This window comes from Sceloporus occidentalis, unplaced genomic scaffold (genome assembly GCF_023333645.1).
Source record: "Sceloporus occidentalis isolate IW3139 unplaced genomic scaffold, rSceOcc1.0.p SCAF_111, whole genome shotgun sequence".
Taxonomy (NCBI): domain Eukaryota; kingdom Metazoa; phylum Chordata; class Lepidosauria; order Squamata; family Phrynosomatidae; genus Sceloporus; species Sceloporus occidentalis.
Window position 1 is genome coordinate 2,263,540 of NW_028317091.1, and position 121,466 is coordinate 2,385,005.

Sequence of the window (121,466 nt, forward strand, 5' to 3'; positions counted from 1 at the left end):
CCAGTTCATCCAGGAGAGCGTTTATGAGGTCAGGCACTGATGTTGGGTGAGACGCCCGGCTCGTAATCTCCGTTCCAGTTCATCCCAAAGGTGTTCGATGTGGTTGAGGTCAGGGCTCTGTGTGGCCGGTCAAGTTCTTTCACACCAAGGCCCATAAAAACATGGTTGGATGAGTTTGGTGTCTCTTGAATGGAAATTGCGAGGCTGGTCTTCTCGTCCAACATAAGTGTCTGACCTCACAAATGCTCTACTGGATGAACGGGCAAAAATCCCACAGAAGCTCCCCAAAATCTTGTGGAAAGCCTCCCCAGAAGAGCGGAAGCCGTTATAGCTGCAAAGGGGGGGACCAACTTCATATGAATGTCTATGTATTTAGAGTGTGATGTCATCAAAGTCCCTTTTTCTGTAATGGTCAGATGTTTTGCTTATCTGTAAACATGCATAGCTTTATTCTGTGTTTTGTTTAATGTTAAATTTGGGAACAATGACAGATCCACTTGAAATAAATTAGTAATAAAAAATTCCAGTAGTCATAACGTGGTAGAGATAGATGAATCTAAGAGGAGACCAAAGTTGGAGTCTTTATAGCAGAAATAAACAGTAGATTCTGTGTTTCTATGATTAATATTTTTTTTTTAACTCTCCTCCTGTCTGTGTTTTGTTGCTGTTCCCAAAATAGCCAGTAGGTGTCCCTAGACTGCCTGTGTTTTACATTAGGGATTACAAAGCGAATCTACAACGTATGTGAGAAAATACACATGTCAAACGAGAACGCTTTCAGATATTATATTATTTCTGATATATTCAATTACATTTTCATGCATTTTTGGACAAAGGACCCAATAATTTGATTACATCAAAAAGTATTATTTTACTGTTAGCCACCTAGACAAAATATTAATTGCACTCTATAGTATGTTAAGCAAATAAACGTCAGCAGATCTGTCGCTTTAGTCTTTCCTGAATGTTTTATCACTTAAAAAAAAAAAAAACACAGAGAACTAGAGAATTGAGAACTAGGTAAATTATTTCTGGGAAGGGTTTGGCCATTACAGCAGTAGTGGGAATTACCGTATTTGCTCAATTATAAAACGACCCTGATTATAAGACGACCCCCCAAAATCTGAATATTAATTTAGGAAAAAAAAGAAAAAGCCTGATTATAAGACGACCCTATAGGAAAAAAGTTTTACTAGTAAATATTAATTCATGTAAACTATTTTTTTTGTTTTTAATTACCTTTTATTTACCAACCTGCCCCCAATTATGCATATCTGCCCCCAGTTATGCACATCTGCCCCCAGGCATGCTTTTTACCCTCCTATATGCCACTCTGCCCCATGTTATGCCTTTTAACCCCCTATATGCCACTCTGCCTCCAGAAATGCCTTAAAGGCATATCATGGGACAGAGTGGCATATAGGGGGACACTTACATACCCAGACACTAATATACCCTCCCAGACACTTACCTACCCACCCAGACATTTACCTACCCACCCAGACACTTACCTACCCACCCAGACACTTACCTACCCACCCAGACATTTACCTACCCACCCAGACACTTACCTACCCACCCAGACATTTACCTACCCACCCAGACACTTACCTACCCACCCAGACACTTACCTACCCACTCTGACACTTAGATACCCAGACACTAATATACCCACTCAGGCCCTTCACTCAGCGGCGTCACCGCGATGCCTCAGCAGGCGCTTGCTGCAGCTCCCATGGGATTTCCGCATGACGCTGTGTGACCCCCGCTAGGCCCCACCTCCAGAAAATTGAAGAGGTCTACCGGATCCGCTTTGGGACTGCACGGTGCCGCCGGGGTCCCGGTCCTGCTTCTGGAACAATCTCCCCAACCGGCTCTGCTTCCCCGCAGTGGGTGGGCTATCCTGGGAGTAGGGAGGTACGCGCGTGTGCAACCTTGGCTCTGCCTCCAGACATTTCTGGAGGCAGAGTGGCACATAGGGGTTTAAAAGGCATATCATGGGCCACAGTGGCATTTAGAGTGTCAAATGGCATATCATGGGGCACAGTGGCATATAGAGAGTTAAAAGGCGTATCATGGGGCACAGTGACATATAGGGGGTATAAGGCATTTCTGGGGCAGAGTGTCAAGCCTGGGGGCAGATGTGCATAACTGGGGGGCAGGTTGGAAAATAAATTGGTTTAAATATTTTTGACTTTTTGAGATGCGCTTATACTAAATCATAGTGATGGTGACTGACTGAGACACTACTCAGAATTAAAGGGCTGCGTCTCTCAAACAGAAAGCAGATAATCTCAGGCGCATGGTTTATTTAATAATTCCCCGTCCTTTTTTTTTTTTTTTTAAACCATGGATTTAAATTCACAATTCAGACTCCTCCAGAAAGATCAGATGTCAGGGTTAACCCTATGTTAGAAATGATTGCTGTTATAATATTGTCATTATATTCTTTTATAATTATCTAATATATATTATCTATATTCTAAATCCTCGCTAGCACGGGTGGACTCGGTCAGCTGTTTTCCAGATACAAGTTAAAGCACTAGGGCATTTGGGGTAACTGAGGACTGTGAAAGTTGCTTTATAGGTTAATTTTAAAGCCCGGAGAGCCTCAGAATTTGATTAGCTTCCCAAGTCTATGGGCCAATGATATCTGGAAGTTTTTTGTTGATATTTTTGTTGGGCCAGCCTAGAAAAAGATGTAAAGATACACAAGCGCCCGGTACCTCACTCTCGTGTTTTAGAGGAAAGAAAAAGGTGAACCGCGTGAAAAGATCAAATTAATATTAAGGGTGTTCCTGTTTCTCCGTCTCGTCTGAGCCCCAGACTTCACTTTATCTGTAACGCCGAGGGGCGATGGCAGGAATCGTGACACCTTGCAAGCTATAAAAATTCTTCAGCTGCAGGATAGAGAGAAAGTGATAAAACACCTGCAAAAACGAAACAAGTCTGGCATATGGTTTAACCCTTTCTGGGGCTGGAGCACAATGTTCTCCGATGGAGGCTAGGCCGTAGTTTGGAAATAAGAAGCTTAACCTAGTGAAACATTATATATAATGTATAATTATATATAATAGTATATATATATATTTTAAATATATGTAAAAAATAAAATTATACTTAGTATAATTGTATATGTTCTATGCATTTATTTTTGGTGGGAGGGGGAAGCTTACTGTCGGGGGCACATGCGCTGTCATAATTACTGATCCGTGCATGTTAGCAAGGATCAGAATTTCATTATGTGGCTGACTGCAGACGATAGGTTGTCCGACACCATGCTGTCCCTCCGTTTTTCACGCACAGGTCCCCATGGTAAAATTTAAGGTAGGATTCAGACGTCAACAACGGCCGTTAGTCTGGCAATGGACCGGTATAAAGAACATGAATGTTCATATGATGGTTTGCTCTTCCTATGACGGATATACACTATTTGATAAAGAAAGTAGAGGTGGATGTAACTACCTATGACAGGAAGTATCAGCTTTCCCCCTCAAATGTATTTGTCACCATCGAAAAATGAAATAAAGAAGACTTGGTCTCATTATCGGTCTTGGGGCAGATAAGGAAACTAAGAAAATTGTGAAAAGAAATGGCCTTACTGGGAGAAATCTCTCCCTTCTCTCCTTTGCGCTATATATCCTTTATTCCATCACCAACGGATGTTGAGAAGAAACGTGTGAAAGGAAGAGACAAACCCTTCTAATACAGCAGACAGAGGAGCAGCGTTACAAGACACAGATGTATAGAAAGTCATGTCACTTGTACCCAATGGTGATACCCAGCAAATGGGGTCAATAGGAGCAGCTGCCCTAAACCAAATGGTGTACAAAACTGGATTAAACAATTAAACTGGGAAACCGGATCTGTAGGGCCAGGGAGGAAGGAGGGTTTGCAGGGGTCAAGCAGGGGGTACCGCTCTCCATCTAGCTCGTGGTATCATGGACTATGTGACGTCTCCTAACTTTTCAACTCCTATGAAAAGGGAACAAATACACCAATATGGACTCCACCGTGCACGGAGGGTGGAGTGTTCCATTAAACGGTCATGGTCATCATACCCACATTCTCCTGCTATAATTAGAATATGGAATTCTACCATTTTTCACTTGTTTTTTGTTTTTTATGGTGGGCGAAAACTTGTCACTATGTAAATAGTAAGAATATAGAGACGCGGCCGCAAAGAATTGCTAAATTTTCCCTATTTTTAATCATAAACAGAACATTACAGCGCTGTGTAAGAAACGTCCAAGTCATTAAAAACAAATCAGCCAAAACAGCTTTTGACAACATAATATTCCACTCCACGTACGTTCCAAATGTTATTCTTGGATTAAAGGAAAGGTAATCCCAGTTCTTGCGATGATTTCCTTTCTTGACAATTGCATCAGTGCTTGGGCAGTCACGAGTCTGCGCCCTCCTTACACGCTCTTCACTCGACGTTAACATCAGAAAGAAAACATGAAACCCGAGGAAATTAACTATCTGGAGTAATTAAGATGCAATGATTATGGCATAATCACAGAGAAACGTCCGTCCAAATCTGTATATTTTTATTATAGCCCCATCCTGTACGACATTAAACTTCTGACAAACACCCCTTGGAGCTCTTCTAGAGTCACGGAACATTGTGTTACAGTACATTATATTTATAGAGCATTACCCCCAGAGCTGTATACAGTAATATAACCCCCCAGCGCTGTATACAGTAATATAACCTCCCAGTGCTGTATACAGTAATATAACCCCCAGAGCTGTATACAGTAATATAACCCCCAGCGCTGTATACAGTAATATAACCCCCAGCGCTGTATACAGTAATATAACCCCCCAGCGCTGTATACAGTAATATAACCCCCCAGCGCTGTATACAGTAATATAACCCCCCAGCGCTGTATACAGTAAAATAACCCCCAGCGCTGTATACAGTAATATAACCCCCCAGCGCTGTATACAGTAATATAACCCCCCAGCGCTGTATACAGTAATATAACCCCCCAGTGCTGTATACAGTAATATAACCCCCCAGCGCTGTATACAGTAATATACTCCCCAGCGCTGTATACAGTAATATAACCCCCCAGCGCTGTATACAGTAATATAACCCCCCCAGTGCTGTATACAGTAATATAACCCCCGGCGCTGTATACAGTAATATAACCCCCCCCAGTGCTGTATACAGTAATATAACCCCCAGCACTGTATACAGTAATATAACACCCCCAGCGCTGTATACAGTAATATAACCCCCAGCCCTGTATACAGTAATAATCCCCAGTGCTGTATACAGTAATATAACCCCCCAGCGCTGTATACAGTAATATAACCCCCAGCCCTGTATACAGTAATATAACCCCCAGCGCTGTATACAGTAATATAACCCCCCAGCACTGTATACAGTAATAATCCTCAGCACTGTATACAGTAATATAACCCACCAGCACTGTATACAGTAATATAACCCCTCCAGCGCTGTATACAGTAATATAACCCCCAGCGCTGTATACAGTAATATAACCCCCAGCGCTGTATACAGTAATATAACCCCCCAGCTCTGTATACAGTAATATAACCTCCCAGTGCTGTATACAGTAATATAACCCCCAGAGCTGTATACAGTAATATAACCCCCAGCGCTGTATACAGTAATATAACCCCCCAGCGCTGTATACAGTAATATAACCCCCCAGCGCTGTATACAGTAATATAACCCCCCAGCGCTGTATACAGTAATATAACCCCCAGCGCTGTATACAGTAATATAACCCCCCAGTGCTGTATACAGTAATATAACCCCCCAGTGCTGTATACAGTAATATAACCCCCCAGCACTGTATACAGTAATATACTCCCCAGCGCTGTATACAGTAATATAACCCCCCAGCGCTGTATACAGTAATATAACCCCCCCAGTGCTGTATACAGTAATATAACCCCCGGCGCTGTATACATTAATATAACCCCCCCAGTGCTGTATACAGTAATATAACCCCCAGCGCTGTATACAGTAATATAACCCCCCCAGCACTGTATATAGTAATATACCCCCCAGCGCTGTATACAGTAATATAACCCCCGGCACTGTATACAGTAATATAACCCCCCCAGTGCTGTATACAGTAATATAACCCCCGGCGCTGTATACAGTAATATAACCCCCCCCCAGTGCTGTATACAGTAATATAACCCCCAGCGCTGTATACAGTAATATAACCCCCAGCCCTGTATACAGTAATAATCCCCAGTGCTGTATACAGTAATATAACCCCCCAGCGCTGTATACAGTAATATAACCCCCAGCCCTGTATACAGTAATAATCCTCAGCACTGTGTACTGTAATATAACCCACCAGCACTGTATACAGTAATATAACCCCTCCAGCGCTGTATACAGTAATATAACCCCCAGCGCTGTATACAGTAATATAACCCCCAGCGCTGTATATAGTAATGTCGGTCGGTGACAAAAACCTAGTTTTATATAATTTTGCTCCAATAAACCCCCTCTATCTGCAGACCTGGAGTCTCAGTTGCTGTCAGTCATGTGATATTTTGGTTGACTTTTCCGGCTCAAACACCACACTGAGCTGATGCTTCATGGCGATGCTAATGAAGTCCGTTCCTCCATAGAGTTTCATTAGTCAGAGTGTCATGTGGGTGATTGAGACTGAACCATTCTATGATCTCCTGGATGGAAGCCAAATTTGGACTATACGTCCTACGCGGGTATCATCTGCAGACTGTGGGCATCCGTGAGGGAATTGAGCAGAAATGTAGCTGTTTCCTTCCACTTCTAACAGGATTTTTAGAAAAACTGGTTTATTAAAAACAAAAATGTGAAAACATGTTCCTGAACGAGCTGGGATGGCCGGGGCGTAGGTCCCTATGCAGCAAAGACCCTTTGGTTGACCCTGAATTTCCTGTGATATTTTAAGCTAACAGGTTTTGGTGTAAAACATCTACTTCTCTTGACTTAATGTTTATTTTAGCTTTCATTTTTTTGTTTCTTCTGATTTTCTTTGCAGGATGTTTTAAATATATAAAAAAAAATTAAAAATCACTCCGCAAATACACAAATATCTTTTACAAAGTAAAACTGAAAAGTCTGTAATCTGCTGCACGGTTGGGTTATTTTGGGATTAGAGAAACACTAATAGTTAAAAACATGGAAAAAAATCAAGGTGGCACATTCTAATCAGGGGGCCACAGGGGCCCCAATACATAAGCAGTATGTTACACAGCGTATAAAAGAAGAGAAAAATACTCCAAAAAAAACAATACGTGTGCAAACGGTGTAATTTCTGTGTGAAAGAAATCGTATGAATTCATTTTATGAAGTTTGTTACCGGAAGAAATTCAATTATTTGTCCAGTTTTCAAATTTGTTTAGAAACTTTTTTCTTTTTGATTTCATTCTTTCATCCCTTTATATATCGCCGGCAGGTTCCGTAGCGCTGTTACAATCAGTGGAATCTTTTATAATCACACACAATAATAAACTGGTACAAAAGGAGCAGAGGGCCCGGGTCACGGGAGCTTACAATCTAGTTGGTGGTTGAGGGGGAGGGGAGACAGTAGGAGAGGACGGCTTGGATGGGGGTCGAGTCCGGATGATCTGTAGAGGTTGTTGGTCGTTCAGGTGGATTGATTAGGATGATGGCTGAGAGTGCTGGGAGGAAAGGTTTAGGCTTCTTGTGGGTTTTCAGAGACTTTATGAAAGTCGCGTATGAGGGAGAAAGTCTGACTGGCGGGGAACAGAATCCTAGAGAAGGTGGTACAGTACGGGGCAAAACCTGAATATGGGAGTGAGAAGAGGTAATGAGGGTAGAAGAGAGAGGGGGGTCGTTAGAGGAATAACGAGGGCAGTTAAGGGGGTATTTGGATAGGAGGATGGAGATATAGGGGGTGCGGGATTATTGAGGGCTCTGTAGGTCGGGGTCAGGAGTTTGGATTTGATCCTGGAGGGGACAGGGAGTGAATTGAGTGAATGGCACAGAGGAGCGGCAGCAGAGAAAGTTTAATCCAGCTGCAGTGTGGAGGACGGATTGGAGCGATTAAACATAATTTAAATAATCTAAATGATTTTTTTGTCCATCCTTCTGTTTAATAACTCTAGATTTTGGGCCGTCCCTCATACATATTTGTCACGGACGTACTTTTATTGTATCACCCCTTTAAGGCTGAGGTAAGCGGCCATCTTGAATGTGGCGTCCACAGCTTGGTTTAATGTTTGGAAGCGTGTCTGTTTATGGCAGTCCTGCCCTCTAATTACTTAAACACGTGTAACGAACGCCGTCTGCTTTGACGTGTGCTTTATGGTTGAACGTTTAATGCAGATGATACACCAGAGGACCCGCTTCACATGTGTGTCTCGTTAAACATGAAAGGAGCGAGCGCGTGATCGGTAAGTATGTGGACTTCATTATGGTGTCCGCTCACCCACAAATCCCAGACTCAAGCTGAACAGGAAGATGTTAAGGGAACAGATCTCATAAAATCACAAGAGAAGAACATTCTGATGGCCGCTTATTAACTCATTAAAGCTGCCTTACACTTAAAGGGACACGCTACCCATCAAATGCACTTTAATGCATATAATAGCGGGGAGGTCCCTTTACATTTACATGGTGTCCCCCCTTACAAATTCTTTAGGGGGATTCCCCATTTGTATTTGCCCCGGCGCCTGTTTTCTTCTAGTGCAGGAGATGTGGTTTGCCGAACCCGTCTCCCGGCACATGATTTATCTGTCGAGGGTCCGCCGTTGCTGACTCGGTGATCGCTATGGCCGCCGGTCGATTAAGACTCAATGGAGGTTCTTTCCTCCCATTGATTGGCTGCTTTTAATCTTCTTAAAATCCAGTTTCACATCCTCCTATTTTGAATTAATCATGGTTATTAAAGTAGATTAGGCCACCAGCCGAGACTTGATTAAAGTTTGGGTAAAATGGGTTTTGTTTAGATATTTAACAATCCCGTATTGTATATATTATATTATAAATGTAGTATTTATCAGTTCTATGTTATTGTTACTTCAATAGCGCTACGGAATCTGCTGGCACTCTATTAATAAAATATAATGTTATAATGGAAAGTGAATATAGGAAAAACATGGTCCAAAATTGCAAAATGTCCAATTTTAATGGATTCTTTTTTTTTTTTTTTACCTCTTGTTCTTGATTAACACCTGACTGCTTAATGGGCTCATGGAACATTTTTGGTTGTGTAATTTACACGGCCACCCCATGAATCCAAATTAAATGACTCGTTCTAGAACATTTTGCTATAATACTTCATAACTTATAAACAAAGAAATTGACCGTTTTTCTTTCAGAACGACCCACTTAAACCAGACAAAGGAATCTGACATGAAAATAGCTGGAAAGCATCACGGGCAGTTATTTTGGTTCGTACAATGAATGATGTCAGCGTTCGACAGAATTTAATTGTGGTCGTCATGGAACATTTAGATGAAATTTAAATAAATGACAGACATCCAACGAGCTGGCAAGGAGCGCGGCCTCTAGCTAACAGATTGCCACACAATCAGGACTTCAACGATTATCTTGTTTGCCACGGTTGCCACGACATGCAATCTGTGAAAGCACAAGTCTACACGTGACCACACGGTCTTTCCAAATTGGGCTAAAACATGGGGTTTTTAAGTTAAAATTTACTTTCTGTGCCTTTCATAGCCTTTAGGGTTCAATGTAACAATGTCTTCCAGACATCCACAGATCCAGAGAAGTGAGACACGCTGATTGGGTTTGCTGTTTTTGCATGCAAATCCTGACCTGCCAACTCTCCTGAATTGGCCGGGATAGTCCTTAACATTCTGAGCATACCTGGGTTTGACTTAGAGTCTCTAAGAGAAGTGCTGCTTCTCCGAGACGCTTTCTTCATTCTCTGGGGAGGGGCAGGGATGTTAACCACGCCCACTACCTGCCTTATTCCCTCCCACTCATGCCTGTGTGGGACTAGAGCCATCCCATGCAGTGCTAGCCCTGCCTACACAGCCAGCTAGCCCTGCCTCTTGTAAAGCCATTCCCCCCCAATGAGGTATGATTGCTACCTGAAGCCCTCCCTCTCCATGGGAGTGTCTTCGTGAGGGGTGGGAATAGCTGTCAATAAGGGCGAGCATACCCCAGATAGCTTAAAGAAAAGGGAAATAGGGTGGGGAGTGGCTGTGCCCTAAATGCCCCAACATGGAGCACAGTGACCCAGAGAAGAAGTGCTTCGTCCATTGTGTTCCCAGGTATTCATTTGACACACCATCACACATATACGCACACACAGATACACAGTCATACACTAACACAAACACACTAACACCTCTTGCCACAGTCTTCTTTTTGGGGCAAAGTAACTGAATATTTTCAAACAAATATCAATTAACATTTTTGCGTTTTTTTGAGGAGCAAAATGGAATAGATAAGCAAAGTGGTCATCAGGGTCTTAAGATAAAACTTATGAAAGCCATGTTTTGAGTCAATTGAACAAGGTATAATTATTGAATGTTACAGAATGTTTTAAAATATGTTTTATGTCAAATATCTAACTTTTTCTTTCAAGTGATACTTTTGGCCCCCACAATGCCCTTTGGCCTAATATACACATTCTGACAAAAAAAGGACAATTATACCAAATTATCTTGTTCTAGCGCAAACCTTATGTGGAAAAAAGTGTGGACGCCACAAGTAGAAGTTGAAATCTATTTGATATATTCATATAATTTTTAATTGTGATGGTTTTTCTTTTTATTGAGCTGTGAGGGCCAGCATAAATTTTCCTGGGGTGGAATAGTCACTTAAATCAGCTTATGATGGAAGTCAAAAGGCAAAGTAAGTTCTCAAAAAATCTAATTTGATATAAGAATACTTTACTAAACCTCCAAACTTTTTGGATCCAATAAACAAATTTCTTCAGAAAACAATTTATCATTTAAATATTTGGCCAGTGGAATAATGTATTATTTGGCAATGTTTTGATAAATGCAAATTACAGACTTTAACAGAGTCAGGATGTTTTATGTGCTATTTTTCTGATGCGTTTATTATGCCTCGCCCAAGAAACCGCTGTGACCTCCTCCGTTGTTTATGTCTTTTGCCTTTTTAGGGGCGAAAATTAGGAAAAAAGCCAACATTATTCATAGTTTGCTCATTGTGTACAGCAATGCTCATTGAAAACCAAAATATGTTCACATCTAGGTCGCTGTTCGGTAATCCACTGCCTAGCTTTAGAGGTAGCTAAATAGGAAGTCGAGGTGAAACAGGAAGTGACATCTCTTAGGTCTTCCTAGGTCCATTGTCCCCCTGCCCTGGTAAACATTTTGAGTACGGACGTATTTCCTTGTATTTTTTTGGATGATCGAAAAGCACGTTTACATTTTTTTTCTCTCTATCGTTTAAAGAAGCGGTAAAATAAACCAAAACAGAATAAATTTAAATCTTTTTAAAATACTGCCCGATTAAATGAATCACGCTTATGGAAAAAGATTGGAATAAAAAAGAAAAGGCAATTGACCGAGACTTGATTACATTTTGGATAAAAATGGTTTTGTTTAGATATTTAACAATCCCACAAAGTCTCATACTTTTTACTGCTATTCAGCCATTATTTACCCTTTTTTGTTACCATTTAAAATCGAGTATTTTAAGCAATAGAGTGGCTTCGTGGGAGGTTAATGCCTCTAACTGGGGTACAATCACTAGCGATAGTGGCTTTAAGTGGCCGATTTAGGGATAAAATGGCCCTGGCACCTCCAAATGACATACGTGTGGTAACCGCTTGGATACATGCGGCCCCATGTTACTTTTTCGTACAGAATCTAGATGCTCTTTTCTAATGGGGTCAATATGGCCAGTGGCCCACCAGGCTTTGGCTTGAGTGCCCCTTGGCCAGTCCAGGCCTGGGTTTTAGAAAGTCAAAAAATATCGATAATTAAAAAAAAAAAAAGCATTATTTCTTTGGAATCAACAATGAAATCATTAAAATGATTTAGCATAGGAAGGAATAATGTTACCAGACATAACGGGCCGGGCCGCTGCCAAGCGATGCCTTCATAACCTTTATAAGACGCTGAGCTAAATGTTCATGTTTCTGCCCAAATGCATCCCATGTGTTTGGTCCTTTTCCCGGAGTGCCCATGGCCGTTGAATAAGGGAGGTTTTTGTTTTTCTTGATCTCATTAAAATGTATATTTCAGGAAACAGCATGAAACGCTGCACCTGCTTCCTTGGCTCACAATGAAGAATATGAGCAAAGACGCGAGTCGTATAACAGATAAAGAACTATTGACCCTTTGTGAACATGCAGTCTTTCGTTAAAATTGACACCTTTCACTGGGGCAACAAGATGTAAAGTTACATAAGATTTCAGGACCTCGGATCTCTTCTTCAGCTTCGTTCTGCGCATGTTTCCACTTTATCCTAGATTCAGAATGTGTAAATTCCCTCACTGTATTAGCCTCTAGCCCTGCTGGGAGGCTCTTCCACTTATCTACCACCCTCTTAGTAGAGGGTAGATTCTGGTCGCTTGTAACTTTTCTCTTCCTTTGAAATAAACTCCCCTCCTGTACTTTGTTAAATCCCTTTAATATATTTAAATGCATCTCCCTCTCTCTCTTCTCTCCCCCAAGCCTGATCATTTTTATAATGCAAACCACTTACCATTTTAATTGTCCTCCTCTGAATAAGTCAATATCCTTCTGGAGATGGGGGTCTCCCTACCTGCACCCAAGACTCTAGTGAGGTCTGACCAGGGATCTGTAACATTGCAGAACCACTTTTCTCATTCTGCTTCTAATGCCTCTCGCTATACAACCCAACACCCTGCTTGCTTTGTTCAATTGTCTGCTTTCCCTTAAGTCCTCAACAATAAGTTCACCTAAATCTGTCTCCTATGTTATATCGGACAGAAAAGTGCCCCCAATGCTGTATTCTGCCACTGGATTTTTATTACCCAACTTCGTTATCTTACATTTATCCACGTTAAACTGTAGCTGCTACATTCTTGGCCATTCTTCAAGTTTACATTACTCACTTGTCATTTGGCTTGTTCCACCACAAATGCTCTCTACTCATCACAAAAAATGTGAGCTCTTGTGATGAGACCCTGTATTTACTGTGAGAGTAACGCAGATGGAACACTAAATATATTTTCGTTATTTGGTAATATCCAGACATAAGTTATCCTCCAGTATTTCATTGTGTTCCAACACGCGCCCAATATTTGATTTATTTATGCAGTACATAAACCTAACCATTACAACATAAAAATACTTAACGTTTATTACATCATTCAGTCATATTTGAAATGCTTTAATAACTATTTTGTTTTTTCTTGCAATCAGAATGTAGAAAGAGTATGTCAGATGCATTGTGAAAAATACCGGCAGGCTGTTTGCTTTAAAAAAAATGACCAATTAAAGCTTAATAAAGCTAAATTTAAAGCTAAATACGATTTATTGTCTTATTTTTAATGAGATTCTTCGAACCAACAAGCAATTGTAAAATTGAAAACAAAAATTAAAAGGATATTTTTGTAATCAACATAACAGAAATTCTTTGGGTTTGCTATAAAAGGCACGATGAAGATTTACAAAAGTTATAATATTTAGAATAAAAAAAACATTTTTTTATTTAAAGCAGATCTAACTATCCTACATTTTACAGTCCTATACAACATAAATGTATTAGTCCAGATTATGTGTATACCATGGGCATACTCTTGTCCTCTATTAATATTCCTCTGCATTAATATTTCACCCCCCCCCCACAAATTTTGTTTCTCCCTATTCAAAAAAGTGGAAAAAATGGTCTGATTTATATTAGCCTTTTGTATATTCTTCAGCTCTATTTGAGCAAGGCAAACACATACTGCCATTGACGAATAATAGAAATGCTCGGTCTTAATCATCCGACATTACTGTATACATTTCTAGGGGGTTATTACTGTATACATCGCTAGGGGGTTATTACTGTATACAGCACTGGGGGTTATATTACTGTATACAGCGCTGGGGTTATATTACTGTATACAGCACTGGGGGTTATTACTGTATACAGCACTGGGGGTTATTACTGTATACAGTGCTGGGGGTTATAATTGTATACAGCGCTGGGGTTATATTACTGTATACAGCGCTGGGGAGTTATTACCGTATACAGCGCTGGGGGTTATTATTGTATACAGCGCTTGGGTTAAATACTTTTTCATGGGTCTTGCCTTTCAAGGCCTCTTGAGATGCACCTCATCCCAAATTTAGGAAATGACCACAGAACAGATCCCACAAACCCCTGACATAACAAACTGTGCTTTATTTACTTATCACTCTGCTATCAACTATATCACGTATGACAACTTACGATACAGCTCTTGGATATTAAATGCATTTTTTGCGATATAAAAGCCATTTTTTTTTGTTAATTTTGGCCCCTGCAATAACTGAATGTATATTACTTAAAAACGGAAGTGCTTGTGGAAACATCCGCCGATATGCTCTATGAGAAAAGTCTCTCCGGTACTCATACGCAAAACCCGTTCACTCATGCTAACACCCATGAGCAGTTGGGAGATTCCACCATCTTTGATCTTGAAGTCGGCTCAGGAATGGATCATTTTAGTAGCTCCAAAAACCGCGTCCCCGTCTCCTTTTTTGTCCCCGGCTCATTCTTTTATACACGTCACCCCAGCGTCCTCAGCATGTCCACAGTTAGTCTTGCCAAAACCTCCAAAGTAACACTTCATGATGGAGTCCTCTGTCCCTTTGCAAGCAACATCATCCATCCAGATCCTCCCCACACCTGTGAAAAGAGAAGAGCGCCCGTTAGCGATCCTAACCCGAACAATGTATGTGCATACTTTCCAAGTGTCCCTGTTTTCTGTGGACAGTCTTAATTTTCCGGCACTGTCCTTGTGCCCCAGATTATCTAGTTGGGGAGATAATCTTATCGCACTTGAACAGCCCGGGAGCTGTAAAATCAATGAAGAATCCCTTAGAATATACAATGCAAGTGCTATTAACCCAATAAATACCACTGCATTTACTTAGCCCCCCCTGCCCCCCAGGATCTAGCTTTAGGGCAACTTCAGGTAACCTCGGAGCAGACTTTGCTTTTTTTTTTAAAAACCTCCAATGATCAAAAATGTTACATCGATAACAAGGTTTATTTAAAAAAAATGTGCTAAAAGATTTGGTTAAAAAAAAAAAAGAAAACTCTAAGCAATTAAGATGTAGAGTTACATAATCTTTGAAGACCTCAAATGTCTCTTGTTCAGATGAATTCTTGTGCTCTAAAAGGTATCACAAACTTATCTGGGACCAAGAAGGAAATATCTTTTTTTTTTTTTTTAATAAAACATTATTTATGGATTAGAGTGTTTACAGTCAGAGGTTGGGCAAATTCTGAAATATTCTCACGAGGTTTGAAATATGTGCAGAACGCAATAAATTTCATAAAAATGCAGATCTTCGCCTGAACATCGGTGTCCGCGCCTCACTTCCACGATTTATTCGCTTTCGGCATGTTCAGTGTACGTTGTGGGAGAGGAGGTCTGACGGCGATATAACAATTTATGCCAACATGACCCAGGATAATTCAATTTAACCCCATGAGTTATATGCAATATTTAACATACCAAACCAGGAAGGCAAAGAGTTAAATGGGTCAGTCACCTGCCAGACACACAGGTAACAGCCAGAAGATGGGGGGGGTTGCAATCAATTTTTAGAAATTCTGTTGGCAGTTGTGCGTCCCATTAGTCAAAAATACACAGAGTGATATGAGCTTTGGGGACCTCAGAGGTGTCTTCTTCAGATGCGAAAGGAAAAGACCTCTGAGCTCCTGACTAAATCTTTTTCTCGTTACTCGGGGACTCTCCACAGGGCAAGGCTATTAAACGATACGCCACGCTCAGATAGTCTACATTAATTTGTGTTTCTGAAGATTCTTAGAGGCTCACCTTCAAGAATTAAACACAATGTTGTATATGGTAACGTGGCGCAGCACTGAAGAGATATGGGGTTTTTTTTCACATTGTTCCAATAAACATTTTAGCCGTAGATCTGGTGGCCGCCATCGTGATATTTTGGCTACATTCCAAACTCAAGCACCACACTAAGGTGATTCTTTATGGCAATGCTAATGAAGTCCTCCTTTAAGAACGGTTTGCTCAGACATGACCCCCCTGGCTTCTAACTACCTTATCTTGGGGACAAGGTCCAGAGAAATACGGAATGTTTTTTTCCATTCTCTACTGAGCTGGTTCACGGACTTCTACAGGGCTATCCATCATGCCGTAGACACAGGACCCCAGAGCTCGAAGGCATTAACCATTTACGCACCAACCACGTATCTGATACATGTTGGCGAGGTAGAACCCAAGAGTTAAAACATTATCCTAGTTTACCTGCCTAAAGTCTCTGGTCTGTGGGGACTTGAATGACTAAAACACTGCCATAAAGCAGTCTCGTTGTGAAGTACTTAAGTGGCATGCTGATGTTGTGGTAACCCAAATGGCAATCTCCAGATCAGATCCTAAGGCAGCATGTATCAATAAGAAGTAAAAGGCACATTCTTCACCCACACAACACTACTTTGTATCGCTCTGTAGTCCAAATAATTGGAGAGCCCCAAATAATTCATGCACCAGGGCCTCCTACTAACCCCCTCCGCATCATATTTTTGGATATAATAGGTGTAATTTTGGATTGACGCACATATTTGATGTGTTTCTTTTCCGTTGTTTAAAACACATAATTGAATGTGTACCGATTGTGCTGTGATTACATGTGCTTTCCATTTTATGGGTTCTTCACGGCAAAATCATTTTAAAACAAAAAGAAACATAATAATAATAATAATAATAATAGGGCTTTTGTCGGCGGGAGGAATAGTCATAGTTTATCTTTGGTTAAAACTCACAATGGTATATTGCCAATGTTTCACTTTTTATCTGATGGGAATATGTGGACGTTCCCTTAGATGCCAGCCCTTTTCCAAGGACAGAAATGTTTTTTGTTTTGTTTAATGTAGTTAAATGTTCTGTTACGCATTTGGCATTAGTTCCACGCATCGGTCAGTCCTTGAAATACTGGATTCTACAGCTTGATTGATTGCTATATGGGTTCCTATGTAGCTGGTGATGGAGAATGTTTGGGCTTTAGATAAACTTTGGTGGGTACCCAAACTCACATGGTTTGTGCTGGCGCTGTCCCATTTCTATGCTGGCTCTGACTCGCTTTTCGCCACCTCTTTAGGGCCAAGAAAAGAAGTAAAGAAAATATAAACACAGATTTTAATGTTTATATGGGACGTTGTTACACTAAAGCAGTCTATCTAAGCACGAGTGCTCTAACACTTTCCTGAACTTGCATAGAAAAAAATACTTATTCGTAGGTTGGTTTAAGATTAGCAAAAGTAGAGACACGTAATAAATTCAATGTTTTTGCCAGCATTTTGTTAGCGAGTTCTAAATGGTTTCAGACTATGATGCATCCAGATGGTGACCCATTTATGAAAGGATCGAAAGAGGTAGTTTTTTTTTTAAGTTTGGCATCGGTTTAATTGATTCTCAAAAGTTTTGAGCCTGGAACCCAAGTGACAAAGGAATTGGTCAGAAAATGTCTTTGTCGGCGCCTAGCGGCCCATGGCATATATAATTGTTGAGATAAAACACAAAAATGGCCCGTGGTTCAGTGCTTCGGAAAAAAGTTGAATAAGCTGCCAAGAATGCGTCCAAACTAGGCCCATGATGGACACCAGATCCCCAAATGTTAATTCTTTGGGGGCTGCACTCCCTAAGGGAGATGTGACCCCTTCCTTCCCTGCCCTGCCAAAAAGCCTGCAGGAGGGTAAGATCTTTTGTCCTTCCCCATAAAAAGAAGGACCTCTGTAGGTCGTTAGAGGAAGGGGAGAGGAAGGGGCTACCCATAAGAGCTTACATGCCTCACCATAAAAAAATAATTTTTAGGTTTTCTTTTTATAAAAATAGGAATCTTTAGTAAAATCTATTTAAGAATGTAAAACATTTGGAACTATTATTATTATTATTATTTTTATAAAAAATTAAATATAATACATTCGAAAACTGATTTATAACTTGACAAACCTTTAGATATTTGTCTGGCCAATCATCTTTGGTAATCTTTGGTTCAGCTGCGGACCGGCAAATCGCAGACCTATGAAAATCTCCATATACTTTTTTTTTTTTATTTTATTTTTTTTTCTACGTGTTAGGTGAAAAAGTCTGGAAACTGCCTTTCCTCCTTGTTTTTGTTATTTTAAAATCTCGTTTCAAGAGTTTTATAAAACAAGTTATTTTTGGCCATAATGTGAATTGTAATGTCGACATCTGTTCTAGAAAATTAAAACGGAAATTGAGACCACACATTTTATATTGCATCTTAACAATAACACCATAAAAATGTCAAGCCTAACTATCGGTCAAAATAATATTTTGGAATAAAATGTAAAATATGTATTTTTATCCAAATATTTAATTTTTGGTTTTTAAATACGCACGCGCTGTGATCCGTCAGCATCTATCTACAAATCTGACAGATCAGTCAGGCCACGATGGGAGATCACGTTTCGTATCTGTAATTATCGGAAACGAGGAATTCCTTCACAGTAAACACTGCGTGTCGGACCGGCATCGCTTTCTCTACGTATATAAACATTCCCTGTGACTGAAATGTAAATTATTTCATAACATTTATTCACACCATAAAACTCAATTTTTATTATGTTTTCTTACCCAGAAGAGCCGTTTATTTTGGTGGTTGTAGGTTAACCCTTTAGTACAAGGGTAGCAAGCAGCTGTTATGGAACTACAGCGCTCGGTGACAACCAACAGTCTTAAAGGGACACTGCTGTTGTGATATGTAGTTTAATGCATATCAGCCGTCCCTTTAAATATTTGTAACCCATGCATGGACGGATTCTGTAGAAACCAGACGCTCAACATCTCCAAGACCGAGGTTCAGCATGTCAAGACATTTTGTACAATGTTCTGCTTCCAACTTTGTGGGAACAGTTTGGGGAAGCTCTTTTTTCTTCCGGCCTAAAGACATGCTTGGATGACTTTGTTGATGAAGAACTTGACCGGCCACACAGAGCCCTGACCTCAACCCCATCGAACACCTTTGGGATGAACTGGAACGGAGATTGTGAGCCGGGCGTCTCGTCCAACATCAGTGTCTGACCTCGCAAACGCTCTACTGGATGAACGGGCAAAAATTCCCACAGAAACTTCCCAGAAGGATGGAAGCCATTATATCATATTATTATATTAATGTCTATGTATTTAGAATGTGATGTCATCAATGTCCCTGTTGGTGTAATGGTCAGGCGTCCCAATACTTTTGTCTATGTAGTGTATCTCAATTTCACCAATCAAGCCATCCTCATCCAAGCAGCCCTTCTTCTTCCATCTCATTCTCCCTCAGCCTCTTAATAGAGTGTAAGCTTGCAATCTTATTGTTAATTTTCACCCTTCTCTATTATAATAGAGTTATGGAATCTGAATATAAAAAGTGATAATATTATGATGTGATGTCCTGATATAACCAGCAGTTTGACAGCAGACCAGGGATCCAAATTAATAAAATCTGATGGGTTTTAACGGCTAGAATTTTCTTCCCTCAACATATCTATATATGTATATATATATATATATATATATATATATATATATATATAAATTCAGAAAGGAGCAGATGAGCAAACAGCTGTCAAGAGTTTGGAATTTCTACAGAAGGAACATGTATTATTGGAATAAACTAAACTAATTCACTATTATGTTTTAGATGAGGATTCAGCCCATTCCTTCCGTTTCAGCCAAATGTTTTTTAAGTCAAAGCTACCGAGGGTTAAGGCTTAAGGTCCTACAAACCTTCAAAAAAAAAATCTTATTTATTTAAGAACATATATTTATTTAGAAGGTTAAAGAGGGTCTGCCCCTTCATTCAGCTGAAAGCTAATTCTGTTCCTTCGAAGATCAAAACGGAACGCGCTACGAAATAAACCAATTTAAAGCTCACGGGGTTTTTTTTAACACTGTAACCGAATTCCAACCCATCCAAAAGGAATTCAAGGGAATGAAATGAAAGTTTAACAAATCATGATGGATTCATTACATGAAAGGCATACGGATATTACTTCAACCACCCCCGTGCCTTGTAGGTCAAACAGTTTAGGGCTAAATGATTCCCATATGATCGAATAACGATAAAACCTAGCTTGGCCAAACTGGTTTGAACACCTTGGTAATCCTACAGACTTTAACCTAAACTGAACACAAGGATCAATTATGATGGTTTTAGAACCCTGTGACACCTAGCAAACATTCTGAGCTCCTAGGAAAGAGGGGTATCGGGCAGGGAGAGGAGGGCACAGGGATTTGGGGCCAAATGAAGGACTGGAGAAACCAAACAGCACCCATGGAGGGGGGGATGCCATTGGTGCTTGACCAGTTTAGCTTAAGGTTTCTGCTATTATGTAGCTCACATTATGAAGAAATGTCAATTAAATAAGAAATAATTGAAACAAAATATAAATATAATTATTAATAAGTAGGTGGTCATGTTAATAAATGACAGACATCACAGTCCCTTTAAGTCCCTTGAAAAACAATAGTTCTAACGTGTGAAGGATCATTCCTTCGGAACGTCATGTAATATTTCTAACGTGTGAAGGATCATTCATTCGGAACTTCATGTAACAGATAAAGGAAGTGTATGTCTCTTGAGTGATATTTCCCACAATGCTTTTCAAAAAACACGCTGGCCAACTAATAAATCCTGATGAAGACACCTCCGGGAATCATGATGTTCTCCTCTGCTCTTGTGACGTTACTCTCTTAAGGAAAAAGTTGTTCTTAATTATTGTCAATGAATTTCAAGCTGTTCTTTCCTTGGAAAAAAAGAAATGTTATGCGTTTTGGTTTTTGAGGTCTTGTTATTAAAAAATCTATTGCCAATCTCCGAAACCCCCTCTTTGTCCTGATGAAGAGGTTTATGCGATTCCTGCGTGACTGGATGCGGAATTCGCGGAGCCGACACCGCATGTGGTTTTGGTTATCGAGACAGGGTTATCACTGTGAGTGAATGGGCACAATTAATGGCCGGGTATGTCACAGTTTTTCCGTCTTCTGTGTCTGATCTTAATTAAAGGAACAGTCTCTCCATCATATATTTTTTAATATTTTTAATGCATGGAAAATTTACTGCATGTTCTTTAGTTAAGGGATTGGCATTTAAACAATGCTTGGCATTGCGCATGCGCTGGCCCGTGTGAGAGTTCCAGAGGGTCTAATGAGACCCCCCGTGTATACGCAGAAAATGCTCTTGCCAATGATGGTTGAGGTTGTCTTACAATGGAGACAGTAAAGGGCACAGAGAGTTACAGTTCTGTTGGTTCTTGCACCAGTTAAGGTTAGCAATGGAATGATACTGATATTGTGCGGTATGTACGGGAAGATAAATGGAAGTGACTCTTACTGCATACCACGTCTGGTCTGGCCATCTGCCACGCCAGGCAAATATCTGGTGGGCCACTTGCCAACAGCACCACACACTAACCCAATCTGCTGTTCCAGCCATTCGCAGCATTTACGTCATCAGGGGGCCGCTGGCCTTAAAGTACTTGTAGGACCTCCGTACCCCAGGTCTCTTAGGTGCGCCAACTGCAAATTATATTGCTCCATCATAAGGTAGGTGCAATAATATTCACGTTCTTACCTTGACCAAACCTGGCCGTCTTGTAAACCTCCTCAACTCCTTTGAAGCCCAGCATCCGGCAAACCACGTCACCATCTTTTTTGTCCCAGCCATCATCGCAAACCGTTCCCCAGCGGTTCTCGTGATAAACCTCCACGCGTCCTTCATGAGGCCCAGAGCCGTTCACAAGTCGAATCACCCGGTCTTCTACGGGCCCTAAAAAACACAACGCGTCACCTGACCTGTGAATAACTTCAGTTCTGTCTCCCTCATGATGACTAACAAAGAATTAACACGACGGAGCAGCATTCTGTCAGTTGCTATGGTATTAACACCACTTTCTAAACCAGAACCATGTTTTATACATAACCTCCAAACTAACGGTAATCATTTAATGGGAAACACACATTAATTGTGAATTTTTTGACAGCCAATTTTCTTTTTTTTCAGGATTTAAAACCTAAACAGGCATCTCGTAGCACACGAGATAATCTAGCACATGAGATAATCAGGAACATTCTCAGACAGACACATCTAATCAATAATGGAAAATCATCTCCGATTCATCATCTGATCGTTTACTCAGGAATGCCGACTGAATGCGTTACAAACACAGTGTATGATCGCTGCTTTGACAAATCGTCTACATGAGGAAGCAAGGATTATATTAATCTCATTAGAGATAACGATGAAAAATTATTAGGCAAAGACAACAAAAAGTATTTCGAAGAAGTGCCGCGGTTCTGTATTGTTACATGTTAGTCACGGCGACATATTCCTGTAACCAATGTAAAAACAAAATCTTAAGATTCCAAAGGAGGTTAGATGAAAAACAACATAGAAACATAGACTCTGACGGCCGATCGGCCCCATTCGGCCCCTGTCTCGTCTGCCCGTTTCTCCTGCTGTAAAGACTCAAACCTTAATCAGTTGTTGGTCTCGTCTTAGATTCAGGAGCTGTATGTCTATCCCATGCATGTTTAATACCCTGACTGTATTACACTCTACCACTTCTGCTGGGAGGCTGTTCCATTTATCTACCATCCTCTTGGACAAGTTCAAAACTAATTAATATACTATAGCACGAGCAGAAATAAGTAGAAAAATGTATAAAAGTATATATTGAGGCAGTGGCTGGCCACACACTGCAGCACCCGATCTGTTGCTGATCTGAGTGGCACATCGAGTGAGTGTGTGGCGCTTTTGGCCAGCAGCCATCCAGGTGTTTTCCCAATGTGCGATAGGGCCAGTCTGGGCCTGCATGTTATTATATAACTTTTGTTGTATATGTTCCGAGTGGGTATTTTGTTTCTTAAATTTAAGCTGTTGAGGGGGACGTTTATTAAAGCTCTCATTGTGTATTTGGTTTTTCAACACGGGCAATTATTTTGTAGATATTTGTTTAAAATTAGGGACTATGTGTTTGTGGCAGAATTAGCATCACATCATCAGGTGAGGGTGGGACCTTCTGGCCCTTTTCTCTCCAAGGTTGGCACCACCCCATTGGCCCCTGGCCCCCAACCGGAGAACTAACATACATAGTGGCACAGATATATGTGCATGTACATATGTATAATTACGCAAACTTACACACTCATGCTAACGCACACATACTTACACATACTCTCACACTAGTACACACACACTCATGCTAATACATACTTCTTCTAACACACACTTACACATACAAATTCTTACCCCGTCCAGTCTCACATTTACCGAGTGGCCCGTTTTGCTTCGGCCCTTTGGGGACAATTTGGGCATGCCAAGGAGTCGATTGGCCCACTGCCCCCTAGGCCAACCCACCCCTGTTAATGAATATCTGGTTGGATGATTTGAGCAGTGATTGGGAGCTGGGAAAAGTTCTGTCAAAGCTGCTGTAGAAAAAAATATTTTTCCAAACTGGTGATCCAAAACACTTAATGGTGCTGTTCCACTTAGACAATATTCCCAAGTTCCCTAAATACTTAAATGTACCATTTTTCGGTGATTTCATGTTGAAAAACGTTCATCGTAATCTCTCTGCACTGCTCTGTTCTGACATCACAGAAAGGGGTGTTTGCTTGAAGATCTATTAGTTTAAAGGCGACTGGGAGAGGCTGTAGTAGGTCAGACTACTGTGATGTAATACATAGAGGAGGCGCTTTGGAAGAAAGACAGAACTCTGTTGCTAAACAGCTGTAGTATCTCAATAAACCTTTTAATGCAGTTTTGAGTGACAGGAGGAAAAAAAAAGCCAGATAGGCTTCTTATTCGTCCCTCTCCATGACGCAGAACTTATCTGGTGATATTTTATGAGCCCCCCTAGATGGAACATCAAGTCAAAGAACATCTCAGATCCTATGGTGTGGGGATATAATCCATGTATCTTGCATCATCTTCTTGACTTCTTCAATATAACTGAAACTTTCCAGACTCTATCATTAATGTCTGTGCATGTCTTAGACGCCATGAAAAATCCTGATCATGAATCTTTTCAGCCCAAACTACCGCCGCGAAAGGGGTGCCTTCTATACCTTTAATGTCTGACCTGTTCTATGTAACTAGAACATAATGTAACCCCTTATATAAAGGCTAAATATAAGAATTATATAAAGGTTACATAAGAAAGGCACCTGAGATAAGGAAACCCAAATGGTTTTAAAAAGCTTTATAATAAAATTAATTTTTAAAACTCTATGTCGGCAGCATTGGCGGTGGCATTGTAATCACAAGATCTGGTAGTAATTATAGCTTGAGCTAAACAGATCTAATTAAATTAGACAATTTTGCTTTTCTTTTAATCTCCACTCTTGGCTAAATTAAATTTTTATTTAATCCTACAATAATAAGAATCATGAAAGCGTGTTTTGTTGTAGCCTTTGTATTGCAGTGACAGAAGAGATTAAAAAACTAAAAAACTTGCTAAATAATGCTAGCTATTTTTGGGCTTTTATTTAGTCTTTTTCTTTTGAGTCTTTCACGTTTCTCCATGATATCGATAATACCGATTAAATAATTTCAGTAATTTCACAACATTTTAATACTGTCTAACTCATAGGGACTTTGTTACAAAAGCGTTACACATACCCACCGAAAGTTGAAGGCATCATGCGTCAATATTGAATGGAGGGCTTAGCCTTTCCTGATGTGGGTGGTAGAGCATGTCCTGTGTGTGTGTGTGTGTTTGGGTGTCGGTATTGCAGAGCCTGTCCTGGTGTGTATGTGTTTCAGTATCGGTATGGCAGAGCCTGTCCTGGTGTGTGTGTTGGAGCGTTGGTGAGGCAGAGATTGTCCTGGTGTGTGTTTGTGTGTTGGTGTCTATTTGGTCATTTGTTTTCTGGCATTTTACTTACTATAGGAATAAATTGAACTATTTCATTTTTACTCCCTCCTGAATTTGTAGTCACTTTAGAGGAAAAAATATTCTAGGCCCAGTGAGAGGAAAAGTAAAGGTTTTGTGTTAACTCTATTTCCATCTGCATATCTTATTAAAAAGGATCCAGTAGCACTAAATTGTGGCTTCAGGCATCCCGTGTATGATGACTTTTTTTAGTGTACTGATTACTCCCAATCCTATCACATAATATGCTATCCTATATCATCTGCTGAGCACTGATGACATCTTTATCAGAATATGTGGCTCTTTGTCATCTGCTCTGTTTATGGGGCAAATATTTCCACCCCCCGCTAGAGCCGCAAACAGACCTTGTATGTTTAGATTGTATTTGGACCACCAAAATAAAGCTAGATGCTCCTTACAGCTTAAAATCTAATTCCATTTATTCATTTTGTAGCCCTTCATTGAACTCTTCCCAATTCAGTCACAAAAATGGAGCTACGTATTCTACATTCTTCTAGACATAGCTTATAGTTATGGAGTCAACTAGTACCTGCACATCATTTCTACTGATGATTTTCTCAGTCAGACCCTATTTAGCTTATAATTACCGTACATGTTTTTATTTCCCAAATGCGTTACTTTGCATTTATCAGTAGTGAACCTCTTCTGCCTTTTCTTTAGCCATTCTTCCAAATGTTTTATTTCTAATTAGATTTTTTAGAAAACATGGTGTATCTACTGGCGTACACCTTGTTATCTGAGTGACAGCTGATGGGGGAGGGCTCCCAGATTTAGTTGCTATTCGCTTCACCGATCTTGGTGTAAAATCGCGTTTTGCTCACTGCAGGAAGGGATTATGGTATTTAACAGACATCAAAGTAACTTCTTTAAAACAACATCACATTGAGTGCTGAATTTATAACCATAAAACAATAAAAAAATTAAAATTGGTATCAATGCGACATCAGAAGAAATACTACTTCAGGTATACTACTGCTCCTGCCCGTTTTTATACCCCTATCTCCATGGGAATTTTTCCAATGGCTACCCAGGACTGCCTGTAATGGGAGGGAACTGGGTGGGGATCAAAGGAAAGTGGGTCGAATATGGGCAGGGAATAGGCGTGGCCACACATCACCACCTGACCAGTAAAAGCAGAAACTGCACCGGAGACTCCAGGTCAAACTCCTTCAGCTCCCAGGTACCTCTGTGTAATAATATAATAATTTACAAAATTGCTGATCGAATATATGGCATAATAAGGTACATAAGCCATCACTCTGTATTATATTTTTTCCTGCAGAAAGAACATTAGCCAAAAAAACACAATTAATTGCAATCTGCAGACTTTAGTTAGCCAAGTCAATAATCATCTGTTCTATTATTTCCTAATGATTTCGGTCACTGCCAAGTCAGCGACGTGCACTTGGAATAATTAGTCTTGGCAAAAGTTCTAAACCAAATTCAATTTGTTTCTAAAATCTAAACCGACAGAACGAGTGAACTCACTTCTTTATGAAAATTATTCTTAATGACACATCTGCAGATTGTACGGGAGCCTGACTGTAGCGGGGCTGGGTAAAAAAAACCTAATTATTATTATTTTATTTTGTATAACATAAGCGTGACGGACGCTGCACCCCCAAGTTAGGGAGGTTATTGAGAGTGCAATTTTATATTGACTTGCAGGGGTTAAACTGTAATATTTCACCCTCTTGTTCCCATCCGTATGTGTATTAAAAATAACCCACCATCTAGTCTGCATGTTACTTCCGTGTATTCTCTTTGTGCCCCTCTTTCCTCCCCTTATACCCTCTTGGAGCTTGGAATTTTTGTTGGGTAGGAGTGTCTTAAAGGCCCTAACATAATATAATTTGTAGAAATAGATAAAAAGTAATTTTTATTAACTATCGGATACGTGGTTCCAACAGGAAAACCATGTACTATATACAGAGCTGTGGAATATGTTGGCGCTATACAAATCAGTAATAATAATGAATGCGGAGAATGCTGATGCAATGGTTGGTGGGGGTCTAAGGGGGTCCCAGGAGTGCGGACTGCTTCTTCCCTCTTGTGTGTGTGTGGTGATAGAAGGGTTAATAATATGGAGACATGCTAGATATATACTTGAATTTTGGGCACACTTTTAAGTAGACTGCTGTGTTTTATTATAAATTTTAAGGTTTTTTTGTGCTTTACTTGCGGTTCCGCTTGTAGCCACCAGGGTGTCCAACGTAAAAATAACTTTAGGGAGCATTTATATGATAACCTTTGATTCTTTCTGTGCTCCTTCTCTAGCGGCGGACAGGTACATTATGAGTGTTCTCTGCCATATGTCTTGGGCCTCTTTTTACAGGGCAACTCGGTTTAACTTGGCCCCTGGGCTGACCGTTTCCAGCCTTCAAAGGCTTATATAAAGGGAGACAAAACATCGAACAGCCCCGCACAAGTATGATTTTACTGGCCTCGCTTAAAGACGCCTTATAGCCTTAGCCTTGGAACCAATCAACAACAATCCCCAACTTAACAATAGGTAAGAGGAAGGAATGGGGAGGATTAATCATCCTAATTTGGCATTAGTGTATTTAACTTTTCTTTCATATCTTGCTATAGTAAGCTCGGGAAATCGCTAATAAAAACAAAATGTTTGACCAAGGAAGTGATCTGTGCAGATGGGCTCGCCTTTCACGTGTCAGGAGTCGTGTCAGTTGTAAATGGTGGCACGTGGCTGCCCCCAAAGATTAATGGCCTGTTTGATAAAACATAATGTAACACTTGCATGTGGAACTTTATATTAACGCCCTAATGGATTGGAATGGCCCGTCTTTTTAACACCGCCGCCTCGTTCCTTAAACATAATATCCTACAGGATCAACAAATTGTTCTGCCAATTTCTGGACTTCACTAACAGCTAATAAAGGGGACTTAGCTTTAAAATCTCCTTGGGACCCATAAACCTGTTGCAATGTTATAAAAGCCAGCTCCGAACACTGCCGATTTGGGGGAAGTCTCCCCATGGGTCGAGGGACGGGTAAGGGGTGGTAGGAGGATTCCTTTACTGTAGAGATTGCAAACGGCAACTTAAATCCGATGTTTATTAACCCTGATGCAGATACCAAGTATGCAAACCAAATTAATTACGTAATTGGTGAAAATACTACATTTAGCAGAACCTCAGAACTAGACATGGGAGATAACCATACCTGCTTACTCCCCAGGTCTCCGGGTGAAGTGCTGCTTCCTGGGGTCTCCGGGGGTCTCTGCTGGTTCTCCGGCATGCAGGAGCAGCGTTTAGCCGTGCCTACTGCCAATTCTCCTCCCATTCCCATACAATCTGTAGCTTATTGGTGGCTTTGTACATGGGAAGTTCACCAATCCACTCCCTACAAAGAGGGTAGGCTGACCTGGGAACTTCCCAGGTATGACGATAATAGATACATTTGTGATAAAATGGGAAAAATTTTCTCTTTAAAGTATATAAAAAAATGTATAGAAATGAAATTGAACTAAAAAAAAAAAAGATTAAATATGTAGCACTAATGCCTCAACAAGCCTACACCCTCGGCCTGTTACCAAAAAAGTGTATCTCGGATATTTTAGGAGCGGATATTAATTTATTGCTTGCACGCTCTCCCAATGGGTGGCCAAACTCCTCACCCGGGCTTCTCTAACCTACACATTAAAATAATCGTGCACCGTCACGTGGCCGAGGTTAACACAGCGAGAGGATTTAACCATGCATGGGATAGGCAAATGGCTCCTGAAGATAAGGATCATGCACAGGATCGGTGAACACTGACCTTTACCAGTGATGGTGTGACTCGTCACCTCTTTCCTGATATCATGGGAAATGTGGATGCTTTCGATCAAAAACAAGTTCCACGAAATCGGACATTTCCTAGAAAACCCCTTCTGACATCATCATCATCTCCTGTAATCCAGGACTCTTTGTCTAATAGATTCTGGAGATTCCAGGCATTCCGAAGGGTGATTTATAGAGTGTGCGGGTTTTTGAGATTAGGATATATAGGCTTTTATGTTAATGTATTTTGACAGAACACACAGGGCTCCTTGATAACCTAGTAGGTAATTAATCTTTATACGGATAGTAATAGTCTGTTAGGGACTCCCAGAAAGAGTTCAGCGCATTATCTATGGTATGATCTCATGATCCACAGATTTTGGCCATCAGGGGACTCAGAATGAAGAACGGGACTGATCCCATTTCTATGTGGATGAACATCTAATGAAGGTCCCTCAATAAATCACATGATAAACTCATTATAGAAAATTGTGTGACCCGGCGAGGGTTTTTCAGAATGTTTTAGTTCCCTAAATAGTCCCTATAAAAATTACAACCCTCTAGGGCAGAGCAAATATCCGTAACAATCCGTTGGCCCTAGGACCAATACCTAGGTGCTTGGCAGTCGGCCATTTTGCCTCGGAGAAAAGATGGTCGTTTATATATCCAAATGTCACAACACATAAAATGCATCAATACGCGTAAAATGCATTTCCAAAGTCTATCATCAATCAGATAAATGCTTATGATAATAAGCATGGTGATTATGTTATCCTAGCCGAGCACCAGATGAGCGAATGTTTAAACTCGACCTAATTTTATTATATACACAGGACTTTCCTTTATAGAAATGTATATAGATGATGCAACCATGACAAAGAACGGTACATTATGGTAGAAAAATTTAGCTTTTAATTGGTGTTGTGTATGTTAACGAGAACGTGTATTTCGTTTAGTTTGGTGATCGATGTGACGTGCCCGATTATCTCATTGTATAGGAGAGAGAGGTTAGGCCACCCATTAGGAAAGCGGGCAAGCCATCAATATCTGCCCCCAAATTATCCAGTTTCACTTTTTGACTTTAAGCGAAGGGTGTAGACCTACAGAGTACTTTCTAGGTGACTTATTGGGTTATTAGCGCTACATATTTGTTTAACTCCAAGAATGCCAGCTACGAAGGAGATACGTGGCTAGGAAAGTGGGCTGAAAAGAGAAGAGGAGAAGCATTTGGGTCCATGGAGCAGGCAGCCAATATGGCTGCTTGCTACCATGGTAAGAATGAGGCAAAGAATGAGGTAAGAATGTTGCCAGATGATGTTTTATGAGATCAGCTGGCTGGCATACTGGAAAAAAAACATCCGGGCATCAGTGATTGAGATGTCGCAATGTCCCTTAAATTATAGGGAACAATATTATGTTTTTGATGGTTTTTAAGTTATATGCGTTCCTAAACCTGGCACTCAAAGGGGTAATCAGTTCAGCTGTGGGGAAAGCCACGGTCGGGCAGGACCACCCACCTACTTTACCCTGAAGAGCTACTTTGTGGCGCTCAGCTGCAAAATGTTGCGAGGTGGCCATGTAGAAGCTACAATGGAGATCTCTGCTTCAATAACACAAGCATACATTGATTCTACAGCTCCCAGGGCCAGTGCAAGGAGATGAGAAGACCTCCCCAACCGGCCCGAGATCCAAAAGCAGTACAGTGGGGCAGCTACCCAGAACAGAGCCCGGAAATCAGGACTGTCCCAAGAAAACCAAGACAACTGGGAGGTATGCCTTGACATCTAATCACAGGACGTCACGTAACCGCTTTTGCCCACAGGGCAGGGAGCGGGACACTTACCCTCTACAAATGGATTTCAGGTCATTTTTAATCTAAGTATAATTATATAATCAGAGTACACAAGCAACTAAAACGAGGAGGAGGCTCCCGATCTAATCGCTTGCAGATCGTGTAACACGGACATGGTATTTACAGAATATTTATGTGAAGCATCTGGAACGCAAAATTACACCAAAACAACGTTAATAATGCCGGGGTGGGATCATCTGACAATAACAGCATGAATCATTTGTGAGATACATTTCCACATACTGAGCAGGTTCTCTGCATTCATTTATATTTTTGGTTGAAAAGAACCAGTTTTTTTTCACTTGGACAAAATATTATTTGCACTCTCTAGGATGTTCAGCAAATAAACCTTATCGGATCAGTCATTTTAATCTTTCCTTTAAAGGTTTAATCATATAAAAACAAATGTTTCTATGACAACGACTTAACAGTGACTACTTGTGTGTCACATGATAAGCATTCCCTGAAAAAATTATTAATAAGCCAAAATATTGCTAGTTAACAGTTTAGGAGGCGAGGCTAATTGTTGTAGTTTTGCTATACATTTTATGAAAAAGTCTGATTACTGCCTTAAGCAGGCTGCCTAATATGGGTGGGGAGGAATAGGTTAAAAAAGTAAAAGAGCATACTGACAGCTAATCTACTGTCAACTGACATGCTGGTAAAAAAAAGCCTGGTCCCTGCTACATATTATATATTATATATTCTCCGGCCGTATAACTAATCCCGTCCTTATAACCCGTTATATCCTCTATATTCCTCATATTATATATTATATACTCTCCGGCCGTATAACTAATCCCGTCCTTATAACTAGACTTGTGCATTCGTCTTCGGGCGAACATGAAAACGAGCACGAAGAGGCCGTTTTTTTGTTCGTTCCGAAGACACGCCGAAGAGAATACAGTGCCGGCAAAACGTAGGAGAAGACGAAGACTCACAACCACGAAGAATCGAAGATTCTTCGTGATCGTCTTCGTTTTTGCCGCGCAGCCGCCAAAATTTCAAACAGGAGTGAGCTGATCTCGTCTGTCCAATCAGCTCACTCTTGTGACGTCACGCTAAGGGTCTCGTCCAATGCCTGTGCTGCTGTTTTTTTAATTCTGAAGGCGCCTTTATAAGACCAGAGCTTGCCTGAGAGATCCATTCATTTTTCGCTGTGACTGCTTTGGCAACACTGCTGTGCTGCATCCGAGCGTTACAGAGAGAGATTGTTCTGTTCTGTGTGAGACTGGTAAGCCTTAGCCTGCCATTTCTCACAGTGTACTTCATCCTCACTTCAGTGCTACTTAATATAATTAATAATAATAATTTGATTAATTTAATTTTTTTTATTTAATTTGTCATCAACTGTAGTGTAAGTGCTGTTGAGTTGACAGTGCACCCAGTGCCTCAGTGGCACTGGGGTGCCCTTGCCCTGGGCTGGCACTAGTGCCTATTGCCTGTCCTGCTTAAATAAATTAAATAGAATTTATAAATAATAATTTAATAGAATCTATAATTTAATAGTTCATTATTATATATATATATATTTGTCAGTCATATATATATATATATATTCTATAGTATACTAGTGTAGAGTGTACTGTAGACATTCATCTACTAGTGTCTAATTTAAAATCAGTAATATTAATTAATATAATTAATAATTGAATTCATTATAAAATTATATATATATTTGTCAGTTATAGTTAGTAATAGTATACTAGTGTAGAGTGTACTGTAGACATTCAAGACATCTACTAGTGTCTAATCTAAAATCAGTAATATCAATAATTCTATAATTCTTTCTTGTCTTAATAGTTAATTAAATTAGCTATAAATAAAAGTAATAATATTAAATAATTACTACTAGCGTATAGTTCAGCTAATCTTATTAGTACTGGTGCTGCAGCTCTATAGTTTGTGCTTTGTTTTAGCAACAGCAAGAGACCAAGTCAATTTTTCTTAATTAATCTTTCATTTTATTTCATTTGTTTTGCTCACCTCAGTCCATCAGTGAAGTGAACTTGTTGGGCTAGTGAGTGCAGCCGCATAAGTGCTGTGTTTTTTTTTGATCAGCAAGCAGTGACGTTAACTGTTTTGCAAAGATTTTCTCATTTATTTTACATTTTATTTCAATTTTATTAAAAGTACCCTTAGTGTTTTGCTCACCTCAGTCCATCAGTGAAGTGAACTTGTTGGGCTAGTGAGTGCAGCCAGCAGTGAAGCTAACTGTTTTGCTGTGACATTTTATTTTATTTCTAATTCTTTTCAAGAAAAATTGACTGTGACGAGCTGTACTAAGCAAAGCTTCAAGCTACTAGCTGTAGTACTAAAATAATTCTAATCTTCTTTAATCTTAATCTATAATATATTATAAATAATATATAACAATATAAATTCTAATTCATAATCTATAATATAAGTAATTCTAATTCTAAATTCTAATTCATAATCTATATTCTTCTATCTATAATACATAATATATAAGTAAATTATTTCTAATCTATTAATATTATATAACTTAATATTAATTAATAAATCATATACTGAATCTGATTTAACCTCACTTTAGCTTAGTGGGTTTGAGAGCGTCTGCCTAGAGGTAGACTTATAGTAAGGAAATATAGCTTTAGGCTAGCATAGTAGTAGGCTAAGCTCTTAGGCCCATGTAAATTCAAATTAAAAATAAAATACTGCTAGTTATTAAATAGTTAATCTTGAGTTAATAATTTAAATAACTTTAGCACTTTATTTTTATTTTTTTTTATTTTTTTTATAGTTTTTTAAACACTACACTACACTACACACACAACACAAAATTTGAAATGGATCCTCCTTTTGGGACTAAGGAGGGACAAGCTCCATCTACCACCGCCACCACCAGCACCACCACCAGCACCACCACCAGCACCACCACCAGTTCTAAGATGCAGCCTTTGCGTCAGTCTAGTCGGCCAAGTAGGCCAAGCTCTCGCTTATCATTTGGGGAAGCATTGCTTGAAGGATCATCAAGTAAAGGAAAGGCACCAAAAGCAGGCAGTAGTAGTGCGGCTAGGCCCACAAGCTCTATGGTTTTTTACGGAAAGCCTAAAGCACCAGAAGCATGTTCAAAGTTAAAGAGTAGCACAAGTAGTACCAGCCCAGTGACTAAAAAGAAGTGCCTTTTGCCCCAAGCAGCATCTTCCCCATCCACCAGCAGCATGCAAGGTACCAAGCAGAGCCAAATTAGCAGCAAGACTCAGAGGGGTCCCAAACCAAAGCGATCTCATTCCTTTGTAGGGAAAACCACCACCACCACCACCCCCACCTCTACCGCCTCTACCACCACTAGTGCTGCGCCTACTGTTCCCACTGGTACCGCCACGCCATGTCCTCCTAGTACCTCTAGCAAGCCACCAAGTCCTTACAAAATTTTTGTAAAGACAGTTAGAGAGAGGGCTACACATAGTGGAACTCCACCTAGCGAGGTAGCAGAGGAGCCTGAGACTGAGAGGCCAAGTGCAGAGTCTATTCTTCCTGCTCGCACTACTACTAGTCACGAGTCTCACGACGATATCAGTCTTAGCTCCAGCCTAGCAGGAATTCCATTCGATCTGGCTAATGAAGAGCTAGACTATGAGCCAGAGGAAGTAGAGGAGATGAGTGGTCAGGAATCAGATTCCTCAGGGAGCAGTGTCCAAATGACTAGTGCACAATTTTCCCCTGAGCCTCCACCTTCTCCGCTACGATCATCACCATCACCACCACCACCAGCAGCAGCAGCAAAACCTAGCAAATCTAAAGCAATTAGCAGTCCCACTATGGCCAGTACTGTTACCACCAGTCCCACACCACTAGTTCTGCCTCTGTTCATCCACCCCGAGCAGTAGGAGCAGCACCCAAGGCACACTCCAGGGCTATGCGCGCCCCAATTTGGGAGCACTTTGAAAATGTTGAAGAAGGGCGCTATGGAAAATGCAAACATTGTGGGAAGCTAATAAGCAGAGGGAAAGTGTCTGGCCATTTTACCAGTGCTAGCATGAAGCATCACCTCAGCACTCAACACAACGCTGTGCTATTGGGGAAAGATGCAGAGGGAAAACTTAGTGCAGGCAGCATAGCTGGTGGCCGTGGAAAAACCCCAACAGCTTCTTCTTCTGAGCCAATAGCAGCAGCAGCAGCAGCAGCAGCAACTAGTGCTGGCAGCCAGAGACCAAGGCAGGTTGGAGCACTGCATGTCCAGCCCACCCTGGAACAATTTGTGGCATTCCAATCCAAAAGGTCAATGCCCAAACAGCAGGCCAATAAAGTAACGCGACTGATTGGTCAGTTCATTGCTGTTGGAGGGGCATCCTTCTCTATGATCGAAGGGGAGCCTTTCAAACAATTGATGGCGGCTGTGGCTCCACAATATACAGTTCCGTCACGTTCCACTTTCAGCAGGAACATTGTCCCCTCATTGTATCGGTCCTGTGTTGCAGCAGTGAAAGAGGAGCTTTCCAAGGCTGCTGGTCAGTCTGTTCATTTCACTACAGATTTGTGGAGTGCACCTAGCGGCCAGCATGCCTTTCTTTCTTTGACAGCACACTGGTGGCAGCCCGGTGTGTCTAAGGAAGCTGCTGCAGCAGGCTACCGATCTTTCCTTCTCCATGCAGAAGTGATGGATGAAAAGCACACTTCCCAAAACATTCTGCATGCGATGAGGAAAATGTTTAGCCTTTGGGTGGGAGCAGAGGCGGGCACCAATGTTGAAGTTGGTTTTGTGGTAACTGACGGAGGTGCCAATATGGTGAAAGCGCTGCGAGATGGTCATATTGTTGGTGTGCGCTGTGCAGCCCACATCATCCATCTTGTAGTGAAGGCAGCAATGTCAGAAGGAACTAATGTGGCAGCAGTAGTTCTGTCCCGCTGCAGAAAGATCGCTGGGCACTTTCACCATAGTGTTAAGGCTAGCCAACTTTTGAGGGAAGAGCAAGAGAGGTCAGGTCTTCCCGTACACTGCCTACGTCAGGATGTCAGTACACGGTGGAACTCCACGTTAGACATGCTCGAGAGGATTTTGGAGCAGCAGAGGGCAATCCATAATCTTGCCTCAGAGCACAATATTGGGATTACCTCTCCATTGAATAGGGAGGATTGGACAGTGATCGCCCAGCTAGTGGCAGTCCTTAAACCATTCAGGGATGCCACAGAAAATTTAAGCTCAAACACTGCCAGTCTGGCCCAGGTAATCCCAGTGTTCTCCCATCTAGGCAGCAAGATGGATGTGTTCCTTGGAAACCGTGAGGCTGTTCAAGGTGGCACTCTACATCCTGACATAGCAGCCATAGTCAGGAAGCTGAAGGATCTGCTAAAAGTACACCTTCGCAAACGAATGGAAGAGAGTCCCGAAATGATGCTAGCGTGCCTTTGCGATCCAAGAATTAAGGGAAAGCTATCTTTGAAATTTAATGTTCTCAGTAGCTACCGGGAGCAATTGGTCAACAAGGTGCGTGACTGGCAGCGTAAAATGGGAATGCTGTCCGAGGAGGGAGAGGTGCAGGAGGAGGAAGAGATGATGTGGTCTGCTACTCCTAGCAGCAGCATCAGCAGCAGTGCCACAAGCAGCACAACACAGCTGAGTGGAGCAGCTGCGTTTTGGGAAGAGGCACTTGGGAGTATAGTTGGACCATCTGACAGAGCTAGCAGCAGAAAGCAGAGTAGTGCTGCAGAAATGGTCAAACTTTACCTCTGTGAAGTTCCTTCTGCGCCTAATGTTGATCCTCTTAGCTACTGGGATGAAAAGAAGAGTGTGTGGCCTGCACTTTCATGGGTTGCGCAGCAGCTACTATCATGTCCGCCAACCACTGTTCAAAGTGAGCGCGTGTTTTCTATGACTGGAAACATACTGAGTCCACAGCGCTCACGCATGGCACCTCATCTGATGGAGCAGATTGCCTTCCTTAAATTCAATCTGCCCAAGTTGGGTTACCCAGCTCTTAGCTTGGAAAGTTAATTTTTTTTCTCTGTAATGTTTAAGGTAGTTTCTCCCCCTGGTTGCACGTGTTTGCGGTGTGGCAACGTCTGCTACCTCCGCCGGTGTAGCCAATTTACGCTAGGGCCTAGTGTCTGAGTTCTGGAAGTCCGCTCCCAAACGCCATGGACTGACAGACTTTCATGCTTTGCCCTGGGGTGAAACAGGTGAGCGGGTCGTCAATTGCCCACTCATTCACCTTTTTCCTTTTCCAACGGTGCTGCTGGTGGTGGTGCCAGCATCTTTTGCCAGTTCGCTTCCTGGCTGAAATCATGCCTCAAATGTCCCTAATGGAGAGGGTAGTTTCTCCCCCTGGTTGCACTTGCTGCGGTGTGGCAATGCCTGCTACCTCCGCCGGTGTAGCCAATTTACGCTAGGGCCTAGTGTCTGAGTTCTGGAAGTCCGCTCCCAAACGCCAAGGACTGACAGTCTTTGGATGCTTTGCCCTGGGGTGAAACAGGTGAGCGGGTCGTCAATTGCCCACTCATTCGCCTTTTCCAATGCTGCTGCTGCTGCTGCTGCTGGTGGTGCCAGCGTCTCTTCTCTGCCAGTTCGCTTTCTGGCTAGTGTCATGCCTTAAATGTCCCTAATGGAAAGGGTAGTTTCTCCCCCCCTGGTTGCACTTGCTGCGGTGTGGCAACGCCTGCTACCTCCGCCAATGTAGCCAGCTTACGCTAGGGCGTTGTGTCTGAGTTCTGGAAGTCCGCTCCCAAACGCCAAGGACTGACAGTTTTTGGATGCTTTGCCCTGGGGTGAAACAGGTGAGCGGGTCGTCAATTGCCCACTCATTCGCCTTTTCCAATGCTGCTGCTGGTGGTGCCAGCGTCTCTTCTCTGCCAGTTCGCTTCCTGGCTAGTGTCATGCCTTAAATGTCCCTAATGGAGAGGGTAGTTTCTCCCCCCCTGGTTGCACTTGCTGCGGTGTGGCAACGCCTGCTACCTCCGCCAATGTAGCCAGCTTACGCTAGGGCGTTGTGTCTGAGCTCTGGAAGTCTGCTGCCAAACGTCTAGGACTGACAGTGTTTGGATGCTTTGCTCTGGGGTGGAACAGGTGAGTGGGTCGCCAATTGCCCACTCATTCGCCTTACCCAATTCTGCTGCTGCTGCTGCTGCTGCTGGTGGTGGTGCCAGCGTCTCTTCTCTGCCAGTTCGCTTCCTGGCTAGTGTCATGCCTCAAATGTCCCTAATGGTAAGGGCAGTTTCTCCCCCCTGGCTGCCTCTGTCTGCGGTGTGGCAACGCCTGCTACCTCCGCCGGAGTGGCCAGCTTACGCTAGGGCCTTGTGTCTGAGCTCTGGAAGTCCGCTGCCAAACGTCTAGGACTGACAGTGTTTGGGTGCTTTGCCCTGGGGTGAAACAGGTGAGTGGGTCGCCAATTGCCCACTCATTCGCCTTTCCCATTTTTCAATGCTGCTGCTGGTGGTGGTGGTGCCAGCATCTCTTCTCTGCCAGTTCGCTTCCTGGCTAGAGTCATGCCCAAAATGTCCCTAGTGGTAAGGGCAGTTTCTCCCCTCTGGCTGCGTCTGTTTGCGGTGTGGCAACGCCTGCTACCTCCGCCGGAGTGGCCAGCTTACGCTAGGGCCTTGTGTCTGAGCTCTGGAAGTCCGCTGCCAAACGTCTAGGACTGACAGTGTTTGGATGCTTTGCTCTGGGGTGAAACAGGTGAGTGGGTCGCCAATTGCCCACTCATTCGCCTTTCCCATTTCCTTTTCCATTTCCATTTCATTATTTTCCTTCTGATACACAACCAACCAAACATAACACACACAATAACACAAATAACACAGTGACATAACACATAACACACATAACACATACACGTACAATGCAAAAATCACAAGGACCTTTCCTCTTGTTATTTGTCCTGGCCTTCACTTCTACACTCACTAGCATTAATGCTATAACTCACACTTCATACTATAACATTTTTCCATCCACATACCTGCCAACAGACCCAACTTTTTCAGGGACAGTCCTGCTTTTTTCCAGTCCTGTCCCATCTAATTTAGCTAAACTAGGTATGCAAATACACGTTGGTAGTTATAGCTCGGTAGGTAGCACTAGTATAAACATTAAATAAATATAATAAAGTACTAAATAATAAATCTAACTTTAAAATACATTTAAATAAACCCCTAATTTTTTTTTAAAACCCATTAAAATTAAATTATTATTTAGACATAATACATCTTTAACCAAAGCAGTGCACTGCTACTAATCTTAAACATAACCGTACATTAACCCTAAGCTATTTTTTAGTTCTTGTCCAACATTTTTCCATCCGCATACCTGCCAACACACCCAAGATTTTGGTGGACAGTCCTGCTTTTTTCCAGTCCTGTCCAGTAAAAGTTGGGTTGTTGCAAAGTATGCCATTGTAAATAGGTAGCAAATGTTAGGCATGTATTACAAGTGGTCCAAAATCAATTTAAAAATGTAAAATAATCCCTATTCTTTTATTAAACATCTATGGATGTGTGATTGTGTATGATAAACGGAGGCCAAGTTCCTTGGAGCATTTGTCTCTAGGTCATTTTGTGTACAGTACACCTCAGTACGTGTGTGCAACTCTATTGGTCGTTTCGGCAGGGGGCTGGCCTGCCATTAACGAATGAAGTGCGTTCTGCAATTCACTAGTTGATGCCAGACCAGCCCCCTGCCGAAACGACCAATAGAGTTGCACACACGTTCCTTCACGGCAGCTGCTGCTGCTCCGATGTGTTGTTAACCCCGTATTAACCCCTGCAAGGCAACCGGGAAGGAAACGAAGATTAAACGAGCACGAAGAATGTCCGCGAATATTCGCCCGAAGAGAAGACAGGAACGGGCGAATATTCGCGGAATACGAAGGTTTTTTCCCCCCCGAAGACGAGCACGAAGACGAACACGAAGAGCCCCCTGGTGCCCAAGTCTACTTATAACCCATTATATCCCTGTATATTCCTCATATTATATATTATATACTCTCCGGCCGTATAACTAATCCCGTCCTTATAACCCGTTATATCCCTGTATATTCCTCATATTATATATTATATACTCTCCCCCGTATAACTAATCCCGTCCTTATAACCCGTTATATCCCTGTATATTCCTCATATTATATATTATATACTCTCCGGCCGTATAACTAATCCCGTCCTTATAACCCATTATATCCCTGTATATTCCTCATATTATATATTATATACTCTCCACCCCGTATAAATAATCCCGTCCTTATAACCCGTTATATCCCTGTATATTGCTCATATTATATATTATATACTCTCCGGCGGTATAACTAATCCTGTCCTTATAACCCGTTATATCCTGTATATTCCTCATATTATATATTATATACTCTCCGGCCGTATAACTAATCCCGTCCTTATAACCCGTTATATCCCTGTATATTCCTCATATTATATATTATATACTCTCCGACCGTATAACTAATCCCGTCCTTATAACCCGTTATATCCTGTATATTCCTCATATTATATATTATACACTCTCCGGCCGGATAACTAATCCCGTCCTTATAACCCGTTATATCCTGTATATTCCTCATATTATATATTATATACTCTCCACCCGTATAACTGATCCCATCCTTAAAACACGTTCTATCCCTGTATATTCCTCACCCAGCCTATGAATTACGGCATCTAGTGAATATGATAACGCAGCCTTTGTACCTTTAGATTTTCACTTGACCACCAGTTAGTTTTGTCAAATTTCTTGGCTTGAGACTATTGAAGTGAAGCAACATTTTTAAGGGAAACAGTTGCAATACTGTAGACATAACGTATATAATCCACCCATTTTGGGCATAGTTTAAAGGTTCCACATCTAAGAATTAAAAATGTTGGAATTATGTTTTCTTGTTTTTTCATTTTTTTTTTTTTGGTTTCTCTTTTCCATCTATTAAATATGTGAGGTACTGAAACCTTAATGGTTTTAAGATTAATGTATCAAACTGGTTTTTTTTTAGAACCACTTATATCATAATAATGATTTTCCAGGTATACTTTATGTTGATAAATCAGGAAAAATTGTTTTAAGATGTGAATCAGGAAAGATGATCGATGGCTTCAAACACATACTAAAAATAAAGAAACATTACTAAGAAAGATAGTTAATAAAGATACTTAGGATACGGAGTTAAAGTATTTGCAACAAAGGACGAGACCAGACAACACTTAGTTTGCCCTATAGCGAGTACCGGCTCAGAGGAGTCCATATTTTCAGGGGAGCAGGGCCGGAGTGGGGGGTAACAAGGTGGCCCTTGTGCTTTACATCTGGTGGCTGCCATGGCTGGACATGTGCGGTCGCACATTAGGTTTTCTTGCCAAAGCAATGTGCAGCTGGACATATCCAGCTGGTGGTGCGGCAAATTGGGTGAGTATGGCTTCCTGTAGCCCCTTACTTCCGAGGAAATGCCCGCGAATATCTGGCAATTGCTAAGAAGAAAGAGGCTATAGGAAGAAAGGGTCAAGGGGTATAACCAAACGCCACCTGGGCATGGTCAAGGACAGGACCACAACCCACCATACTCAAAAAGTCACCATGTGGTGCTCATTTTGTTGTAATGAGGTTGATTTTACAGCCAGTCAGGGGGGATTAGAAGGTCTCCCCAACCAGCCATTGATCCTCGCTGCCCATAAAAACTAGGACACTTGGGTGGTATGACTTTTTGATACTTATAAGGGCTTATGGTTGAAGGTATATTTTTTTAAGAATGTTGGAGGATGCATTGGGAAGCCATTCTTTAGTGATCGTAAGGGAATATAGCATAGTAAACAGTTAAGGTTACATTACGCTCTTACAGATGATAACGCTTTACAAGATAGATTGTCCACCTCCCTGTGCCAAACGAGTTGGGCTCTGAGTCCATTTATTTCATCTGTAACTTTGTATCAAAGAGTTATTCAAATACACAATTCCTTGTCATTCCTGCAACGGCTGATGAAGAAGAGTCTTGTGAATTACTCTTGGAGATAGATTCTTAGTACATCCCTTAGCACACCTACTAGTAGTCTTCTTCTGGCGGAGTGGGACAGTCACGGCCGTGGTCAGCTATGCATGCAGCGGGGCTAGTCACATGTGGAGGCGGGGCTAACCCTGGATGGGGCGGGAATAGCCCTAGACAACCTCAAATAGCCAGGGAGCAGGAGAGGAAGTGGGTGGAGAGTGGGCGTGACCTAATGATGCTTCCCTCCCCGGAGAAAGAGGAAACTGACCCAGAGACAGTTCCCAACTATTCCCTTTGGCTCTCCTTTCTAGTTGTAAAAGAGGAGAATTTTATTTTTAACACCTTAAATGTAACACAAGAAAATACTAAATTTTATTTTGTGGCCACAGTTCAAAATCTGTATTTTATCAAATAATTTTAATTTAGAAAAAGAAAACCACATTTTCCATGCGGTACATGAGCCCATGTTGGCTTTTTTCATTTATTCGTTCTAGACACCGAAAAAATCTAATCCAGCACGTGAGAATAATTTAACGTGGCACCTCGCCTAAACTTGTTTTCTCATTTAAATGTATGCAGTTTTTTTTTTTGCAGCCTTGTGGATCGGCGCCCAAATAGATTTCAACCCTTGCTGGGGTTTTTTTTCTCAACATTAGCATGAAAGATGGGACGCACATGTTTCGTATGGAAAGGCTTCACAGGAGCTTCTAATTGGACAGAACTAGTTCTGATCCATGGGTTTCTTCACAGAACTTTTTTCATCTTCATCATATTTATTAATGGATTTCTTTTTGAGAATCAATAGGTTTTGTTTTTTTTATATAATAATAAAATTCATTATTTTTAATATTATTGCCAAAATAACAGCCAGAATAAAAATGGAAATAAATAAAAAAAAATGGAAACTAGAAAACCTTTCTCCCTTGGGAACTATATTTGATCTATACATATGCTTGAATATTAACGGGATTTTTAAAGAAAGACCTTGCCCTATAAATAGTTCCTCGATTTGTTGATGAAAAGTTTATTTTAAAGTATAGTTTTTGATATCATTCCACAATTAACAGAAGAAATTAATTTTGCCGTGTATGTTCGTTTTTGACATTTTAAGATGAGTGCATCTTAAAAGTGAAATTCTGCATTTTGGCTGCCATTTCTACTATAAAAAAAGGATGCCCATGAATAATTTTATCTTCTGTGCATTGAAAAAGGTCTTAGTCTTTCCCTTCAGAAAAACTTGATATCTATATATATTATATTTTTTCGCCATTTTCCAAATTAAAAAATAAAATAAAATATGAATTATTTTAACTGCCTCTGAATCCCTTCCAATCCAGTAATGTATTTTTTATGTGCTGTGGTCCATTTTTTTTATACTGTGTATTCAAGGTGAGATTTTAGTGGGTATTAGTAAAGGGCAAAAAAAAAAATCCGCATGTATCACCTCTTAACACACGCTTCAGTGGATTTAGCATAATCCCCCCACCACTAGCCTCCCCCCCCTGCTATTTGCCATGCCGGCAGCTAGAAAAGCTGCCGGCAGACAGAGCCCTATTCTCACCCGCTCTAGCGGCAGATCAGGTGCTGCAGTGTGCGCCCGCCAGCTGGATATGTACACATAGAAACATATTGTGTGGCTTGTCATGTCCAGCTGTCAGTAGCACTTACGTCATGGGGCGGCCACCGGCCTTAAAGTGCCAGGGCAGCCTCATTATCCCCAGTCTGGCCCTGATTGGCTGTGATGTGCGTTGACATCATCATCTTGCCGCTGCAGCTTATTGGCCATCAGGAACTCCTATCTAATGTGCAGAAAGTATTTAAAAAGTTTGCTTATTCTTTAAGAACACATTATATAGTTTTTTTTTTGTTTTTTTTATAGTTTCTATTTTTGTGTCTACCTTAAGAAAATGTACAAACATAGATACCACGAGAGTCCTTCCTATAGAAAAGCATCAGAATTGCATTCTCTTCAACATTCGTGTGGAACATTTCTGTTAATAATATGGACAGCCCATCACATTTGGTTTAACTTTAGCTATTAGATACCAAACCAAACAAACACGTTTGACCATTTCCTAGCCAAAAACAAGGGAAAAAAACCCAAAAGCAGTGTTTGTATATTTGAATAATACACATATATATACGATTGTTGACTAACAAAAGAAAAGAAATTCAATAAAGCCACTAGAGAAGATGGAAAACAGAACATTAAACAAAAGGAAATAATTCCAGCTCGGCTGCCTGGGGGTATTTGGTTGAGTTTAGTCCAAAACACAAAAAAGAACCGAGATTAGACATCAGGTCCTCATATAGACTGTGAAATGCAGAAAAGGGACCGTTTATGGTATTTAAAGGGATACTCCAGCCATCATATGCACTTTAATGCTTGGCCCCTTCACATTTTGGGGGTTCTGCAGATTCCCCTCCCCCACCTCCATCTTTTGCATTTTGTATGTGATATAGGCCAGGTGGAGGTCTCTTAAGACCCCCGTGACCATGTACAGAAAATGCTTTCACTGATGTCATCTGCTCAAGACCAGGCATTCATCCTAGGTCCTCCTAACCAAGAGGTCCACCATCAGTGGTTGTCCAAAGGCAGGAGCTCAGCATCAATGCCCCTTCTTGGGGCCTAAAATGTGACATGAAAGGAATTGCATTAGGGTAAAATGAAAGAGTTGGGGAAACAATTACTTAGTCTTTAGATCGAGCTTTGCGTCTCCTTATATCATATCAATATCATGAGGATGCTCATGTGCCGATCTGCATTAGTGCCGCTATCCTCTCACGTGGTGTGATCAGGAAAACCGGGCTGCTGAGACCTGCCTCCTGATCACTGTATGATGAGCAGGCCCCCTGGGGAGTGAGTAGAATAGGGGGAACTGTTTTCAGTTTTTTCAGAACTTTCCCAGGCGAAAAAAAAATAATATTCCTTTTTTTTTTTTAACCCTTTGTTATCTCATATCTCCCTTAACATATATCACCCATTTAAACCAAATAGTTGCGTTTCGTAGATGCCTCATGAAATACTGGACACTTGGGACGTATGATAATGTGTCTGTGTGCTGAAACCTCTGGGCAGAAACAGTATTGAAAAAGTGGCATTTTCTACAATTTTTAGAATGCCTCCAATGAAAAACCAACAATGTTTTACTGACGATGGCCACATGCTCAACTAATGCTGTAATGACGCGGCTCAAATTCCCTTGAAGGAGAACATCTTGTGTCCACGACTAACGATAACAGGACAGACAACACTGACCATGAAGGTCTGGCCCCCCCAGTTGGAGCCGCGGTTAGATATTACCGCAGACTGTCCTTTCCCATAGACCTTCTCTATCGTCTGTAGGCTAAACAAACAGGAATGAGTCTCCGAGAAGATACATAAGTCCAGGGCTTGGGTTTCTACCAAGTAATTTGGGCCGCCAGGGAACTGATATCCTGAATGAGAACGCAGAATTTATTTGGTAAAAGAAAACAGAATTACTGGAATCGCGTAGCTTTTATCTAACGGAAAAGCTTACCACGCACGCTCGTTCCTAACTTCCCACAAATAAAAGAAACATTTGCCTTTAAAATCTGATAATCTGGCGAAGAATAAAACATCCACTGTCTGCACCTTTTTTACTTTAAAAGTTTCTATAGGAATACTGCCGTTGACAAAGAACGCCAAAACTCTACCGGAAAAGCGAGACTGCCTGCACAAAGTGTGAGCAGCCAGAAAGAAAGCTGCAGGTCAGGTGAGGGGGTGAGAGAGAGAGGTTAAGGGAGGAAGGGAGGAAGTGTTTGTGTGTTAGCATGAATGTGTGTGTGTGAGTGTGTGAGAGGCACTATGTGTTAACATGAGTGTGTAAGTGTGTGTTGCACCCCTTGCCAAAACGTGCCACCTGTGCCCGAAGCCAGAAGGTGCCAGCCCCCCCTGGACCAGACCCAGAATGGCCATCTGGGAAATGCCTGGTGGGCTAGTGGCCAAAAGGGCCGCATATATACTGATACTGGCTACCTAGAAGCAGGTCAGCTCCTGGAGTATATGGCTGTGGGCTGGATACAGACAGTATCCACCATTATAAAAACGTAACGTGTGCCCGCACATATCCAGATGGCAGATGCACATATACGTCGGGGCCACGTAGGCATCTCCAGTCTCGGGCATAAATGGTCATATCCAATTGTGTTTGGGGAAAGCAACTATTTTTCCATACCTTTCCTATAAAGGTATGTCGAGGCAGCTGGCAGTCTAGGGATGAAAGATGCTGTTCTACCTACTCCGTTTAACAATTACCCAAAATGCAGCATTAGAAACATGACGGAGAAATAACACTTTGCTTGGGTAAGTGTATGTCTCATCAAGCTCTGGAGCTGCAGCTTCTCCTAAAGGTAAGTTATTTAGTCTTGCAGGTTTAATTTACAAAGTAAGTAAACAAAAGTACTTTACTCTGCATTTTTTTATGTTTAAAAGGCTGCCTGGGACACTGGAGTGTCTCTTTAAGCAAAGAAAGTGTAGCTTAAACAAATATCAACAAATCAAAATAATTTTCAGCCTATTTTTTTGTGTTTTATTTGTACACTTTGTATAATTCATAGAGCGCCGATCGGGTTCTCTTACCTGCATCCGCTCTATCTCCCTTTTCACCCTTTTCTCCTTTTTGGCCTCTTTCACCTGAAAAATAATAATAATAATAATAATAAATAACTTAATATAATAAAATAATAAAGAAAAGTCTAATAAGTGCAAACAAGTATAATATAAGCAAAATGTGTATTTTAATAAATCTGCATATTTATATTCACTGATAGCTGAGACCTTCCCCAAACATGTAATAATCCTGATAAAAAGTACACTTATCCAAGTCACCCCCATCCCGGATCAGATTGTTGGGGTTAACTTTAGTGGGGAGTTTATTTAAAATGTTGGGGTAACTTTGTGTAACTTACGTTAATACGTAACGTTGGTCCAATAAAAGCTATCAACGTCGGCTAAATACTCCATTCTCTTTCTCTAAGCAGCCTCTGAGTCCTTCTTATTGAGCCCCCTGGGGTATGTCCCATAAGGCATGGGTGGCAAACAATCTATCTACCCCTGAAAGATGGATAAAACTGGTAATTTAACCCATAAAGCACCTTTTTTATAGGAATTCACGATCAAAAGAGAGAAATAGCAATTCCTAAGACTCCAAACAAAATTATGTGTGTATTATGTCGTCCTAATTTTGTATTTTTGTATGGAATTTCTTAACAGTCGTGATGCATCCTGACTCTGTTAACATTCAACCATCAGTCCGTAAAGATGAGAGCGGGATAGACGCGTCGCTGAAACCTCTCCCCTGGAACCAATTTTAAAGGCTATTAAACGGTTACTGATCCCGCACATGTGCCATAAAGTGAGCTCATGGTGATACGCTGTCAGCTCCCTTCATACGGTATTATTACAATATGAAATGAGGATCTGCCTGGGAGCTGCAGAGCCGGTAAGATCATAGTCTGCCAGAAAACGTAATTTAAGGTGAATCCGCAGGTCGATACCTTCTTTCATCTTTTGTACAAATCACTCCATTAACTATATGGAAAGAAGAACGTGACCCGGAGACCCTGGGATACAGGGCTTCACCCGGAGGCTCCAGGTCAAACCCTGAGAGGGAGTCTGATGCTCTTGAAAAGTTGTCCAAAAAAACAAAATCTTAGCCCGATAAAGAAGTATTACCACAAACGACAATACTGTGATTTTTTGGCATTTATAATCACTGGACTAACACGGTTACCGTCAACAACGCGTGACCTGTTTAAGATGTATGTCCTGCACAACATATGGAACCAGATGATGGTCGAGATGTTGGGGGTTCTTCAACTCCCTGAATTAACTCCATTTTTATGAAACGCCAACCCCAGGGAGTTTCTCCTGCCGGAAAGCCTGAACCGGCTCTGTATAATGTATAGATCAATCTAACCATACGTTATTCAGGACTGGCTCAGCCGTTCCTACAGGAGAAGCTGGCCACATGAAGGCGATGGAATGTTCATCCAGTATTCTCAATTACCCATTCATCGTCTTGGTTGTTGAATATATAATAGCATATAATAGTATATTGTTTAGGCTTAAATAGAAAACTGTAATAATGAAAAGGAACACAGGAAATTCTTCCCATTGAACGCCTAAAACAAAATATTGTTCTCAAGGGGCATCTCAGCTGGTCAAACGCACAGAGAGCTTCGCGGGGCTGATGAGAAGCAGATGAGTGGCGTTTGCGTTATTGTTACAAATAGCAGTTATTTATTTAATGGTATTAAGTGCTTTCTGAAGAATGAAGTAATAATGCGGCTCGCGTTTGCGATAAATTGTTAAATGCAATGAGGTGAGATTTTCACTCAGTTCCTTTAAGTAACACAAACTACTGTCTTCGTAAAAAGCCCAGCATCTGGATTGTTTAACCATTGGAATTCCAGGAGGGTAGAGTTGGGGTATTTATATTTGTCGCTGCCCTAGATCTAAGGAAGGGCACCACCAGTTTTCCCCATCACATCATCGTCCTTACAACTGGGCGTCATGATATGATGTCATATCGCGGTGCTCTGCTTTTTAAGGAAGAAAAACGACTTGGCGCAGCCTTCCATGATGTTATTGGGCAGGTCGCTGATCTCCTTTTTAATTGACTCATTCAACAATGGCACTACAGGGTGTCTGATCGCCCAACAGGGCATTATTGGGGGGCTCCAGAACCCTCTCATGCTCTCATATGCAGCAAATATTCTGAGCTCGTAGAAAAGAGGGGCATCGGGGGGGGGGCAGGGGAAGATTGAGTGCATCAGGAGAGGAAAGAGGGGCACAGTGGAGAAGAGAGGGGCACAGAGGATGAAAGAGTGCATCAGGAGAGGAAAGAGGGGCACAGAGGATGAAAGAGTGCATCAGGAGAGGAAAGAGGGGCACAGAGGATGAAAGAGTGCATCAGGAGAGGAAAGAGGGGCACAGTGGTTTAGGGACCAATGAAGGACTAGACATACTAAACAGACACTTGGGAGGTATGGAAAATCACTGCTGCTTTCCAGATTGACTTAACCCTTCATTAATTCGAAAGGGTTCTGCAATCACTGCGTCAGATTTCCATGCAACATACATAATCAGGGCAAATTTGAAAATGAACACGACTAGTAAAAACGGGTAAAACGTTCATTAAAAGGATATCAGAAATCAGATGAAAAATCTTTAGATCTCATTCCCGGGGGCTGTCATGATAATAACTGGTCCCGGGGGATCTTTCACTAACGACTCTCGTTTTTGTCTGTATTTAGAGGGGAAACAAAATTCCTGTGCTGTTATTTTAAATCTAAAGGAGGTTTTAATCAGAGCTCAGACAGTGAGAGTGAAATGCCCCAGAGGGGGGCACTCCCTGTTTTTTTTTTTTCCCTTTTTGTCCCCGAAGCTGCGGTTCTGTGTATTGTTTCATTATTGAGGACCATGTGTTGAATACAATAGCTGTACTATATCAAGATAAGAAAATATACACTGCTTGACGTCTCCCTCCATCCGCCACGTGCTTCGCTCTTCATTTTCCTGACTATGACGAGAGAAAAAAAATACTTAAAAACTTTGCTCCAAACATCTGTGTATTTTCCATCTTTTATTCTTGGCAGCTGATTATACAGGGGAGAAATAAATCCGTGTTTAACTATCTCCGTCTAGTGTATGTATCCTCTGTGTTTTTTGAGAAAGTAGTGATATATAATATATTGTAGTTATTTTTAATATTTAATTAAAAATATATGTAATTAATTTTTATTATTTAAAATAAATATATATATATATATATATATATATATAATAAGGAGAAAAGTATACGAATTAAATTAATTTGAAGCAAAACTCCTTATTTTAGTTATATTTAAAATAATTATATATTTAACTATATATTATTTCATTATATTAAAAAATATATAAAAAAAAATTAAAACAAGGAGAAAAAGAGTATGCAGATTAAATTGCTTAATTTGAAACAAATTTGTTTTTATTCTTTTTTTTGTTCTTAGATATGCCTCCCCAATCACATTCATTATAATATTTTTTTACAAAGGAGCAACTAGAATATGGCTCCTGATGAGACAAAAGACTGACTAAGGTGTGACCCCCCCCCAAAAAAAAATAATTTTAACCCAAAAATATAAATGTCTTGTTCTTGCTTCTTTAGGCTGAGGCTATAGCTGGAGTTTATGAAGAAGGAGAACATTTGAGTTTGCAAAGAGTAATTTCATCAATTATTAATATTTATTTATATAGCCCCGTCATCTGATGAGATTGAAATGATTTCAACGAGTGCTTTCTGGGATTTTAGGCGATTGGATGATTTGATGGAATCTGTTAGGCTATTAAACCGAGGGTCTTCATTCAGACCATGCCCTTTGTTGGTGTCCCTCCATATGCTGATACAGTTTGTTCCTTGTATGATCCACAGTACCAGACCCAATGTGTTCCGGTGACTTTGATTCAGTCTTGTGATCAACTTTGTTCCTGATGAACCTTCTTCAAGTTATCAGACCCAACTTGTTCCTCTGACTCCTATTTGGCCATCACTGGCACTGCCATCATCCTATCTTCACATCTGGGATATGGTTTCTGAACTGAGCTTTACTCTTGGGAGCTGCAGCTTCTCCTAAAGTTAAGTAACTGTATTCCGCAGGTTTAGTGAATGCGTATTAAAGTACTTTGATATACATTCCTTGCTCAGGAGGCTTCCTGGGACTATTTAAGTAAAGAAACCGCCTTTGTGTCCTTCAGAAGAACTATGTTAATCATCAGGTTCTGGACAATGAAGACACATTTGTCTCATTCTCACTCACTGGTTTCTTTTGTTAAAGGGTAGTTGGCCAGCCGGGCCCTCTGTGGCTTTAGGATTATGGCAGAGCTTCATGACGCGGTATGGGAATACGCAGCGGTTCCAAAAAACACAGGGGATAACGAGAGAACGTTTGCGATGTGGAAAAATTAGAGCTGTAATGAGGCTCTTGTGGAGAAATTGTGTTTTCATAAGAAGCCACAAGAGCAGGAATTACTTTAAGTGAAAACGACTATATTTATGTCTTTTGGATAGATTTAAACCATAGGAAATTCTTGTGGACGGAGGGTAAGCAGGTATGATGCTACATATGGATATATATATATAGATATATATATATATATATATAGATATAGATATATATAGTCGCCGGTTTCTCCTGCTGTAAAGACTCAAACCTTAATCAGTCGTCGGTCTTGTCTTAGATTCAGGAGCCGTGTGTCTATCCCATGCATGTTTAATACCCTCACTGTATTACCCTCTACCACTTCTGCTGGGAGGCTGCTCCACGTTTCTACCACTCTCTCCTGTACCCGCAGGATGGCGGAACCCTGTCCCTTGTCTGTAGATCAGGAGTTTCAATTTAATTTTGGAAGGTACGGGCATCCAGTGGAGGGACTGGCACAGGGGGCAGGGGATGGAGAGCGACAGGGTAAGAAGACAATTCTCTCATGAGAGTGGGCGAGACAGTCGCCCGGCCAGAAACATCAGCAACCTGCGTTTCATGACAAAAAACATCCTTCTGACTTTTGCAAGGTGGGGGGGTTAGGGGCCGGACGGACGGGGGGCTCCTCCGGCTCCGGATCTCGTTTAGAACATTTTGCACATAAATTGTAAACTGAATGAAACGTCCAGAAGAATAAAAAAGGTCTGCTCGACACATTTTCCTGCAAATCACGCATTGGAGTGAAATCCATTTTTATGTCAAAGTAAACAGAAGGTGGCCCTGGAAAAACATTCCGTCATTTTATAGTTTGTGTATTTACTTCGCCAAATACGGGGACAACATAGAAAATTATTTTAACCCCTTTCAGACCCCTCGGGACGTACTATTATGTCCACAAAAAGCCAATTGTGCATGGGGGGCAGGGCTAGCAGAGCATAGGAGGGAAAGTGGGCCAAATGGAGGAAAACATGCAACCAGGGCATTCTTCCTAGACTGGATCTCTCTCTCTCTATATATATATATTATGTTCTAGTGAGACCTCATATACATGCAGCACTCAACACGCAACACGTGTCCATCTTTTAATGATGTTTATCTATTTAAAGCTTCTGTTCCACTGATTGCTGTTTTTTTTCTTTTAATTAGAAACATTGTTCTTAGTACTGCTGAATGTGAAGACCCTTCCCAGGAATCATTCTTTAATCATGTAAAAATATTTTTATACTTAATTTTTGTTTTTACACTTAATTGTCATGTGACACAAAAGCAGTCATCCATTGGTTGTTGCCATATAAGCATTTTTTTTTAAATATATATATATATATATATTTATTTATTTTAGCAATTTCTGCCTTTTTATGTGATTAAACCCTTACAGGAAAGAATAAAATGAAAATAAAACCGCTAAAATTGATTTGCTTGACATAAAAGACAGGGCGCAGTTTAAGTTTCATTTTAGTGGAACGGCATCTTTAGCGGAGTAGATTGAAAGCCCCGACCTAAAACATTATTCATTCTTGTTAAATATTTGGAATTCTAGCAAAAGGTTCTGACATTCTGTTTGTTTCCGAACTGTTTTTGTGGAGTCACTTTAACAAACCGTGACAAGTTGTATGTTAAACTTTGTTTCCTTTGTTTCACCGGGGGATAGGGGGAACATGTGTGTGTTACAATGTATTTCCTGATGTGGGATCAGAGTGTAATTATCCACATCAAGCTCCTTAACCCAGACTCCATCACAATCATGTCCAGGAACGCAGTGGGGTATTTCGGACTTACAACTTTATCCTAAAATCGCTATTTATATTGGTATCCTACAATTTGGTTGGACACATTGTATCGCCCCCAACCCCCCTATTTATTTTAAGCAGGAATAGCATTATTCTAACAGGTGCTGTATCCAAAAAATGTACAATTAACACTGTGAGCATATTAAGGCAGTATTTTGTACCTCCCAAGTGTCCCGATTTTCTTGAGACAGTCATGATTTTTGGGCGCTGTGCCCCATAGATACCACACAGTCCCACTTTTTTGATTGGGAAGATCCTCTGATCAGCCCAGGGATCTGTAAAACCGACGGAGGTCTCAGCCTCTGACCCTCTTGTTTTAGATTATGGTCTCTTGTCTCTCTTGTGATTCCACAATGCATACATTATATGCGTTAATGAAGGTAATTAGTAAAACTAATTGGCTGGCGGGGATCTTTTTTATTATAACTAATTTAGAAATAATAACTGAATCCTTCTAATTGCAGTCAATACAGAAGCAAGGATTTTTTCCAAAAATTATAGACGTTTAGGCTTAACAGGCTAGCGGTCCATGTTATGCAGGCAGAGTCCTGATGTCATACCTGGGGACTGTCTGGATTTCGCTTCTCCAGGTCACTACAGGGAATCTCTGGGTCGCGGGAGCGAAGTTGCGGCACGCCCCACTCCCGCCCACTGACATCAGCGGGACCTCCTACCCGCATTCCCGCAAGGGTTGGGCTCCGGGTAGCCGTAAAGGTTCCCAGGTATGGCCATAAGCTTGCGGTGGAATTTACCAGGACTGACCCCTCGGATCTCTCCTGTTCCTAAAAGTAGGGTAGCGAGATAGTGATAGGGACGGGGTGGAATCCGGGCAAAAAGTAAGAAGAACCACTTCCCCTCTGAAAATGGGCAGCTTGTAATGGGACCGCCCCCCTGACACCAGCGGACCGCCCCCCCCCCCCGACACCAGCGGACCGCCCCCCCTGACAACAGCGGACCGCCCACCGCCTACCCGCATTGTGAAAAGCGAGGGCTCCGGGTTGCCATAGCGTTCCCAGGTATGTGTATATAGTGCTCTGCCGTCTTCTGATTGGTGATATTATGGAGGCTCTGGAAGGGCTGAACGCGGCGGCCATGTTTCTATGTTGAAATCATATAACTTTGCGTATCCTGCTTATTCTGTTTCTCCAGTGATCGCTGTCAGATTAGGGCTTTTGGCGACTGGAAGCTCTCTCCTGCCACAGCCTCTCGCTTGGAGATGGTTTAAGGCCTGCCTCGTGCGCCTGTTTCTTTTAATGAGGTGTTTGATGGCCTCCAGTGAAAAATAAAGTTAAAAAAAATACATTTCTGATCAAAGTTCCTCTCTGTATTCCCACTAACAAGCAGTTATGTGACCCAGTTCTGTTTGCTATAAAAACCAGCAACCTTCAGTCATAGCTGATTTTTATTGTTTATAATTACAAGTACTTGTATTTAATTTACCGAGAGGGTGGTGGATAAGTGGAGCAGCCTCCCTGAAGAGGGAGTTTAAACACGCATGGGATATAGCTGCAATGAGGCTTTTTAATATTAAGCAAGAGTTTACATTCCTTTAGGATTTAACTAAACAATTTCATCTGTGCCAACAGACCTGAATTTGCCGGGATAGTCCTATTTTTTGGGGTCTGATACCCAGTGCATTGCGTTTACCCACACAGCCAGAAAAATTAGTAAATGAGCTCCGGACACCCAGTATATATATATATATATATATATATATATATATATATATATGAGGGGTGGGGCCTAAAGTAGGTGGAGCCACACAATACTGCATAACTCCGCCTACTCCCTTTTCTGTCCCCGGACACTAGGAGCAAAAGTTGGCAAGTATGCGATTTCATAAATATATACATTTTAAAATCTCCTGGGGCTTCTATTGTGTGAATCGAATGACGAAAAGGAAACGTTCACCCCGGGGGAATTCTGTTATATGCTTCCAGAGACGGGAATTGTAATTTTTGACTGATTTTTTTTTTTTTTTTTTTAGAACGTTGAGAACTCCTCTGGGTTCCTCCGATTTCCGAAACCTAATCATCTCTAAATCACGAGGCTTAAAGGGAGACGCGTCCATCTTTTACTTAAATGGTGACCTTCAAACCAATCGTCGAAGGTGTTTAGCTGAGAACAGATGTTTGGGGAACGCTGTGGCCTCCCCGGGAATTTTTTAAAGGAGCCGACCCGTATACTCTTGACATATTAACCCTGTAATAGATTTTATTAAGCGGCTCGCCAAATGTATTACCCAAACGGCTCTAATGCCTGTCACCATGTAAACCTTGACTTATTGTAATTTAAAGATACACTTAATTGAGTCACCTGTATTCAAGCAGAGAGATCAACCATAACATACTGGGAGCAAAAGCACCAATTTTGCATAATCCAGTTCTACCATAAAGTCATGGAAGCCGAGTTTCAGTACCGAAAACCGGGTTTGGCGCTGGGGTACGCAGGGGTTCATTATTATCTGGGTCTGGTCAGCTAGTCCCAGCACAAACTACTCCTCTGGGTCAGAAAATCTCCATCCTGATGTTTATTTAGATAATGCGGCCTTCAACCTGACACCGTACTCATACAGTCTTCCTGAAATGCCTCGGCTACCCCAGCCCGTGGTAAATGCGCGCACCATGTCCTCCATTTTTTATTTCACTTTTACCATTTCTTTAAGAAAAATAAGATAATCTTCGCTAATTTACCTTATATTGTAATCAAAATAATAATATGACCCCTGGGATGCCCAAAACCTACAACATTTGGGGTCATTGATGGCTGGTGGCAAACTCTGATACAGATGGAGTGCTTTAATCACATAGAATGAAGCCCTGAACCATGTATACGTTAATGTGCCCTCAGTATTATTTCTTTGGAAAGGTGGTGGAGGGAATTGCCTTCAGGCAGAGGTGGCAGAGGTTAATGACCTCCGTTGCTCCCTGGGCTGGTCAGAGGAGATCAGAGGATCTGGCCTATAAGCCCCACTGCCCACTATGCAGGACAGTGCCCTAAAAGTCAGGACTGTCGCTCTAAACACAGGACACTTAGCAGCTATGTGTCCAGTCAAAGATGAGAATTTCCCTTTAAAATAACCAAATTCTGTTCTGTTTTGTCAGGACAGACTCTCTATTATTAAACACGCCATGCCTACAATTAGTATATTCCTCCCCATCTGTTTTGGGAGGCCGGGGCAGGCTGCACTCCACCGCGGTATGACACGGCGCCCCGCGACGAAGAGATTTCATCGGATAAACATGATTCTGGCTGCAGAGAGGCAGGCGGGTTGTTTTCGTTCTCTGGTGTCGCCCCCCCCCCCCTTGGCACTGCCCGCTGCTCAGAATTCTGGCGGTGAGCTTGGCCGTTCCTCCATTAATGCAGAAAGCCGTGTTCTTGGAACTGCGTGAGCATCCCCTCCGCTTATGCAGATGAACGTTCTGAGCAACAGAGAGAGGAGAGATCGGGAAGGAAACATAAGATAAGAGCGGGACCCGCTGGCGAGTGCCGGCCTCGTGTTTCGGAGAACAACATTGAGACTTTTTATAAGGACCTCTTTGTTCCGTAAAAAAACGGGGGGGGGGGGTTGTCAGAACAAAAAGGGACAAACAACTAATAAAAATGTTGCTGCTGCTTTGCGCTCTTTCCATCTAAACAAGAGACCTCCGAGGTCTCGATAATTTATTCCACTTTACATATTTTTCTATGCTAGCCCAATAAAAGGTATCTTTCAACTGGAAACTCGTTTTTTTTTTCTTGGGCTATTGCTTTGATAACCATGTTTATTACATGTTGTAGCTAAATTATTCTCTATACATCATCCCTTATTCTGATAAGTTCCTCAAAGTCAGCAAAGGCGAACCTATGGGACACAACGGGCACACCAAGACCGTGGTCACCGACTTTTCTTTTATAAATCGGCCCAAAATAAATGTCTGTTCGTTCGGACCTCTGTTTCAGTGCTCCATCGCAAAGCAGCCAATCAGTAGAGTGAGACCTTTACAGCCGTAGAGTATTTATTTGACGTTTCCATATGATTTAGATTTTTCACTATGCAGGGGGCTCCCTTTGACACTGGAGTGGCTCTTTAACTGCTCATGGATAAAGGGCAATGAACGGAAGAGACCCAACCCGAAAACCTTTACGGAATCTAATCTGACATCACTGCTTTAATGACAGTTCTACCCATAGTGATGTCAACATTAACAAGTAGCAGATAATAATAATAATAATAATTATAATTATTATTATTGTTATTATGCCATTAAATCTAGCACTTTCTCAAATTCGGACGTAATGATACATTGCTTTTTGTTTTGTTCAATTAATCGTTAGGACACCTTCAAGACCTGCGGCAGAGGGGGCAAAAACAATCAAAAGGCCTAAGAATTTATTGTCCCAAGACATAGGGTTAATGAAGGATGGAGCAGCGGTCCTCAATACACACAAACCCCTCCTGTCGATTTGCTAAACTGGATAAACGGAACCAAAAAAGGATACAATCAAGGTGTATGCATCATAAAGCCCTCTGGTGGCTATGTGTGGAACTGCAACTAAAACACACAGCCAGTGTCCCAAAATGTTAAAATCTGGGCAGCTCAGGAGGCAAATGCCCCCCCACCCACTTGCCAGCTCACCTCCTAAGGCACTAATTGTATGCAGACTTGCCGGTTTCGAAAATTCTGGTGGCAAAGCCAGACTCGAAATTGTTTCTCTCTCATGCGAGGCCAGAGGGGGATCTGTTATTATCAGGAAGCTTATTATCTTATTATCCTAATAGAAAGGAATTCTGACTATTTGCAATTATTAACAACAATGTAGTAATTTCTTTCCATGTTAAAATGTAACAGATCCGACATTTCAGAGGCTTCGCTGGGAAAACCTTCCGAGAATACACAAGATTTATTTGTTCTGGTTACTATGTAATCCCAGACAATGATTTAATTAGGGGTTTGATTTCTTTAGCCACACATTAAAGATGCCGTTCCATCTAACGTTGAGTCAGAGTATCTCCAGATGAATGACGCCTCATGTCAAGGTGAGAATAGGCAACAGATCTGCCGTAATTATTCTGAAGAGAATAAATGTAGCATTAAAATCATCATTGCTTCTCCTGCTGAAAGCCCAGAGCCTTCCTAGAATTCATTAATTATGTAATATTTTGGTTAATCCAGAATTTTTGCTGGGATCACTTAATTGTCACGTGACACAAAATCCGGCACTGATAGGTTCTGTGTTTTATTTGTTTAAACCTTCAGAGGAAGGAATACAATGTCCTAGAAAGCTTGGTTAATGTTTTTGTCCCAGTGGAACAGTACCTTAAATAAGACACTGGTGCTGCTTAGCAATAGGGCCCTGTCATTATACCCTCTGTGTATCGCTGCAACCCTTCCCATCTGCCGACACGAGGCAATTACCTCACAGAGCCGCACAGATAATGCATCAATAATTAATGGCTTTAATTTGATCATATTATCTAATTTCCTATAAAAAAATAATGATACCTGGAAACTTTTGGCCTCCGGGTACCTGCAGCCTTCCCTTACCGGACGCCAACTGATGTCAGCGGGACTGCCCACCGATGTCAGTGGGACCTCCCGCTTACGTCAGGGGCGTTCTCGCTGACGTCTTCTGGAAACACCCCTAATTCAAGGGAAAATGGGCGGGGAGCGGGGCGTGGCCCAGAGGATTCGGGTCTTGACCTGGAGAAGCGGTGCTTCACCCGGCAATCTCCGGGTCAAACCCGGAAAGTTCCCAAGGATGAAAATAATAAAATATGTTGAAAAATAAAAAAAAACACCTTTTTCTCACTTTTATTTGAAAAATCTTTTACTCATCCAAAAGAGCTAATGAAAGAACCTGCTAAATAGATTCTACTATTTGTCCTGAGTTTAGAAATACCCAATGGTTTTTTTGTTTGCTTTTTTTCTGTAAGTTATTGGCCAATAAGTACCAGTAGTGGTTTGCTATTTCAAAACCATTTTTTTCCAAAGCTGGTCATTCTGCCCCCATGTGCTATTTTGGGTATCTTTGAAGACGGCCAATGCAATTTACCCCATCAAATCATATGTTTTTGAAAACTAGACAGGGTATTTCAAATGCTGGTATTTTAACCCCATTTTAACCCTTTCCATGCACCACTACCACCCTTTGTCAAACTTTGTGGTAGTAATTTATTTTGTGTTTTTTTTTATCACAAAAATTGCGCTTCAGGTATGGATGTACAGTTCCTACATCACTTTCAAACAAGACCCCAATATGTGTTCAGCAACATCTCCAGAGTACAGCTCTCACCTTATCCTCTTATTCAACTCCTATCACCTTCAGTGAACCTTTGACGTACCCAACGCTCCTGTTTCACATGTCAGACTAACATCATCAAGATGTAACCAGCCCTGAACCAGATCAAGTAAGCCATTTGTTAGCAGCTTATGAATATTAATTGTGTTCATTATCAAAAAAATGGGATTTCACATATATCCTTAAAAAAAAAAAAGTTTACCTTTTAACCCTCTAATTCCCATGATGCCAGGTGGTCCAATATCTCCTTGGTCTCCTTTGGGTCCGGTCATTCCAGGTAGGCCCCTTTCTCCAGGAAACCCTGTAAAAGGAATGATGTTAAACCAGGTAACTTAAAGAACATTCCAAGTGCAAGCAATCTACAATTATATTTAATTTATTCATAAATCAATAATATGATTTAGAATTGTAGGCAGAACAGCTATCCAATGTATCTAGTCACTCATCCCAGAGTTCCGAGATTCTTGATTTAGCTTCATTTAAGGCAAAAAAAGCTACTTTCTAATAACCTTATAAATATCAGACAATGATGCTCTTCTAGAGGCTTATTCCAGAATTTGTAGCTTGTTTATGTTTTGTCTTCTCCCCGTCCTTGGACAATCACCGGGCTGCAGAGCTCCAATTTCTTCCTCTAAATTATAGGCAATCATACTTAATATTAGGGACTAATTAGAAGGCAATTTCTTTGGGAAGAATGGAAGATGTTGGAGTTGTAGGATAACTGCGAAGTCAGAAGTAAACTAGGTTATTCTGGAAATGTGATTCCTGAATGTTTATATGGTTTTTTTTTGCCTATTTGGCTCATGTATGTAATTATTATGCTTTTTTAAGAAATAAGTGCTGTTATTAAAATTAAAAATCTCCACGGCACGTATATCCAAACGTGCCCCGGGGCAGATGTAACATCTGCTTGAGGAGTACATCTTGAGGTTGCAGACATATTTATAATGTGAAATATAAATAATCTTGGAAATAAGTGTTTCTGAGAGCGAGGGAGCCTAGTAACAAGTTTTGTATATTTGCACCATGGGAATGGAATGGCTGGGGACTTGGAATGGCGGAAATCCAAGAGACTTAGCAGGAGATACGAGACCCATCGGTGGTCTCATCTCAGGTCAGGTGTCCTCAAAAACTGTCAGGAGAAGCCAAACATCCTTAAGGCGAGCAGCTCCTGTGTTCTTACGGTGCGTTGGTTATTCCCTCTATCCCCTCTAAAATAGCACTAAAATCACACATTTTGGGTTATGTCTTGAAAACACTTTGATGCTTCCTTGAAGGTTTTAAAGCCAAAATGCCCCATGCGTGGTGGGTCTTCAAACATTAAAAATCGTACGGGGACTGATTGATTAAGGCATTGATTCTATTTAGGAAAACTTGGTTCAAAGTAAAATATATGGCATATTGAAATCTCTCCAAATTCTTAATAAATCTGATTTTATTACAGCAGGTACCATGAGGAGGGGTCTTAGACTTTGAGTTTCTTGTAGGGGTGCTGAAAGAACAATTTCGCTGTGATTTCTGTAGAAGTGTGAAGTCTCTGGCTCACTGGAAGTCTCCAGGTGAAGCACTGCTTCCCAGAGTCTCCTGGTGGGTTTCCTCTTTCTCCTGGCAGGGGAGTGGTGTCTGGTCATGACCACTCCCTGCCCAGAAAAGGCTGTCTGTTGCTAGCCCCACCCCTATGTGAGGCTAGCCCCACCCCAGACATAGTAGACCCACCACTCATGAATCCACTCCCCCAAAAGAGGGGGGGCTTCTGGGAAGTTCCCTGGTATGCCGCTAGGTTCCGACCAAGGCTTGGAGAGCAGGGTTGAGCTCCCTTTGCTCCGGTGATAGGATCCTTATCTTTATAAGTGAAGCTGTGGGACTGGAAGTGTCCTTCTTCATATGGAAGGTCAAGGAGGCTGTTCTTGTCACATAGAGGTGTGACTAGCCTCTTTTATATGAGAAAGGGGTGTAAATTGGGCACAACGGGACATGTAGTGGATGGGGCAAAAACGCCAGTCCACCCGCCAGTGTAATAACTCAACATGTGGAAGGTGGAATGACCAGAGAGTACGCAATTTCATTCTAGAACTGATCCATAACTGTATCCTGACATCATGCAGAAAAGAAAGCTCTAAACGCTTAAAGACAAGATGAAGTCTTAGAATAATAAGGGCATAAAAACTCTGTTTTATATTTATAAAGTGTAATTTGGGTGCAAAATGCTTAGTTTGGAGAGGGAACACGTCACAGGTTTTAATGCTTCTTCTTAGCATTTAGTTTTTTTTGCCCTAAACACACAGAGACCTTCTAAACTGATACAAAACCCCCAAAACTCCTGTAAGGCATACGACGAAGAAGAGTATAAGAGTTCAGATAGAAGCCCTTGATCCCTCATGTGCGTCACATCGTTAGTTATCCATAAATGTAAACTCGATTCATAAAGATCTGAGGTCTTTCATTAAAAAATCTTTTCTGAAACACTTTCCCGGGTCTGTTTTTCCTTGAAGAATTTCTTTTTCTAGACTCTGCAGACTCGGGATCACTTGGGAGGCATAAATCGGAAGGCGCAATCTGGTATTAAATATACAGGACTTACAACACTCGAGTCTTGGGGTAATACATTTTAATTAATTAAGGTAGGGTGGTGGGGAAGGGTAGTTTTTTTAGGGGTCATGCACAGAGATATATATATAAAGCTGTATTGGACCCGAATTTAAAGTTCCACAAATAGCCAGGAAATAATTGTGACTTCCATAAAAGCCAAGTTGTTTTGTAATTGAAAAGGGGATCCAGTTTCCTAATCCCGGGTTAAACAGCAGGCTTTTCGATCGTTTAATTTTTGGGAGTGAGTGCGGCTCAGATGTGCGGCTCAGTGAAGACTTTTAAATGCTGCGCCCGGCTGGTTGTAATAATGGCTGCCTCGAATTTCAAGAGGATGGTGGGAACGTTCAGCTGGGGACTCTGTGATACCCTCATTCGGTGACGTATCCTGGCCTAGGCATCCAGAAACTGACTGCATTAGAAGGTGCTCCGTCCCTTTAAGACACGGAGCTCTGGGGTATTACATCATATCCCGGCAGGCTGTGTCTTAAAGGCAAAGTGTGCCTTTTAATGTGCAGACGCCGACTGAGGGGTGGGCAGCTAGTCGGGGCCAGAAGTAGCGGAAAAGGTAAATACGTCGCTGACTAATACCCTGTAATATTCTGAAATAAGCTCATTTATGATGTCACACCCTGTTCATATTAAGTGCTGGCATCGCATTACGTCCTGAGCACTGCGCATGTGCAGCCAATGAAGGGCCAATCTTTTAGTGGCACATAACTCCTAGTCAAGACTTTCCTTTTCATATCAGGACAATTGGCAAAAAATACAGTGTGGGGGCCGATATATTATTAAATATGCTACACAACACTGGGGTGGAAAAAGCTATGCACTTAAGCTCTACTAAACTGATCTAGAGCTGCTATCAGCCATTGCGCTTTAAAACACTTCCTTGTCCGGGGCCTGCAGGCCTCTCACCAGCCTGTAACTGGGCACACAAACCCGTTAACATGAGGGAAAGGGACAGTAGTGAAGCAAGGGAAGAGGAAGGAGCCTGAAAAGCCAATCAGAGCAATCTGTGACCTAAAGCCCTCCTACTCTTCCTGTCTGGGTGCGGATGGAGGAGCCGCTCTGACTGGATTAATCCGGTAATTTCCATAGCTGCTGTAGAGCGGCTCCTCTCTGCTGGGGTCTGACGCCCTCTCACATCACCCCGGAGCTCACAGGCCGCGCAGGTTATGGCAGCAGAGGGGCAGCATATGCTACTGCTAATCAATTAATTCTACTAGGCACAAGGGGGCTGAGGGCCCCTACCACTCTTGGGCCCTCTTGAGGAGGCCCAAAGGACACCTGCCGTGAGCCCGAAAATGAAGCCTGGGCCTGGAGCTGCAGCCTCTTTTGCCCCAGCCCTCTTTTGCCTCGGCATCCTCCAATTTCACAGAAGGAAACCCCCAAAATCAAAACAGATTAAATATTATTATGATAGAAATTAGAATTTGAAATTAAACATACCGGTTAAATAATTCTCCTCATAATTACCTCTTAATCCAGGTAATCCAGGGGCCCCGGGCTCCCCTTCCATCCCTTCGTGGCCTTGTTCTCCCTTTGGCCCCGGTGGACCTAAAAATGTAGTTAAAATAAATAAATTAATTTAAAAAAAATCCAATGCATGACACGGAATAAATTCACCCAAAACACACCTACAATTTTTATACATGTTACAAATAATTACTTAATGTCCGGGAAAAAAACAGAAATTAATCGTTGGAAAAGTTTAATTTAACCCCAAAGTCTATCTAGAAGCCCTAGATGGCTGCTCCTTTGGCAATGCACATAATATGGTTTTCTACCAAATTTATATCTCTTATTTTAATGCATAAATGCCATGCATAGAGGGGAGATAATTTATGGGGAGGAATAATCCTCTTAGTAGATCCTGTTTTATATTAATGCATAAATGCTATTACATGGGTCTTTTTGTATGATTTTCGGGGGGGAAAAATCCCTTTTTTAGAAATCCCATCTGTAAAATACGATTGATGGCGATTTGTAAATATAAAAATATCACCAAGTCAATATTTCATCATTTATTAGCACATTCTAGGCAGTCCAAACTTATAATATAAACTTGTTTTGGGGTTTTTCAGTCATTATCGCTGAAACAGACGTTCATTTTGGGCAGTTTCGATGACAGATTTGAATTTCTTTCCCACCGTACTGTTTATAATCTTTATAATTCTCGTTTTTCGCATCCCAGATGTCTCGGAATAAAAAAAAAACCCCACATTGGAACCAGGCAGAGGAACACAATGTTAGGATTCGGTTTGACAGCCTCTATCTCTGCCTGGGATACGTTGTATTTCGTGTCTAAAGACGGGGTCTGTCAGTGCTACAAAGGATCTGTTTGGCAGGACATGCGTAACCGCAGCGCTCAGCGTGTTTAGAACTTAATACCTCTCTGTGTTTGTCATGAGCTGCGTTCTGCGCGGACGTTCATGTTACACAACATTTCAAAATCTGTTGCTTTAGACAGATTCCTGAGACGTCTTAGTAGCGGTCGCTACGACCCAGAAGCATCCCGGTGACAGTCTGGAGCCGTCTCCATCCTATTCTTCCCGCTGGGATCATATATGAGGCTCCCAGTTGGGTTCTTTTGCTCCCAGTATGATATGGTTGATCTCCCTGCTTGAATGCAGGTGACTCAATTAAGTGTATCTTTAAATAATGACAAGTCAAGGTCTCCATGACGACCTGTATTTGAGCCAATTGGGTAACACATTTGGCGAGCCTCTACAGAGACTCCTCACGAAGAGTCCAAATGTATCTAATTTAACATCAAGATCAAATGTTTTTTCCTTAAAGGGGCTTTCAAGCCATCATAGGCCCCTTAATGTGTATGATAGCTGCGTGGTCCTTTTAAATTTTCAACGGCTCCTCCCCCCCTTGCAAATGCATCGGGGGGGGGTCTTTGCTTGCTAAAGCGCACCATATACACAGCACCAGCCAGCTGCTGGCTCCTGCAAGGCTTTCAGGGGGTTTGTCAATACCTTCCCACAGGGTGAAAAGAGCATTCCAGACGCTGATTGGCTTCTTCAAGCAGCCAATAGAGGCATGAAAAACAGGACCACAGAAGGAGTGGTGCTCTGGAGCTGCAGCTTCTCCTAAAGTTTCACGCCTGGTTACATAATTCATGTTAAAGTAGTTACAATGTACTTTATTAGGTGGTGGGTGTACACTGGATGCCGGAGCGTGAATTGCACAAATCACCAGGCCGTGGAGCCAACGAGTGTTGGATAAAAATTTAACTTTTTGGAATTCGCAAGAGGATAGAAAAAAATGTCCTAAATATTTCTGTGCTCTGTAAATAAACACTTCTTAAACCTTAAATAATTACTCAGAAGTGGACGGTCTCCAAAACCCTTTTATCTTTTGCATTGGTCTAAAGTGGTCCTTTTCTTCATTTGCATTCACTTAAAAGACTAATTTAGAAAAAAAATCATCCAAGAAAAGCTAAATCTCAAGGAAAACAACCCTAGCGCCGCAGGCCAAACGTTTTAACGAACAGGCTGGCGAGCCACAAATCTGAGTTTTATCATTTCCGTGTAGCTACAAGCCGGTTCAATGTTCGGTTAACAAAACATGTTTTGAGAACCCTGACGAAGTTTATAAAATGAGAAGTAAAAAGACAGTAGCACGATTAAACTATGTAAGCGAAGACAGATAATATTGCTTCGAGACGTTCAACATGGGCTTCTAGTAGCCACTCCGGCTTGGGAGAGACTCATCTCTATGATAGACCAGACCAGACATGGTGTAGCCATCATGGTCAGACTTCCGAAGGGTAACAATGTTAAAGATGGCCGTCATCTAACGACTTTTGGGGGACTTGCTACCCGTCACCCTCCTCTAATACTCGAGAGAGTTTATTCAGTAGGTTGCCAAACTGGTGAGGAACACGCAAGTTCTGGACCTACAGAGGCATTGAACTCTCCTCTCCTTGTGGACTCGAGGTGGAAGGGGTATGATGTCATTGGAGACACCGATCTTCTTGGACTCCTTTAGACCTCCACGATAGTCCAGAGCTGCACATTTCCCCTGCTAGCCTTAGCTTTATGCCACTGCTCGCACACCACGACACTTGGAATAGAACCACTTTTTCTCTGTCTGTTTTTATTGATTTTTTATTATTTTTATACAATTTTGGGCAGTAATTGAACCACCCAATGGAGCACTCTTTGTACAAATATTTTCAGCCATTTTATCTCAAATAAATGGGTCATATAATAAAACGTTTCTATCTTTTTTAATGACTAAGTATTTGCCCGCGTAGAAATCGTGAATTTGGAAACCAATGAAACATGATCGCTCAAGTGGGTTCCACAATGCTACGTAGACATAGGCCCCCTCTTATATTGATGATTTATGTTGGGAATATTGAACTGTTGATGTTTTAATTGGTTGGATTCATAATCTAAATATACGATCGGCTAGACAAGCTAAAAGAAACACTCTTATGATTAATACAAAAAACATTACACCACTAATTAGCCTTTTACACAATAATAACAGTGAAATGTTAGAATGCAGCCTATTATTCTCCCGGTGGGTGAATTCTAGAATTTTGAGGTAACGTTTAAAAACAAAACAAAAATTCCCTGGAATTATTCTGAAGTTATTGATGACTTAGGGGCCATATCCTCTGAGCCATCCTGAATTACGCATAGAGGCCAAAATATTTGTACGATATGACCATAGATTTACACAATTTAAGTCTTTTATTTTATTTATTTTTATTACATGTTAATGTAATTTATTTATTTTTTGGTAAATTTCAATGAGAAACTTCTTGGGAGCTTTACTGTGATCTGACACACAGTTTACCATAGAGTTGTCACCGTGACCCCATTATCTAATAAACAGTTTACTATAGAGATGACAGCTCCACCTCATTACGTGATACACTGTATACCTTAGAAGTGACCCTGCCACCTCATTAACTGAGCAAAAAAGGGGCTTCAAACCAATTCTAACAATACAAAATCTATTTGATGACTGCCTTCCACTTTTGAGGCAAAGCAACATGTGGTCTGTCAATATCAACTGTGATAACCTTTCTAAAAATAAATGCAAAGAATAGAATTTAAACATAAAAGCCCAAAATAATAGAATGAAAATGAAAAAAAATAATAAATGCAAAAAATAGAATTTAAAAATAGAAAGTCCAAAATAATAGAATGAAAAATAAATAAATAAATGCAAAAAATAAAATGTAAAAATAAAGGCCCAAAATAATAAAATTAAAACGGAAAAAAAAAATGCAAAAAATAGAATTTAAACATAAAAAGCAAAAAATAATAGAATGAAAAAGAAAAAATAAATAAATGCAAATTTTTTAAAAATAAATAAATAGAGTTCTCTGTGGGAGAGCTGTTGTATTTTATGATGGGGAAAATAATGTTAGAGATCTCCACCTAATGTAAGTCAGCTGAGAACGGATCATATTTCGGCCGTCCTCAGGTCCCTTGTAAGCAGGTAACATCTGGTCTCCTTATTATGAAAGTGCGTGGACAGACTGCAGAGACTGCAAGGAAAGCTCTCTCTTATCTACACATTGAAAGCCAGGAGCTGTTTGCTGCTTTTACATTTGTACATGTCTCATGTCTGTAATGTGATAATAAAAATATGACACATATGATAAGCATGAAAATCACAGTTTTAACCCTGATTGTCAGAATTTTATTGCTGATTTTGCTGTCTCGGGGGCAATTATAGAATTTTCAGAGTCAAACGGTTCCAAACTCTTTCTCCAACAGATGATATCCGAGCCTCCCGACCACCTTCGCTGGTGACTTGTTTATAGTTGGATAAATTCAATAAAGCTGGAGTGATTGTGAGTTGGCAGTCAAGACCAGTTTGCAGCAGATAAAATGTCCAACACGCATTCGCTACGACTGCACGTTCAACAACAGCAACTTGAAACATTAAGTTCTACTTACCGAGAGCTTCTTTTCCCTGCCAATCCCTGGTGACACTGATGAGAGACTACTCCTCCGTACCTGAGATAGGGCAGGACTCAAAAGGTTAAAAGGCCCCTCCCCTCCTAGCACCATCAGTGAATATCAAAGACCACACAGGAAAACAGAACTGCTGCAAAAAACATTTATTGAAAGGAAGAGAGGGAACCAAACGTGTCACCAGGGATTGGCAGGGAAAAGAAGCTCTCGGTAAGTAGAACTTAATGTTTCCCTGCCATCCCAGGTGACACTGATGAGAGATATAACAAAGAAGAAGGGTGGGAAACAAAGAAACTCAGGGGGAAAACACCGCCCCAAGAACCGTACGACCGAGCAGCGCATCCTCCTGCGCCATCTGATCGAGTCTATAATGTCGTACAAAAGTACTCAGAGTTCCCCAGGTAGCTGTCTTGCAGATGTGTTCAGGCGAGACGAGACATCGTTCAGCCCATGAAGTGGAAACTGCGCGGGTAGAGTGGGCACGAATCCCGGGAGGGGGAACCCCGCCAGCTTCTGTGTAAGCCAAGCTGATCGTTGACACAATCCATTTTGCCATCGTACGCTTAGAAATGCTAAGACCTCTACTGGGACCAGAAGAGGCTATAAACAAACTAGAAGATTTGCGCAGAGGCTGCGTACGTTCCAGATAAATTGAAAGACATCTTTTTAAGTCCAAAGTATGCAGCGCTTCTTCTTCCGCCGACTGAGAGGATGAGAAGAACGTAGGCAACACAATTTCTTGGTCCCTGTGAAAAGCCGTCTGTACTTTGGGTGAGAATTCTGGGGGCAAAGCGAGGATGACCTTATCCGGAAAAACCCGCAGGAACGGTTCCTTCATCGAAAGGGCCTGGAGTTCACTAATATGCCTCGCAGAGGTAATGGCCACCAGGAAGGCCGTCTTCAGAGACAACAGGTGTAGGGAAACTGATTGAAGAGGCTCAAAAGGTGGTAACATGAGCCTGCGAAGGACCAGGTTCAGGTCCCAGGGCACCATCTTGGAGACAGGGCGAGGACGAATACGCACCATAGCAATGGAAAAACGCCTGAAGACTGGAACAGAAATCAAATCGAAGCAAAGTAAAGCACTGATGGCAGCAATCTGGACCTTGATGGTAGAAGGCTGAAGTCCCTGGTCAAACCCCATTTGTAAAAATTCCAGAATGGCAGCCGGAGAACTGTCTGAAGGAAGAATTTTCCTGGATCCACACCAGCTACAAAACTTCTGCCACACTAATGTATCTGAGGGATGTGACCTTCTTACGACTGCGAAGAAGAGTTTCCGTAACTGACTCAGAGAAGGCACCGGCAGCAGTGGAAGCAGAGGGAGCTGAGGGAAGGAAGCCGGACGGACCACCGCACAGCCAAGGTGAGTATGCGCTGAGCAGCGCGGCACCAGCCATCCGGCTACGGTGCAGGAATACCCCCACCTGGGGGGGCTTAGCCCTAGGGAGAACCGGCTCAACCTACAGCCGTATTAAAATAACAAACGGGAGACGAGTCCTCCCTACCTGATGTAGGGCAGGAAAAAACACTGAGGGTGCTAGGAGGGGAGGGGCCTTTTAACCCCTGCCCTATCTCAGGAGGAGTCTCTCATCAGTGTCACCTGGGATGGCAGGGAAATAATGGCCAACATTCCGTGTGAGATGGATCAGCGTTTCATGATTCTAAATGTCACCCCCCCCAAAAAAAACTTTTCCATATTTTCCATATCACCCCAATAATCAAATCACCCTCACCCTCCACCTCCCAATAAATTGTAAGCTCACAAGATCAGGGCCTTCTTTTCCTTGTCTGAACGTTTCTTCATGTTGTTGTTCATTTCGTATGTTGTCATATTCTCCCTAATTGTAATACCGTCAGAGAATCTGACATTGGCTGGGAAAGTCGTCAGCGGGGACATAAGGCAGCTACAATAAATATATAGGTCCACCATTTAATCTTGAAAGCTAACCGTTGTGAGGTGGCTCTTCAGGTATGGTGGCCCTCGATTTGGACCACCATGTTGGTGGACATGCTATGTTTCTATGGGATTCGGCCTCATTGTCTCGCTGAAACAGTTAATTGCCTAATTAGCATATTCCACACAATATGTTCCCATAGACCATGTGTGGATCATCTGTGGACCATCCTCAGTAGAGACAATATGTCCTCATGTGTTATCGGTAACCTAAATTTTCAAGACGCCTCCTTGATGTTATCGTTTCTAAAGATAATCTTAAACAAAGTGTTCTCTTAGCTTTTGCCTCAAATGACCCTTAGAAGCTCATCCCAACACAGCCGGCTTTCCAAAAGCTGTTCTATATACATCTCTATAAATTTATTGCCATTTGTTAAAGTGCTGAGACGCTGAAAATATTTTAATATGATTTATGTTTTCTACTTTCGAAAATCCGGGATGAACTTGAAGTAGAATAAGGATGCTGCTAAAATTATTTATGATGATAATTCTTGGATGGTCGGGACAAGTCGGACTGAATTAAATATCAGAGGGGGATCAGCCACCATAAAGAAAGGGTTACATTAATAACTGGAGTATAAAGGACTCCTAATATATTACAAATATTCATGTTTTCAAGCTTGTTCTCATTATTTATATACCCCCAATGTTTCAGGTGTCCAACTCCTACCTGTGTGGGGTTGTGATAAGTGTTATGGAGAAGTGGGAAGGGGCTGGACGTGGCCACCGGCGCGCTTTAATCCGAAGAGCCACCTCTAGCGCTTAGCGTGACTGTCCCGCAAATGGGCCAAATGATTTTTTTTTCTGGGGGGTTATTAATGTATACAGCGCTGGAGGGTTATATTACTGTATACAGTGCTGGGGGTTATTACTGTATACAGCGCTGGGGGGTTATATTACTGTATACAGCGCTGGAGGGTTATATTACTGTATACAGCGCTGGGGGGTATATTACTGTATACAGTGCTGGGGGGTTATATTACTGTATACAGTGCTGGGGGTTATATTACTGTATACAGCGCAGGGGGTTATATTACTGTATATAGCGCTGGGGGGTATATTACTGTATACAGTGCTGGGGGGTTATATTACTGTATACAGTGCTGGGGGTTATATTACTGTATACAACGCAGGGGGTTATATTACTGTATATAGCGATGGGGGGGTATATTACTGTATACAGTGCTGGGGGGTTATATTACTGTATACAGTGCTGGGGGGTTATATTACTGTATACAGCGCTGGCGGGTTCTATTACTGTATACAGCGCCGGGGGGGGTTATTACTGTATACAGCACTGGGGGTTATATTACTGTATACAGCGCTGGAGGTTATATTACTGTATACAGCGCTGGGGGGTTATATTACTGTATACAGCACTGGGGGTTATATTACTGTATACAGTGCTGGAGGGTTATATTACTGTATACAGCGCAGGGGGTTATATTACTGTATATAGCGATGGGGGTTATATTAGTGTATACAGCGCTGGGGGGTATATTACTGTATACAGCGCTGGAGGGTTATATTACTGTATACAGCACTGGGGGTTATTACTGTATACAGCGCTGGGGGTTATATTACTATATACAGCGCTGGAGGGTTATATTACTGTATACAGCACTGGGGGTTATTATTGTATACAGCGCTGGGGGGTTATTACTGTATACAGCACTGGGGGGTTATTACTGTATACAGTGCTGGGGGTTATTACTGTAAATAGCGCCAGGGGGTTATTACTGTATACAGCGTTGGGGGTTATATTACTGTATACAGCGTTGGGGGTTATATTACTGTATACAGCGCTGGGGGGTTATTACTGTATACAGTGTTGGGGGTTATATTACTGTATACAGTGCCAGGGGGTTATATTACTGTATACAGCACTGGGGGTTATTACTGTATACAGCGCTGGGGGGTTATTACTGTATACAGCGCTGGGGGGTTATTACTGTATACAGTGCCAGGGGGTTATTAATGTATATAGCGCCAGGGGGTTATATTACTGTATACAGCGCGGGGGGGTATATTACTGTATACAGCGCTGGGGGTTATTACTGTATACAGCGCTGGGGGGTTATTACTGTATACAGTGCCAGGGGGTTATTAATGTATACAGCGCCAGGTGGTTATATTACTGTATACAGTGCCAGGGGGTTATATTACTGTATACAGTGCCAGGGGGTTATATTACTGTATACAGCGCAGGGGGTTATATTACTGTATACAGTGCCAGGGGGTTATATTACTGTATACAGTGCCAGGGGGTTATATTACTGTATACAGTGCAAGGGGGTTATTAATGTATACAGCGCTGGGGGGTTATATTACTGTATACAGCGCTGGGGGGGTTATATTACTGTATACAGCGCTGGGGGGTTATTACTCTATACAGCGCTGGGGGTTATTACTGTATACAGTGCCAGGGGGTTATTAATGTATACAGCGCCAGGTGGTTATATTACTGTATACAGTGCCAGGGGGTTATATTACTGTATACAGCGCAGGGGGTTATATTACTGTATACAGTGCCAGGGGGTTATATTACTGTATACAGTGCCAGGGGGTTATATTACTGTATACAGTGCAAGGGGGTTATTAATGTATACAGCGCTGGGGGGTTATATTACTGTATACAGCGCTGGGGGGGTTATATTACTGTATACAGCGCTGGGGGGTTATTACTCTATACAGCGCTGGGGGGTTATTACTGTATACAGTGCCAGGGGGTTATTAATGTATACAGCGCCAGGTGGTTATATTACTGTATACAGTGCCAGGGGGTTATATTACTGTATACAGTGCCAGGGGGTTATATTACTGTATACAGCGCAGGGGGTTATATTACTGTATACAGTGCCAGGGGGTTATATTACTGTATACAGTGCCAGGGGGTTATATTACTGTATACAGTGCAAGGGGGTTATTACTGTATACAGTGCCAGGGGGTTATATTACTGTATACAGTGCCAGGGGGTTATATTACTGTATACAGTGCAAGGGGGTTATTAATGTATACAGCGCTGGGGGGTTATATTACTGTATACAGCGCTGGGGGGGTTATATTACTGTATACAGCGCTGGGGGGTTATTACTCTATACAGCGCTGGGGGGTTATTACTGTATACAGTGCCAGGGGGTTATTAATGTATACAGCGCCAGGTGGTTATATTACTGTATACAGTGCCAGGGGGTTATATTACTGTATACAGTGCCAGGGGGTTATATTACTGTATACAGCGCAGGGGGTTATATTACTGTATACAGTGCCAGGGGGTTATATTACTGTATACAGTGCCAGGGGGTTATATTACTGTATACAGTGCAAGGGGGTTATTACTGTATACAGTGCCAGGGGGTTATATTACTGTATACAGTGCCAGGGGGTTATATTACTGTATACAGTGCAAGGGGGTTATTAATGTATATAGTGCCAGGGGGTTATGCTCAAGGACAGAAATACGGTATTTATCTTTCCACAGGACTTCCCCTTTAAAGATAGATTTACACAGATTAACTTCCAAATCTGCTAAAACTAGCAAAATGGTAATTAACCACACAAAAGAAGCCTTGTGGCCAAGAATGCGGAATGGGACACTCATGTGCCAAGATAACAAGTATGCATTTTTAATAGCTTTTGTTGTATAATCGAAGGAAAAGAAAAGGCATCTACAGCTAAATAACCACATCTGGACGTGTGAAATAACTGCGATAAGATCTAAGCATCGCACAGAATGTGTAAAGCTCCGCTGGCTTTTGAACTGTCAAAAACATTCAATGGCAAATAGATAGTTAAACATTAAAGGACCACAAACTGATTCTAGAATTACTAGCATTAGAAAGTATCAAATAAATGGCGATCGGGGGCTTATATCATTAGCATGCTATATAATGTCTTAATCTAATGGTAATTATAGTGGGAAAAAAGGTCATTTTTAAGAGGTCCTGTCTCCTTGGAGGATTTTACTTTAATCGATTCCGGGAAAATATCTGTTTATATGATGTGTTACTATACTTTATTATGCTTATTTCTTATAATTATTTATATATGATTTCAACTGATGTATTTTTACTAATACATTTCAAGATAAAGATATTTTGGATGATGCTCTTCTTCCAACTTTGTGGGAACAGTTTGGGGAAGACTCTTTTCTATTCCAGCAGGACTGTGCCCCCCGCGCGCAAAGCAAGCTCCCTAAAGACATGGTTGGATGAGTTTGGGGAGGAAAAACTTGACCACAGAGTCCCAACTTCAACCCCATCCAACACCTTTGGGAGGAACTGGAACGGAGATTGTGAGCTGGGCGTCTCGCCCAACATCAGCGCCTGACCTCACAAACGCTCTACTGGATGAATGGGCAAAAATTCCACAGAAACGCCCCAAAATCTCGTGGAAATCCTTCCCAGAAGAGTGTAAGCCGTTATATCTGCAAAGGGGGGGGGGCAACTTCATATTAATGTCTTTAGATGTATTTAGAATGTGATGTCATCAAACTGTCTGTTGGTGTATTGACCTGGTGTCCCAATACTTTTGTCCATAAATAGCTACACTCTCCCTTTATCCACTCATGTAGAATGCAGCTTGGCATATGTGTACTGATGTTGTCCAGCGGCCCACCGGGCATTTGCCTAGAGTGCCAGTCTCGGTCTGTGTAAAGCTATTACATAGGTTTGTGGACAGGACTGGAACACAGAGAATTTCTTTTGGATTAATGCTTATAAACTGATGTATTTTTGTACGGAGGTGTAGCCAAGATCTCCATGCTTCATGATAAATCACATGCACGTGTTACACTTTACAGAGCTGGCAGCAGAACTCCATATTATTTTAATCCTTTACTTTGATAAATTAGACATGGAGAGCCCTATAAAAATTACTCATAAAAACAATGTTTCCTGCATTGCTGTTTTTCATAAATCTACAATCATTTTATAGATTTTAAATTTCATTTTATAGACTTTTAAGACCAATAAAACCATCTCACTTGGGAATCAAATATATTGTCTTATGATGACCTGGAAAAATAACAGATAGTAATAGATCAGCAATTTGCTTTTGATCAAATGTACCTATTATTTCCCCATTCTGACAACCCATAATAAATAGAATATTAGCTGGATGTTGGTCAACCAAGATACTGGAACTAGGATGCGTGGTTTCAGCTGTGGCTTTGTCTTGGTCTTCTATAAACCTGATCTCATTGTTGATGATTTCTTAAGGACATCAGGAAATATCTTAAATCTACTCACTAAGAAGTTGAATGGTCAGTCAAGTCAAGGGTTAACTCAACTGTCCAGATCCAACTTCAGTCGCATACCTTGCATGCTTACACTCGCAAAAGAACTTGTAGATTCACTAATATGCGTGTTGTTTGCGAGGGAATGCTAATTTAAAATTTCAAGATTCAGGTGAGGGCATGTGAGTGAAAATAAATGTAAATATTTAAAATAATAATAATAAAGAAACAGTAATGCGAGTCGCCAGGACCCATTAACCCAAGGTCTGACCTGCACTTAAAGGACACAAAAGTGGCAAACAATCTGAAAGTAGAGCTGAAGTAAGACATAGGAGCATCATATTCTAATCTCTATCAATATTGTATGGAGGATTAAACAGAATATAACATGACCCCAAGTTTAGAATGAAGGGTAGACAATGCTTTATAAAATTAATTTGAAACATGATTTTGTAGTTAAGGACTCACCTTGAATTACAGAAATATTTTTTAAGGTGATGGAGTGCTCCCAGTCTTTAAGACGGAGGTCTTCTGTTATATTATTTAGGAGAGACATCTCATGTTTTAGCTGCTGTTCCATCACAATGTGAAGTAGTCTTGTATGCCTGGTGTCCTCGGTCACATTCGTTATTAATAGCTGGAGATCTTGAATTCTCGTGTGATGAATGCCTATGTTGTAAGTGACTGTGGAGTTAACGGTGTTCAGAGTGCCAACCATCTCACTCACTTGGTCATTGAGTACATCTACTTTAGTGGTTATCTCTTTTAAAAGAATGTCGTGATGGTCTGAAACATATCTGCTGACGTTGACCTCTGTAGATAGCCTATATATTTCCAGGTTGTGATAGTCACTGAGCTGAGTTAGTCTGGAACCTAAACCCGTGACCACCGTGTCAGTCTTGGTGGCCATGTCCTGAAGGTCTTGTACATTTTCTTCCAGTTTCTTCAATGTTTCTGCTAGCTGGAAGAGGGAGTCGGAATGGTTCTGGAAAAGGTCTTGGAGCTTCCAGATGTGCTCCATAAAGTCGCCTTTGAAGGTCAGCTGCATCAGTTTGAACTGCAGATCCCGATAAGTCTCGTTTAGACGGTTCATATTGCCCGTCAGTACTTTTAGATCTTCGGGGGAACTCTGGGGTCTTGAAACTACGGGGAAAAAACAGAAATGGTGTAAAAAAAATCTTGTTTTAGACGAGGAAGCAACAGGTAGACGTCCAAATATCACATAATAACTTTATGGTGAACAACAAGACATATTTGTAATTCTGATTCACGTAACATCTTGAGACGTAGAACAGCCTCCAATTAACAAAAATACTTTCTTTTTTTCTGGTAATTGCTCTTTAAACATATACATGAAAACACATTTTTTGTTCACTGGATGTTTTTGATCACCGATCTTCAGGAACCTGGGCTTAAACTGAAGGAACTCATTCCGTAATAAAGGATACATAAGGAAAGAATGAGCAAGCAGGGTTGTTTTTTTTTTTTTTTCGAGTGTATTTTATTTCAAGCCAAAAAAGATTAGGTTATTTAAGTTTAGATGGTGAAATTGAATAGAAATTGAAATAGATCTGACATTTTCTGCAAACTTTTTGTTGGCCCTAAAGAAACAGAGTCACGAGTCTTCACAACCTGGGGAGAGGCTGGTACGGGGCCAGCGGCAATTAATATATTCATTCTGTGTATTAAGTTTAGATTACTCCTCTGGGACTTGGATGCGGATGCCTTCGGATCATTTCTGATGCCAAATATTACTGATTTACCGCGATTAATGTGTGTTGGATGTATGCAGCATGGACAGAAAATCCATTATTTACTTCACTTTAAAAATCCTATAATTGTTTAAATCTAAACTAACAGTTATAAATAGCATTTATTACAGATGAGTATTTTTTTGGGGGGGGTAATAAATCTCAAGACAATTTATAGCTGAGTCATTTGGATACTTTCATTTAATTTTTTTTTCAGCATTGTCAAAAACCTGATTTTGTCTCATTTGTTCCAATAAACGTCAAAGTTTTTTAAAGTCTATATAAACAGCATTCATGTCAGATCTGATGAGCACCTGAAAGATGATCTTCTCTTTATCTGTTAAAGATAAGACTCAAGGACTTTCATATTTAGTAATGATCCCTGTGTCCACATTTTTTTTTTTCCTTCATTTTTCAGCATTTTTAGATCACATAAAAAAATAATAAAAATAAATAAAAATAATATAATTATATAAATAATGTTTTTATTGAAAAAAAAAAAAATTTTTGGAAATATTCCTAAGAGACATAAGATCTGTTTTGAAATGGAAGCCTTTCCAGGTGATGATCTGAAATCTTCATTCTGTAGACATTTCGATGTTAATTGAGATATACTGGCAGAAGAGTCCTTGATGCAAGGTTCTAAGGAGACTTTCCAAACTCTTTCAAACAGGCTCCCAGCCTCGTTCGAAACAACTTGGACGCTCGTGAAGAACCACAGGGAGGCTGAAACCTTTAACGCTGCCAGGCGCGTGGCCAGCAATGCATAAAACAGAAACATTTTTCACGTGTTATGCGATCCACTTAACCCCTGCAGCGCGTGGTAGATCACACAACCCAGGCCAGGGCAGAGAACGGTTCTGTGAGCCCCCGGAATTAAGAGACTGAGCTCTGTAATTGGTTATCAACAACCGTGAAGATATATATATTTAGCAAGAAATTTCAGAACATTCTCTGCGTTTAATTAACCGGAAAGAACATACATTTTGTGGGGGGTTTTTTTTTTACTGATTGCCGAGAAATAATTAGGGCGAGTAAAAGTTTATAAATACAGAAATTGATGAATGGCCGCCATAGAATTATTATGAAAGGAGGCCAAGTAGTATATTGTAATTGCTTATGTTTAAAGGTGGGCTTTGGATATACGAACACCTGCTAATGGGGTGAGAAAATTCCATGATCAGCGATAATGTAACCAATAGGGATTAATAATAGAACACTTATATAAACAATTCATTATCGACTTGTTATTCCAATGATATAACATTTAATTCGACTGGAGATTGGATTATATTTTTGGCGGCTAAATAAACTTTTAGTAAGGATGACCTCATGTTCATGGAAGACGAAAGGAGATCAGAGAGCTCTGTGCCCGCCATGATCATTAGTGAAGAGTAAACATGGGAGTGTTGGCTGCGATTTATTGTAGCCAACTTTTTGGAAGTGGTTTCTAGATCTTAGTCCTCAACACTCTTCCAGAGATCCAGTGTTTCCTCTCAAATGGATGAACGGGAGACCTTGACCGTTCAACCAAGGTTCTAAATTTCTTGAGGGACCTAAAGTTCTTGGGGGACCTTGAAGACCAACGTTGAAATATGTATACCAACGATGATCTTGAGGCATCTTGGTGATGGTGATGTCTGTTATTCGGGTTTGATTTCATTCATGTTTCTGGATAAATAAATTTTGTAGCGACATCTTCAAACCCATTTGGTTTTGTGATTTCATATGTAATAGTTATTCCCAACTAGAGACGAGATGATTTTGTAAATGTTTCTGTTGTGTTTGGGAAACCCACGGCAGCTCACGTGACACGATTCTTTAGCGAAATGTTTTCTAAAAGTTAAATCCCCATCAAAATTGAAAAAAACAATTAAATTCGTACTCCCGCCCTTAGCAGTTTCCAGTTCTCGCAAGTCTACCGCAAGTTTATCCCACGGTTAAGCGAGCGGAGCCTTTCGGTGAGGCCCCGGCTTAGGTGTTTTCATGAGCCCAGGACAAATTTAAAGCAAGAAATATTGTGCATCTAGTAGAAAAAAAACAATGAAGAACCCAGACACTTGAAGCGTAATTCCATTAGAATTAGATATTTGCGGCACATTCTGTCCACAAAAACAGGTGCCGATATATTGGAAGAACAATGAGAATCACGGGTAACGGATTCAGTCAGTTTACTTTGGCAGATCCGTTCTCCTCGTCTTTCTCTTTGGTCATCCTGAAAAAATCCTGCGTGAATAACGTATGTTTCACATTGTGGCTCGTTTCTTAAACCCTTTTCATGTGGTGACATCATATGTTGAATTATATTTCTACAGGACATTAATATATATATATATATTCATTTGAGCCAAAACTTTACTTTTTCACGAAGGGTTAAAGAAAGTGTTATTTTCTGTTTTTGAGTCGTATTTATGTTCAGCAATTCTGGTGCCAGGCTTTGCTGGTTGCCATGGCAACTACTCCACTTTAAACAAGCTCCCCTTTAAAAGAGTGGCCCATTTTCTTTATTTCTTTGTTCCTTGATTTCTTTTCTGTGTGTTTTTGGATAATTTTAGTTGATTTTCAACAAATATGAGGTAATTCTAAAAAAAAACATATTTTTGTTTATATCCTTCTGAGAGAAGGGATCTATGCCATTAAGCTGGGATCCAAATCATTTTCATCCCAAAATTCCTGATAGATTCCTGAGAAGTGACACAACTCATCCAAGGCACTAAAAAAAGCTGTAATTTTAATTTTGGAGAGTATTACTGAAGGTAGAATGGAACACCCTCCCAGCAGAAGTAGTAGACCTTAAGGGTGGTAGTTAATAGAACAGCCTCCCAGCAGAGGTGGTAGAGGGTAATACAGTGAGGGTATTAAACATGCATGGGATAGACATACGGCTCCTGAATCTAAAACGAGACCAACGACTTAAGGTTGAGGTTTTTTTCGGGGGCCGACCTGGGGACCATAGGGTAGAACTCCCAAAATGTGTTCTTTTAGATACAATCACTTTGGGGTCAATGAATCCAAATAAAACTCTACACGCCGGCAGACGTTGCTGTTACAGTCATTAGTAGGGTGGGTTTTTATTTTTTATTACAGTCGCTCACTTTGCAACAGAGATAAAGATCACCGGCCAAAAGTCTTTGAAACAAAGGCCGCCATTGTTAGAACGTGTTGTGTTCTCACTAGCCGGTAATTACTGGCAGAGTCAGATCCGGGCATCTCCTTTACAGATTATATAATAAAAAGAAAACAAGCGCCCAGTCATTTAACACGTTTTGGAGCCTTTTCACCGCAGAAGACGAACCGTACCTCTTGTGAGTTAAGGTTCTAGACAATCGTCTTCCGTTGCGTGGCTTCAGTCACCATAACACAAGGCGGGGAGTCAGGCCAACCTTGTAGATCTCTGCAAATTAAATTTACTATTCACGAAACCCTATAAAAGGCAAAAATGAGTTTATTTAGCCAACCGAGTCTATAAACGCCGTTACCACGGCAGCGGGTGGTGGTGGCTGTTTATTTGGTACGTCTTGGAGGGTTTTTGAGCAAATTCCTGCATGCGAATGCTTTGGAGGGTTTATTTTCCAAAGCTAAAGAAATTTTGATTGAAAATAATCAAATTATCACATTTTTGTTTTACTATTTCCCCCTCCACTATGGACAAAAATGTTTAAAAGTGCTAGTATGGTAAATATTTAAATTATTCCCAAGTCTACATTCTATAAAAGTATCTTTACCCATAATGTGTTATATTGTGAGAAAACACAATTGGTCAGGGAGGTTTTTGACGCCAGTTTTTCATGATTCCGGGTGTTTTTCTTTACTTTGTAGTTTGTTATCATTTGCAAAGTCGATGGTGACCATATGCGTACGGCTACGAACCCGCGAGGATGAAAGGGCTGTTGCCGTGGAATTCACGTACGACACAAAATATTTATGTTGTATGTTTTTTGTAGTTCTCAAACTTCATAGAATTATTTATTGTGGGGTTACATTTCTTCCCCGCCAAAGCAATTTCCGTTATTTGAGTTTTGAAAAGAAAAACTGAGAAAAACCATCAATAATTGTATATTTAAGAAAGATTTAAGAAAAGCAGAAAAATTGTCTCTTTTATTCTTGATTGTGTGTGGTCTAAATTACATAGATAAGTATATTTTTTTATACTAAGTTTAATGGCAGACAGTAGCCACAAGAGTGGCACCCAAGCACATACCTGTGCCAGAACCGGACTGGGGAGGACTAGGTGGTCCTGGCATTTTAAGTGACGTTCTTGAATGGTGGAGCTGCATGTATCCAGCCAGCATCTCCTGATATGTCTTTGACTGTGTGTATGTGGCTGTGTTTGTCTGTTTGTGTGTATGTCTGGAATTAATTATCTGAATCTTCTGGTATTAGAGGGGTTAATACTCTGAATCTGCTCATGTCTGTTAATAGAGGGTTTAATTATCTGAAACTGCTCATGTCTGCAATACTTGTATGTATATTATAATATAAATATATTATTAACCCCTTAATGACAAAGCCCGTACATGTACGGGCTCAAAATGCATTGTTTTCAATGGGTTTAGGGACCGCCCATTATCCTTAAGGGGTTAAATCTGAAATCAACATGGTTCCCAAGGCCTCCTAATAATCAATATATAATAGTATATGTGAATCAGTGTGTATGTAATATATATATATATATATATATATATATATATATATATATATATATATATAATGTAGCCCTGTTTGCGTGATCACATCCGCTTCATAGTGTGTCCCTGAATGGCAGCCACCCGCCAACTGGGCAAACTGGTTTTAAAAGGGTCTTAAAGGGATCCCCACCTGCTCCAAGAAAGGTCTTATGTTGTCAGTGATGACATCCAAATATGAGGTCTTCAATCCAACCTATATTTGGCCCAGAAGCGCTCCTATTGCTTTTTTTTTCTACCCCTAGATTTGGTAACATCAAAGGACGCACCTGTTAAGGGTTTATTTAGAAATAAAGTCATTTAATTGAAATTTTTCTTCCTTAAGGAATATTAGCAAATACCTCAGACCACAGGAATCAAATATCAGACCGCTGATGTCACAGTGAACATTATGACTCTACTTCCTGTTGTATGACTTGTGACCAGTGGTGTATTTATCTTTGGGGCTGCCTTATGCCCGAACTAGGGCAGGGCCCCAAGTTGTCTCCACTTCTGTGGTCGCCATCTCTGGTAAAATGATGTCATTTCCCAGCGCACCGTATCTTAAAAGCACACAGCACCTTTTAATGAAGTCATTAAATGAAAGAATAGGCCAGTTGGGGAGCTCAAAGATCTCCATTGTAACCGGCCCGTTGTACTGCAGGACACTGGGGCGCTTGATTAATTGGATCTGCCCCCTGGTTTTGTACCAGGGAAACGGTTGCCCCTCTGGACCTGCTGCCCTAGGCGTCGGCTGGGATATGCCACTGCATACGCAGGTCCATAAACTGGCCAAGAATCTCTGGGGTGGAAATACATTTTTTTCTTCGAACATTTCCCTAATTGGAATTTTTTTTTTGTAGAACATGGGCAAACTAAAAGTTTTCTGACTTTATATGTGAAGGAAGCACATATTTTTTTTTCTCGCCTAAACGTCGTAAAGTATAGTGTATAATTATGCATTACGGGGTAAGCCAAAATCTAACTGCTTTGAAATGAAAATGCACTTAAGAAAAATATGAGAAAATGAATAACTGCTGTAGGATTTGCCAAGCGTGATGTAAATATATTGAGTTTATTTTCTGAGATACCTGTGTCCAATATTGTAAAAAAAAATTGAGCTACATAAAATTAGAATTGTTATTTTTATTTATTATTTTTTTTTTATTGTGACGGCAATGACCTGTGCCCCGATTGGGTACACCCGCAAGGCGATCCTTCCTTCTCCCAATGGACACCGGAAACACGAACTAGCGTCAAAGACACCAGGAAACATAGCTCTTTCGGAACCTCTGCGGCTCTGCAGTATACAGAAGCAGAGCAATACATCGGTTTGCCACCCTGACAAGGGCAGCACCGCGGCTTAACCCTTTACCCCAATTTTTTTTCTTAAGCCCCGAGGTCAGTGCTTCGTTGCAAAGAAAAATAAAAAAGTGCCAAGTGCCGTAAGGCCACAGTGGACACCAGGTGCCCTTCTTCATTTTCTTCAGGGGTCGCACTCCCGAAGGATATGCAGCCCCCTCCCTCCCCGGCCATAAGGCCTGCAGGAGGGCAGGATCTTATTGGTCCTTCCCCGCAAGGGTTGGGACCACTGAAATAGTTGTTTAGAGCAGGGGGGCCGCTCAAAAGAGCTACCTAACACTCCTCACCAGAAAAACCGGACCTTTTTAGGAGAACTGGCTCCACCATGGCTTTTCAGTGAATCAAAAATCGTATATTGTGTCCGTCCACTCCCTTTGTTTTCTTCTGGGGTTGCACTCCCGAAGGAAATGCGACCCCTTCCTTCCCTCCAAGGGTAAGGGCCACTGAAATCGTCATTTGGAGGAGGGGGGCTGCTAAGAAGAGCTCCCTAACTCTGGCTTTTCAGTGTTTGTGTCCATAATCAGTTTTGTATAAATAAATGTCAAATAAAAAATTATCCATATACACCAAACACTGATCCAGAAGGCTTGGGCTATTGTATACAAAAATAAAAAGCACATGTAGGGGCCCAGGGTGCTAAAGGTGACTACCAGCATGCGACACGTGAAAGGATGCAGTGTGTGTAACATCACACTTAAACCCGATGCACAGCACCAAGTCCCAGACCAAGAGCCTGGGACCTAAGAACAGCCTTGGGTCTCTATGCACTCCCAGATCTAAGGCCAAGGGACCAAGCTTTCCCTCTCTAACAGGTACTCACTTGACCTCAGCCAAAACACCAAGAAGCAATACCACCAAAGAATGCACCAAGGCTTGAAAAGACAGTGCTTTTATGAGCAATAACAGGCACTAACTTTATTGAGGAAACAATTACCACCAGCCTCCAAGAGCCTCTCAATAGGCTGCGGTGAGTTACGACCAGCATGCATCACACCATATGTAAAACACAATATGCAGATGATATGCAAATTAGTTATAACAGAAAATCACACCAACTTACACAATCCTGCCATCAGAACCAATACTATTGGTCAGAGCACCAGGATGAAGGGAGAAACTGGGATTTAGAGAGTCCTGGTGCAGTCACTGGTGTTGGCCTGTATCCCCAATCAAGTATAGGATGGCTTAAACATAAATCCCATCAAAAGAACCAGATATTGCACTGTCTATAATGGGAAATACAGTCTCCAGGTGCCCCCAAAGTCACGGATGCTCCTGTGACACTGGGTATGATGATGAGGCAGCCCTGGCACTTTACGTTTATATAGTCACGCAGCATGCAGTCGGGAATATGCAACCGCTGGACACGCACACTGCAGCACCAGACTCGGCCCAATGTCCCCCGAACATTTGTCCAGTGTGCCAGATGGCCACTCAGGGTCTACCAAGGACCTAAACCCCTTTTTTGCACCGGCAGGGACCTTTTCCCCACCGGTACTCTGGAGATCAGGCTGTTATTAGACGACCCGGGTCTCCTTTGTCAGCAGAAGCATTTTTCTTTCATTATTGGAAATTAAGTTAATTGTGTTCTCATTGTATGTGAATCAAGTGAAAATCACAGAATAAAACTCAAAATCAAAAATGATACTAATAATAATTAACATGTTCTATTTAACTCTTGCAGAGCCAGAGAGAAGACCAATCACTGTTCCAGTCTGGCAAGAAGAATACGTTAAATAATTCCCCCCTCGCTATCCACAGGGTGGTCCAAATATTCCTTTGGAAATTGCCTGATTTCCCTGCAAAATCTCAACTAAGATTTAAATGAAAAAATAATACGCATTCATCGGAATCCTGTCGTTATTGGCTTGGTACGGTTTGTCTAGGATTCCTGTCCCTGTCCTGAACTTCTCTTTCCCCGTACGTTTGCTTGCTTTGGATAACAATCGCTTGCTTTGGCTCAATATATTCTCTGATAGGATTTTTTATTTTGTTTGTGTTTTATTCTAATCAGATATTTTTACATGTTTTATTTTCAAAAATAAGATCGGAATACCTAATGTACTAATAATAAACAAACCTCTTCAGTGCAAAGCAAAGTCCCGCTCGTTTATCTAGCATTCCAAGGGTTAATGTACCAATAACTCTTTAAATGCTAGATGAGCAAGCATTTTTCATGAAACAGGGATAAAATGTCAAAAGAAAAAAAATAGCTAAAACCACTGAAAATATTCTGCAAATACCCCAAGGCACGCTGGTGCATTAAGCTGGGGGTCATTACTAATGTAGTATGAAGACCGAGGAGCGCATATACATGGGGAGAAAACAAAAAACAACACCAATAGTGCAATATGTATGCAAAATTAAAAATAAAAAAACATTGTAACCAGTGTAGAGCCTTCTCTTTACCACATTTTAAAATCATAGGTATTGATGTCATCTTGCCTCATTGGAGAGGAGGAGATCTTCAACAAAAATTAGCACGTAAGGAGACAGAGTGGATCTTTAAATTACAAACCCATAAGAAAGGGGGATTAAATACAGAATTAGACATCCTAGCCTTTATGACATAAAAATAAATAAAAAAAAATAATAATAATAAAAAAAATAATAATATATATAAATACACTTACTCACCTCTTGCATGTTTTTCTATAAGGGGATGTATCTCTTTTTCAATTTACACTCCTCCAGCACTTTCTATTAACTCTTGCACTTTAGACATAATGAATTATGTATAAAAGTATATTTGATAAATATTGATAAAGCACTTTTCTATATATATGATTTCTCTATTTATATGATAACCCTTATATTTTACATATTACACCCAATGATCTAAGGGTAATGAAATATGATAAAAATTATAGCACTTCAAATTGGCACTTTATCAATATTTGTACTTTATTTAAATAGTAATTTTATTTAAATAGAGATATTTGTAATGTTTTCCTTTTTTAATGAATTTCTTAATAATGTATTTATTGATTCTATCCTTTAAATATTCTTCTCTAAAAAATCATGGCCGTAGATTTAATTTAAAACAATCTCTTTGATAAAATTGATTAAAAAACAATCCTTTATAAAAATTGATTCAATTTTTTATATATAATCTTATATACAATTTATATATATGTCTTAATGTTAGTTCCCTCTTTTATCAAATTTTAATATAAATATCTTATATAATAAAAATTAATGTTTTATGTATAATCTTAAAAAAGACAGATGATCTTCTGATTTAATGATTTTATTGAAGAATATTCGCAAATGGTATATAGAGTGATAATAAGACATTGCTCTGTTTTTATACTTTATATATATATTTTTTGCCGCGATCAACTCCGCGATTCGAATCCGTTTTCGTAAGTGCGAGTGTGCTAGTCCACATCCGACAGGGGCAGAGAGCGGACGCACCAGGAGCCGGAGAACGTTATACGCGATCATGTAATCGCGTACACGATGCCAATGACGCGAGGGCAGACAAATAGCCGGATTGGATGCGTGATGACGCAAGACGCTCGCAACCCGGAAATAAATGTATTTATTTTAGACACGGACTCGAAGCATTTTACTTTTTCATTTGTTGGACTACAAATTCACGCTAAAACCGAATTTTCTCCTGAGGAAGCCAGTAGAGTACTGGCGAAACGCGTTGAGAGATATTATCCTGAGAGAGTATCCCACACAGTGGATCCGGGACTTTGGTTCACCTGCCCTTTTGCACACTATGATTTAGTTGTGCCTGTAATAACTGTAAGTGTATCCAGACCTCCCTCTCCTCGGATTAGTTAAGATATTGCACCATTTGTGGTCTTTTTCTATTTTTATAGATTTTAGAAGATATTAAATTCTGCTACTACCGAACCTTGATGAGCCTGATTTATTCAGCAAGTTTGTGAGTGGATCTTACACCCCTTTTTTTATTTTTAATTTTGCATACATATTGCACTATTGGTGTTGTTTTTTGTTTTCTCCCCATGTATATGCGCTCCTCGGTCATCATATTGTATTGTTGAGCATCTTGAGGAAGAGTGTTTTTTGGAGGCTGCTATCTTGGGGAGTATATATTTACTTATCGATTCTTGTATTTATTTATTGCATCTATTTATTTATATCACTTTTTTACACTTGACACGTGAAATTTGGATTTTTGTTTTTGGTCATTACTAATGCCCTGACCTGATGGCAAAAAGAATCTGATCGACCTGCAGCACAAAGGTCTGATGTTAGTGAGTGATTCACTAAAGCAGCCGAAGGGAAAGCAAGAATTGTCGGGACTGTCCCAGTGGATTTGGGATCGTTGGCAGCTATGTTTGGTATGCGATGTCATTTTCCTAGATAAAAAGGATTAATTATGTGGAGCACAGAGGTCTAGTGACTAAACAAAGTTATGTGAAATAGCCCCACCCCAACCACGCCCCTAACCGCACCCCCTACAAACGAAACGTCCCTCTTTGAGTGGTCTCTTTTGTTTAACCCCCTCAGGAACCGCGTCCTCGTACTGCGTTTTCCCTTGAAGACCGGAGTTTTATTTAAATATTTTAATTCCCTGCTCGTGATTCGCTTCAAAGCGATCACGTGCAGGGACTTGAGGGGCAGTGGCTGCTACGGATCGCTGGGGACATCCAGCGGTCAGTAGCAGCCGCCCCTCGCGATCCAGCGTCCATAGCGATGCTGTATCGCACATCATCGATGACGTACCTGGTACGTCCCGGTCTGTGGGTGACACCCAACCAGGAAGTACCAGGTACGTCACCGGTACGGAAGGGGTTAAAGGTGTTTTCTCTAACTTTTCTAAATCCTTCAGTTGTTGTGTCCTCCTTAATGTGTCCCATCTACACTGCTGAGCACTGGCTGCCTTCCAATGTCTGGCTTCACAGAAGGGGCATTTGCTTGAAGGTCTATTAGTTTAAAGGGAACTGAGGGTGGTTGTACGAGGTCAGAACGGTGAGATGCAATACATAGAAGAAGCCATTTGGAAGAATGGCAGGACTCTGTTACTAAGCAGCTCTAGTATCTCAATAAAACTTTCAGTGCAGCGTTCAAGTGACAGAAGAGAAATATAATGGCAGACAGGTTTCTTTTACTTCTCTGTACATCATGTGGCATTTACCTAGTGATATTTTCTGAGGAACCGCAACCTTTAACCATTTGGGTGCAAGTGCATTTCATACGTTAATACCTTAAAAAACAAATGACAAGCTTTGTACCTATTTCTACGGGTAGTAGAAGCATTATTAAACAGACACCAGACAAGCCAGAAGGCTAGTTTTTCCCTCAGAAAACTCATGGTGCTGCCACAACCACAAGGGATTCTGGGTAGGCGCATGCAAATAAGGTCAACAATTTTCACCTTTTGCCTCTATATCCACTTTATACATGGATCCCTTGAAAGTAATTGCCCGCTGTACAAGACAGCCTTTAGACAAAACTCGGGAAGAGGTGCAATACCCAGATCACTGCTCACGGACAGCTGTTTCATCCTTCATGGGACTCGTCAGCATGAGGTTGTGATACTGGTTTAATACTTGAGGCTTGGGGTAGCCAAGAAATACCATTACATAAGTTATGGTGGGTAAAGGTGATGGAAAACCCTTCCACTTAAAATTAAGGGGGTAGTCGAAGCATTATTACACACTCATCTACAGACACCAGACAATTGTTGACCTTATTTGCATGCGCCTACCCAGAATCCCTTGTGGTTGTGGCAGCACCGTGAGATTTCTGAGGGACAAACAAGCCTTCTGGCTTGCCTGGTGTCTGTAGATGAGTGTATAATAATACTTCTACTACCCCCTTAATTTTAAGTGGAAGGGATTTCCATCACCTTTACTCACCATAACTTATGTAATGGTGTCTATTTAACACAGCTCGCCTTAAAGCTGTCATTGGGAGAACACGGTACTGCCCAGCTGCTTACTGAAACAGCTGCAATTTGTGGATTCCTGACATCAAACTCCATGCTTAAAGTGCCAAGACACGGAACACAGAGGCCAAGGAGTCCTCGCTTTGCCGTGTTACTACAGCCTTTCGGAAAGCCTAACGTGGTTTTCACATGTTGTGTTATTTCTGGAAAGTCTGTGATTTCAAATCCAAAGTTGACCAGAAAAGTTTTTCTTTATTACTTTAATTTGCTATTAGTGGAGGGTAACTTATACTCCCGGCCAATGAGCTTACCTTAATGAGAGGGAGGTAAATAAGTGGAACAGCATCCCAGCAGAGGTGGTAGAGGGTAATACAGTGAGGGGATTTAAACATGCATGGGATAGGCATACAGCTCCTGAATTTAAAATGAGACAAATGATTGAATAAGGCGGGGTTGTATGGTGTTTGGCTCCACCCACTCCAGTCCTGTTTCCTATATAAATTCTAGTCTAGACCTACCCTGTGCAGCCACCTCCCATGAGAAGCAGGAGAGCTGTGGGAAAATGGTACGAAGGTGGGAATACCTCCAGTTATCATCCAAAATGCACTTAATAATAATAATTACTAATCCTTAGATTATCATACCTAAGGATGTGATTAAGAAACTGCTGAACTTTTTGAAAATGTCTGTTAATTACAAAATTCCCACTAGTAAATTTATTTTATTGAATATCAGGGAATTTACATGTAAGTAATACATGCCATCATTCTGGCCTTTAAATCAGGACGTGGAGACGATGTCATCAGGGTGTGATTTAATGTGTATTTAATGTCCCAAGAAATACACATTTCAGGTAGATCCTCAGTGTAATGATTATAACATATTGCCTGTGGTGCAGTAACTGTATGCTTCCACTAGGGGCAGTCATCTGTAATATATAAAGCTGTGGAGGGCTGCAATCGAATAGAGATCAGTTGTACCAGTAACTCTGTGATGCCTCTATGTGTAGTAGTGTATTGAAGAACGTTACACGTGGAGTGTTGCTCTCAGGGTCCTTGTTGAATGTGACTGCTCACTCAGCAAGGCATCTAAAAATAATGTGTTTTCCCTGAACCAAGCCTGACGTTTTTTTGTGTTTAACTCAGTAAAACAAACATTAGCTGCTTCAACAAATCCCTTTTCCAGTGAATCACCAGTCCGGGTGCCATGATGCTTAATTCAAGCATGCTAGAACCTATATCCTATACCTCCCAAGTGTCTCTTTTTTATTTGGCCAGTTTCTCTTTGTGCACCAAGTACTTGATGTCCCACTTCTTTTTTTTCCCTCAATGCCCCTCTCCGCTCCCCTGTTGCCCTCCTTTCCCCCCATGACCCTCTTTCCTCTCCTTTGCCCCTCTTTCCTCCCCTGATGCTCCTCTTTTCTAGGTCAGAATGTTATTAATCATAAACCATATATTTTAAAATTCTATACATTAAATAAACCCATATAAGCAAAATATATGTACCAGAAACCCACTTTAGGTTAATGCCATGGAAGTCACCATCTTAACATCCTATTTCCAGGATCTACATGATTATACTTTTCTACCCTGTTGTTAAAGGGACACTTTTTGTGGCGCCCCCGTTGCAAATGCGTTCCAGTGCTGGGTCAGGAAACGCTGAGGGTGGGGGTCTGCTCAGACCCCTGTGTGCGCATATGCAGAAAGTGGTCCCATTGTAATGGCTACCTTGCCACCGGTTGGCTGCTTTGAGCAGCCAATGGGTTCAGTGGGTGGGATTTGAGTTAGTGTGGGGCAGGTGGGTATTGGAAATGTGGGAAACTATGGGGGAGCCAGATGAAGAAAAGAGATTGTGGTGGGACATTATGAGTCTGGCACAATATATGTGTCTAAAAAGAATACCACGAGGTTTACGAATAAAAAAGATTCCTGCCTTCCACCGGATGAAGTGGAATGCAGTTTCGGACACTTGTTCCCTAAAAGTAATGGAGCTTTTGGTGAACTATATCACAGCTACTGAAATCGCAAATCTTACTAACAAAATAATGTCAAGAGACACAGCGGAGTCCCATGACCTCAAAATCAGACCGGAGTTAAATAAAGTGAAAGTGGAGTAAGAAACATCACAACGGAAAAAAAAAAAGAGAAAAGTTATGAACCTTGGATGATTATTTAAACAATCAGGTTTATGTATGGAGAGCTGCAAATCATCATAGAGGAAAACCACAGAAATCCATCCTCAAAAACGTAAATCCATCCTCAAAAATGGAAACCCATCCTCAAAAGCAGATACATCACAGTATCTTCTCTGGCTATCCTGTCTCATCAGTAGTATCAACAGGGAAAAGAAGAAATGTCGGTGCGCTAAGCTAGTCACAGGCTCAAATAATACAGACGTATAATACGAGGCCTACCAAACAGGTGTAAGCATGCTGCAAATACAGTGTATTGGCTGTACAATGTAAACAAAAAACAAAAACTGTCTGCGCTTCTCACCCTAATAAAGTTGGCAACAAATATATAAACATAATATAAATGAGAGGTTTTGGTTATATGAATTGGCCAAAGCATAATTAAGCTCATCCGCCACGTCAAGGCAAACTACCTGTTTGGTAGGCCTCGTATTATACATCTGTATTATTTGCGCCTGTGACTAGCTTAGCGCACCGACATTTCTTCTTTTCCCTGTTTGCACATAGGTGAGGTTGTTGGCTCCTCATCAGTCTGGTTGCAGCTTGTTGTCCAAGGGTTAATAGGGAGGAGGTTTAATTGCACCTCCCCCAAAACATTAATAAGGTTTTGGTAGCAGAATAAACTGCTTTGTGTGCCCACTATGTAGGAGGTGAGAGTAGGTTCTCACCCTATTGAGAGTGTGCCTTGACGTGGCGGGTGAGCTTAATTATGCTTTGGCCAATTCATATAACCAAAACCTCTCATTTATATTATGCTTATTTACTTGTTGCCAACTTTATTAGGGTAAGAAGCGCAGACAGTTTTTGTCATCAGTAGTATCCTCAGCTACTTCTTCACCAGAGGCAGGAATACATAAACCTAGACCAGCCAAGTTGACAGAAGTATTTGACGATACGCTACAGTCTCCAAAAAACGTCTTCACCAACAGAAACGGATAAAAAGAGAAAGACAAGAAGAGGTTCCGAGAAGAACAAGAGCTTTCTACAGAAGGAGGGATCCAAAAAACTGTTAAATGTGAATCTGCGAAATATATTCTGTTCCACAAACTATTCTGTTCTTGTAGGAGCTTCGGAGAACTCTGATGTATCCACTGTGGAATTATATTTGCATCTTGTCACCTCCTAAGGTCAAAATGTGTCTAGAACAGTCAATAAAATCAAATAAAATACAAAATTTAAAATGTATGATTTTTTTGGCATCAATCTCAATCAGTATCAATCTCAGAGCCAACAGTCAGATGCGTCGGGGGCCATGTTTCAAATTCTTAAATCTCCCCGTTGATAAAATAATGAAAACCACTTTGGACCTTCAGAAGATTTTACCTATTATCATGTTTTAATACCCAGTAAGAGGGAAAATTTAATTTTAATCCTCAAAATTCCAGGAAGTGGAACTGAGGATTTCAAAATCAAGGCCCCCAAACCAGGAGACGTCAAACTTTGCTCTCGATTGCTCTTGATCCTTTCAATACATTGTTGCTTTTGGCAAACATGAAGAGTCTGGTTTCCATCCATGATGGAAGACGTGACAAGGGTGAGGGTGGAGCTCGACCTGATTTGGGTGGACGGTAATTGTTTTGTCAGGGCCGACGTCGAACTTTTTAGTTGAAGAACATTTTGTCAAAATCTGAAATAAACAAAAGACGTTGGGCCGAGAGACATCATTTTATTGGTGTTTGTGGAAATCCAGAAATAAACATTTTTTTGTGTGTTTTGAAACCCACCAGTGACTCGTTATGTCATATATACAACATTTTTGTTCCCTGTTCTGCATCTTGGGAGTTGATAACAAAATCTTATTTCGCAAGAAAGTCAAGGTCAAGACTATATTAAACCATGATTAATTAATGACCTTCAGAGGACTCGACATGCATGGTATAGACTCACGAAAATATGGTTTTCATCTTTGTCCTGTAGAAGAGTTTTGGGCTTTTTCCCCCCATGTGATCTTTTTTTTATTTTTTTTTTACTTTCGAAATTTCTCTTACAGTAAATGTTGCATAAAAAAAGCACTTGACTATGAGTTTCACAACAAAGTTGCCATTTTTGGTTTAAATGTCATTTAACCCAATTTTCCTTAAAAGCTCCATAAAATAACAACATGATTAATGGATGTAAAATGATCTGAAATCACTTCCTTTTTTAAATTTTTTGTGTTTTTTTTTTTTTTGTGTTTTGGTCGACTTAACCAAAAAAAGTATTTGATGTGTAAGGAAAGAGAAAAAAAACTTAAAAAGGGTTAAAAGGGCTTTTGTTCTAAAGCGGCCAAAATAACTCGGATTAGACGCAGATATGGGTTGTTTTCAAAATCCTACGTTGTATACTGTAGTTCTACACGTTAAATAAACCTATGTAATGGTCTTTATAGATTAAAATAAGCAATTTATATGTATGAGAAACCAGCTTTATATCTATATCATGGGGTCTCGGGGTCAGGGCCTCAAATCTCTGGGTCATGGGAGACTTCATCCCCATCCATGACCAGATTTCCTCCCACCCCCATAGAACTATAAAGAGGTTGGTGGTAGCCATTGACGTCGTTGGCCCTACCAGTCAACATTGTTGTTCCTGTCCACCGATGTCTTTGGCTTACCCGTAGAGGGAGAGCTCCGGGGAGCTGGATCCTGGACGTTCCCAGGTATGACCAACGGAGCAGCCATTTTATCTCTGTTCCAATTGATCTACATGATTATTCCCATAAAATGTTTCTCTCCACTATAGGTTGCTGATTGGTTAAGGAAGCCATTATAAGGCCAGTAGCTGCCAAATGACATACACTTTAATCCTGCATGTGGCCGCATGTTACATTTTTATTTTCTGGCACCATTTTTGGGTAAATATGGAGCACATTCGACCACCAGTTCACCGTGCGTTTGCCCAGTTATGTAAACGTAAATTCTAGCCACTAGGTGGCAGATAGCAGAGCAGAGAAGATAGGAGTCTTCCCCCAACAAGCCAACGTCAACAGGGAGGACTGTGCAAGCAGAAGCATGGAACAGACTTCCCCTTCCTCCTGTGGAGTAGTAGGGATTATTAAGCCCCTTCCAGTGAGGGAAGCATATTGGAAGAAGAGGGGTATTATGAGTGTGGCAGAGGTCCCCCAATGATAACAAGTAAAAGGCAAACTGGTTTTGATGCTCATGGGGCCCCCAACAACTTCCAACAGCAGCCATAAAACAATAACAGTACATAGATGTGGGCTGCTGTAAGGCCAATGGAGGGTCAAGGGGTACTATTTGTGGGGTGACTGGCACTTCGCAGGGTTCCTCCATGTGTTACTGTAGAAGTGCGATTGCCCGCTGCCAAGCGTATTGTATGGCTTTTTTATAATGTGCTCAATCACAATGTATGACATCACAGTCACACAAGAAGAGGAGGGAAGTGCTTACTACTGCAGATAATATGAATATATATTTATATACCTTTCCCGACAAATGCCCCACTACTGTTTAAGGACTCCTTTTGCCCCACTGCTGATGTGGGGAACATGGGCAGGTTGGGGACCTTAAAGAACATTGGAGGTTTTTGCTGTTGAAGCACAGACCTCCATTGTGGCTCCAACTTTTCCTCCTCATGACTCTACCGTCTCAAGATGGCCGTTCCGATAAGCTGGCCATACCCCTGTCCGCCCTTGGACCCTTCAAATGTTGAGGGTATGGAGCAGGGCAAATAGATGAATAGTTACCAATGGTGTCGATAGGCTGTACAGACAAGGAACACTTCGTGAAAGACAAAGATTCTGTTCTTGAGGTACGCCTGGGAACGTCTGAGAAAAAATAGTTGGACATCTCCGTGGCAAAAGTCTGCGTGGTTTGATGCCAAGAAGGAACAAATCATCATGTGTATGTGGAATTAGCAGCTTAAAAGGAACACATTTATCACAGTTTTCTCTTTAAGAATGTATTTAAAAAGAAAAACACTAGCGGAGATATGATATTACAGTAAGATTTATGGGGGTGGGGGGTTTGTTTATTTTTTCAATATCGGGGTGGAAAGAGGATCCTGTATAATTTTTATTTCCATACAAGAGGTCAAACTCAGAGAACTCTATTATATTATATACTGTATGTATTTATTATTATCATTATTATATCGTATAAATATTACCCCCAAAAAGTTTCCTTTGCATCATTAACGTTGTGATCAGCACCTTTACTCCCCATTGTGGGCCAAACTCGATAAATTCCCTCCTGCAGAAGGGCAGAAGAACATCACTCAATCTGCACCTTTATAATGCTCATGGAAGTCAGGCAGGACCCTGTCGAGACCAGGTCCCAAAAATCACAGACTCTTCTGTTTTATGTTTTACTTTACTGAGAGGTTGGTGGATAAGTGGAACAGCCTCCCAGCAGAAGTGGTAGAGGGTAATACAGTGAAGGGATTTAAACATGCATGGGATAGGCATACGGCTCCTGAATCTAAGACGAGACCAACGACTGATTAAGGTTTGAGTCTTTTACCGATGGGGTCGATCTGTCGGCAGGTCCTGTTTCTTTAAACCTCGTCAGATGTCCAAATCCTCTCCACCCCGCATGCCAAGAACGCAGAGCGGAGCCAGCCTTAAAGTATCTATAAAGCTCATCTCAGCCGCTCCCAAGATGACGGATGTCAGAGGTCAATGGCTTTTTTATAGCGCAGGTCGTTTTTTATTAGGTAATTAAACATTTTATTGGGTTTTGGATAGCTCCACGGCTTTGCTTTGGTTGTCCTCTTGTAACTACGACAGCCACGTTCTGCCAGCATCATAAATCTCTTTAATTATGTTAACTGGTTATATTTAGAACCCAACGTTCCCAAACACTTCAAGTGGATCTGTCCCTTTCCCAAAGGTCTAGAAACCTATGTAATGGTAACACAAGCAATATGTCTGTATTAGAAACCCACCATATGTGTGTACCATGGGAGCAGCCATCTTAACTTCCTGTTCGTACGACCTGCATGATTATTTCTCCCCATTAAGTTATACCCTCATACCCAGTAAAGATTCTGAGCTCTGAGAAAAGAGGAGCATCAGGGGAGGGAAGAGGGGAACAGTGTTGTGTGGCCAAAGAGGAACTGTTCCTCCTCAACAAGGACATTTGGGAGGTGTCCATAGGTACCAAAGTGTAGCATTCAACATGAGTCTCAGGGTTTTTGCCCCAATCTCAGGTTCTCGGGGTGAGAGGGCAGATTCTCAGGGGTTGCACAGTCTGCAGCTGACTCCTTCCTATTGCTCCCAGTATGTTATGGTTGATCTCCCTGCTTGAATGCAGGTGACTCAATTAAGTGTATCTTTAAATATCTTCACCATGGGCTATTAAGGGGTTAATATTATATAATGTATGAAAAATTGTTATTTTGAGGGCTTTTAATGGCATTTTGTAATGTCCCGTTTAGCGGGGTCTTTTGGGCGACCCGTCCATCTGTATCGCTTTGCTGCAAAGAAGGGACGCGGCGGACTATAAACCTCAGCCGGTTTCTTCCAGATATTACTCATTCTTTCTTTATCACATTGCCATTGTCACACCCCAAATGAATGGCAGGTACGATAAACGCGCCAGGCATTTCTCAAACATTTATAATTGGAATCTTATGATTCACGCTTTGTTTCCAACAGGAAATTTCATCCAGAAAATACAATCTACTGGTCTCCATGGTTACTGCTCCGCATTTAGAACTTCTCGCTGCAATGGCTGTTTGTACACACGGCCCAGAACGTGCTAGTTGCACTTATATATGGATATATATATATATATCCTATTATAGAGAGTGTTTAAAGTAAAGTTTTAAATACTTTAGAAAGTTCCCCTCGAGCTGGTATTGATTTTTAGAGAGATCACTTTGTAGTAGCGTAGGCATACGGCTCCTGAACAGGGATAGACACGGATCATAGCGGACATTTTCACAGTTGCTGGACTCACAGTCCTCCTGGATTAAAACCTGTTAGAGTCCATCATTCTATACCTTTTATGCCCTAACTCAGTAATAGTGATGGATAGACTGTGAAAATTCTGCTCATACACATACCCTGCCTTACAAATGCCTGCTCATACGCACACACACGCCTGCCCGTAAACACATACAGTACATACGCACATTCATGCTTCCCCTTACACACAAGCATCCTGGCTTACACGTGCCCTCACATCCACACGCTTACTTCCTCCAACATACAAACACTCTGTTCTCCTCTTTCAAATTATATCTCCCCTTATATCTCTCTATCATAATTTCCCCTTATCGCATTATCTCTTTTCTTTCTGCTCATCTTTCCCATTTCTCATTATCCCCCCTTTTATCTCTCCATTTTCTTGTTATCCCCTTTATCTCTCACCTCTCTCATATTTCTGTCATTTGCTCTTCCCTTTCTCTTCATATCATATATCCCATTTCTCTTTATCTTTCCTCCTTTCTATATATTTACTATCCTCTTTCTCTTTACCTCTCCTTTTCCCCTTTTCTTTTATTTATGAGTGGACAATAACTAGTATGAGATATATATATATATATATATATATATATATATATATATATATATATATATTGCGCCTAATTACTCCACCAACATATTTAGCAAGCATATTTAGGGAGTATTTAACGTTCTACTTTTGAAAACCTTAAAAAGTTTCATTTCCCTCAAGCTGGTATTGATTATAAGGGAGATCACATTGGGCTGGTCCATAATCTGCGACATAAACATTAATATTATCTGTATAGAAAAAAAATCCAGTCCCTGGATTTAATTAAAAACAAAATCTACTTGGATTATATAACAGACTTATGTCTGACATCAGAGGAGGCGATGGGGACCATGTAATGTTTTTCTCCGAAACGCCATATAGTATCGTGGAAATAATGTAACACAATTCACACTTTAATTTAAGTAAAGGCAGCTACTCAGTCTGTAAAATGCAACGCAATCATAGGATTTTATAATGTTTTTTTCACAGGTCCGTCCTTACGCCTTTGAGAAGGTCTGCAGAGTCCTTCAGGTGAACGTCCATGTACCAAACATAGGATCCATGCATGTAGTTGTGTTTCCCCTCCTGAGTGCCTGCACACGTGTGTACGTCTCTGCCTCCATGACGTATAAGGATTTATTTTTATACGTTCTTGTCCGATGGGTACTTGGTTATGTTTAGATATTCAATCAGCTCTTATCACAGAAAGTCAGCATTAACCCCCCCCCCCACGGCGGTGTTAATTTCTGCCCTTGGACGCATGGGCAACCGATGAACAAGCTGAACAAGGTCCTTCAAACCAAACGACCTTTTCTAAATCTGTACCAAAAAAATGACTGCCCCATGTCTGATCTATAACATGTTACATGTTAAGCACACAGGCGTGTTATGAATACTGGGGAATACAGTAAAAAAAAAAAGTATTATTCCGATTCTTACCCGCTAAGATGAACACACCAACCAAGATTAGAAATACGAGCAAATATAAACCGACCACGGCGTATTTTAGAGCTGCGATGGAGCCCAGCTGACCGCAGCGTTTCGATGACCTTCGACCTCTCGCTGGACCTGTTCAAGAAAAAACATCTGAATTAAAACTTACTCCAGCTTCATAAACGTGCACTAGGATTGGCTGATGTAACGTCAGGATTTTTTACTTTAGGTTAGACAGGTTGGACACCCCCGGCCTAGGGCATTAAACTGTCCCTCGAACACTGATGTCATCAGTTCCAATGACCGTAGGCTAAAAAATATAGCATTGAAATTATAGCTTTAAACAATTAACATATAGAAAAGTCACAGTGTACACAATTTTGGTATATTGCCAATAATAATAATAAAAAAAGAAAATAATTATTTTGTACATTATTAATTGTGACATAACAAAAATGTTGTAAACGGTGAATTTTCTAAATGTTGTGTTATTTTCCTGTTTTTTATTGCTATTTCAAGAAAGGTCTTCTGACATTATTTCCTTTGGCGAAACCATTAACCCTCTGGGTGCTGAACACATTTTCCAAACTCTTAAGTTAAAACAGATGCTACGTCTTATTCGGTTTCAGGAATTCCTGCCGTATTTTACTTTTCCTGATATAATTTAACAAGTGACACCTGCTCTGGCAAAATCCCTGTGAACGAAACCTCAGAGACACAGCGTTGAGTCAAAACAGCCTTAACGTGTAGACACAATGATAAAGCAATTTGTTCTGCTTTCTTTGGAATGGCTGATCCGACCATTTTTTTTTTTATTTTTTTTTTAAATATTATTTTTCTAAAAATCCCAATAAAGCCAACAGACCACTTTTTCTAGATTTAAACACTCACAAAAAAACCCACTTGTTCAGAGAAGCTTACAATCTATCCTCCTAATACCCACGGAATCCTGAAGAAGCCTTTCGCCCGAGATCCCCGGCCGCTGACCGCTCCACATCCCCCCTCACTGCAATCAAACCATCGTCACCCAAGCAAGCCCCTCTCCTTCCATCTTATTTCCCAATAGATTGCAAGCTCACAAGATCAGGGCCCTCTAATTTTTCATCTATAACTTTTTGTAATAGCGCCACAGATTCTGGTGGCGTTCTATAAATGTAATTATGGTCACGCTAAATGTGGAGGCCTGAAAGTGGTCTACTCGTGAGCAGAGGACAGCTGGGCCACGGAAGTAGAGGTTCGTCGCAGGGCGTTGCTACCATAAAGGCCAATCCTTATGTATTTATTTTTATTGGTGGGGGAAGGGGGTGTGGCCAAACAGGCCCCTCCCATTCTGGGGAAGCAGAGCTTCATTTGGAGACTTCAGGTGAAACCTGGATAATTCCCAGATATTCTCTCCACAGTTTTATGGGCTAGTCAGGTGGCTACTAAATAAAACACCAAAGCGAGAACCCCATAAATGTTTGTCAGGAGGCGCATGGCAACAGGGGCAACAATGCGGTTGCCATGTTTAATTCAATGAAAATCAGATTAACACTTAAGCTTTGCTCCTAAATATTGTGACATTAGAGCTCTCATACACTCATTGCCAGCAACTATCCTGAGAGGGACTGGCAAAACTAAACCGGGACACTTGGAAGGTACAAATCCATTAGGAGCTGCAACTTATAATTATATTTTCTATTTCTTTAAACCTGATTTTTGGACCTTTAGTCCAGTAATGGAAATCCCATGAATTAAACAGATTTATGAAACCCACAGTGTACTCCTCTGGGTTATTCACCATCCAGCGCTTTATTTTTTACAATATTAACAAATCTATTTAAATTTGTCCTCTTTTCTAGGATGTCCAAACGTGGCTACAATAGCCTCATTCACTGGAGCTTTCCTCTTATGTGTTTAAAGGGGAAATATTTTTTTTATTGGGCTTAAACCCCAGCACTGTATACCATAATAACCCCACCAGCACTGTATACAGAAATATAAACCCCCCAGCACTGTATACAGTAATATAACCCCCAGCACTGTATACAGTAATATAACCCCCAGCGCTGTATACAGTAATATACCCCAGCGCTGTATACAGTAATATAACCCCCCAGCGCTGTATACAGTAATATAACCCCCAGCGCTGTATACAGTAATATAACCTCCCCAGCGCTGTATACAGTAATATAACCCCCAGCGCTGTATACAGTAATATAACCCCCCAGCGCTGTATACAGTAATATAACCCCCCAGCGCTGTATACAGTAATATAACCCCCCCAGCGCTGTATACAGTAATATAACCCCCAGCGCTGTATACAGTAATATAACCCCCAGCGCTGTATACAGTAATATAACCCCCAGCGCTGTATACAGTAATATAACCCCCCATATTTGTTTTTGTTTGCAAAACTCAATAGCCTTGAGATCAGGCAGATGGAGACCCTAATAACATAATAACGGGGTCCTCGAGGAGTACTGACATCTGCACTGAAATTACTACTTTAAGGATTTGTCATTTAAGGAGTATCCACTCCCATGCAGATGAACTCCCAGAAATGAGTGATGTCATCAAATTAACTGTGTATGGGTCCTTAGAAAATGTTACTTTGAATAATAAATATAAAAAATTGGCCCTAAAGTTCGCGAAGGAATATAAAATCTAAATAATCCCTCCTTATAAAGTACCCATAAAGAAAGCTGTTATAAATTCCAATTCATCTGCCGCACCTCTGTGCCAATCGCTCCGCTGGCTCCCCGTACCCTCCATCAAACTCAAACTCCTTACCCCGACCTACAGAGCCCTCAATAACCCTGCACCCCCTATATCTCCATCCTCCTATCCAAATACTAACTAACTGCCCCCTTCATCCTTCTAACGACCTCCATCTATCTTCTACCCTCATTACCTCTTCTCACTCCCGTATTCGGGATTTGCCCCGTACTGTACCACCTTCTCTGGGATTCCCTTCCCCGTCCGTCAGACTTTCTCCCTCATACGCGACTTTCAAAAGCTCTCTGAAAACCCACAAGAAGCGTAAACCTTTCCTCCCAGCACTCTCAGCCATCATCCTAATCAATCAACCTGAACGACCAACAACCTCTACCGATCATCCGGACTCGACCCCCATCCAAGCCGTCCTCTCCTACTGTCTCCCCTCCCCCTCAACCACCCACTAGATTGTATGCTCCCGGGAGCAGGGCCCTCTGCTCCTTTTGTACCAGTTTGTTATCGCGTGATTATAAATTATTCCACTGATTGTAACAGCGCTCCGGAACCTGCCGGCGATATATAAAGAAATGTAATGTCGGCTATGATAACGCCATGTTTTCTTTCTGGGTACTTTATAATGGGGGTTATATTGATTTTAAATTCCTTTGCGAGCTTTAGGGCCAGTTTTAATTATTTATTTTTAAAAGTTACCTTTTACGGAGAGACACACACTTTTTTTTTGCTTATGAATAATTCTGGGTTTACCCCTAATGCAGGGGTGTCCAAGTTGCGGCCCTCCAGCTGCTGCAGGGCTACATCTCCCATACTCCTCAACCAGCCCCATAGCTGAAAGAGCCTAAGTTTTAAATTCATTTTATGAAGCCGGTTCTTCCACGTTATAAACCCGGATCTCCGCGGTTGGACTCCAGGAAGATTTAACCGGCGGTAGATTTGGTTCCTTGAGGCGAGGTGGTTTCTGTATACGCTTTTATAGGTCCTCGGCTTTCCGTAACTTTCACTTAATCACCCACTGTGACAGGGCCAGGCTAGCTGGCTCATGTGTCATATGAAGTTTAGCCGGGTCACGGAGCACTTTTGTGTCCGGTTCTGTATACTGTGACCCGGTAATATATTATATTGTGTTTATTGTGTAACCGGCCCAGAGACTGATGTGGATTCAGCCCCAGCCTTCAAAGAGACGATCCTATAATCTGGCTGGGGCTCTTAATCAGCCAACACAGCCCTGTCTGCCCAGACGGCACCCGCACTACAGGGGGGATAACACAGGTGGGGGAACCCATTGTATTCTGTAATCCCCTCACCTGATACATCCCCTGTATACTGATGGGATTTGTGATGGGATGTGGCTGATGGGATTGGGGGTTGGGTTCGGTACACATTGCATTGAGATTGTATAAAGTTCTGTGTGTTTGTAATAAAGAGAGTTCTTCTTGGTTTACTACGAATGGTGGTCTGGATGATCCGTGGATAGCTGAGTGCTATCCGTATGAGGGACTGACTGGTGATTCCTCAGCCCTCAAACGGGTACCCAGCCTTGGGTACGGTGACCCTGTAACACCCACCGAGCTCAAACGGCATTTAGAACATTGTAGAAGGCTTGGGGAAAACTGGCTGGCATAGACGAGGAATGTGTTTACGTTAAAATGCTAATAAATTTACATAATCTCTTCCGTCACCAGATATTTGTACATTCTAAAATAGAAGGGCTTTATTTTGGTCTGAAATCGCAGCTATCTGGTAATTGGATGCAGGATACGTTGCATGCAGGTGCAGTGTGCGATCTGGCAAGCGTTCTTGGCAGAAAATAATAAAAAAATGGAATGGTCGGGGCTGCCCGTAACCACAAAGCCCAATAGTTTCTGATACGTGAGTAACGATTTTCCCACAGTGGTCATTTTGGAAACAGAATATTAGACCCAGTTGTCCTTCGGGTGGAGTTTCCGTATCTGTTTTTTTAAACTCTTCATGCGCTGTAGTCTTATATAATCGGATGCCGGAACCACTAAACATGAGGTTCTTAAGGTGGAACTGTCACGTTATAATTCTATACAACAGAAAACCTATGTAACGGTGTTTACATAATGCGTGTTACATGACCCCGTTGGTCGCCACGATTACCGGGGTGCCTGGGTGCCATGCACTCACCTTAGCATAGGCACCCAACAGCAAAGCGAGGTGATGGTAGGTACTAGGAGGGGAGTTAACTTGGCGGCTGATCGCCTCCCTTGAAGAAGTGGGTCTTAAGGGATTTTTGAAGGAGTAATGACAAGGGGAGAGTCAGTTGAGTCGGGGTAGGGCATTCCAAAGGACAGATGTCTTATATACAAGCATGAGATGTAGAGGTTAGAGCAGAGGACAGGCCAAGATCGTCAGATGAGCGGTGGGACTGGGTAGGTGTGTATTTGGAGATAAGTGAGAAGATGTAGGTAGGGGAACCACCACAAAGAGCTTTGTAGGCGAGAGCCAGAATTTTAATGTTAGTCCTGAAGCGAGACGGTGTAGCCAGTGTTATCGAGAAAGAGGAGAGATGTTTGTAGAGCGATGGGTTAGGAGCATAAGCCTGGCAGCATTCTTGAAGGGTTGTCAAGGGCAAGACGGGTATGAAGAAGACCAGCTATGAGTTGCAGTAGTCAAAATGGGAGGTAATGAGGGCATGAAGAAGAACCTTAGTTGCATCTTGAGCTAGGAAGAGGTACGTAGGGGCAGTATTTAAGATGTAGCGGGCAGTTTTTGGAAACAGACGAAATGTGAGGGGTGAATGAGAGGACAATGGTGCCACAGACACAACAAGCATGTAGGAGTAACGGTGACACCATTGTTATTGAGTGAGACCGTCAAAGGCATGTTAGCTTTGGAGGGGGTGCAGATAAGAATGTCCTCAAATGCAGTTAGAAAAAGAAATGAGGAAATTAGTGGTAGAAAAAAGGTAGATTTAAGCATCCTCGAAATACAGGTGGTAGTCTAAGTCAAGGGCAAAATGAGTTTTTCAAAAGAGGCAGCGTAAATGGAGAACATGTGTAATATTCCCAGGTTAAATTTCAAGAAACTTTAACCTCCCTTCTGCTATTCATTAACTTGTCAATATTAAAAACAGATACTCCTCATAAAACTCCAGTTCAGGCAAAATGGAAATATTGAAAAGTTTTTCATACCATAAAAATACCAGGTTATTATAAACAGAGGAACAGAACTTGAGTGTCGCCGGACACTAGATGTATCGCATTAAAAACAGCATTTTCTAAAACAAAACAAAAAACCAAGAGCATATTTTTGTGATATTTCATCCCAAACATGTCTTGAAAAGCAAGATAAATGGGCAGATATCAACATTACAACATTGTATGCTTTGGCTGAAGTGTACACCCAAGTCATGATCTCCTAAATGAGCTCATTCCTGATAGAAACGCAGTTGGAATGAGAAAATCCAAAAACAAGACCAGTTGTGTCCATAGTCACGCGGATTACACCCTATCTGCCTCCAGCTATTTCAGCATCGCTGAGGAATGTTTAAGTAACTACATTAGGACGTTTAAGGACGATTATATATTTATATTTCATACAGCTGGTGGTAAAAAATGTACAGCCAGAGGAACAGTTTGTAGGCCTTCTTACATGAAGTCCAAAGCCAACTGCCATGTTGCAACCAGCCAAGAACTCAAACTTGAACCCAACGTCGGTATACACTGTGTTCAACCAGCTTGAAATCTATTCTTCCAAACTTGGAATCCTTAAATTGTAGAAGATATTAAGAGAATTCATCGGAGTGAGACAGAAAGGTTGTATGTTTAGCTGAAGGTGAGACCTGAGACAACGTTCACCTTGAGGCATTCAATAACCTTCTTGGGGTGCATCAAGTGCCAAGAGTATCCCTAAGAATGACCCAGTGAGTTGAGGAGTTAGTTTGAAAGGGCTCTGGGGAACTTGGTGATGCCATCTGCTAGGATGTTGTGAGGTCCATTGAATTTTAACATCTGGGAGTTAGTGAGATCAGCTCACCGAGAACGGCTAGCGACTTAATAGCTTGTTCTACAGTGCACCCCAGCTCGGGAGCGTCTCACGTTTCAGCTCTCTTGTGTACATATCAGTATAATCCTGCCATAGAGGCAGTCCAGAACCGAAGTGAGAGGTAAACTTTCTCTGCATGAGGGAATCAACAAACCCAGATGTACGTAGAGGTCTTAAGATGCCTCATCAGTGGGATCTGGTTGGTATCGATCTAGGCACAAATGAGAATGGATAGCCATTCTGCTTGAGGTGGAGGGCAAGACATCTGCGAATGGCGAAATAGAGGCCAAAGATGGTTTGAAATCAACTCAACAAGTGCAGTTCTTCTCAGAAGAATCTCAAGTTTAGCTCATTTATGCTATTACGGAGGAAAAACCTGCCACAAGGGCAGTCCTGAGCCAAAAAGGGTCCTGTTTCAAGGTTCTTGTTGCTGGAGTGAGTAATTTCTCTTGGCCTCCTGACACGGCAAACATTAAAACAAAAACTATCTAAATTTGCGCTTTGCTTAATAAAAATGTAAATAAGTTTAAGTAGCAAGTAAGAAAAGCGCGTGTTCCATTTTCCAGATGCTTTCTTAGCCGCAAAATGGGCTTTCTGGCAACTCTCAATTACAGCCAGTCCTCCCTAACAAAGTAATTGGGTTTTACTGGAAGACTATTTTCCCCTTTGGTTACAGAAGAACCTTAACATATATGGATCATGCAAACAATTTGTTGTTTCACATATTTCTCTTTACGCAGCTGTGGAGTTTTGTGTTACACCAAGTTTGTGAGTGGGTTGGTCCTAGTGACTTCTGGCCAAATTCTTCTTCTCTGAGGACCTGATATAAGTGTAAACGTCAGGGAAATGTTGCGGCGATCCTAATTACAAAAAGACGGCTCCATAGGCCACAATAAAATTACCTGAGCAATAAAGTTTCTGGTAGTAAATGGTACACGGGCGGAGGCCTTAAGTAAGCAGATCCCGGAGGCCATCTGTAGAAGGTCACATGGGTGGATAATCGCCCTTCTCTGAAAGTTTATCCAGGGATACACAGGATTCTGGATAGAACCTTCCAAAATATGGAGCGTTACAAAATTACTCATCATTTCTCCAAAAAAAAAAGAGGCAGTTTTCCCAAAATACAAAATTCCTTTTAACCTGTTTAGCGCCAGCAAAAATTCGCAATGAATGGTACACCACCCTGACATATAAAGCGACAGTAACCACTTAAGGAAACCGTGTTTTAGACTTTATTTAAGAAATTACTGTTGGAAGGAATTGTTTAATGCATCATCCCCTTAGAATTAATTTTTTTAGCGAGTTATACGATTTCAACCACAGGACCGCTCTTAAAATGTGATCCTTTTGAGAATATTGGTTTATAAACTAGAAATCTAAAATTATTCCGAACTGAAGGAAAATCTTTTTGTAAACAGACAAAGGGGAACATTTACCAAGAGGTGATAAAAGTTAATAGATTATAATCCAATATATATGTAAAGCAATCGTGGCCCAATCGTGCAGCCAGGCATATCTAGGCACTGATTGCACGCTGCAGCACCTCATCTACCAATGGGGTGGCAGATCGGGTGAGTGTGTGGCTCTGTTGACCGGCAGCCCACTCGGTGTGCCCTTTTAATGAAAACTTGCCCAGGAACAGGTGCCTTTGCTCTGATGTTTAAGAGACAATGAAGATTACTTCGAAAAAGCTAATTTTGGTCCTAAGTTTTAAAACGTGGTCTCGTCACCATAGCAACCAATGGAGTGGTCCAATGAGCAAGGATATTTAACTGGTTCCTATGGTGCCTACCTGCCTCACCGGTTAACAAACGTGGAAAATCCTTACGTTACTAGCAGCTGCGGAAAGGACGTGTCCACTGTGCCGCTTCCAATTTGGGGTCACTTAGAAATTTCCTTGTTTTTGAAAGAAAAACAGATTTTTTTCCATTAAAATAACATGAAATGGACCACGAGGACACCTTGAAGGACCTACATACCACCGATGGTTCATGGAGCATGTTATAAGGCCCACCAATGAGGATTTTTATAATCTCTATTTTTTCAATTAAACCAATGATTTTTATTGGACATGTACAGTAAGCCTTTTAATGGAGGAATTGCTTGCCCAGTGATCTAGCAATCAACAGTTGTTATGTATAAATGTGTAGCATGAGAATGCCTAAAATCATGCTTGTGACATAAATTATGGGATTATGGCTTTTCAGTCAAAGCGCTTCATCAATTTACAATTGCAAAATACCGACGCCTGACATGAATCGAATGGGCACGTTCGTAGTTGCAACTCCTTTGTACATACCCCCCCCCCCAACGCATGTTTATGTTTCTGCTTCACACGTCGTATCAGCCGCTGGTAGAAATGCCAAAATTAACACAATGTTTTTGGCCACCTCTTTGTGCTTCGGATATGATAACAATATTTGTCCACCCCCCCACACTGTTTTCTGGACAGCTCCTTGGCAGTTCGATCTCATTTCTGTGGTTTGTGGTTCTTTGGTCAAATAAATCTACGCTGAGAATTGGAAATGTCCATGTGTTTTAGTTAACGATGGGACTTGAATTTTTATTTATTATTATTCTGTAAAGAAAAAGTAGGAGGTGGCTGGGAAACTCGGTTATAATATAGCGGAGGGAACATAGCCCAGGTTGTCTTTTTGAATGGAGCCTTTAGTCAAAGTTGATACTTTGTATCAGGTCAACAAAGAAAAAGATGTAAAGTTACATAAACGTTCAGGACCCCAAAGGTCTCTTCCATGGATGGGATCTGAGAAGACCTCTGAGGTCCTAGAACCAATTGTGACTGATGGCTGATATATAAGTCCTTGTTTGGTTGAGGTTCAGGTATCAGAAGGCAGTTAGCACATCACTTATTCATTTACAGTGGGTTATGTTCAATGTGAACGCATGAGAGAACCCTAGAGATGCCTTCACCAACTCCGCACCCAAGACTGCTGCCTATATGACGGGGCTGGCCCTGCCTGCAAAAACACGCTATAGCCAATTCCTCAAACTGGCCTTCGTGATGGATAAGGATAGGTTTGGAATTTATTTACATCCCAGAAAGGAACTTTACAACAACTCTTCCTTAAATTGTGCTTTCTTCAAACGCAGCTTGGCATGATCTCCACATTTAGTTGCATCGGTAATTCATGGAGTTCTCTTTGGGTTTTCCAGACCTGACACTTGTAAATGCCCAAGACATAAGAAACAAGAAACTTTCACAGCACAAGGTCACTAAAATACGCACCAAACGTTGTTGGATTTACAATTAAGAACGGCTATTAGACAAACTAAGCCAAGTATGGCAGATAAAAAGCCAGTAACTTTTAGACCCCTCCATCTGAAGACCCATGAGGCTTCATTTCTACACATGTGTAGCTATAGTTTGACGTTAAATGTTTTGTTTTTATCTTGGTCTCTCGGATGGAATGTTCTGACATTTGTTTTTTTCGTTTTCCAGTTTCTTGGTGGTACGGAGATTGCAGGTTTCCTGCCAAAACTTTATTAAGCAAATGAAGTGAAAATGTTTCATAAAGGTTTTAAGTACAAATCAAAGTGTGGATCTGGCTGGAGTCCTGAGATCCGAAATAACATGGAAATTCACAGCGCTGCGAGAAAAAAACAGGACTTGGGGTATTTTCACTAGCAGCAACAGCTTGTTTTCTATATGAAAAAATAACAAAAAATACTCTTGTGTAAGTATTGTGTCCTAATTTTTTGTGGGTATCTAGCTTACAGTGTGGTGGTGGGGGGCACTTGTGACATCACATAGAATAATCCTTGAATGTTGGCAGGTATCAGTCATCTTTCACAATGGTAAATTATTTATATAGCATTCGTTACTATGTAGCAAGCAGCCATATTAGGCTGCCTGTTCCATGCTGGAACTCTAAGGGATGCATAGAATCTAATTTGCCAATTTGTTAATAATGTAAAGACTCAAACCTTAATCAGTCGTTGGTCTCGTCTTAGATTCAGGAGCCGTATGCCTATCCCATGCATGTTTAATACTCTCACTGTATTACCCTCTACCACATCTGCTGGGAGGCTGTTCCATTTAGCCCTACCCCTAGTACAGCTCATTTACTCACTAAATTACCCTTTTTCTAGCACTTGCCATGAGGCTTTACTATCCCTTAGGGTTTATAAAATAGCAGATTCCACCACAAATTATTCCAGCTCTCCAGTGGGCGTAAAGACAAGTTCCAAAGCAGGCGAGAAGTGCCAGCTTTGGCTCACTAAATTCACAACGTGCTAACAATTTCCTGAGACAAAGTGAACACCATGACTTTGGGAGTCATCACTAGCCCTGAACCCTCAATGCTTCAATAATTCACCAGTGGAATCATTTTATTCAGCAGGAGATTCCACGGGATGGGAAGTGCTACTTAACACTGTTTTTTTTTGTTATGGCCAAAGGTTTTTGTCCACCTGTGTCAGGGACCCACTTTTAAAAAAAAATATTTTTTAAACTAATCCCGTCCAACATCTCATTTCAGTCGTACTATGGATGGCTCTGCTATTTACCCTGTGGCAACGGGACAATGCCTAGGGCTAACTCTGGGTTCTTCTTTTTCTCTCACTAGCCACATTAACAAATCCACTACTACTCGTCTCTCCTTTCTTCGTAATATTGGTTAAAAAAATCTTCCCGTCCCTCTCTCACCCTACAATCAAAGCAATTATGGATCCACTAATCATTTCCCACCCAGTATCTCCACTATACAATCTTTCTTCCAGCATGCTATTTAACCCTACACTAAAACTTATGCCTTGGCTTCCTATAAAACAGCGGATCGCCCTTCTTCTTATCTCCACAGCTCCACAACGTGATTATCCCCATCCTATATCTCATCTCTGATATCTCACCATATACCTACACGCCGTGTACCCCCTAATGGACATCTCTCTGCTCCTTTACCAGCTACTGCTCCATCACGTCTCTGGAACGCCCTACCATCTTACATGCGCCAACCTGCAATTCTCCACAACTTCAAAAGCCAAGTAAAGGAACATCTTTTTATTGCAGTACATCTGTTACTGTTAATGTCCATATATATATATATATATATATATATAAATATATATATATATATACTCCCTTAAATAAATGAGGCCCTTTGTGGCCCTTGGAATGTTTATGAGCTGGGATATGATGTCATACCCTCCAGCGTTTCTCTTCATTGAGACATGCAAAGACTAGAAGGAGAATGGAACTTTTACTTCTTAGGATGAAGAAGCCATGCAAGTTTGTCCTGCCCCAGGACCTGCAAAATCCTTAACACTAAATTCACATTTTCAATACCTATTTATTAGGTAGTTCTTGGACCTATGTTATGCCTCCCAACTGTCCCACTTTGAGCAGGACAGTCTTGATTTGTCACTCTATCTTCCTGTCCTGCCAAGCTCGGTGGGACAGCGGAATTGCGGTCCTGCGGTCCCGTACACCGGAGAATGCCTACTGCACATGCCCAGTAGCGCTGTCAATTTGAGTGACACGCTACTTGGCAAGCTCCGCCCCCTGGTATTCCAATTTGCAGGGTTGGAGATGGGGAGGTATGCTATCTGCTTGGTGATAGGGGGGGCTGTGACCCCCTGGTGAAAAATGTATATTATTTTCAATAACATAATTAGCTCTCAATCCAAATGAGTTATCTCCCCCACCGCAGACCTCTGTCCTACAGGTGACAACAAAGTAGGGACTGAATCAGAGACACAGGTAGGCAGCATTAACTATAAGGACCATATTACTGGAGAACATGCACTGCGCATGTACAAAACCAGCCATATGTGAGTAATAAGTCGGTAGGGACCGCCACATTCTAATATTCCTTACTGATAAGACCCGATGCTATTCTAGATAGACCCGATAGAATATAGCTGCTAGAAGTCCTGAATTTTTAAGAACAGTTCCTACAATTGGGTTTATCTTTTGGTTGTCGCATCAAATGACCCCTGGAAACTTAACACACACGGTGCTAAAGCCGGGCGCTTTCCATATTAGAAAACAAAGGGAGAGGCGGTACAACATCGGCCCCACTCACGTGACACAGAGGGGCAACCCGGAGAGACCCACCATCTTTATAGACACAAAACTAGACAGTACCCATCACCCTTCACCAGGGGCTGGAAAAATATTCAACTCAACATGGGGGGGTATGTATAAAACTGCCGTGGCGTATTGCCAAGATTGTAAAAACAAAATACAAAAATGTACATTAAAAGGTACAAAACAAACCATAAAATACGGCAGGTCTCACGTAAAAAATACGCATTGGCCCTACGGCGTGCTTGAGACACCTTTACACGCAAACCCAACGGCCTCCAATGCTCTATGGGTTAAAAACATAAAAATAGCTTTATAGTGAGGTCACCTCTACAGAGTTAAAATATCGCGGATTGGGACAGACTTGGCCAACTGTATGTTTTCACCAAACCAAGCTCACGCTGTTCCCATCCGACCGATGTAGGTGCTTGGTCTGCCGCGTTCTCCAATACCAACGTGGTCCTTTCCTACGCGGTTTCCCTCCCTGCCAAGGATTAAAGTCTGTAGCTTCCAAAAGCCTCGTTCTCTAACTCTTTTCCTCTCCGAACATGTTTTTCCCCGTTGCCTCCTATGCACACGAGATTATTTTGGCAATCAACTCGATCTTCACACTTTAGGTAACCCTAAGAATCTGAGTGCGTGAACTGGAGACACTCGAAATGATTTATTGCTGACTTCTAGACCGGGCTGTTAAATGTCAAGTCATGTCTTTCTCCTCTATGCCTAAAATAAAAGTACGAACGGGATATCGAAAACATCCAAAATCCCGAATGTTCCTTCCAGTTAGAATATGAATCATTTTTGGAGGGTTCAGCAAAGAACATTATAAAATGGTAACGTTATTAAAATCTCCTTGTTTTCGGAGTGTAAGCCTATTACGCCTTTCTCTGCCAAAAGATGAATAATGTTTTTAAGCGATTTCTACAAAAAAATAAGGCAAAACCAGCCGTATTCTAGAATGTAGGATCCAGGATTTGCTTCATGTAGGTTTGATACAGAGCTGAGCATGGGGATTGTGGTGATTAGTTGGTGGCGTGGAAGAGAAGGCTGGTGGCCTTACCTGGGAACTATCAGGGTTTTTGCCCCAATCTCAGGGTGAAGGGGCAGATTCTCCGGGTCACACAGTCTGACTCCTTCCTAGTCTTCCCGCTGTTATCATAAATAAGGCTCCCAGTTGGTGCTTTTGCTCCCAGTATGTTATGCTTGATATCCCTGCTTGAATGCAGGTGACTTATTTACATGTATTACTAAATAACAAAGACTCAAGGTTTCCATGATGACCAGCGTTGGAGCCATTCGGGTAACAACTTTGGTGAGTCGCTACATAGAATCTTCCCCACGGGCCATTAAAGGGTTAATATATTTTATGAGTCTCAGTGCCGCTCATTTAGAAAGTTACCAGTTACGATGATGGGTTAGGGAACTTGTGGTAAGCTTCTGTTCTGCAGAGCTTACAATCTATTTCATTATTTTGTGGATACCCATAAGTGTCACATATTTAATTTATATATACACGGAAATGTCATTTTAGTGGAAAAAACTGGCTTGAGGTAGACACGTGTGACAGTCCATATGTAAAAACATTTGTTTTGAATGACGTGAACCCCGGCATTTTGCCAAACCCCCCCTCATACATCAGACTTCAACATGCAGAAGGAATTTATACTGTGGGTGGTCTCCTATCAGATAATATGGGGGTCGGGGACCCCGTTTCTAAAGTAATAATTCATTTAATTTGGGTTTTTATACCCGAAATTAGGGGGAGGTTTCTAAAGCTCCTGGAAGCCGGAGAGATTTATCATTACCAGAGAACATCAATAAATATTTTATTCTGACAATTCTTTTTCACTCCTGCGATGATATATACAAAAGAGTGCCTATGGGTCCAGATTCCAGGGGGCCCCCCGGCAACCATCTACTCATCTATGGAGTGGGCTAAGTGGAGATTTATGTGGCTTTATTTCCTAACTGTGTTAATCCGACGTGATATTTTGGTCCCCTTAATGGTCACAATATATCTTGACGATGGCAGAATTTGCCAATATGGCGGAGGATTTCATTCTAGGCTGACAGCAAGGTTCCTTTCAGGGACAGCTTGGCAAGGGTTGCAGCTGAAACAGATGTGTCTTTGCGTATATGCCACCTAGAGACTCCTGTGCGCTCCTCAGCGTCAACCTTATAGCACAAGAGACATCTGTGAGCAAGCAGGAAACCCGTGCCATAATCGTGTGATCTTGAACCATGTGTTTCATAAAATTAGCCCTGGAACACGCTACACATCCAACGGACATTTTTGTCAGGCTGTAGCCTTCACTGGGCATCTTTGCATCCAGTTCTCTGTGCTCGTTTGCTTTGGTCTCGTTCAAGTGTTCTGTGCTCGCTTCCTGTACCTGATCCCTACAGTATATAAACTGCCCTGCCCAGCGTCTCGGTTTGCTCCGTCTCTGCTTGGCTGTGTTTCCTGTCGGCCTCCCTGCTTTAGTTCAGGTGTTCATGGAGGATGTATAACTGACTAACTGGCTCCCTCCCATGAGTGTATACATCCCACATACTACAGGGCAGCTTTTTATCTGCGCTGGTCAGCTTTTTATCTGCGCTGTCCTGGAAAACATGGCTGATGTGGTCACCCTACATCAGTCCGGTGTCCGTTTGCTGTGCGTGTCACTTTGTCACACCTGCCTCTCCACCTGTATCTGCCCCCGACATAGCAAACCCACCTTTTCATTTCTGTGGCAGCGACCTATTAGTTCCTCTTTTTGTGTTTTAATGCAACATTTAGTTACAAAAGTATCCAGTACATCCGAGTAGGTGGAACAGCGCCTTTAACTTCTGGGGGCCACCTTGCACCAGCCCCCATAAGCCCATTTTTTTAGCCTTTAACACCACAATCTTAGTGATCGTGACAAATCTCTGACCACGTAAACCTGGACATCTCTGTTTTGCTTTGGGGTATCAAGACGATACAATATTCCGATGAACATTCACTAAACTGGCCGGCACCACATCAACCCATGAGAATACAAGGCTGCCATTGGCTGAATATTCAAATTTAAATAATTTTAATAAGTTATTCAATTAAGTTGGTTTGCATATGAAAAGAGGCAGATCTCACTTCATCAGCAAACTTAAGGAGGCAGGAACGCAGCAAGGTCGCAGCAAGGTCACACAAGCAGCAACTAAAAAAGTGTGTTTGTGTGTAAGCCTGTGTGTAAGCCTGTGTGTAAGTGTGTGTGTGTGTGTATTAGGATGTGTGCGTAAAAGTCCATGTCAGGATGAGTATGTAAGTGTGTGTTAGTATGAGACCGTGTAGATGTGTGCCAGTGTGTATGTTAGTAACTGAGGGGGGTAAGGGGCCGATGGGGCCACTTAGCTTTATCCGCCCCTCCCCCCAGGCCAGAAAATGCCATCTCTCATGAATACGATCAGGTGACACCCGCCATTCAGTTCTGTAGATATTTTACAGCATTTGGTGCTTTACGGGTACTCACAGCTCTCACACAGGTTCATCTTGGAGAGATTCTTCCCGTCAAACGACTCCTCAAACACCGATCCGTTTTCCTTCTCGTCGAAGGTATGCAGATACATGGCTTTATTGTCCATGACGTCTTAATCTAGCTGCAGGAAAAAAAATGAAACAAATACTGACATTTCAGGCAATATGAGATGGAAATGGATGATATTTATAACTTCTTTGCAGTTCTCTACCCTGTTCTGTCTCCTCTGCTCGTTCTAAATGCTCACTAAAACCCCACCTGTTCACAGAAGCTTACAATCTAATACCCTCCGCCTGCATCCTGAAGAAACCCGCCGTTTTCCCCACCTTCGAGATCTCCGGCCTCTGACTTTCCTACAACATCCTCGCTACAATCATGTCACCCCCGCCCAGGCAGAATCCCCCCCCTCAACCTCTTCATAGATTGTAAGCTCACAAGACCAGGGCCCTCTCTTTGTCCTGTGCCAATAATATCAGTATTCCCTATTGTAACAGCGCTACTATAGCTGCCGGTGCTATATAAATAAATTGAATGTAATTATCACAGTTTCTCGGTACAAGTCTTCGTTATTTGGATACAGATTCTGCATTTCTGCTGCTTCCAAAGAAGATGAGCAGGGAAGGAAAAAGGGATGGAGGGACTGCCAAAGGACTGTCCTTTGAAAATAGGGACAGCGAGTAGGTATGAAAAAAGTATAATTTCGTCTTCCAATTATTTTCACAAAAGTTGAAATAAGTAAATTTATTTAAGGGACACTCCAGCCATCCCATCCCAATGATACGTGACAATCTCAATTCGTGATTTTTTCTCCCAGCTTTATCACAGCTGGAATCCCTGCTTGAATACAGGTGACATTATTCAGCATACTATTCAGTGACCATTGAAAGAGGGCCAGCTCGTCCAAGGCGTTCTAGTCCACATACACTGAGATTTGGCACCGGTTAACCCCTTGTAGGTATGCATGCAAGAGGTTAACCGGTTCTAAACTCAGTTTTAACACTTTCATTTTCAGAGCGTCAATGATCCCCCAGCGCCCGACCCACAAAGGACCCCGTATTCTTCCCTGAAGATCTGTATGTTTACAAAAATATTGGGACATGAGAAGGAGATGAAGCTTTACGTGGGAGGGACTGTCTACAAACATTATATCAGCGGCGTACGAGGCACAGGACTTAAGCGAAGCAGGACTCAAGCCAGCGTTTCCTCCGTGGTAAGGAGTCGCTCCAAAAACAGATTTTTTTTTATCATAATCCCGCGTAGTTTCCGATTTCACATCTGGACAGATGAGAGCAATCTATTTGTCAGCGTGGTTCTACGGAATCGCTAGAAAAATACAAACCGAAACCTTTAAGAAACATTTTTTTTTGTTTTTAGTTACTATGGCAATAACCTATAGTACCTCTTTTTTGATGTCGCATGACAATTTAAGTGATCCTGGCAAAATGAAAGAATTATTTCTGGGAAGGGCCTGGGCCATTAGCAGTACCAGGGTTAGACGTGAGCATTCAGCTTCGTAGTCATTTTCATTTTAACAAATTTTGACATTTTCGTCAATTGGTACGAAGGGCCGAAAACAAAATTGGTGCGGAGAGCTCAGAATTTCCGTGTACTCGCTCTCTGTCAGTGTCTCCCTACTGCCATGTTTCTTCTTTCTTCTGTTTTTTTTCTGCACTTCTTTTATTGTCTGTAACCGTCTGTCTTATTCTGGCCTGGTGGAGCCTCGACACACACCAAACGGACGTCCTGCCCCCCATTCCTCTAACCGGGGGAGAGGGTGTGCGCAGGAGGCTCCATCCTGTTGCCGGAGAACGAAGCCAGGCAATCATAACGCAGATGGATCCGCAGGAAAAGAGAAGCACAGAAATACAGAAGACAGAAGAAATGGAGAACAAGAGGCGGATCGAAGAAGAAGGAGATGGAGAAGCAGAGACAAGGAGAAGGAGAGTGTGAGAGAATGAGTATGAGGCAACAAATTTTGTTTCAGAATTCCGTCCAAACCAAAAGAGCAGGAACAAAAACTAAATTTGTGCAAATAGTTTTTTTTATTTATTTATTTATTTTAGGTAATTGGTGAAATATACAAGATTTTACCACATTAATGGTCAAGCCCAGACTGGCCATCTGGTATACCACCGCGGTCCTAAACTCACCCGATCAGCAGACATGTTTGGCCACACATCGCTAAAGTATATAAAAAAAAAAAAAAAAAGACGTGCGGCCATGCTTGTCCACACTTACTTCATTTGGTGGCCGCTGGCCTTAAAGTGACAGAACCACCCCGTCTTCCCCTGTCCGTTTCATGTTAACAGTGCTTCTGCTATGGAAATTCCCACAGTTTCTGAGATATTAAGCAGATTTGTATATGCATCAAAATTGTGGTGTTTTTGGTTGCCAAGAGAAACACATTTTGGAATTGAATAAAAGTTACTTATCCTGGACTTCCATAGCTCACACAAGTCGTGGTTTGATGCTGTGTTTCCTATAACAGGATACAAGCCATATCAAATCCGTGTGGTTTGAGTTTATTGGTATCAGTCCAGCAGAAGTACAGACACGCGGTCCGGGGGGCCTGTGAGCCGAATGGCATTTTTGGAACAGTTAGATATTTGTATCATATCCATATCTCCCAAGTCTCTCTTATTTCCTGTTTGGTTCCCAAATCCCTGATGCCCCTTGTTCCTCCCCTGATGCCCCTCGTTCCTCTCCTGATGCTCCTCTTTTCTAGGAGGTCAGAATGTTTGCTGGGTATGAGGGTATCGCAGGGTTTTAAAGCCATGTCTCCCAATGAACCTGTTCCTGAAGTAGTGAGAGGTCTTATCCAGTGGGAGGTCAAGTCACGTATAAGGGCAGCCTTTAGTGGGGGGTAAGTAGGCAGTACCTGGCATTGAGTAGGCAGAATCTGGTTGAGGAGGGTAGACCAAAGAGCATTCCCTTGCCCAGAGACGTAAAAATTTGGGGCTGCGCATACATCAGTTGTCATTGGCTGCTAGGTGTCCCCCACCAACGACCGAGTTACATTTTTTGCCAACTTTCCCCATAATTGTTGACTATCACAAAAACAGGAAAAACCCTTGAGTTTTCGTATTAATGTTGCAAGTGCTATGATGTCACAAAGCTCATGATGCAACAGCAAAAAGAAGATGGTTTCTCCGGATTAAAATGCGACATTGTGACACTTTGCCCAGAGATGGGCAAAATGCTACGCTTCATGAGCACGCGCGCCATTTTGTTTTCAATGGCTTTGCGCCCAAAATCTCCCAGCGTTTTGGTGCATTAGTGAAGCCAATGGCACAGTTTTCTAGTTTCATCAAGAAAATGTTTTCCTTTCAAGCTGAAATAATAAGTTGTAATTATAAACGCTAAGCCATTGAGAGTTACGGACTATGATAATGGCGCCGTACATTAACCACAAGCAATAAACGCATTCCTGGGCTGGGAAGCTGGGAATCGGCAGTGAATCGATATTGGATGCTCAGTTTGAGCACATTTCTAATTAACATGCAATTAACCGATTATAGATATAGTCGTAGAGAGATGACAGATTGGGTTTCTCACAAGGAATTTATGTGGAAGAACGACATCACTAAAGGTTGGTCCTATCCAGCTCTCATACATCAATATCTATACATCAACCATCTATACAACACCTATAAAGACATGTGACTACGGACACCACATCAGCCAATAAAGAGCGGATATCTATGCCTTCTATATATATATTGTAGGTCTGCACTTGTCCAAGGTTGTCCAGCTCCACCAGGAATCCATAGACCATCTTGGCAACTGTAACTTTGGTATTTGGGTTTGAGAAGTGCCATTAAATGGACGCTCCAGCCATCATATGTACTTTAATGTATGTGATTCTCATTTGGGGTGCGTGAAGCAGCGATCCTCGAGTGCCCCTAATACTGCAGACTTTTTTGCATCTTCTTCCAGCAGCACAAGTGGATCGTACAGAAGGACAAGCATTGGGCAACTGTCCTCAACGGAACAGCGTGTAATAACCTGAATGTTTGGAGAATTATCCTCTTCTTAAGGCTCTTGTGTTCTAAAATGATGTAATTTTTTTTTTTAAATCAAGAGCTTAGAATTACTGTACATATTTTTCTAAAATACAGAGGCTCTTCGAGTCTTAACCCTTTATAAACCCATCACAGATTCTATTGCAAGTCACTAATGGTGGCACAAAATCAAAAGATAGGTGGGTTAACCCATCTTGATTGAAGAGTTCCAACATTTTAATATAGCCAAAACCAACCAGGTGTAATATAAGATATTTGGGGTGTTCCCATGGAGGGTTGAGCCACTCCTATTTGCCACAGTATAGTAGTAGATGGCCTACAATCCTCTGGACTGGCAATCCGGCACACCGGGCAAATCCTGGTAGCCCAACATGGCTTCATACACACTAGATCCGCGGCAGTTTGGGTTCTGTGGTATGTGGCCACCGACTGGCCGTGCCCAGCTGCATGCTACTTGAGTATGAAGACGTAACTTAAGCTGTCAACCACGCTTACAGCATTAGGCGGCCACCAGCCTTAAAGTACCAGGGTCTACTCAATACCCCCAATCCAACCTTGATCCTGCCCCATAGAATGCCACATAAAAAACATGTTTTCTACAAGCATGGACCAATATAATCCACCCAGTCCGCTTAATGCACTCGCTTAAAGATCTCATATCTTCAAGAAGCAATTATGTATAACATCTTGAATGAATTTACTCTAATAGCCCCTATTGCCCCTGTTCGGCAGCTTAACTCACTCTGTGCAAGAATTACAGAAACAAAGCAACATTTATTAAAAAAAAAATAAGAAAAGCTGTTACAAAGAAGTAATAATACTCCCCTTTTTCGAATGCTAACATCCCAATGAGAAAACATATTCCTTGGTAATGCTATCAGATCCCAAATAACTCCCCAGAGGTACAAGACTTTGTCATCTCGAAGTCCCCTTGAACTATTGCAAAATAGTTCTTATGCTTTGTCATAAAAAATAAAAAAAATCCAAATTAATGAAAAAATCGAACCAATAATTATATTTTTATGATTAATTATAATTCATTATATGGGGACTGCACACTGCGTAACTTTGCTTTTATGCATGTGGTTTTCGGAAGTGATGACGTTGTTTCAGCGTAGTCCAGGGGATTGAAAGAATGTGAGAATAAAAACGGAGAGGCGAGTGTATAATGTATGTATCGGGCATGTTTAATGTGCACGTATGTTGTTGGATTGTAGTGCATGTAGCTGGGGTTTGAATGGAATCTGCTTGTATCTACGGTAAGAACTGTTAAAATTCTGCTGAAGTTTTGGGTTAAAATTCCAGATCTTACAAACTCAAAAAAATGGCTAATTTTTAACTGAAGTAGTTAAAACAGAACAGTTCTGGTTGACTTTGGGGAAAATGATTTTGGATGTAAATTTAAATTCTTGTTCCCCTCTGGGATTTGCGGATCTGGAGGCCGGTGGTCGGTTAAAGGTTTGTAATCTTATATGTAAATAGTTGTGGTTTCAATGCATGTGATATGTGAGGATGTTTATTGTCGAATTATGTGTTACATTTCTACATAACTACTTACTACGGTGCGTAATAATGCATTGCATGTAATATACTCAACATCATAGCTAATAGACCTTTATGACATGACACGGGTGCACCTGTAACATCACCCTAACAGGCTCTGGGCGGGCGTAAGTAGGGTCTGCAGGTACAGCTACTGTGGACTATAATTCCCATGGTGTCGACTAGGCCAGCATCATGGGAATGGGAGTTAGTAGGAACCTATCATTACAACAGGTTCTAAGCAACGCTATACAAGCCCCGGTACCGTGACTGCTGCTAGCTTCCTGGTTGGCTAACGTCTCCATGTTCCCTACAGTTTTTTAAGCAGAAACAGGCATGCAATGGACTACAATTCCCATGATAATAAATATCATAACACGTGTGGATAAAAATGCTGATCAAACGTTTCTTGACAAGAATGGAAGAAATCTGATGATGTCCACGGGCACAGCATCTCAAAATGCCTTTTGCCTGGCTGGGACTCCTGAGAGTTGTCCAAAGTAGCCAGGAGACCCGACACCACGTTTCTGCTAGTATTGCAACTTTTGCTTAAAGTAACCAACATTTATTCCATCATATATTCTGTATAGATTAGAAATTCAACCCTTTATAATTGTCAGAGCCACTAACCTGTTCCTGTAAAGGCTGCCAGTCCAGGTCCTGGAGTTCTGCTCTCTTCCTGAAAATGCCTCCAGCTATTAATACATAGCAAGGTGTGTGTCTGTAATCCCACTCACTCCAGTGATGCTCCTGGGGTCACCTTTAAAAAAATCTTTGTGTTCTATTCTTCTGCCTAGAAATTATCCCAACTGCACAACTTTTAAGAAGTTTTAAGCAGCTGGGGTTTTTTTTTAAAAAAAAAAAGCGAGAGAGAGAGAAGAGGGGTGGAGGGTGGGGGGTTATTTCTTATTTGACAATCCTGACAATGCAACCTCCCAGTTTTTGGGGGAAAAAAATAGGATACATGGATGATCCCTTAAAATGTTACTCTGAAGTTTTCACATGTTCAGTGTAAATGATGGAGCATTGCAGGAACATGCAAGCAGGATGCTCAAACAGTGCCATCTAGTGGCCACGTCATAAACAGCAACGTGTATATAATCTGTAGAAGGATACATTATTACCACTTAGTCTTGCAACATTTTTCTTAAATAATGCAAGAACAAAAAATAATGTTTTTGGTTTGTTTGTTTTTGGATTTTTTTTACCAAAATAAGGGATCATTTTAAAAATGAGCCGATCTGAGCACTGACCTGTTTTTAAGAAAGGGATTATTACTCAGATGGTGTCAGACGCGGCGGATATTGTATTAAACACTCCAATCATAATACTCAGTTTAATTAATCTGATGCCTGGGTGTGCAAATGCATGGAAAGGCTCTGCAGAATCCCCATATGCATTTGCCAATTTCCCCAATTACAACAAGGGCATCTGTAAGGAGTCTCCATGGACAGATTGTTGATGATGATCCAACGGTCATAATATATAGTGGTACTAATGACAAAGTCAATGGCAGGTCAGGGGTCTTTAGAAAATATTTTATGGCAATAGGTGGCAAGGTTAAGTTAACGACCTCCAAGGTAATATTCTCTAAAATGTTACAAGTAGCTCTCAATACACCATGGAGGGCAGTGGAGGATTAGGGAGACTAATATGTGGCTGCCAAAGTGGTGTAGGAAGGGGGGATTTGGGTTTTTGGGGGCTGCTGTACTAGGGGGAAGATGGGTTTGGAGTACATTTTAAACTATGATATCGGGAGAGGGAGCAGATAGAATTAAAGGGGTATTTAGTGTAGATTCATGGCAAGGCTCAGATGTGGGAAATGATGGAGGACGTGGTGGGATCAGGGCCAACAAGAAGGTAGCTAAATTAAAACATGGCGTGAATTAAAGTGAATTACCAAAGACTGCAAGAAGCTTGTCAAATAAAATGGTGGAGTTAAAGGTCTCCAGACCGGGCAGTAAATTTAAATGACTCTTCTATATTTAAAGAGAGGCAGAGAAAATGGGAAAGG

General features: G+C 41.4%; 1 protein-coding gene across 3 annotated transcripts; it reads right to left on the reverse strand.

The window, feature by feature from the left end:
- Positions 1-14,663: 14,663 nt before the first annotated feature.
- On the reverse strand, positions 14,664-113,994 carry LOC149283142 (scavenger receptor class A member 5-like). Of its 3 annotated transcripts, none has more exons than XM_089497932.1 (9): positions 113,883-113,994; positions 97,632-97,760; positions 74,884-75,558; positions 62,747-62,827; positions 58,884-58,982; positions 46,228-46,272; positions 35,092-35,112; positions 21,739-21,924; positions 14,664-14,800 (listed from the first exon to the last, which is right to left on the reverse strand). In XM_089497932.1, the coding sequence occupies exons 1-9, from the start codon at positions 113,992-113,994 to the stop codon at positions 14,664-14,666; spliced, it is 1,485 nt and encodes a 494-aa protein (XP_089354058.1). The 3 variants fall into 3 exon arrangements, with proteins under 3 accessions (XP_089354058.1, XP_089354057.1, XP_089354056.1); XM_089497931.1 differs by lacking the exon at positions 35,092-35,112 and adding an exon at positions 37,849-37,878 and having other exon boundaries at positions 21,739-21,919; positions 46,238-46,281; XM_089497930.1 differs by lacking the exon at positions 35,092-35,112 and adding an exon at positions 43,111-43,126 and having other exon boundaries at positions 21,739-21,933; positions 46,238-46,281.
- Between the last annotated feature and the right edge of the window lie 7,472 nt (positions 113,995-121,466).

Bases quoted from the DNA above. Each gene is read 5' to 3' on its own strand.
- LOC149283142 (XM_089497931.1), bottom strand. From the start codon at position 113,994: ATGGACAATAAAGCCATGTATCTGCATACCTTCGACGAGAAGGAAAAC. The intron at 37,879-46,237 runs GCGGATGCAGGT...AGAGGCAGCCAG, and splicing joins AGGGTGAAAAGGGAGATAGA to GGGGGAGAAACTGCCCTTAC. The intron at 21,920-37,848 runs ATTTGAGGCATG...CCCGTAGAAGAC, and splicing joins CTGCCCTTACCATTAGGGAC to CGGGTGATTCGACTTGTGAA.